Source organism: Cupressus sempervirens, chromosome 3, assembly GCF_028749045.1.
Source record: "Cupressus sempervirens isolate cs-2001-9-10 chromosome 3, ASM2874904v1, whole genome shotgun sequence".
Classification (NCBI taxonomy): domain Eukaryota; kingdom Viridiplantae; phylum Streptophyta; class Pinopsida; order Cupressales; family Cupressaceae; genus Cupressus; species Cupressus sempervirens.
In genome coordinates, this window is record NC_143120.1 from 1,059,816,801 (window position 1) to 1,059,960,979 (window position 144,179).

The window sequence follows — 144,179 nt, forward strand, 5'->3', positions numbered from 1 at the left end:
AGAGCTCTCTTCCCTCCCTCGGAAGATTGACGAATTGCTTAGTGTACGTGCTTCTACATTGATCCAGTTAAGGTTCCTTGTAAATGGAACAGCCCAAAATTCTACAGCATTGATAATCCCACTCTGTTGGTTGTTAGAAACGAGGAGTATTGTTGTGCTGTCACACAGATTGTTTCTTTTATTAAGTCTGCCTTTGAAAACCGTTACAGATGATACGTTGCAACTAACAAGATAACTTTTTACCAATATGTAGAATTGATTAATTAAATTACAAGTGGAATCCCAAAACCAAATTATTCGGTAACTGAAAGAGTGGGTCGTGACATATATAAAGTAAAAAAATGTAATGTGACGAATTTTACTGGCCTTTAGCATTACCCGATTATTGCAGAATTGTTAATCAACTGAAAGAGTGAACTCAAGAGAATGTTATTGTATTTCCCTGGTGTGAAGGAACGCTTGTGACGGAATACAGCGCTGTCGTTGGAAAAGATGATTGTAGAAGTAGGTTGCACAGTTTGTCCACCTGAAACAAGCATTTGCATGAAAGCAGGTCTCACTCTTGTAGAACAAAAAGCCCTATACAAAGGCAAACTAGTCTGTTTTGATCCTTTGAAGCCATGAAAATTCTTCCGTATATGAAACGAAATTGGTGCTTGGCTCTTTGTGCAATTATAGTTTGGAAATCGGAAGACGCTCAAATTTTCCAAAGAACTTGTTCCACTCATAGTTGGAAGATTGATGAACATCCCGGTGTTTCACTTGGATGCCAATCATAGTTGAAAGATTGATGAACATGGATTGAAGGAAGAATAAGCATCTTCGCCATTAATGAAATTCAAAGGAATTAAAATAACTTAAAAGGTGGTGGTCCCATCGCCCATGTTGTTACAGATGTGTCGATCGTCCACACAAACACATCAATTTCATTCAGTAAATTCTTTTGCAGAATTGGTATGGACTATTGATCACAACAGCTTATTGCTAAATGATTAATTTGAAATAAGTGCGCCGACTTCTTGTTGTCGTTGCCAGATCTGAGTAGGCTTGAGTAACGCGAAGAAATCTACTGAGAAAAATAGATGTGCACGACACGACACGAAAACTAAGGTAAGATCTTCGTCACAGTTTTAAGATAAATCAGAGAAGTACGCAACCCAACCGAATGGCCCTCCGCGTAACATATTCATTCAAAAGCATTTAATTGATTTGCTGTTGTCGAGTATATCTCTATTCATTTCCTCTTGATGAAAAATATCATGTATTATTTCCATATTCTAATATAAATGATCTTGGTGTTTTAACCCTACAAGATTTGATATCAATATAAATAAGTGATATTGGGATTTGATCAATAGCTAAGGCTCCGTTTGGTTGCTGGCATAGGAATAGAAAATTAGAATAGAAAAATAGAATGAGAATGGAAATGAGGAATGGGAATAGAAATAGGTGCATTTGGAATTCGATTGAGAATGTGTTATCCATTGTTTGCTTGTACAAAAATGGAATAAGAATAAGGTTAAGTTTTGTATTTTTTAAAACATTTTTCCTAAAATAAAATTTAATTTATTATTTTTTTGGTTAATTCATTTTCATTTTTTTAAACAAATAGATATAATTAAAAAAAATGTTTTAAAAAAAATTCAAAAAAAAAAATTTAACAAAAAAAATTTAAAAATTCAAAAAAAAAAAATCTAAAATTTTTTTTTTTAAATTAAACAAAAAAAAAATCGAAAAAAAATTTAATGGAAAATTGGAATGGGAATGGAAATGGCCTATTCTAATAACAGATATTTTTTGGCATAGACATATGCTCATTTTAGAGGCAAAATTAGAATATGTCTTCCTATTCCCAATTCCGATTGAGCTTACCAAACAACGAATATAAATCATATTCTAATTTCGTTTTTCTATTCCACTCATATTCCAGCAACCAGACGGGGCCTAAGGCCCGCTTGGTTGGTGCAGAGGAATTTGAGTCAAAACCTTATTATCTTATAATCAGGGTTTCGAAAACTGGTTTTGTATTTTGGGAAGACAGTGGATCATTTGGTTGACACGGAAGATAAATATAAAAATCCATATTCTGCATTTGGTTGCCAATTTAGAAATTGGAATTGGAGATGTGATTAAAGTTGCCTATCATCCAAACCAGAGAAACCCCACAACCGTTGGCCAAGAACTAAGTCACAAGATTCGAATTCGAGTTCAACTACTAGATGAAGTTCGACAAGGTTAAAAAATTCAAAAAAAATTGACATTAAATTCGCTTTATATAATTTAGTATAATTTTTTTTAAATATAAGCATATCCAATTAATGATTAAAATAATTTAACATTGCAACATAGATTTGAAATTTTTATAGAAGAATATCACATTTTAAAAATACATACAAATAACACTGACTTTTAATTTTAAAAATATTAAATTTATAAAACAAAAAATACTAATTTAACCTCTTCATTTTAAAAACATAAAGTGAAATGTATCGGTAATTCAGTTTAACTTAACATAAATAAATAAATAATAAATAAGAAAAAATTACTTGAATTTATTACATTTAACATTGCACATAAATTAAAATAATAATGAATAAACTATATTTAATATTAAATAAACATTAAACATTAAAAGAAAGATGTCCATCAAATAGCATAGATGTTCTACTTATACAATGAACACATAATGAATCATAGATGTTCTACTTATATAATGAATGCATAATGAACATAGAAACTTGTGCAGCAAAAAAAACTCCCAAAAAGTCAAGTTATAAATTTAAACAAACAAATGCCCATTTTTTTCTCCAAAACCCAAGTTTAGCCCTCATAACCCAATTTAGACCCTTATCATTTAATTAATCTTTTCTGGTTCAAATATTGTTAACTAAAATTCTATAGTTAAATTTATATTTTATTTAAGGTGTAATTTTTAAGAATGATTTATAAATAAAATTTGAAATTTTTAATATTTTTTGTAAATTATTTTCTAATAATAAACATTGTTTTTTTTGTTCTTTTTGTCATTTTTTGTGTTTTTCAACTAGTTGGAAAGTTGTATGATTTTTAAGTAAGGATTTGTTTTTCATATTAAAAAATTAGTTTAATTATTCTTATCAATTAAATTGATTTGTAATATTTTTAAAATTAAGTAAATATATTTTTAGATAATTAGGGGAAGGTCTTTCATCCCTTACAAATCAACACACATATAGTCAAAAAAGTAGATTGGAGGCTTGGAGAGAAAGCCAATGATAAATAACTCACAAGATAACCAAGCACACTAAAAAATCTAAAAAAAGTTGTTAGGCAAAAAAAACATACTTACCAAATTTAGAACTAAATATTATTTTAAGCAAACTTATGCACCATCACAAATTTTGAACTATTATACAATTAGAGTTGTATTATTGTTAGGATAAACCATAGACAAAAATAAAAACTACATGCAAATATAACCAATAACAAAAAATAATAGATCACATAGAAATTAACACAAGGCACCAAGATTTAATGTGGTTCACCCAATCCCTGGGCTACATCCACCAAATAGCAAGTCCGATCTTATTACAATCCAGTGATTACAACCTGATTACAATCCATAATCCCTTACAGTGCAATACCATCGCAAGAACCAATTTTGCATCACAACATAATGAAAAATATCCAACCCTAAACCCTTATATACAAGTATTAAACCACTTTAGGGTTATAACATGTCGGCCATAATTAGCCATAACCTTAGTAGCGAATCTATGAATGGTGAATAGTACCAAAACGATTGGCGAATAGTACCCAATTTTTTTTTTTTGAGGTGATGCCCCGAACCCCACTAATTATGAAGTATGTACAATACTTTCCTGATCAATCACCACAATCTAACAATCTCCCACTTGGGGACTGATCAGGCTCCACACTAAACAAAAATCTCCCACTTGGAGACTGATCCTGTAGCAATACCACTACCACATGGGGCTCCCACTGGATCAAACCACCCTGGACTCTATTGTTCTTTTATTCATGTTCAGTCTAAAAGACCAACCAAAGCTGAAGAGGAGTTCAGCTTCTCCCTTGTTACAACCTTTGTCAACATATCTACTAGATTATTATTGGTATGTATCTTCTCCAACTTTAACTGTCCATCCTCCAAAACTGACCGAATGAAATGGTACCACAACTGTATGTGTTTGGTCTTAGAATGCAAAGCTAAATTCTTAGCAAGATGAATGGCACTCTGACTATCTGTGAACAAATAATTATCCTTCTGAGGATGTCCCAATTCTTCCAAGAAGAACTGAAGCCATATCATCTCCTTGGTTGCCTCTGTAGAAGCAACATACTCTACCTCTGTAGTGGATAGAGCATTAATCTTTTGTAACCTAGAAACCTAGCTCACAGCTGCCCCACTAGCAGTAAAGACATAATCTGTAGTACTCTGCCTGGTATCAATATCCCCTGCCAAATCTAAGTCAACATAGCCCTGTAAATCAGTAGTAGAGCCCCCAAAGTGTAAACACTTATTGGATGTTCCTCTCAAATATCGGAGAATCCACTTGACAGCATTCCAATGCTCAAATCTTGGATGACTCATATACCTGCTAACGACTCCCACTGCATGTGCAATAACTGGCCTAGTGCATACCATAGCATACATCAAGCTTCATACAGCTGAAGCATAGGGTACCTTGGACATCTTATCCTCCTCTTCCTATGTCTTGGGACACATCTTAGTCAATTTCAAATGACTAGGTAAAGGTGTGTTGACAGCTTTAGCATTCTCCATAGAGAAATGTTGCAACACCTTCTCAACATAATTAGCTTGAGATAGCGTCAATGTTCTATTCTTCCTATCTCTACAAATCTTCATACCAAGGATTTGTTTTGTTGCCCCCAAATCCTTCATAGCAAATGCATGTGCTAACTGGCGTTTCAACCCCTTAATATGATCCATGTTAGACCCAGCTACAAGCATATCATCAACATATAGACATAAAACAATGTAGCTATCATCATCCAACCTCTTAAAATAAACACAATAATCTGAATGACACCTATTATAGCCATGCTCATGCATAAACCTGTCAAATTTTAGATACCATTCTCGAGGTGCTTACTTCAAGCCATATAAACTTTTCTTCAATTTGCACACTAAGTTCTCCTTACCTTTGACCTCAAATCCTCGTGGCTGGGCCATATATATTTCTTCATCCAAATCACCATGAAGAAAGGTTGTTTTAACATCCAACTACTCTAAATGCAAATCTTCAGCAGCCACAAGACTTAAAATAGTACGGATAAAAGTCATTTTAACAACAGGAGAAAATATCTCATCAAAATCAATTCCCTTTTTCTGTGCAAATCTTTTTACAACTAACCTGGCCTTAAATATTTTCTTACCTCCTTCCTCTTCTTTCAACCTGTAAACCCACTTATTCTGTAAAGTCTTTTTACCTACAGGCAACTTGCATAGATCCCATGTCTTATTCTATAGCAAAGAGTCCATTTCATCTTTCATTGCAAACTCCCACTGAATCTTTGTATCCACCTGCATAGCTTCATCATAACTTTTAGGTTCACCAGCATCAATAAATAAAATAGAATACAAAGAGGGAGAAAATATTTGTGGAGGTCTAATTTGCCTAGTTGACCGTCTAACATTCACTGGTGTGTGTGGTATTTGTTGTTGCAGTTGTTGCACATCATGAGGAATGGCTAGAACATTAGCGTTTGGAGTATCATCCAGCACTACATAATCATCTTCTTTCTTCTCATGTTGCTGCAATAGATCTTTGTACAACACTTTCTCATTAAATATGACATCTTGACTTCTAACAATTTTAAGATTTTCAAAATCCCAAAGCCTATAACCAAATCCATTAATGCCATATCCAACAAAGACACATTTCTTTGATTTAGCTTCTAGCTTGGTTCTATTTTTAGAGTCTATATGAGAAAAAGCTTCACAATCGAAGGTCTTGAGAAAAGAATAACTCACCTTCTTACCAGTCCATGCTTCCTCTAGAATACCACAGCCCAAAGGAGTAGAGGGACCTCTATTAATCAAATATACTGCAGTATTGACAGCCTTCGCCCACATGTGTAAGGTCAACCCAGCATGCAACCTCATGCTCCTTGTGTGCTCCATTATAGTCTTGTTCAAGCATTCAGCCACTCTATTTTCCTGTGGAGTCCTTGGAACAGTTTTCTGTCTACGAATACCATTAGTGGAGCAATAATCTTCAAATTCAGGACTACAATACTCACCACCATTATCAGATCTAAGACATTTTAATTTCTTACCAGTCTCATTTTCAACCAAGCATTTCCATTTCTTAAAAGTTTGAAATACATCAGATTTCTGTCTAAGGAAATAAACCCATACTTTTCTAGTTGCATCATCAATAAATGTAACATAATAATGAAAGCCACCAAGGGAAGATACCTGAGCTGGTCCCCATACATCTGTATGCACAAGCTCTAATTTCTCCTTTTTGTTTTCCTTCTCAGTCTTTACAAAACTCACTCTCTTTTGTTTTCCATACACACAACTTTCATAGAAATCCATATTAACACATTTCAGACCTGGTAAAACTTTCTTTGAATGAAGTACTTTCATACCTTTCTGACTCATGTGCCCAAGTCTGTTGTGCCATAGTGATGTATCAGAATCTACAACAGCTATTTGTTCTCCCTGCTCAATTGCAGCAATTGTTCCTGAACATTCATTTTTCTCTGAAACAATCAAAGTAGTAGGAACAATATGACCTATACAAAGATATAAGGTGCCTACTTTCACACCTTTTGTTACTACAAGGGAACCTTTTGAAACCTTCCAATTTTTATCATTAAAAGTAACTACACAACCCTCATCACCAAGTTGCCTGGCTAAAATTAAATTTCTACTCAACCTTGGAACATGTCTTACCTCATGTAGTAGCCAATGATTCCCATTCTGTAGCTTAATCTTAATTTTTCCCTTTCCAACAATCTGACAGGGTTCATTATCCCCCAAATAAACAAGCCAAAAATCCCCTTGGACATAACCAATGAAATAACCTCTATGAGGTGTAGCATGAAATGAAGCACCAGAATCTAAAACCTATGAATCATCAACACTCTCTAAAGATAGAAGCAAAGCATCCTCTTCGAATTTTTTACTTACCACATTTGCCTCCTTGTCTCCATTTGATTTATCTCCTTCATTTTTATTTCGATTCCAGCAATCTTTCTTTTTGTGCCCTGGTTTCCCATAGTACTAGCAATCATTTGGTCCTCTTGATTGAGACCTCCTCCCCTTTGACTTTCCTCTTGATTTCCCATGATTTTCAGAGTTATTTCCTCTTTCAGTCGTTCTGCCCCTGCTTTGTTCATTCAAAGCACTTCCTGATGTAGATCCACCTGAGGATTTTCTACGAGTTTCCTCACTCAAAACAACACCGATCACATCATAATATTTTAGGGTACTAGATCCAAGAATAGAATTACTCACCGCCATTACCAAGCCATTTCAGCTTTCAGGCAAAGAACACAAAATCAAGAAAGCCCTAATTTCTTCATCAAAATTGATACCCACAGAAGATAACTGACTAGTAATAGTATTAAACTCATTTAAATGATCTGCAATAGATCCACCTTTTGCCATTTTCATATTAAATAAATGCTTCATGAGAAATACCTTGTTTGAAGCGGAGGGCTTTTCATACAGTGTCGCTAGGGTTTTCATCAAATCTTATGTCATCTTTTCTTTTGTAATATTAAATGCCACCAATGGTGCCAGGCATAATCGAATGCTTTCGAGTGCCTTTCTGTCCAAAAGATCCCATTCAAACTCTAACATAGTTCCCTGATTCTTGGCTTTGCCTTCCAATGGCTTCCATAAATACTTCTAATATAGATAGTCTTCCATTTGCATCTTCCATAACTGAAAGTTCTGCCCATTAAACCTGTCAACCCTCAGCTTACCCTCATCTGCCATCACTCCCACTCAACCGTGAGACTTCCACTTAACCATGAGACTTTCTTGCAGAGAATAACTAAAAGACAACCTCGCTCTAATACCACTTGTTAGGATAAACCATGGATAGAAATAAAAACTACATGCAAATATAACCAATAACAAAAAATAATAGATCACACGAAAATGAACACAAGGTACCAAGATTTAACATGGTTCACGCAATCCCTAGGCTACGTCCACCAAATAGCAAGTTTGATCTTATTACAATATAGTGATTACAACCTGATTACAATATGTAATCCCTTACAGCTCAATATCACTGCAAGAACCAATTTTGCATCACACCATAATAAAAAATATCCAACCCTAAACCCTTTTATATAAGTATTAAACTGCTTTAGGGTTATAACATGTAGGCCATAATTAGCCATAACCTTAGTGGTGAATCTATGAATTGTGAATAGTACCAAAATGATTGATGAATGGTACCAAAAAAAAAAATTTGGGGCGATGCCCCAAACCCCACTAATTATGAAGTATGTACAGTACTTTCTTGATCAGTCACCACAATCTAACAATTATAACCATAAAGACCCAAACAAATGGGTAGAAGGTGTGATACTAGAGAAACTTTGAGGTAGAACAACATCACAAAATATAATAACCTCATCAACAGTAAAAGATTCAATATGATTGTCAATTACTAGGAAATAATAGAACAATACATCTTCCATTCATCAAATTGAAGGGCCAATTTTCAAATCAAAAGAAGCCAATGTAGAAAAGAGGTCTCATAATCATTTCAATCACTAGATTCATCTAAAAATATTTTAATCACTAAGAAGAGCTTTTGATAAATCAATATCACCCAAAATCATATCAAATGAGGTGTGTGAAAAGTTGGAAGTTGTAGGTGTACGCGTGAAAATGTGGCCTATGCTAACACACACACTTCAACACGGTCCTTATTTGCAGATTCATCGTGGAATGAACATTGAATTGTACATCCAAAATTTGCCTTGCAAAGCGACCTTTTGCCTTCTATCTAAAGGGATTTTGCCTGTTAATATCCTCAGAATCAAGGTGTAGGCAACCAGACCCTCTAAGAACGAAGTATTTTACAATGGAATTAAGCTAAGAATGAGTATACGGATTAATCTAAGAAAATGAAAGATGCAATGTAATCTAAGAACAAATGAAGCAAACTAGATTAAGCATATGCATGATTAAACTAAAAATGAGAATGTGTGCAAGAAATGCAAGTAAATATGAGCATGAATTTCAACAGCAATTCGATAGCAAATCAATTCATCCTCTCCCAAATGAAGAGATGAGGGTCTCTTAAATAGAGTTTCCTGGAATCCATCAACGGTTGAGATCGATTCAGATCACCGGTCAGGATTGAAGATGAGTTTCAGTCATAAAGGGAGATTCCCAAGTTAAAGGGAGTTAACAGACTTAATTTGAGATAAATAAGGGGTTAACTGTTTTAATTTGAGTAGAAAAAAGAGTTAACTGTGTTAACTCATTTTTTATCAATAGTAAACTAGAAATTCCCCTTTTTTGAACTGAAGAGAGATTTGGTTGAGATATTTAATTTAATAAAATGAAATATGCTCTCATAATTACTTTTTCTATTTAATTAAATAATCTTTAATTAATTAGAGACAATTTTGTTTAATTAAATAACTTTATTTAATTAATTAGGAATGTCTTTCCATTTAATTAAATAACTTTGTTTAATTATTTAGAAGTAAGTACTCTATTTAATTAAATAATTTATTTTAATTAATTAGAAATACCTTTCCCATTTAATTAAATAATTACATTTAATTAATTAAGATAGGCGTATTTATTAAATTAAATAAATTTAATTCCATAGTATATTAGCCTTAGGATATAATTTAATTTAATTAAAGTATAAATACTTAATAATTAAATTAAATATTAATCAAGTAGGTTTAATGCAACTAATATGAGTACGTACTATAGGAATTAAATAAGAAATATGATGAATGTAGATTAGGGTTTTCCTGCATCTGACAATTAAGTCAAGTAGCAAATAGCAGAATGAGAATTGCCTATTAGAATAGGACTTTGGAATTATCAGAAATAGACTAGAATTGGTATAATGGCAATGAGCCAATTTTGGGATATTACATTTTTCCCCTCTTTGAATGAATGTGCGAGCAACACGTTCAATTCAAAGATAATAAGAAAGCATGATGTGAACATGAGATTGGTTCTGAAGGTGATGACACGGAGACCAATTGATAAGCTTTTTAAGGACCTTCTCTAGAGCAGAGCTTAATCCTAAGGAATTCAAGCAGAGCACTTAGATACCTAAGATCGATAGCATTTAAAAGACTATCTTCAGAACGAAGCGTAATCTTTAAGGATCTAGACAGAATGTCTAGATACCTAAAATTGATAAGCATTTAAAAAGTTTCTTCATAACGAAGTTTAACCTTTAAGGATCCAGATAGAACACCTAGATACCTGAAATTGATAGTATTTAGAAGATTATCTCCAAAACGAAGCTTAACCTTCAAGGATCCAGATAGAACACCTAGATACCTGAAATTAATAGCATTTAGAAAGTTATCTCCAGAACGAAGCTTAACCTTCAAGGATCCAGATAGAACACCTAGATACCCAAAATTAATAGCATTTAGAAAGTTATCTCCAGAACGAAGCTTAACCTTCAAGGATCCAGATAGAACACCTAGATACCCAAAATTGATAAAAGATAACAAGGTCTCATTAGAGTCATAGAATCATCCCCAGAATGATTTTTGATCCTCAGGAGTTGAGGTTTAGACTGTCCCAATACCTGTCCATCGAACTGTGAGAAGAGTTGTTATAAGGTTGATCAATTGATGAAAAGATAAGATAGATGGCAGAAATGTCAGATAGAAGGGAACAAAAAGCCCCAAGTGATGAGATGCCCCAAGTGACGAGATGCCCCAAGTGACTAGGACATAAGATGGGAACTAAATGCCCTGAGCAATAAGTATTTAATGATGTAATCATCATGCCCCCTCGGGAGCAAAATCGAAAGATGACACACCAGAAATATGATTTGAAGCAGTATATCATGTAAAGTTGACTTTAGTTGACTATTTTCAAAATGAATATTGAAAATATGGAGAATGTAAAGTTGAAAAGATTCCAAGAATTATAAAGTATCAGAAAGATTTGACTGCACAAGCGTTCGATCACATTGGTCCCTAAAATTTTAAAATGCATTTTTAAGACTTTTGGGTGTGTCAGATCTCGAATTTGATCCTGAAAATGGATCCAGAATGGTCCAATTAGCCAAGGGTGCGATTTTTGCAAAAATTCGAGCACTTTGAAAAATTTTGTCAACACCTATATAATGGCTTGAAGGGTCATTTTCAATTCATTTGTGCTTTTGTCTTTTAGTGATTTTGAGCTCTGATATAGACATGGCAGTGAACTTGAGATATCATCATTTTGAGCGCTCCAGACGACATAGTCGGCCAGCAGACTACGGACCATCGGTGAGTCATCGATCTCCCATCTTCGTACTTTCGATTACACATTTTTTCAAGATCATTTATGCACATTTTTAGCATGTTTTAGGATGTTCAATTCTTTCTTCACGTGAAGATATTCTTTCTTCGCGCAAAGAAATAGGATGTGCTGTTTCTTCGCGTACGGTCGAAATATCTTCGCGCGAGGCGATTTTGGCTTCGCGTGAAGATGTAGATTCTTCGCGTGTGGAAAATCCTATTTCGCGCAAGAACCTCTTTTCTCATGCGAGATGATCTATCTTCACGCGAGGAGATCTATTTTCACGCAAAGGAGAGTTTCTTTGCATGAGGAGAGAACTATTTTGCGCAAAACCATATGTATTCGCGTGAGATTTCAGCAATCTCGCGCGAAATTCTGTGCCATTTTTGTAATTTTTGCATTTAGAAATTGCATTGTATTTTGTTTTGATGCTTCGATTCGACTTGATACTGATCGTTTGTTTATCATTTTTTTGTTGTGTGTGCAGGAGGTATTCGGAGACGTATCATTTAGATCTCATTATCCACCTTATGGAGAGTTATTGCGGAGTTTGGATGACGCAGATCGGGCACACATTGCCCGATTGGGTTTGTCTTCACTATGCCGAATTCCAGCCGTGATGGTGAATCACGGTTTACTGACTGCATTGGTAGAGAGTTTCCATTTGGAGACAAACACATTTCATTTGCCGATGGGTGAGATGACCATCACACCAGAGGACATATGGAGGATCTTGAGGATTCCCTTTCACGGTGCCCGGGTTGTATATGATACAGTGCCTCGATTAGGGATAGAGGCACTATCCATTGTTTTTGAGAGAGAGCTACCGAGGGGCAGGGCCATCAGCTGGGATGAGCTAATGCATACTTATGGACCTACACACAGGTTAGCATCTATGTTGGGTATTTTTTTGAGCTGCTTCCTATGTCCTGACAGGGGACAACATGGGTTGGAGTGTGGATGGGGTGTCATGCTCTGTAGGATGGTTGAGGCACCTAAGATCTTTGGGTGGGGTCAGTGTATGTTGGCCCATCTTTTTCATGAGATGCATGAGGTCGTCTTCCATGAGAAGAAGACCATGGCAGCAGGTGTTTATGTGTTATAGATCTGGGCCTGGGAGCATCTCCCTGTATGTAGACCAATTTTTGAGGATTCTAGGGAGCTCATGGAGCCCTACATTTGCAGATATCGAGGGCATATTACCCAGGCCCACCTGGGTAAGACTGAGCATTGGCAGGCACATCTCGATGACTTGGTGTCTGTTATATGGCGACCCTGGAGAGAGATAGAGGATTGGGATGATGCCCCGAGAGAGCTGCCCTGGATGTTTAGTTCTCGATCGCTAGCAAGCAGGACGACATCTGTCATAGAGAGATTTGTCATCTCTCAAGTGTGGCGACAGTATGGTAGACCACAGGACATTGCGGCTGAGTACTGTGCCTATGCCAGGGTACAGAAGGATATAGAGCAGGGATGGCCTCCATGGATGGATCCAGGATGATCCATGATAGATATTCGTAGTTTGGTTGCAGTTCAGTAGGAGTACCTGCCAGAGGTAGTAGATGCTGGGATGATGCCTGCATATTAGGCATTTTTGATGAGCCATCCATTCCCATGCTTCACAGATCCATTAGGGATGGCAGGGCAGGTACAGGGGCAGGGACAGGTATCACAGCAGCAGCAGGCACAGCCACAGGTGCCACACAACAGATGCCTATTCCCCCACGGCAGATGGGATCAGACCTAGGTGTTGGGGGTAGTGGAGCAGGACACATTCGGTGGAGGAGGTAGAGGACAGAGGAGCAGGTTCTTCAGCAGGAGGTCCCACAGCGGCAGGCACCTCCATCATAGCAGGCACCTCCACCTTAGCATGCACCAGAGATGGTCGATGAGGATATGCCAGATCAGCCGGTAGGTGGAGTACAGGACGCGGTATGGCGGTACCGAGAGCGAGTTCGTGCAGCCTCCTGACAGTTGGGAGAGTTGCAGATTGCAGTGGCAGTCAGGGATACGCAGCTGGTAGAGAGACAGAGAGAGACAGATCGCCAGAGAGAGCGCATGGAGGCTGCAGAGCGGAGGCTAGAGTTGGCATAGGATGAGATTCACTTCCAGTCTGCTCGAGCCGCATATGATTATGCTGCATACACTAGTGCAGTACCTAATGAGACATTGCAGGTGCAGCGATTCTCTCAGTACGCACGAGAGTCCGGAGGTGCACGACCTCCTGTCAGGCCGGATATGCCACCACCGCCTCCACCACCTGTTGCCCCTATTCCTCCTGCTCCTCCCGGAGGTGAGGGTTTAGGATAGAGTTAGATGCTCTGTGCTTGACTTTTATTTTGATCTCTGGCTATGTATCGATTGGTGTGCCAGCACCAAATGTATCATTTTTTATCGATTGCGCTTGAGTAGCGCCCATTTTATTTGTACTGACCCATTCTTTGATATATACATATACGAGATTTTGAGCCGAGATTTCCTGTGTACATGTCATTGTCTGTTTTGTTTTGCTCTGATGTTCATGAGATGTATGTTTAGATAGAACGTATATGTATGAACTGACATCTGACATAGTTTTGTGCATTTTTTATTTGACAGTCACAAGTATTCCATGGAGGAACGAGAATCGATGAACCAAACGCTTGTGCAGCCGTGGAGGAATCTAATGCATGTGGAGTATGAATAAGATTACCGTCAAATTGCGTGCTAATGCCAATGAAGTATGCAAGACTATGTTAAATTCAGCCTTAGGTCTGGTCACCAAGCCTCGATGATTTATCATCATTGGATATAAAACAAAGCTCATATGTTACACAACTTCCACTGACATTGCAATCATGAAAATATGAATGTAACATACGTTATTGGAATGTCGAGATTAAATGTAAGCATTTGAGGCACAAGAAGCCAGAATGACCAGAACATTTGTCCCTTTTAATGTAACAAGTTAACATAAGCATCAAAGCATGAATGCTAGGATGACCTGAATGTTGCTTGTATGACAGGCACACCAAACACATGGGAGATTCCTCTTATGCAAAGTATTCAATATTCATGCTGTCCGCAACGAACTTTGCGTTCGTAACCTGAGACAGAAGTGTGCTAAATATACTCGCAGTGACCTGTACGTTCACTTAATAGGACGAGTATCAGTATGTACTATAGCATGAAGAGTTCACTCCAACAAACAAGGAGAAGAACCAATATCATTGACATATCTATATAAAAGGAGTCGAGGTATACACGACCATCCAATACGGAATGGAGGCTCTTATAGTGGACACCCCTCTTATAGGAATGTATCAACGTATTGGAACTAAACCGCAAACAGAAAACATATGAAAAGATCATGCCCCCAGTCATTACTTCTCTAGTTGGAGATGACATCATCGATGTTGCTCGAGGAGATATGATAAAGCAAAACAAAGCAATAAGAGAAAATGCTCAGAAGATCCAAACAAGTATATCATTGAGATTAATGTTTTCAGGATGATGTCAAGTGTCAATGTCCAGAATATGTAAGAAAGAAATCTCTTCAGTAGGGTGACAACAGTAGGCAGACGCAGTCAGAAAAACTGGTGACTGTCACGAAGGAGATTCTATGAGGAAAATCTTGAAAAAAAAGTGACACTGGTGACAGTAGGCAGACGCAGTCAGAACAACTGGTGACTGTCACGAAGGAGATTCTATGAGGAAAATCTTGAAAAGAGTGACACTGGTGATAGTAGGCAGACGCAGTCAGAACAACTGGTGACTGTCACGAAGGAGATTCTATGAGGAAAATCTCGAAAAGAGTGACACTGGTGACAATAGGCAGACGCAGTCAGAACAACTGGTGACTGTCATGAAGGAGATTCTATGAGGAAAATCTCAAAAAGAGTGACACTGGTGACAGTAGGCAGACGCAGTCAAAACAACTGGTAACTGTCACGAAGGAGATTCTATGAGGAAAATCTCGAAAAGAGTGACACTGGTGACAGTAGGCAGATGCAGTTAGAACAACTGGTGATTTTCACGAAGGAGATTCTATGAGGAAAATCTCGAAAAGAGTGACACTGGTGACAGTAGGTAGACGTAGTCAGAACAACTGGTGACTGTCACGAAAGAGATTCTATGAGGAAAATCTCAAAAAGAGTGACAGTATGCAGATGCAGTCAGAACAACTGGTGACTGTCACGAAGGATATTCTATGAGGAAAATCTCGAAAAGAGTGACACTAGAGGGGAATGCCCTCGACCTATGACAAAACTCAGTCCATGGATACATGAGCAGGACAAGAAGGAAAGAAAAAGCATGAAAGTGACTAACAAGAGGCGCCTATTTACCAGGTTCTCACCTTCTTGGATTTTTTTTTTTTTTTTTTAGGACTTTTTCTGATTTTTAGGATTTTTTTCAGGACATTTAGATATGTACAGAGAGCTTGCTGAGATTGAATCAACTGAAAAATCGCTTCAGGTAGAGAGTGTTCATAGGCTCTTTAAGCACTTCTCCTTCAGTTGTAGAAAGTTGATATGCGCTAGATCCATATACTGCAGTAATGATGTAAGGACCTAGCCAATTTGGTTCAAACTTTCCCTTTTGCATTCGTTGTTGTTGATTCTTAGGATTCTCTCTAAGGACAAGATCACCCAGCTGGAAGTCACGTGGCCTAAATCCTCCTATTGTAGCTTCGCGCCATTCTTTGTTGATATGCTCGTAGATGATCACAGGCCAATTGTCGTCGTTCATCCAGCAACACAAGTTCTTGAAGCCAGGCTATCCTACAATCATCATCTGTGATAAGGCCTTTCATAGAGATTCTCAAGGTAGGAATCTCAATCTCTATCGGGAGCACAACATCTGCCCCATAAACCAACGCAAAAGGAGTCATGCCCGTTGGAGTTCTAATGCTTGTTCTATATGCCCACAGGGATGGATTGATTTGGAGATGCCAATCTCGCCTTGACTTACAGACTGTGCGATGAAGAATTTTGAGAATTGCCTTATTTGATGCCTCAGCTTGCCCATTACCCTAGGGGTAATAAATGGAAGACCAATGTTGTGTAATTTTAAATTTCTTGCACAGTTCCTTAAGGTCTTTATTTTTGAATTGTCCTCCATTATCAGTAATGATTGAGGACGATATACCATATCTATAGATGATGTAGTTTGTGATAAAAAGAACTACAGTTTTTCCATCAGCAATTGTGAGAGGGACTGCCTCTACCCATTTTGTGAAATAATCTGTAGCAGTGATAATGAACTTATGTCCATTAGAAGAGGTTGGGTGAATCTGTCCTACCAAGTCAAAGGCCCATTGTTGAAATGGCCATGTTGAAGTAGAGGGAATCAACTCTCTAGCTAGAGCGTGAATGAGATTCTCGTGTAGTTGACACTGTTTGTAGGACCTAGCATATTTAATAGCTTCTTGCTCCATTTTAGGCCAGTAGTAACCAGCACGAAGGAGTTTGCGAGCTAGTGTTAGGCCATTGGAATGAGATCCACAAATGCCTTCATGAACGTCAATTAGTGCATGTTTGGACTCGTCAGGTTCTAAACACCTAAGGAGTGTTCCGTCGAGACCTCTCCTATATAGATCGTCAGCAATAATGACATAATGTGAAGCGTTAGGGATTAGGTAACGTTTCTCATTCTAGGTCAGACCTTTCGAAATGGTTTGATTATGAAGGTAGGAATAGATGTGATGGTAGCGGGATGATTCTTGTCCTATAATAGAATAGATCATCTTGGAATCAGGTGTGTCATAGGCTGGGTAGTGTAACGCTTCCACCAAGAACTCGTGTCGGAGATCATTTTTTGGCATTTGTAGAAGGGAAGCCAGAGTGGCCATGGCATCAGCCGCTTTATTATCTGCACGTGGAACCTGTTGGAAGGTGATGTGTGCAAAATATTTTGTCAAGTCATCAACCATGTGCTTATAAGGAATTATTTTTTCATCCTTTGTTTGATACACATCATTTACTTGGTTGATGACAAGCTGGGAGTCACCGAAGATATCCAATTGATCTACTCTCCATTCAGCTGCAATTTTCATACCATTGATCAAAGCTTCATATTTAGCAATGTTATTTGTACAAGGAAACAAAATCTTGTATGCTTTGGGCAATGAGTATTTCTGTGGTGTGATGAAAAGCAATCCAACACCTAATCCTTGTTGTGTGAAGGATCCATCGAAGAACATAACCCATGTATGGTGAGTGAGTATTAGAATTGACTCATCTGAAAAATCAATGTTTATTGGTAGGAGACTCGGTATGGGTGCCTCAGCTAGCTGGTCTGCAATTGCCTATCCCTTTATAGCTTTGCGTTCAACATATTGGATGTCGAACTCACTTAGTATCATGACCCATTTAGCGAATCTTCCTGTGAGAGCTGCCTTACTGAGCAAATACTTTAAGGGATCTATTTTAGCCACAAGCCACATAGTGTGGGCAAGCATGTAGTGTCTCAACTTTTGGGAAGCAAAGACAACTGCCAAGCAAGCTTTCTCAATAATAATGTAGTTTTTCTCATAAGAGACCAATGTTCGGCTCAAGTAATAAATAGTTGTTTCTTTGTTATCATTGTCTTCCTGAGCCAACAAGATTCCCAAAGATGTTTCAGTAGCTGAAATGTATAAAAGCAAAGGTTTCCCATGCATAGGAGGCATCAGGATTGGTGGATTGACAAGATACTGTTTAATCTGTGTTAAGCATTGCTCACAATCTTTGCTCCAATTGAATTTCACACCCTTATGTAAAGTCTTTGTGAAGGGTTGTGATTTATCCGCCAATTGTGAAATAAATCTGCGAATAGATTGAAGCCTTCCTTATATTCCTCTCATCTAACTGATGTTTCGAGGTGGTGGCATGTCCATTATTGCTTGTACATTTTCTGGATCTACTTCAATTCCCTTTACAGAAACAATATATCCTAACAGTTTTCCTGATGTGACACCAAATGCACACTTCTTAGGATTGAGCCGAAGACTAAACTTTTCCATACAATCTAGGATTGGTCCCAAATCATGCAAATGGGTATTGCGTTTAGCGCTTTTGACCAAAGTATCATCAACATAGTCCTCCATAGTTCTATGCATCATGTCATGGAAGATTGTAGTAATAGCCCGCTGATATGTAGCTCTAGCATTCTTTAAACCAAATGGCATTACATTCCAAAAAAAGGTTCCCCATGCACATGTGAAGGCTATTTTCTCTTGATCTTCTGGTGCAATTTTTATCTGATTGTATCCAGAAAAACCATCCATAAGTGAGTACATCTCATAGCCAGCTGTCATGTCCACAATCATATCAATATTAGGGAGTGGGAAGTCATCTTTAGGACATGCCAAGTTAAGATCACGGAAATCTATACAAACTCTGATAGACTTATCATGCTTGGACATAGGGACAATATTGGATATCCATTCAGCATAATCAGTTGCACGAATGAAACCAACATTCAGAAGTTTCTCCAATTCGGCTTTGACTAGCAATGCAACATGAGGATGCATTTTGCAGAGCTTCTGTTTAACTGGTTTTATGCCTGGCATTATGGACAAGTGGTGCATAATAAGATCAGGATCCAATCCTGGCATGTCAGAATATGTCCAAGCAAAATTTATTTTCTTTCCCTTGAAAAAGGAAATGAATTGTTCCTTTTCTTCAGTTGACAATGACTGAGCCAAATGTATCACATGAGGATGTTCTTCTGTGCCTAGGTTAATTGGCTATGTTGGCTCTATTAACACTGATGATCTCTCCTGAAAGTGACTGGGAAGGACATCAAATATCTCATCTGCGGGCGCCTCAGAGAGGTTTTCACCCTTGGATACATCTTTTGTTTTTACTATTTTTGGATCCGACACTGCCACAATGTGGTTTTCACCATCGGACCTCTTGCAATTTTTCTTTTTAATTATGTGACTAAGATATTTGATGTTGGCCTCAGTCATGTTGACGCTCTGCTCATTGGTGGAAGATGTTATAGGTTCGATAAAGTTTAGGTAATAGGCAAGAGTATAGTCATTCTGGAACGTGGGGACTTCGTTAGATGCATTGGGGTTCCAGTCTATAAGCTCGGGATGTGCAAGTGAGAGAGTAGTGGCTGGTTTAATTGCGTTCACAGTATAGTTATTAAATGCGTGGACCAACAATTTGAGACCTACAGCGACCTCACCCACAGGTGTATTCAAACATCTCGGAGTACAAACATTAGTAATTGATGAATCTAAGACACTAGTTAGACCAGACCCCTATGACCTATCCCTAGATGTTTCACTCACTTCGATTTGATTTTCATAGACATGCACTTGGTCAATGTCTTTATCAGTAGTCGCTTCTGAAAGATTGTCAAATTCATATTCATGAGAATCAATGCTACATGGTGAGAGACTATAGAACTCCCCAACAGTGATAGGGACATACTCTCCTTCAGCCTCTGGATTCTTACACAAATACTCAACATGACATGACTGACTAGATTCTCCCTTTTCTGAATGATATTCGAGTTGCTCGGTATTGTCCTCAGAAGAATCACTAGTATCATCCAGAGTGCTAACATGTGGCACAAAGTCATCTGGCTCAGCAAAGAATTTAGCAAGATCATAAGGAATAGGATGAGGGTAAGAATCCTCATCATCAGATTCTTCCTTTTGAGTACCTGATTCAGATTGTGACTCATTTTCAGATGAACTCTCAGGTACAGGTATGAATTTATTGGATCCCAAAAAGAAAGGGACCTTCTTGAACCCTAGGCTAGTTGTGTCACTGTTGCTTCGAGCTGTTGCTTTGATAGGATCTATTAAACCATTGTTATTGCACCCAATAGGGCCAGTTCCCTTGTAGCCAAAATGCTTCATAAGCTTAAGACCAGGTCCATACTTCTTAGGAGTGATTTCTCAAACTTGTTCTGTTAGGTCTACTGGAGACTCTTCTTTGTAAAGCCATGCAACAATGGCTCTATTTTCGCTTTCATCTTCTAAGGGAACTGTAGCTTTGACAAAAGAACCATTAAACTTGGTATGAGGTGTCAATACGAATGGCTTCTTTGCTAGTGAGGGTCTCCCAAAATGTCGAGGGGATTCTGGAATTGATGTTAATGATAACATTGGTTCCATGTGGTACTCTCCCATACCAGTTTCTTTCAATTTAAATGACTGCTCAATTTGTTTCAGCTTATTGTTGTGACAATTAGTAGACTCACGGTTAGCAGGGATGAAAGATTCAACAGCTTTGAGCATATTGCAAGTGTAGCTAGTAGTTGCTGGAATAGTAACTTCAGAGCCATGAAATGGGAATTTAATGCATTGGTGGTATGTGGATGGCACAGCGCGCATCTCATGTATCCATGGCCGTCCTAACAGAATGTTGTAGGCTAAGGGAATGCCGAGCACCTGATAGGTGACATCCCTTTCGACAGGACCGACACGAATTGGTAAAGTCACAAGACCTAGTGACTTTCATTCTACTTCATCGTATGCTTTAATAGTGATCTTTCATCGAGGATCAATAGAGTCCTCAGAATAACTCAATTGTCTAAGCAGAGCTGCAGAAATAATATTTAGGCCAGCGCCATTGTCAATGAGTACCCGACGAACACGTGTCTGGTGGATCATAACCTCAATGTGTAGAGGCTGATTGTGTGGGTGATTTAGTGAGTTGTCATCCTCCTCGGAGAAGGTCATAAGATGAGGTGAGGTCAGGTGACCTATCATGGATTGAAATCATTCAAGATCAAGATCCCGAGGAACGTTTGTCTCAGTGAGAACTCTGTCCAGAATTTGCTTATGAGCGGGCGAGATTTTAAGCAGATCAAATATAGAAATGTGAGCATTGGTTCATTTCAATTGATCTAGAACACTATAACTAGTTACAGTCAAGTTCGTCGTGTGTTTTGCACCTTTATCAGATGGACCAGCAAGGGCTTTGTCCTTGTGTTGTTCGAGATTTGAAGTAGGAGATGTAGGACCTTTGAGCACCAATTTCGCATGAGAGCGAGTAACAGCATTAGCACAGTGTTGCAAAGACGTATTATCCATGTTATTGAAAGTAGGGCCTCTCAAGACAAATGGTGTCTTGGGTTTATCGTTATCTTGTTTCCCCTTTATGGTAATAATGTCACAATATTCAAAATCTACAGGTTCAACCATGTGAATGACATTGTCATCATTGGAATACGTATAGTTGACCTTACTGTAGGGTTCTAGTTTCGAAGTCTCTCCTTTTTCATAAGGTGGGAAAGGCTCTTTGAACACCTTGTGGTCTGAGTTTTTGTTATGTCCATCTACCACAAGTTCACTAGCATCAATCATGTCTTGGACTTTATGACGTAAGTTTATACAATTGATGGTTTTATGACCCTTGTTTTGGTGATACTCACAAAATGAGGTCTCATTCCACCATGGTGGACATGGTTGTGGATCATAGGGATGAGGGTTATCCATTGGTGAGATAAGCTTGTGTTGTAGCAATGTTTTGTAAACCATATCCAAAGGTTCTCCTAAAGGCGTATACTCTCGCTTGGGTCGTGCTGCCCATGAGTTTCTCAGTTTATTCCCAGACATTTTATTGTCAGGAGGAGGCTTCTCAGCACTTTTGGCCGCTTTGAAGCAGTCTGTGAGATTAAATGCTGCTTTAGTAGGTTTTGGTGTGACATTATCAACAATCCCATCATGTACAATTTCTTGATTCTTGTTGACATGTTTGATTTTATCCTTGTTGGAAGTGGAACCTTGTTTTGAGTCTCTCTGAAGAGTGAGCTCACCCTTCTTGACCATAAATTCTTCGATATGGATAGCTTGTGTAATCATGTCTTCAAAGGTATGCGGACCTTGTAGTTGGACTCTATACCCGAAATCAGGTAAGAGGTTATCGGTGAAAATGTCGAGCTTCTCCATTTCTGGGATTTTACGGGAGTACTTGGTATAAAGCTATCTCCACCGTTGGAGGAAAGTGAGAAAAGGCTCACCCACCTTCTGTTTAAGGTTACATAGATCTCGAATATTTACAGGGCGTTGAATGTTATGAGAATATTGCTAAACAAATGAATTAGCAATTTCGTCAAACGTCTTGATGCCAGGAGGTAAATGTGAAAACCACTCCAAAGCTTGACCACCTAGGCTTCTAGGGAATAAACGCATGAGGTACGTTTGATTGTGTATAAACTCCATAGATAAAGCACCAAATTCTCGCAAGTGATCTTGGGGATCAGTAGTACCAAAGTACTTGTCATATTTGGGTAGTTCTACACCTCTTGGGAAAGGCAGCATGTTTATACTTTTGTCAAATGGAAATGAACAAAGAGTGTCCAATGTGTATGTCTTTTTAGGTTTCTCTTTCTCATGCATCATCTGAGCCAATTGGTCTTGCATAATTTTCAGTTGTTTTTGTAGTTTAGTGGTCTCGGTTTCTTCTTCACGTGTGATAATAGTCTCCACATCGAAATGTGTGGGCAGTTTAGCTCCCTCTTGGGCGAGTTTGAGAAAGTACTTTTCTTTCACTTCGTTGATTGGGATTCCCATGACCTTCTAAAAATTTTTGTCTCGTCGACATCTTGCTATGTATTCAGGAAGGATTTCTACCTCTTCTTGTTCTTCATCAGTGTCATTTTCTTTCTCTTTCTCCTTGTCATCCCTAGGTTGTTCTTGATATCGACTATGGCTACCCCATTCAGGTTCACGATTAGGCACTATAGGAACTTGTTCAGTTTCCGTATGTTGTGTTTGAAAAGGGTCCATGGAGAAAGGGTCATACATTGTGTTTGAGAATGCAGGACTCCTACCTATGTCAGTATCCTTTTGGTAAAAAAGATTCCCAATTTGTTTCAAATTGGGAAATGTTCGTTGATCTTGAGATGACCTTGCAGGTGAGGAAGACCATGAAGACGCCTCACTAGCCAAACTAGATATGGATTGCATAGTGAAAGGTAAGCTACCTCTGTTGCGATTACGACCCCTAGCACGACCACGTCTAATGTTATCAGGATAAAACACGTTGCCACTTCTGGTTGTGATAGTCATAGGCAAGGACACGAAGCTAGAACCTAGACAAGGACTATACTAAGACTGAGTCTCAAAAAGGACAAGATAGTAACAAGAATGCTGTTCACTAAGGCACAAATGGTCTGATTTAAAGGCTAAAATAGCCAGAGATTATGACCACTACAGCACAAAGTATGGCAAGCATTAAGACGAGGATGTATGAGACGAGACTAGTCAAGGTATAAGACACAAGTTTTCAATTAAGAAAAGTGTCGCTGTTTCAGGACTGTTTGCAAACAGAGAGCGATAAATGGACGCAAAAAAGGACAGCGTGTAGGCTGCAGATAGCTAAAATAGACCTAGATTATAAATGCTGATACAAAACCTCGCGCGAAAAACCTTTACGGGTCACGCGAAGAAGTTTTACGGCCCGCGCGAAGATGTTTATGTCTCGTGCGAAGATCAGTAACAGTTTTTAATTTCGCGCAAGAATGTTTCTATATCGTGTGAAGATGCACAACAGAACTTTAATTTCGTGCAAGGGCAAAATGGCTTCGCGTGAGATCCAAATGATTTCGCGTGAGAGAAAAATGATTTCGTGCGAAACCAAAATGATTTCGCGCGAACGGATAGAATAGTTTCACAATAGTGACTAATTTTGACAAAAATTTTGATCGATCCAATAACCAGGCAGATAAACAGGCACGTAGAACAGCAAGCAAGTGATTTCAAGCACGTCCGAAAACAATGAGCAAGGGCAAAAGCAACCTTGCGCATGAACAATCAAGTGACTTAGTTTGTGTTTAATCCATAAGAGAGCTATTTGTGTACATTTTCAAAGAGTTTTGCAATCATCGCACATGTTCCTTAGAAAAATAAAAGTTGGCTTCTCTAAGGCATTTAATAATGGTTTGACTCTGCAACTTTTATGGCTCATAGGGGTGACCCCCAATCCCGGCGCACCAAGGTTTTGACATAGTCTGAGAACTTAATCTTCAAGAGCTGCTAGGGAGATCTGACAACCCACAGTGAACCACACCCGTGGAGATTTCTTCCACAAGGACATTTATATAGCGGTTGTCACTACCATGGAAAAATGGTTATTACCGCTTGAGGTTCCGTCATCACATTTTTCCCTGTAGAGGGATTGTCTGCTATGGTTAACCCTCTCTAAAGGTGACTGACTCACAATAGTATACCACAAGGGGACTTAGCTTCCAGATTCAAGGTTCTGACACCTTTTCACCTTTAGCTCAATCAAAGCAAACAGATTAATCCGACACGTTAGACTAAGATTATCCCTTAAAGATCTATGATATCATCTTCCTGTGATCTATCAACCTCTCCGGAGAAAGGATCCCTTAATCAACAAGTCAAAGATTCATCTATCTACGAGATGCTCAAAGTATCCTCCCCACCCATAAGGAATCCGTCTTAGAGAGGAGTTTCACTAGGAACCCACTCCCTCAAGATCCACGAATAGTGTTCATGGGGGCTTAATTACTATGTGTGTACAGATGTTAATTCCTGAAAGCAAATCTATCTAAAAGTAATCAAAAAGCACAAGGTGGTACACTTAACTCTTTAACTAATGTGAGCTGAGTCCAAAGATGTGGAACATATAACCCCTCACACAAGCCAAAACGAGTCCACAACTCAAAAATTAGTGAGTTCTAAAAAGCACAAAAGGGTTGCCTTGTGGAGCCTTCAACGCTTATGTCCTGTAGACCCCTCCCCTATTTAACGTGGCGCTGAGCTTGCAACCACAAGGTGGAACGAGGGGCCAGCAGATTAGCGAGTCCAATAACCCAAGATAGTTAATCAGATCTATCACTAAAGACTAAGCCTGCTAAATGAATACTAACAGAGATTACACCCTAGTATGAGTTTATGCATGTGTTGTAAAATGGAAGTACAGAAGGAAACACACAAGCTCGACACGAAAGATGTTTGTTTTAGATCCAAATGAAATGTTATCAGCTGATGAAGATTACCTAGTGATCCTCGCAATGCGCTTAGTAGATTCTTACCTGTTCCTAACAACTTTAGCACGCTTTTCCCATTATTCCTGAAACCGCTACTATGCTGTTCAAAAAAAATCAAGACAAAACATAGAAACACTAGAAACTGCTAACAGTCAACAAAAAAATTAGAAAAACACGCAAATCAATGCAAAAAAAATTTCCTCTATCAGCAGAGTTTCACGTGAAATTCTTGATAGTCCGCGCGAAGAAGTTTTACGGCCCACGCGAAATCAAATCCGGCTCGCGCGAGATTAAATTTAGCTCGCGCGAAAAAATAAAGTCTCGCACGAAGATTCGTGCGCCGAAGAACTTTCTCACGCGATGCGGAAAGAATCTTCACACGAAGATTCTAGATCCTCGCGTGAAAATGAATAGTTTCGCGCAAAGATTTGAACCTGTACAAAATAGTACGGACAGAGAAAAAAATGATTAAAAAAATACAAAAAGAGGCCAGAAAAATTGATTTTCCCAGCCGCACGGTGGGCTCCATAAATGTATGCGTGAAAATGCGGCCTATGCTAACACACATACTTCAACACGGTCCTTATTTGCGGATTGATCGCGGAATGAACATTGAATTGTACATCCGAAATTTGCACTACAAAGTGACCTGTTGCCTTCTATCTAAAGGGATTTTGCCTGTTAATATCCTCAAAATCGAGGTGTAGGCAACCAGACCCTCTAAGAACAAAGGATTTGACAATGGAATTAAGCTAAGAATGAGTATATGGATTAATCTAAGAAAATGAAAGATGCAATGTAATCTAAGAACAAATGAAGCAAACTAGATTAAGCATATGCATGATTAAACTAAAATGAGATTAAACTAAAAATGAGAATGTGTGCAAGAAATGTAAGTAAATATGAGCATGAATTTCAACAGAAATTCGATAGCAAATCAATTCATTCTCTCCCAAATGAAGAGATGAGGGTCTCTTAAATAGAGTTTCCTGGAATCCAGCAACGGTTGAGATCGATTTAGATCAACGGTCAGGATTGAAGATGAGTTTCAGTCATAAAGGGAGATTCCCAAGTTAAAGGGAGTTAACAGACTTAATTTGAGATAAATAAGGAGTTAACTGTTTTAATTTGAGTAGAAAAAGGAGTTAACTGTGTTAACTCATTTTTGATCAATAGTGAACTAGAAATTCCCCTTTTTTGAACTGAAGAGAGATTTTGTTGAGATATTTAATTTAATAAAATGAAATATGCTCTCATAATTACTTTTTCTATTTAATTAACTAATCTTTAATTAATTAGAGACACTTTTGTTTGATTAAATAACTTTATTTAATTAATTAGGAATGTCTTCCCATTTAATTAAATAACTTTGTTTAATTATTTAGAAGTAAGTACTCTATTTAATTAAATAATTACATTTAATTAATTAAGATAGGCGTATTTATTAAATTAAATAAATTTAATTCCATAGTATATTAGCCTTAGGATATAATTTAATTTAATTAAAGTATAAATACTTAATAATTAAATTAAATATTAATCAAGTAGGTTTAATGCAACTAATATGAGTACGTACTATAAGAATTAAATAAGAAATATGATGAATGCAGATTAGGGTTTTTCTGCATCTGACAATTAAGTCAAGTAGCAAATAGCAGAATGAGAATTGCCTATTAGAATAGGACTTTGGAATTATCAGAAATAGACTAGAATTGGTATAATGGCAATGAGCCAATTTTGGGGTATTACAGTAGGAACCACCTTCATCAACCTAGCCAAAGTATTTTAAATTTCCTCAAAGAAAATTTTGCACCAAAACTTGAAGGAAGAGTAGGGCAATCTCACCCAAATAGGATAAAAATTAATAGAACCACTTAAAAGATTAAAGGAAGGAGATCAAACATGAGAAGGATAATATACCACATCCATTCTCTAATAGAAAGAATATTATCTACATCTTCAATAGAAAGAAAGAAACCAACAAAAATGGCTTAACCTAGGGGCATATTAACCTAGAGAAACTTAATGTTTAGATATCCACTTCTGAAGATAAAGAAGTGATGGCCATAAGCTGCTACACTAACAAACTAAACCTTTACTTGTGAGAAAGTATATGCATTTCCAAACCTCATTTTTTAATATTTGGAAATGATCGAAAGTAATGTGAAAGTCTATAATTTTAAAATCCACACACACACACATGTATGTATACATACATATATACATACATGCATACATACATGTGTGTGTGTGTGTGTGTGTGTGTGTGTGTGTGTGTGTGTGTGTGTGTGTGAGAGAGAGAGAGAGAGAGAGAGAGAGAGAGAGAGAGAGAGAGAGAGAGAGCATATTTTTTATCTACAGGATTTGTTTGATAGAAGGGTGTTGATCCACTACTAGGTTTTTTATAATAATTATGGTTCTATACTCTTTTTTTGGTTATGTGAGCTATGATTATGCTAATAGTGACTCTGTTACCAAGTCTATTATTATGAGTTGGTTGCTTAAATTTTGACTAATTTTTAATATCAAATACATAAATAGTTTTAGTATGTATTATTTTTTTAATTCTTAAAACTATCTACAAGATTTCTTAATTTGAAAATTATAATGTTTTATTATAAAGGTATTTTTCTTTACACAAAGCTCTTGAATAACTCAAAGTACAAATTGTTTGTTTAAAAAGATTGATTTCATCTTATCATTTGATAAACAAGTTGTAGGTTGTACAAGCTATAATTTTTATCATTTGATATCTATCTCATTATTAATCATTCCGAGTGCTAACTAATCAAATACTCTATGATTTAATGAAAATAACTATAATTATTACATCATGTTGGTAAATATATTTGTCATTGCAAATTAACCTTCAAAATCGAACTTGTTTGCCCTGTGAATAGCGATAACAATGCCAAATGCTGGATGAACTGTAACTCAAAATTACTATTGGATTGCAATCTTCCTCTACATTTGAGATAGGAATCTCCCTTGTATGGTTTGGGTATTTGATATTTTTTTTGTACTTTTCACTTGAAAGTATGAAAGGAAGCATGACAAAACTAAAGAAGATGATTAATGAAAACCTCAACAATGGACATATGAATACTATAAGTAAGATTCAAAATGGGATAAAGATTACAAAAGGGTTTTGAGCACAAACCACAATGATGGAAAAATAAGGATAGAGGATTCTAACATACAAAAATATATACCAATCCCAAACATTCAAATCAATCAAGAAATGGATGCATTCTCTTCCATTAGTTCTACATAAATTTGAATTAGTAATGGATTCCAATAATACATAAAGAGATTGCCAATTGGACATATGAAAAAAGAGTAAAAATAACTCTTGAATACATTTGAGACATGCAACTTAATGCATTCTTCATTATCTCTTTGAAGATGTCAAAATTAAAAGACACATTTGTACATAATGTGAATCCAAAAATCTCTATAAAATTTTCTTCACAACATCCCCTTTGTAAAAAGTTCATTTTTTTTCTTTTGCATTGCAAAGCCTTGTATTTATATGCCTACAATATAACTCATTGATTGAGTTAGTAACTATTCAAAGTTAGAGCATTGAGGTTATTCACATTTTTTTTCAAACCAACTCTAACTTTTACAAAAATGAAAGTTTAAAACCTTAGCTTTTAGAAATAAAAATAAAAATTATGACCAAAACTCATAATTAACCAAAAGTTGCAACATTACAAAGTATATATATCAATAACAAAAATTGTAACTTTTCCCATCACAACCATCTTGAAAACATCATTAGTACCATTATTTTTTGAATTAATGTAAAAATGAGTTTTGAAAGAGCTTAAAACTCGATACAACTTCAAAGAATAAAGATACTCAATGAAATCCCTATGTAAAATAATTTCAAAAATCACTGATTAGTAGCCTAAGACAAACCAGAGGAATATTGCAAAGGAACACATTATTCAAAACCAAAATAAACTAGCAATATAGAAAAATAAAAAGAAATCCCAAACTGTCCCATTGGATTTTAAATCCAAGATCTCACAACCTACAAGACACAAGCAAAAACTAGAGTCTTCCTTTACCTCCCTTCATTTGGGAGTGCAAATTCATTTTGAAATGAGGAGAGGACTTCTTATGTTGTTTTCCAATAATCAAGATCTACCCCTCCACCACATAATCCTTATCTTACCAATCTTGAGAAACTAAACCATGAGACCCCAAAATAGAATCAAGACAAGATTCAACAACAACTAAACAAACATGAGAGTTTCGAAATAGATCGGCATTGGAATTCCCCACTAGAGGAATTACATCATTGGTACCATTGTTATACTTGCATCATTTTCATTTTTCTAATCTTTGGATCTTAAATCTTTCAATACATAATGAAATTATTGTTGATTTCTAAGTAGACTTTACATCCCATCCTTAAAGTCACACATATGTATTGAGATTCATAACCATGAAATGAATAGTCCAAACAAAAATTAATATAAAGAGTTGCTAAGCCATATTGATTTTGATCTTTCAACACTTGAATATGAAAAATTCCACATATAATTTTTTTATGTTCACAATATTTGAATGTAGCCTTTGTAACATCTTTCGTATGATTCCATATTTTGTATATGCATCATTTCCTACCCATTGCATTTAGTGAGATTTTTCTTTTTTTTTCTTAACATGTTTATTTTCTACATATCAATTGTTTGATTGGTTTAATGAGTAAATGTTGATGCATAACTCTCTATCTCATAAATCATATTTTTTTGCTTCTAATAGATTCTTATGCACTATTTCACCTTATATCTCTTCAAAGAATTGTGTTAAAATTTTGAGAAATACTACCTAAGACGAGACAATATGCAATATTTAAGCATAACCTTGAGACATTTAGTCAAACATCTCACACTTGACACTACACAGTTTGTCTAAACATTTTAAAATCTATTTCATGTACATTGCAATTACCAAATTCCCTAAAACTACATTTCAAAGAAGCATTATATTTGAGGTCTAATGTTTTTTGAGTTCTAATGGTTTCTACATGGGATACCAACTTTCTATACATATTTAGTGCAACCTTTCAAGAAAGTCTCATCTCAAGGCTTTCATCATCATGATTTTGGGAGCTAAAAAAAAACTTGAAGAATCACCTTTAGACCTATCGATTGAATTTTCTAGAAAGTCACAAATTCCTTCAAATACCTTCTTCAAAATAATTATACTTAATGTGTATATTGTGCATTGACGCCTTTCTCGAGACTATATTTCTTTGGAGATTTTATCAAATACTTCACGACTCATTTTATGAGGTATTCTAATGATCACATAACTAACTTCTCTAGGCTAGGCTTAACCATCACACACTAAGATTTTACTTATTAGGTGGCTAGTGTGGGTCCATCCAACATTCTATCCTTATTCTATTTTTTTCAATTTTTACCCTCCCAAATGATACTAGTGGGTAAAGTTAAATTTGAATTTAATTTTTGAATTTGCATTCCAACCTATGAAAATGGTTTATTACTTTTCCTACTTATGTTAAATCTAGTTAGAGCATTTGGAGTATCATGAATAAGGAATAAAAATTTGGGAGTTTTGCATGCAAGAGTTAGAACACTGCATGTGTCATCATGGGCCTCCATTTCTCTCTTCCCACTTTCAATATTTATGAGACACTGAATGAATTGTTCTGGGTCAAACTTGATAAAGAATTTTTTCTTAATTTTCATTGCAATGGAGGCCTCTTTATTGTATAACAATTTTCTCTATAGATATGCTCTCAAATACATTAGTGTTATGATATTTGAACTTGTTTTATGTTTGAATTACAAATGTGAAACATATACTTCTGGGGGGGGGGGAATTAGAAGTTCAAACTTTAGCACTCAAAACCTTTTTTACCATTCATTAGATGCATGTAATAAACTGAAATAAAATGTAAAGAAAATGCATCAAGTATGCATACACACATTTGACACTTGATATGATCACCCAAAAACCCTCCAAATGAGAAGGTAAAACTAGGGTGGGGATGACACCCACAATTCTTCACTACTACAACAATAAAGTGTCACCTGTTAAGGTTACAATAAGTTGACCATGAAACATGATCTACCCTACCTGTTAAAGGCTTACAAGAGACTATTAAGCCCCACCCTATTAATTAAAAGACTTTAGAATATTCACTTGGAATGTCACCCTGTTAAAGGATTTTGCAATGATTGTTAAGACAACGTTAGTCCAAGGGATTTTACTCTATTGATACAATTGTTAGAAAGTAATAGTAGAATGTTTCATCTGATGACTTACAACTTTAACTTGCTGGTTTTAGATCACCATTCTGTCCTTAATCCTTTCAAATTTTTTTTGTCAATGTTGTTTCTTTGATCCTTTAGTTAGTAAATTGATTCTACAATTCCTTCACTCTACTAAGTCACCTTGAATGATCATTGATCAATTCACCCCTTTTCTTCCTTCTAATTTTCACTTGCATACCTCTCTTGATTATGGGGCTTCATCTTCCTTATATTGACTTTGGTGGCTGAGGATTAGGTATGAATCTATGGCTAAGATTCATCCTTTTTGTCCTTTAACCTTTCTAATTTTCTGATTGGTTGCATGTTGATTTCATAGGGAACCCAAATAGATTTTTTCTTATCTTTAAAGCTTTGAGATCTATCCATAAATCAACAAAAAAATGGTTTACATAGTTATTTGTGCCATCACAAACAACTAGATCTAATCTATGTTACTTAGCACTTGATAATACTGATACTTGGCACATACCGTAGTTTTGTTTCTAGCTTGGCACCTGAATTGCTCAGCATCAACTACTTACTTGGCACTTGAGTGACTCAACACATGAGTGACTCAGCACTCATTGCAATTTGGCATCTATACATATTATACTTGGCATATATTACTAGCTTGGCATGAACTTAGTAAATATCTCAAGTGTGTTGACACTCAATTATCAAAACCAATCTAAGATCAACAATCTCCCCCTTTGACATGAGTGTCAAAAACACTTAACAGTACATAAAAAATCTAATCTCCTCAAGTATAATATATCCACAACTTGACATATATACAAAGCTTCAAAAAAAATTAAAATTTTGTAGTAGACTATATACCTCAAAAATTTTGTAACTCCCCATGATTTAATGTGCCTATTCTATATCAAAAATTTGTTCTACATGAATTTTTCTTTTGTTGATACACTTTGTCTTTATATTGATACTCTTTATCTAATAGGCTTTGTGCTCTGTTTCTGCTCTTTTGTTGTTTTCTCCCCCTTTGGTTTATCTCCCCCTCTTTTTCTATCTTTATTCTCCTCTTTTTCTCAATAACTCCCCTTGCATATTTTTTTATCTCCCCCTTTTTGACACTAACATCAAAGGATCTTTACATTGATTGTGTATTTGTCCACAAAGCTTTAATGTCCCCTTTTTGGACATTTCCTTACTCATTCCATATTTGATAAGTTTTTGATAATAATCTGTATATGATAAAATTTAGTCTATCATTTGCTCTCCTATTTATATATGTTATTACAAGTGAATGGTCATATATGGTTGCAACCCTTCAAATAATTAACTACTTGTTATGGTTAGGGTTTAATAATGATTATTAACATATATTTAATAATATACATTAATATATATTATATATGTATAACATTTATTAATTATTTAAACTTCCATATTCATAGTGTATCCTTGGGCTTATGGATAATATAAACCATCTATATAACATAATAATGTTGTCAACATTATTACCATCCTTATTTATTTTATATATATCATATTGTATTTATATTAATTATTTTATCCTTATTATATCGATTAATCAAGTTATTATTATTAGTTATTAATATTACATAAATTAAATATATTATAATCTTTTATTATTATAATATTTATTTATATATGTAATATAATTACTATCGGCTAGATATATATTGCATAATTCATTTATTCATTAACGTATATTACTAATAATGTTTATATTTACTATTATTATGAATTATGACTAATATTTATTCATATAGTGTATCAATATTATTTCTTTGTGAATAATCGATAATAGCATATGAACTATTACTATATTTTATCCAATTATAGGATTCCTTCTTAAAGTATGATATAAGAATAGGGTAATATATATGTATTAAGCTACATATATACAAAGGCATGATATTAATACATTTAATATAATTACGTAATATTGGAGAATCATTCTAATCAATGAAATGTCGACTTGTTTGATTTTGAGTATCAACTCTTTTAATATTAGAATGGAGGTCGATGAATAATAATCTACAAATGATGTGATAGATGTCCTTTTCTCTTGGAGACAAGGAAAAATTAATATGTTAACTTAATGAAAAATTATATCATTATTATTAATAATTAATTTATCATTAAATCTTATAAATATGGAGATATGACAAAAGCTCTTGTGGACTTCCATTATAATCTTTAAAGTAGCATCCTAGTTGTCTAATGCAACATCTAATGATTTTTTTTGGATGGCTATCTTTGTTGCAAGGTGAACTAGTCCATGGGTGATCCCACAATAATGGGTTCCACTTTTTGACCAATTTTGACACTGAAATCAATATTTTTGCAACAAACATCACGTTCAAGTGACTATATCTCCAAAACTATAAATAATTTCAAGATGACATAAACTAGTGATTTTGAGTACTTTGTTCCTACTTTGTAACCATATTTTTTAATCTAAAAAAAAAAATTATTTATGTAAAAAAAATTTATCTCCTCCGAAAAGTCATACATAATAAAATTCAATATTTTAAAGAGTGACAGTCCATTTGACACACATAACTTTTTTTCTAGAAATGATAATGAAGTAATTCTTTTGGCGCTAGATTTGTAACATCAATATCCAAAGGATACATTTGGTTTGATTTATTTTGTTTAAATATTTTATAGTTTATGAAGTTTTGAAGTGACATGAACTGTAATTCAGACATATGTTCCGTTTGACACAGATAATTTGAAGTCAATTTATCATAAACCTTTTTTTTTTTTTAATAGAAAGGTATCTCAATAAGCTAGTTCCTACATATTTTTCAAAAAAAAATTGACCTAATTTACTAATTTTTTCGAGGTATCAAAGTCAGTTGATGTTCAATCAGTAATGAACCTATAATGAGTTAAACTAGTATTTGAAAGTCTTAATGATTAAAATATGTATTACAATTATAGTCATTGGAAAGCTTGCTCTAAGTAGCACAATTTGACATTTTTAATTTTACAGTAGGAGATCATGCTCCTGCAATTATGGAAGTCAAAAGAGAATATATATATATATATATATATATATATATATATGAAAAAAAGGTTAAATTTTTTCTAATTTTGCATGTTCGTGGGAACATGATGTTCACGTGAACATAGCTAGTATGTTTGCACGAACATACCCTCCAAAAATTTGCGACCGCAAGAAAAATTTAGGCGTATGTTTAGGGGAACATGTTTGTAGTCAATGTGTTCATGCGAACAGTCTAAAAAACTCGAGAAAGTTGCCATTTGTAAAGCTATTTGCCATCAACCTGACTAGTAGTGCATTCTCTGTCTTTGCCATGAATTTTGTTTGCAAAATCAAAGGCATCAATTTGGTAAAAAAATTGTACATCTAAATTATTTATTTCATTCCATTAGTGAAGTTGTTTAACAGATGCATTGAAGTTAAATTAAAAATTAGTAACACATTAATGGTGTTAAGAAATGTATATTCTTATTGTGTTACTAATGGTCTCCTTGCAGCATGTGGCAATTTTGGGATGAAGACATGATCATAAAAAACTCGCTTGCTTTGCAGGATGTTGTCGAAGACCATTGTGTGTTTGTCAAAACCATGTGTGTGGATTTATTAGATTAAATAACACTTCGTTTGGTGCTTAAAATGAACTTTGTATTTTTTGTCTGGCGTGTGTACAGTGTTTAAATCCCTAAGAGTTGCATTGGATGTATCCTCTCCCCTCGCCATTCATGGATCTTGGGTGTAAGATAAACTCATGTAACTTCTATAGGAGGCGTGCCTTGGACCACGATACTCAATATTAGTTATGCCAGGGGATGACCTCAGAGCGATAATGGGCCAAAAGCCAGGTCAACGTTCCAGCTGCTATATAAAACTTGATTACAGTGAAAGTCGTGTTGACGGTATTGCTGAGTGATAGCTCTCCTCTAGTACCCTTATGGTGCATCAAACACCAGTTCTCGGGGTCAGGAGACCTTCTGAGGAAGTTTATCACTCACGTGATGAATGGAATACCCTTACTAAAAACCATGTTTTAGTGGCCAAAATCCTTTCTATACACTGGCTCAAGGGGTCACCCATGCCTGTGAAGACATCCTACATTCTCGCGGTCCTTAGTAGAGACAACAATCCCTTGGGAAGTCATGCCCCTTGAGACACGGATCTTGGTAGCCTCGAGAAGTGAGTGCACCATAAGGGGGGGCCTGTGGTGCCAAGGTCCTAAGTTGTTCGCTCTGGATAAAAGTGGTTGAACTTTGGTTCAAGTAGGAATTCATTGGATACAGTCCTAAAGCCTAGGTTGTGGTGTGATTGTTCACTTTTAAAAATAGTTATTCTTATCTTAATGTGTCTTGCATGTGTGTAAAACATAATCAACATAAAAGCCAACATTCAAATTTACACCTTGGAAACTTGCAAAACCTTGTCAAAACATCAAACATTGTCAAAACCTTGTAAAGATTTCACCTAAGTTCAAAAAAACTTATGTATACCTCTATCATTAGCATAATCATATTCCTAAATGTCATTTTTGACTTACCCTAGTGGTATATCCCCCTCATATTGCATTGTTCAAACCCTAGCATCATTTTCACTATCAAACCCTATCAAATTGTCCATCAACCAACTTGTCTTCTTGATCACCTATCCTCATTTTGCATAGCCTAAATGTCATTATCAACTCTAGGAAACCATCCCTTGCATAGTCCACTTTGTGTACACCTACCTTTAGCATCCTTACAAAGTCCAAAACATAACCCTAACTTTCATTTTGCATATCATAATCTTCATCTTGCATACCTTCAAAACGACACCTTGCATTTGCACTTGCATAACATCCCTAGGACATTTTCACTTTGCATATCAAAACCCTAGGTCATTTGGCATTTCATCACATTGCATAACATCCCTAAACACTTAAAAATCCCAAAAACACTCATATCTTGCATACCCACATCTTAATTATCAAGTTTTGACCTCTTTTACCAATTGCAACCCTGTTTTACTAACTGCACACTTCATGGGCGCAATTGATAGTTTTAGGGTGTAGTTGGTAGTTTTAGGTTGCACTTGGTAATTAGATGTTTCATTCTAGGTTCCAAAAACCTAATCTACACTTCCACACCTTGCATTGCATCCCAATACCTTAGGAAACACTCTAAATCACTCAAAACACTCAAAATTTGCATTTTAGGCACCCTACAACCCTGTTTTACCAACTGCAACCCTTTTTTTATCAACTGCACACTTCAAGTGCATAGTTGGTAGTCTAGGTGCACACTTGGGAGGCATAAAGTTCATTTGGGTTTCCCTCCACTGCATCTGCATTCTGAGGTATCATGCCAGCACTCACTAGGACACAACCTTTGGAGTTGTCAAATGCAATAATGGAACCTATAAGGTCTCATCAAGAATCAACCATCGAAATACTCCAAGGTACATTTGAATACATCAATGTTAATCCCTTGTTTGATTAGATACCACCAATTCCTAAATATCCCAAAAGGACGTTAAGACTTGATTTTAAGACTCACATCATTTGGAGCTACATCATTTGGAGAAGAAAGAAGGACATGAGAGCTACAAATGAAAGAGGGGATTTCTAACATTATGTTTGCTTCTTTTGATAGTTGATGCCATTGTCTTTTATGCAGCAATTTATTCTTGAAAAAATAGACTGATATTTTTACATAAAATGAAAAGCAATTTATTTTTTAGGAGAAACATTCTAGTATTCATACCATGTTATTTGTTTGTGATTCAATGATGGCTTAAGAAGGATTTGGTGCTTTGCCACTTGTAAAGAATGCAACTCACAAATTTTAGTCATGTAATGAAGAATATTTATGCTTTGTTGTAGATAACTACATTCTATTGATTTCTGTCAAACAATTTAAAAGTACAAACAACGATAGACAAATCTGTACAGTGATTTTTTTATCTAGTTATTGCACGAAATTTATCTTAAGGCAAGGGATAAATTATTTTTATTTTATTTTTTATAATGGGAAATAAGAAAGGAAGGTAAAACAAATATGCAAGGAAAAGATCTGATGAAGCAGAACAAAGAAATATTCAGAAGATTGCGGCACGTTATCATCGAATTAAACAAGGTGAAGGAAATGTTGAAGAAGGCTCAACAGAAGTAGAAGTAGTGCATATGGGAGAGAGGTCAGGAACACTCCCTACAAAATCTCAAACAATGAATGTTGAAGAAGGTTCAAGATCAGTCCCTACAGAGGTTCAAATAACATAAGTCAGAGAAGGGTTAGAATCTTTCCCTGTTGAATCTCAAACAATGGATGTTGAAGAAGGCTCAAGATCGGTCCCTGTAGAAATTCTAGAAATCAAAGAAGGGCCAGGATCAGGTGCAGGAATTAGTATGGATGAACTCTTAAATATTGTCCAATATATAAAGTATGGTATTTTTCATAAGAATTGAGATCATTTACTTAAAATGGATGTAGATAAATTGAGAAAACTTGCAGCTAGTGTTCAACCATTAAGTTTGTCTAAGAAAAGGTCAATGAAGAAGAAGATAAGAGAAATTATGACTCAATTTGATAATACTAAAACAATTGAACAAGCTCAGTTGCTTTCACTTTTTCTTATACAAAAAAAGTTGCAAGAGGCATTGAAATTGTTAGGTGTAAACACAACATCAAAGAAGAGAAGATTTTCTAGCATGCAAAATGATTTGATTGAAAATGATAAACAAGGTTTGAGAAACATAGGAAAACACTCTCGAACTAAAGATAGGTCTGTGGCAAGAAAAGTGATGTTGATGTCTGTTGTAAGTAAAAATATGTCTCAAAATAGACAAATATCTTCAATTTTGTCTTAAATGGGTTTTAGTAGGAAAACAATGAGACAATATGTTAAGAGAAGATTAATTGTGGATGACAGTACTATGGAGGGCAACTGGGCAATCATGTGTAGAGCACCTCATTCTGATAGAATTGAAGAGTTATTAAAAAATTTAGTCATATCATTTTGGATTGATAACACTCGTCCTTCATCAAATAGTAGAGATGTTATTAGGCATAAGATTGCACTTGGTTAATATGAACATCATACAAAACATTGGTTGGACACAACACAACATGAGTTATATGTGTCATTTTGTAATGAGAATCCTAATGTAAAAGTTGGGCAAACATTGTTTGACAAATTGAAGCCATACTTTGTGAGGTCAAACAAAGTGTTTGAAACTTGTTGTTTGCATCATCATATTGAGTTTGATCTCCACTATCAGGTATTTTGAAAGTTTATAGAAGACACATATGGTTTTCATGTTGCTCCTTCTAGTAGGAGATGTGAGTTTATATCATCCATTTTGTGTGACAACATAGATGATCCAACTGGTAAAATAAATTGCATCAAAGGATTATGTGAAACATGTGGTGAATTGGCTCTATTTCCTTTGAAAACTAAAAATATTGATGTAACAAGAATATTAAATTGCAAAAGTTACAAGTATGTCAAGAATGAAACAAAGTTGGGGAAAGAAACAAAAAGGTTGGAATATTTTGAAGAGGAATTTCCTATTCTAACATTTATGGACAGATTTAAGAAATTGATTCAACCTTATATTTGTCATGCATTTTTTGCAAAGTGGCAAGCACAACAGTTTCAAACTCTGAGAGATAATTTTCCACTTGGAACAATTGTATCAGTTGTTGATTTTGCAAAGAACTATTCATTTGTTCATCATAAAGCAATTCAATCATATTATTACTTTAATAAGTAGGTCACTATTATGGTACATGTTTTTTATAGACATGCATAGTTAGATTTGGATGGTGTTCAAAGTACAGTTCAAGCATGAGTAATTATAAAGTAATATCATTTTTTATATAAGTGATGATAAAGAACATGACATTCACTATTCAGAACATTGCTTCAATACATTCTTTTCTTATTTGAAAGAAAGAAACATAAATGTTGATAAACATTATGTTCGGTCTGATGGATGTGTCACATAGTTTAAATCATCTAGACCATTTTATGCATTGTGTAGTTATCATTGCAATGAGAATATAAAACACATATGGAATTTCTTTGAGAGTTGCCATGGAAAAGGTGAACATGATGGTGTTGGAGCTTGCATCAAATGTGCTTTGCAAAAGTATCAAATGAATTATCAAGGAGTTCGTGTAAATGATGCATATGATGTTGTTGAATGGTGTAAGACTCATTTTTCATTAGATGAGTTCGAGACATCATCAACAATGAGTCGACAGGCACCATATAGAGTCTTTTGGGAGATAACAGGTATGGATATGTATGTCTGTTTAACTTTTATGAAATTAAATCATAAAATTTTATTGTTAAGTTTTATTTTTGAATTCATTGAAGTTTAAATTTAATTTTTCTACATTTTCAATTTAATGAACTTTCAAGTGTTAATAGAAAAAACATGCATGGTTGCAAGAGGATAGAAAAGACACGTTCCTTACATTCAGTCATGAGTATAGATAATTGCAATTGGACATTGAAGACAAGAGAATACTCATGTTTTTGTGACAGTTGCATTGATGAAAACTATGAAGAATGCATCAATCAGACACATGGATATATAGGTTCATGGATTTCAGTACCACTTGATGTTACCTATACATTTGATAAAGAAGATGAAAATTTTGATGATATTCCATTTATTTCTGATGATTATAATCATATCTCTATATTGGTAAAAGTGGGTGAGTATCATAAAAATTAATCTCAACTTTTTATTTAATTATCAATTTCAACTGTCTTATATATATTGTACACATGCATTCATGTATACTTTTTATGTAGGAGATGTCTTTGCAATGATTGCTGACCTTGGAAATCATGAAGGTGTCAATTATTATTTATTGTGATGTACTACAGATAGGAAAAAGTTATATGACCCTAAAGAAAATGATGGAATGTTGTTCCCCATAGGTAAATTATACATATACATGTACATGCACATATATATTTAAATAAATATATATATCTAGGTAGCTTCATATCTGTCAAATTTTAAAACACTTAAATTTGTGGTACAGGTTTTGTTGTGATAGAGGGAACATATTTGAAGCAAGACAAAATAGTCCAACATGGAATACACTTTGTTGATTATCAACCTAACAACAATGTTTTACAATATAGCCACTTGGTCATTGCTACAGGGCTTTGTATGCATGCAGTCAAACTTAAGCGTGTACATTGCAAGTGGAGACTAGACAGTGAAGATCATGGAAAAATATTGCATTTCATAAGTGTACATCATGGTTGATTAGACCTTTGAGATTTATTTTATAATAATTTGAATATCAACTTTGGTGAAATGTGTTTTCAATTGTACTATGGTGAAATTGTAAATATCAACTTTGGTGAAATTGTGTTTTTAATCTAAATATTTGAGTCTCAATTATCATTAGTTTATTTAAAAACTATAATATTAATTGTACTATGGATGAATTTAATAATTTAACAGTTGACTTGATATAAATAAGCTAGAAGTTAGTTTGAACTTACACAATTTCATTATCTATGTTACAATTCTTAAATATCAACTTCTTTTCAAACTATTAAATTTCATCTTGAATTAAATGTGTTTAGATTAATTGTACAATCATAAGTTCTTAATTTTCATTAATTTATTAAAAAATAGATTGAATTTCATAAGTGATAAATTATATTTATTTTTCTACTTAATTAGATTTAGGGTTAGGTTCAATTGTACTCATTGTTAAAAATGAAATTCAATTAGTTTTATAGTTATGGTTTAACAAGATTAGCATATAAAAAGTAAGAACTTGTTTTTAAAAAGAATTGTGTGAGATTGCTTGGAATCTGATACCCAAAATAGCAGCACTACAGAATTTCCCAGCTAAGAAAAGGGTTTACCTTAATCATCTACGATTCTCCATACTCCACCTTAGAAAGTTCCAAGGAAATTCAAGTAGTTGCAAACAATAAATATGGTGATTTTGTATCATTGTAAAATAGAACGCATACTTTCTAAGCCCACGGAGGTCCTCAAAAAGTTATAATTAAAAATCGTCTGTTAAAGAAGATTATAAACATTTTTATTACGATAAGCTTCCACGATAAACCACTTTAGAGTCAGTTCAAAGAAATTCGTTGGACAACTGAAAATTGAACTCTCGTTATAAAAAAGAAAGTATTTTTTGATTGTAGACCTTTATAAAACTAGTTTGAAAATGAAAAAAATTACTATTCTTAGTTAGGGTATGTAATCCTTTGATTTGACAATTTAAAATTAGTAGAGAACATTATGTTCTAGTTAAAATCCTTTTCCATTTTTCAAGTAGTTTATTAATGTTGAGCTATTTACAAAAAAAAATGAGCCTACACATTGATCAGGAAAAATTATTAGCTGAGGCTTTTGAGTGCATTATTTCCCTCACTTCCATCACAATGTGAGGAAACTCATAAAAAAAAGATACAACACAACTTAAATGTATCCCAAGTCGATGAAGAGCAACTTTTGCTCCACCAATACCAAAAAATAGAAAAAGTACTCTGACGCCATCAAGATATAATGCTTTCAAGACTAATAAATGATATGTAATTGTATCTGTTTGGAATGAATTACCCAAACAATGCAAGTGATCAGTCGCACAAGAAGTTCCATGAGTGTGATCTCTATCAAATCCTAATATAAGCTCTATCTCATGAAGCTCTAGAGGGACGAGGTCACCTGGCTCCACCCATACCAAATTCCACTCTTCACACTTTTGAAGTACATATTTCTGTGCACTATCTTGTAGTTGCCCTTGTGAATTATGAATCATAACTCTCATTTGATCAATAAGGACAGTGCCACATCATCTTGAGTATATGGAATTCAATTTTGTCCTCTGATCCCATGAAGGCCAATACTTTTTTATTTGTGGAAGTGCTTCCTGAATAGTCATGGGGGGGAGAGGTTATGCTTGAAATCACTCTTCTATTGGAAGGTTATGCATATACCCTCTTGCTCTTTTGGAAGCTGAAAAGAACATTGAGTCCACCAACTCTAGTTCAACACTATTAAATTGTTCAGATATTGTCTTCCAAATATCCTTAGATGCAAAAGCATCATTCTCATAGTAGAAAAAAGGTGGCCCTTGCATGAACGCATTGATTTCCTTTGAACACCGGCCAATAGTTTTCCCAAGAACTCCAAAACCAATTAGTTCCTTGGGACACAAATTAGGGACTACATCACATACTTCAAACATTGCTTGCTTGTCTTGCATACCCTTTATGTATTTTTCATACTTCAACACTTTCATTATCTATGTTACAATTTTGAACTTACACAATTTCATTATCTATGTTACAATTCTTAAATATCAACTTCTTTTCAAACTATTGAATTTCATCTTGAATTAAATGTGTTTTTAATTATACGATCATAAGTTCTTAATTATCAAATTTAGTTTGTTAAAAAACTATATAATTTAATAATATAAATTAATTGTACTATGGATGAATTTAATAATTTAAATTCATTTATCAACTTTTTTTCAAACTAGATTGAATTTCATAAGTGAAAATTAAACATGTGTTTTTAAAATTGTAAGATTATAAGTTCATAGTTATCATTTAGGTTAGTTTATTTGAAAACTATATATTTTAATGTTACTTTATTACATCTACAGTCATGTACTCTTAAAGTTTAAATTAGTTTAAATTAATATGTTTTTTTAATATTATATTTTGTAAAAGTTCTCTAAAATAATGTATTGGCTTACCTAATTAACATATTTTTATCCACATAAAACTAATATTTATCTTTAGCGAGTTAGTAATTGATAATTTAAGAAATATGTATCTTTCTAACTTCCTACTAATTGATAATTGATATACATGTACACACGTCTCAAGATCATGTTCTATAGCTATAACACAAAAAAATACACATATGTACACATATACATGTCTCAAGAATAAACATCTACAGATCTAATATATCTTTATGTATCTGAAATGCAAACTATAAATCTCGAATAAATACACGTATGTAGCAAAATATAAAAAGTCATATATATGTACATGTGATGGTATCTAACTACTGAAATACTCAATAATCAAATAAATAGTGAAAGTATATGCATGTCATCAAGGAACTGAAATACACATGTGTACATGTAAACTGGACCTCCAATATATAAATGCATCAAAAATATATATAAATCTAATCTACTACTAGAGGGACCCCTCAAGACACATACGAATAGAATGACCCTCTGATCGAGTCTCCTGTACATCCTCTCTCCAAGGTGCATCAACCAAGCCTTGCAAATATATATACATATATACATACATGTGTTAGAGTTCTATCTTTAAAACATATATATACATATGTGCATCATGTACATGTACATTCAAATTAAATACGAACTTGCATATATATAAATATATCTAGTTTTTAAAATATTTAAATAACTTTTAAACAAACTACTTAAAACTCAAGTACCTGAGCACTACCAGGTGCCTCAATAGAATCATCTCTCTCATGTACATGATGCCGTGAACCAACAGTATGTGTAACCATGTGCTCAGCAACCTGTGCCTACATGATTTATTACGAGTTAAAGATTAAATTAAATATCTACATATATATCTGAACTAAATTTTTTAATAAATGAATATATTTTTAATTTCATATATATTTAAAATTAAAAATAAATTATATATGTACTTGGGTCTCTGGAGGTGGAGGATGATCAGCAGACTCCATCATATCATCTACTGATGCACTTGAGCCTGAAACTCCATGTCCAACTGCTAGTAAATCTGAGTGAAGTGGATTGTGTAACTAGCTGGATACATTTGGTGTAGAATCAGTGCTGCCAAGTCCGAACAATAGGTCCATGTACGATGAAATACCCAGGCTCAAACTAGTATCAATCTCAGATAGGCCTCACAATTGCTCACCAAAATCATCAAGACCCTCAACTGTGATATGGACATCTCCAACTCGTATGCTCGAGTCATCTGTAGAGTGTCGTGAGTCTGGTGTCAAATGTTGTGAGCTATGCACAGGTGTATCATCTATCACCGGTGTGGCGGCCTGTGTCTATGGAACTATGTCGGGGCTCTGATGCTGTCTAACAACATCCATCATCGAGTGTACTAGAATCCTCTATGTATCAAAAATATAGCTAATAAAGTGCAACATATCCTCCAAAAAATACAGTGCCATATCCATATGTGTCTGTTGTCCTGAAAGACCACGAATATCGGCTGGCAGTGGTAGCCCAGCAGCTCTATATGCATCATAAGAGGAGGCACCTGAAGTGCTACTAGATGCCTATGAAGATGGTCGACCAAGTGGACGAGGATGTTGACTATGAAGATAACAACCAATAGAATTTGATGTGATACTAGCCATCATAGATGCAATGTGCCCAATAGTGTCAATTGCTTCCCTCTGGGAAGCAATGATGACTCTATCTACAATAGGCACATGTGTAGGAGTCACAGGAGACATTCTCAATCCAACAAATAGTCTAAGATATGTAGGTTGCAGACGATCTACACTGCGGTACTAGTCACGATCTACGATCTAACCACGCCCCTATCCGCAATAATCAAGAATATCCAAGTAGTTGATGTTGAGCCCTATACGAAACTCAATGTACAATTGTTGTGCAAAATAAAGGGGTATCTAGTCATTATTAGGATAATGACCATATGCAGCTAAAAATCATGGATAGATCATGCTAGCAATAATAGGGTCTCTGCATCATGTGACTCTGTAACCTCTCACCCTACCTTGTGTTCCCTCATAAGCTAGAAAGAGCTCTCTCTAGATGATGTCTTTGGGGGCTACCCTCTTGACATCATCGAATGATGCATTTCTTGAAACCTCAGCCCTAAGCTCCCTAGATATGGAAGCTAATATAGTAGGAGTAAATGAATGGTGAGCTCTAAACCTAGCTATCAAATCCTATAAACTCCTACATATCGTAGTACATATGTCTCTATAAAGACCATCATCAGAGGTCAATATAGAGTACTGCACTCTAGCAACCTCCTAGTTTGAAAATGCAAATAAAGCATCGATATTGATGCGTGGAGGTGGTGCAGCAGGACCTCCAATAGGAGCTACACGTGTAGCCTGACTTGGAATAGGAGCTACACCAGGAGCCACGGTAGGACCTACACCACCAACAACTGCACTATGAGCTAGAACATGAGTTGCACGATGAGCCCTACATCAAGGTACATGATGAGCCCCACTAGAAGTTGCAGCACGAGCCCCACCATGAGCTACACGAGGAGCTAGATTAGGAACTACATCAAGTGTTGGGTATGTGCAAGATCATGGTGTGCCAAAAAGTGGCAATGTGAAGAAAAAAAGAGTTTGAAGACACCTAAAAGCACTTCAAAATCCGCTCTGACTTTTTTTCACCTATCCAGGAACCAAGCCTGGAAGGTAAGGCCAAGCCTTATCGGATATCGAATATGCAATTTGACATCAGATATCCGATTTTAAATCGAATATCCGACATGTGACCGGATATCTGATAATTAGAGTAATAATATTATGCCACTATTATTATAATTATTTAATATTATTATTATTATTATTATCATATAATAGTATGATATATTATTTAATATTATTATTATTATAATATTATAATTGTATAAAATTATACTATAATAATAATATTATAATGTATTATATTATAATAATATAATATAATATTTAATATATTATAATATATAGTAATGTAATATAATATATATATATACAAGATATAATATAATAATAAAAAGTAATATCTTATAATATAATATATAATAAAAAAGTAAAATATATTATAAATTATAATAATATAATATTATAATAATATTATTATATAATATAATATTTTATATTATAATATATAGTAAATTAATATAATATATATAAAAAATAATAAAAAAATATATAAAATGTAACATAATGTAATATATATTATATGTTATATGTTATATTATATATATTATACTTATTGGGTCATATCGGATATCCGATGTTATATCAGATATCCGATACAATATCGAATATTCGATATAGTATCAGATATCTGATACCTGTGCATTGGATAAATAAAATCATAGACCTGCGGGCCCTCATTTTACGCGAATTTGGGGCCAGTATTACCACTGTGGATCGGATATTAGATATTCAGGTATTTTTTTTTCCCCCAACTCATTTTTAACCTAAATTTAATAGATTTTAGGATGATTTTGTTTGTTTTAGTTGAATGTAGGGTTTTTTTGACAAAAATGGTTAAAATTTAGATTTTTTTTTAATATATATTACGTTTTGCAATTCAATAGGAATGGTTGATCAAAATGATGACACTGAGGCAGGGAATAATATTCCTCGTAACCCACCACCAAACGATCTAGTATCCCCACAAAATCGTCCACCAAATGATCCTCTACCTCCTCAAAACCCTCCTCTAATCGAGGATTTGATAAATGAAAATCTCACCGAGTTGAGAGGTTTGCATAGAACATATAATAATGTACTTGAACTGGCTCCTATGTTATCCACGTTAAACACCATAGTAGATAACATTGAAACCCTTACGAACCAACAAAATGCCGCTCTTCGTTGGTGTGATGAAATGCACCAGATGTTTGATGATGGTTTGGATTATGATGAGGTCGCGGCCCTCAACATAATCAAAGACGATTTGGCTAGCCTTTTTGCTAACCCAAAAATGGGTATACTAGTTGACCCAAAAAAAACTAAACTATCGATTAAATGGTGCACAAATGACGCCATACGTGAAATTTTTTGGGATCGTTGGTGGATGGTCTTTGATATCCCTCCACATGGAAATTTAGACATACCATTTTATTTCCTTAGAAAATTATATGCAAAATTCGTGTTGAAACTTAAAGTGAACTATTGGAGCATGAAGCCCAACATGGGCTTAGGACTAGGATCTCCTCAGGATAGACCCTCTTCCCAATGGAAGAAACTTGGCACTTTTATCCCCCCCCCCCGATATCTCCCCCCCTCCTCGAGTGCAACATCTAGATATTATGGCAGAGTCTAGCTCTTAGACCCATCAGAGCCATTCATAGGCTGAGTAGCCTAATGATATCTTAGGCTAGGTCAGTCTTGCCTCCTCGTATTGATGATGTTGGTGCCAGTACATCATTTTCTAGCTCATCACACATTTGTGTGCCTCACACTTGCATTACATGCAAGAATATTTTCCTGGGTCCCATAGGTGATCTTCCTGAGTATCATTTTGTATTAGAAGAGGATACACTAGATGCACACGTAGAGGCTATAGACCTTGATGTGAGAGAGGAGGGGAATGCAGAGGCATGGACTCCTTCGGTGTCGGTATGTCTATACATTTTTTTGTTATGACATGTGATCTTCATTCATGTTTAGTCGATGACTGAGGAGGAGCTCAGACAGATAGACAATGCTACACTCTCGACCATTTCATTTGGCCTTAAGACATCTATGGTACATTATGTTGTGTTCGTAATTTTTATTTCTATTTGATATTGTAGCATATATGGTTACTAATCTTTCTTTTATCTTGCAGATACCACCTACCCCAGGGGGACAAAGTGCGGGGGGTGAGCCAACATGCACTAACAAAGGAAAGGTAATTAGATGTTTTCTAATTGATTAAATATCGATGCATTCTTGTAAAATGTTTGTGGTAATCTCATTTAATTACATTCTTTATTGTATATAGGGTGTGGCTACTGGCGATGAGCCTGTACAGATTCGGCGTCCTAGATCATCAAGAATTTCCATTCGCACAGAGAGCCCCATTGTATGTATAAGTATCATTTATTTTTTATTTTTCTTATTGATGCAGAGGAAAGTATGATTTTTGTTCCATACAATTTCTATGATTTTTTCCGTACCAATAATGATTCATGTCTTGCATATGTTCATTACAACTTAAATAGGCTTATATGCACCTATCCAACCCACCAAGTTGGTTACAAAGGTTTATTTAATCAAAAAAATACCAAATTACTACTTTCCCTCCAAAACTAAAATGACCATTTGAATTTGAAATTCAAATTTCAAACTATAGTTTTTATGCATTCCTTAACTTTCTAAACTATTCCATTGACTCAAAATTGGTCATATGGATTTATTAAATGCAACTAAGTATGAAACTATCCTAAGACTACCCCATATGGCTCTTTTGGCCATTTTACATCATGTTGCCCTTAGGTCCTTACTAGGACTTCTATGACTTTTGTCTTTCAAAGTACATTGTTTATTACATAATTCCATTATTGGTTTTAATATATCCCAATTAACAATCAATGATGTCTTTGATCCTCTATCTTCATCTGGTACCAAGGCTCTCTTAGATGATTTAATAGGTGCCCCTGCACCAAACACCCCACCTTCAAAGCAACTCTTGTCCAAAGAGTTAAGGGGTACTATCTTCTTTCCTCCCATCTTTCTAGAGGGATGTTTGCAACTTTGCACCTGCCATGTATTACCTTGCACACCTGCATACAAATCATTAGAAACAAAAAGCATTGGATCCTTGTTACCAGTCATGGTAACCTTACTGCCAGCTAATTGTGAACAGTCATGTTTTATCCTTGACAAACGTTGAATAACTTGTTGTCTGAGGTCATGCTGACCCTGTCTCTTATCCTCCATGGATATGTTCACTTCTTTGTTCACTCTCATCACCGAAGGACACCATACTATTCCTATCATCACTCCTTTTTCTATCACTGTCTGCTTGTAAGCAGAATTCTGAATTTTGTCTTGAACAATCTCATCCTTCATAACCAAAAGAGATGGCTTCAGTGGCAGATCTGTCATATCATGTTCACTCTCCCTCTGCTCCTGCAAGTCCACAAACTCTTTCTTGCCAAAACAAATAACTCTTTCCTCATCATGACTAGTGAAAAGATTTAGCTTAAACTTCACACCATCTTTGTGTACTATATAAACATTTGATGAGCCAAAATGAATAGTGTTCCTTGAGGCTTTCCAAGGCCTTCCAAGGATTACATGGCAGCATGTCATTAGAATGACATGACATATAACTTGATCTTTATATTCTCCTATAGAGAAATCCACTATTGCTTGCTCCCTTACAACAATATTTTGTGCATTACTGACCCAAGATGCCCTATATGGTCTATCAATAGGATACTTCTTCAATCCTAGTTTATTTACCATTTCATAAGACACTAAATCATCAAAGGAACTAGAGTCTATTATCATCTTACAAATCTTACCATGGCTCATGCAATTTGTCCTGAAAATGGATGGTCTGGTCTCCTTTTGTTGTTGCATTTGTGGTCCTCTTCTAACCATCAAAGATTCTCCTTCAAGTTCAGGGTCTGCATTATCGTACTTCTTTTCTTCCTCTTCTCCTTCAGTCAAGGTGACTCTCCTCTCCTCCTTCTTGAAATCCACACCTTTCTTAGGGCACTTGTAGGATTGATTGCCTACTCCTCCACATGTGAAGCATTTACCTGTGAAAACACTATTACCTCTTCCACTTCCAAATCTTCCTCCCCTGAAACTTCCTCTTGTCTCAGATATAATCTCCTTTCCATTATATTTGTCTTGGTTGTTTGAAGTGTCAAACTAACTTCTTACACCTCTTCCTCTCATTGTTCCACCTCCTCTCTAATTTGCTTGCCTCTCATTCTTTTTTTTCAACTTCTCCTCTGCTCAAATTTCCAACTAAAAACATTCTCCAAGTGTCCTTGGTACATTCAATCCTATTTCATCTTGAATATTGTACTTGACACCATTAATGTATCTAGCGACCTTCTCATCTTCATCTTCTAGTCCTCCCCTAATACTTAGGGTATGGAATTGCTCAGTATAGGACATGACATCCATATCCCTCTATTTCAAATTGTTCCTTCTTACCTTTACTTTGATTGCTAAATCAAATGGAAAGAATTGATTTCTCAGCATGGTCTTCATTCTCTCCCAATCTAAAATCTTATTCAATCCACTTTTGATGCAGATTTTGCAGAAACTACCTTCCACAAGCCAATAAATGTCTGTCACAATCCAACTTAGGATTCTAGGACTTCTCACAAGTCCTCTTACCCACTCCAGGTATACTCAACCTCCAAGCCAAACAAGGTAATCCCACTTCAAAATCCCCACCAACTATCACCAGAAATGGAGACAATCATGGACATATTGTTCCAACCCAAAATCATCAATTTGTTTGGTTCCACCAAACTCTCAACACACTTTTGCACTTCTAGGCCTACAAACCTTGTAGCCTTCCAATTAGCTTCTTTGCACTTTCTCCCAGTATCCCTTAATAGCATAGGGACTTCTCCATAGGTCCAAACACCCTTCTTGGCACCTACTAAGAATCCAAAAGCTTTTGGGTTGATCTTGCTCCAGTACCCTTCAAACTGCTTCTTGGTACCTAGGCCTAGTTGATCAAGTTAGGCTAGGGCTTCAAGGAAGAATGGGCAAGGTGGGTTCCCAAAACCCAAAACACTTAAGGAAATATCCAACACAGTCAATGCATCCAACTCCAGCACTCAAACTGATCAGAAGTGCCTGCAACCATGACTGTCACCAATTACCTTGCAAAAATCGGTCAAGCACATGGGCTTGCTTGACCTAGGTCCAACTTGGAAAAATAGTTGCCCTTCTCTCCAAGCCTCCAACCTCTAGCATTATGTTTCCTAGTCTCTTAACTTGCATATCCCTCAGTTTTAGAGGGTGCCACTGGTGGGAATGCAAGTTAGGGATGCATTTGTGGAAGGGTCTAGGAAACAAGGCTTTTCAGACCACCACCTACTAAAATGCAGATAACTTTTAAACCCCAACTCCCTTTTGAGTCAAACCAAAACCAAAAGTTTCCTAACTCACCCTTGCAACTATTTCATACACTTAGCAATCATAAAAGTTCTGTATGGTTCCGTACCAATGTAATAGCTGAGAAATTACTAGTAAATTTATAGAAAATTAAAGTTTTTATTATTTTTTCTCCAAACTACCATACACTCTGATCTCCCCCTTTCAACTGAGATCACATATGACATATATAAAGGTCTACATGACCGTTGGAACAACCATATAGGCATTCCCAACCATAAAACAAACAAACAACCACTTTTTGCTAATACTGTTTAGACTCTAAATACCCTATTCTAAGGGCTTTTGGTCCCATGGAGTCACTTGGTTTATAACCACACCAAAATTCTTGTGGGCCTTACATGTGCCTTTATTACAAAACATAGACCAACTTGTAAAATATGGACCAAACCTTTATTCCAACTTCCTAATCTACTTAAATCCTCGCTTTCATGGAGTGATAAGGTGTCCGGAAAAATAGATACTTGTTCCCCCCTGCCACATAGGTTAGGTGCCCTGCACCACCTTTCCTCTCTCTCATTCTGAACACTAGTCCACCAAGTGAGTGTTGTTCCTCTCAGTCTCACTTTTTCTACTTTTACCTTCTTATCTGCCTCTATGTCTTCAAGATCAAAGTAGTTCTCAAGGGCCTCTATCCACCCTAGCAGTTCTTCACTATCCATTTTACCCTGGTATATTAGCAAATCAATATGGTTCTTCCCACCATTACCTTGTATTGCCTTAATGATTCTCATAAATCTCCTTTCTTCAGGATCATCTATTGTCTCATGCTCTTGCCTTGCATTACCAACCTCTTCTTCTTCATGGTTCTCTCCATGATTTCTTCCTCCAACCTCTTCTCCTCTAGGTTCTTGCCTTTCCTTTTCTAAGGATTCTATCCTTGCAATAAGCTTCAGCCTCTCTCTTCTCATCTTTATTTCTTCCCTCACTCTAGATGCTTCAAGTTCTCTCCTCTCTCTTTTCTCTCTTGCCAACTCTTCTCTCAATTCTTCAACTTCTCTAGCCATTTGATTTTTAGGGGGCATTTTCACAACAAGTTTTCTTCCTTCCCAAGGGTCAACTCACTGATTCTCTTTCTTTCCTCACCAAGAAATATTTGGACACCACTTATGTACCTTTCAACTCTGGGACACACAAGGAGGAATTAGACACGCCAAGGCTTCAACAAAGGGACCAACACACTAAGGATGACAAAGACTCCTATGATGAAGAAGCCTACAACTTATCTACTCCCAAAAGACCTTGTTGATGCTCTAATAAAATTTGATTCAGAGGATGGAGGATCTAACCAAAAACTTGCAAATTCAAGCACAATATGGACCCAACCCCTATGTTTCAATGGTGTTCCCAAACGCACACAATGCCACCAAAGACTCCAAACTTGGATTTACATTCACCAAGTGTTCCCTCCACCTCTAAAAACCTTAAAAAGCTTCAACCAACATGTTTCTAAGGTTTCCAAACCCACAAATCTTTAGTAGATACAAAAGAGACCAGTTTTGCCCTTGACTAGGCTATTCTCTTCTTTGGATCAGTAGACCCTATTTTCTTAATTTTTCTCCCAAAATTTCCAAAACACAAAGAAAATAGACTATCTTTTCAGATACCCTTTTTTGATTTTTATAACATATCCAAAAATCATATATCACTCCTTTGGAAAGATTGTATGGAACAGGGCAGTTTATCTCAGAATTAGGCCTAATTAGACCACTTTTACAAAGCAAGTAACCTTAAAACTTGCAATCTGACTTAATCCTTTTTCATAGTCTCTATTAATGATCTAAATCAAAGGATTTTCAAGATTATAGGTCTTGGTCACATTCCTAAACACCCAAACTTTAAAACCCTCCTTAAAATGGCTTTAAAACTAGGGCCTGCTTGTTCAAACCCCAAAACTCAATTCTAGAACTTCTCCTTCAGCCTTCAACATGAATTTACATATCTAAGATGATATTACCACTCATTCCAATATCAGAAAGCACTTACAAAACAAAGGATTCTTCAAGTTGCTCTTGAAAACCAAGCACTTTCATTCAATTTTCTGAGACAGTCCATACAAATCTGACCCTCCAAGCCGTACAATCATAATTTATAAGTTTCAAGGTATGGTTAGTAACCCCCTCAACCACCTCCAATCGGTTTCATTTGTTAACTCTTCATAAAATTTAAATTATGGAGTTTCCCTCCAAAAAACACGTAACCCTTACTATTCAAATTTCTAACTATTAAACTATGGTTTTAATGGGCTTATTGAATGTTTTGACTTGTCTAATGAAAAGATATGATCATGACAACCTACATGAACCTATCAAGTGACTCATCTACCATATGAAATCCTAAAATCCTATCTCATGCCCAATTACAACTTTTTTCCACATATGAGTCCAACATTATAACTTTGTATGCTTCCATGAGCCATAATTGGTGCAAGGATTGCCCAATTGACTTCAAGAGATGCTCCATGACCTCTCTAATGCCTTGGATCTTCAATGTTCCCCTGATGAGCATGGGATGCTCCTACATCGCTTATCTTCATAAATAAATTCAAATCTAGTTTCTGTGATATTAACAACTACTATTTTGTATCTCATAGGAGACTCCTAGTGCACATGAGGTCTGATGGGATAGTTATGTAGATTTGATGATGCGACCACTCACTCCTGAGGAGGAGCCTACAATAGTAAGTTGTAGTTTGAATTTATGATTGAATATGTTATAAATTTAGCATGCTATGAATTATAATGTTATAGTTTAAATTGTAGATTCATCTGACAAAGGTATTTGAACATATACAGCCCACAATCAGAGAAGTACCAGCATTGCCGAGGGCATACGAGAGGGCTCCTGACTGGTGCAAGAGGTCGATGAGAGAGGTATTTATTATGAAAATTTGATAGTATTAATGTCCATTATGGAAAAGATCATTATGCATTTGAGTAATTCAATATTAGATACATAGAATCATATAAATTTAGTAGTCTAACTTTGGGTTTTCCTTTTTTGTTTATGTAGGAGGCATTTGATCCACCTAGTGCAGCGAAGAGGTCGCATTTTGATCATCCACCAGCACCCTAGGATAGTATAGTTTTTGTAGGATGCATCATGAGACATTTTGAGATGGCATATGCCACATTGTATACAAAAACATTGATATTATACACATTCTGATGGCATGATCAGCCACATTTTGTATATGGATCTATGTATTTTGATATATATTTGAGTACTTTGTCTATGGATACATGATCTTTGATATATATTTTTGTAAAATTTTGTCTATGGATAGATGTATTTTGATATATATTTTTGTCATTTATGTGCACAATGATATACATATTAATTTAGTATCTAGTATTGTTCAATTTATCGTGGATCATGTGTCATGCCCTAAATTTTACTAGTAAAAACACAACAATTTTTTATTCTTTTTGTAGCTTATGAAGTCACATAAGAAATTACATATTTTAAAACAAGGTTATCATTGAATAGGAGTTCAAGACTCATGTGGATAGTGTCATCTGGTTGTAACATTTTAGTCATAGGTGGTTCTCAAATAGATTGGATGACAGTCTAGTTCAAGTTAGCATCACGAATCAAACGAGCAAGTTCAAGATACAACACTCATAAATTAGTGAGGTAATTCATATCCTAACAATCCTTTGATACTAATATTCTATTAGGGTCTGTCGGTTGTATCATATGGACTAGGTCATGATTTTAGCATGTAAGGGAAGGGGATCAGAATTACTTATTATCCTCTTTACCAATGTACACACATTCATTAATCATTACAATATATATTAATGTGACAATTACTTTATGGTGTGGAAGTGTAGTATATCTTAATCGATTAAACACACGTATCTAGAGAATTTAGATTTAGTACTCATCACATGAGCACCCTTATTCAAATAAGAAAATGTGCACTTATCTACCACACTATATCGGATCTAACCATTGGAAATTAGAAAAGATATGCCCCAAAGGTAGCTTTGAAGTCTACATTATGGAGAAGGGGCCACTTGCATTGATAGTATCCATCATTCAACACATTAGTTACACAACTTATGGAATAAACAATTTGTTTTATGTGCCAAACGTGTATCTTGTGCTTGCATCCATATCTTATTGGTTACAGGTCCTCTCGAAGATTGGACTAATACTGAGTCATTTTCTCCCTCTTTACTCTATTTAGTCATCCTTGTGCATTCTATCAACATTGCTTCCTCACCAAATTAGAACTCACTACAGTTTTCTAAACACAAAAATTACTATTTCAATACATAAATTAAACTCACTCTAACAAAAGACAATTACTAACTATCTAGCTCATCAACTACTAACTAATCTAGCTAAATTGCCATGCTTTTACATTTACTATTTTAATTACTATAATTACTATACTATTACATTTACTTTTTACATTATTACATCTAATTATTCACCATAAGCTCACTTTCTCACTATCAATATTATTATTATCAAAGCATGTTAAGATTCAAAGTAGTTTCATAGTACGAATTAGTAAGCACATAAAATGAGGAACTATTAGTAAGTCTAAGGGCCAATTCAAAGTACTTAACTCAATAATAATTCACAATCTGTATTTAAACACATCCTACTACACCATCGTATTGAGTGTGTCAATTTATATTTGTTAGATGAATTGTTTAGGCAAGGATTAGGTGCAAGCGTATAAATAAGGTTTGTATATAACATAGCTTGTCATTCTAACATATATGTATTCATCATTTCATGCAACTAACGTAGTAAAATGTGGTGTACATGAATCATATTATCATTAATTATACATAGGGTACATGAGCTGACGAGCTACCTCTAATGACATGCCTATTGACCCGTATTACATACTAGCTAACTAATGCTTTATTCCTACATTACATTTTCAAATTGGTATTTATATTCTATCAACTTTGATATTCTACTAATATCTTCAATCGAATCCACAACATTCATTATCTAACTAACATTCCCTCAAGCAAAATATAAAATTCACTTGACATTAAATCCAACATCTACACAAGTTTGTCATGCATTCAATTCTACCTAGTAACTCTTATCTATCAATGTGCTTTATTGATTAGATAAAACTAGATTTGAGTTATTATTTTAATCCATCATCCATCCTTATCCTTGATTCTCCAATCCCATCATTTCGACAACTTACTTCATATTAACCCTATTATGTGTACATCCAACTATCCTAATTTACAGTCTTAACACTAATTTAATTAAACCCTCCATACTTAACATCATGTTCAATTATATATGCATTCTCGTAAACTTATTTATTTCATTTAATTTATTTTCCTATATTGAGCTTTTCCATTACCATATGGTTTAATTTTTACATGTCTCTAAATGAGCCCCTTGATATAAACATTACCCTTAAACTAAGCTCAAATACACTAAGTGTCATTATCCTCTATTCAAGACTTGAAATGATTAAATAATTATCTGATAAAAATAAAAACAAATCTAAAGGGTGAATCTCCTATCTATCTTAAATCCTCATCATTCCCTAACTCTTACCAAGGCAACATTTATTCCTACACGTGGTCCCCACAAGGTCCCACGTGGGTCATGTACAGAATTTTGACTAATCCAAGCCTTAGGACATCTTTTTCTCATTCCTCCAATCAACAATCCTAATGTGAACAAGTCATATTAAATGTCAACTTGACATTCTCCTAAGTACAAATCCCTTGGGATTGCTATCCCACTCCCCCTTAATTTCAAGTCGACTACCTATGCTTGGGAACACGTGACCACTGTTGCAAGAAATTTCAACTAGTGCATAAGACAAGGATGTGACATAAACCCTTTCTCCTATGCACCCAAGTATATTAATGGGGATGAAACCCCTTTTCAAGGAGGCAAGCTCAAGGATAAAATTTTTGACATGACATCTCAGAATCAATGTCAGATTTAACAATACGCCTTGGGGAGTGGAGAAAACTTTTTGCATTATGATGGCTTAGGAAATGTTGGGGGCTACTCTAGAAGGGCGGTCAAGATCAATCTTGGCTTTTATTTTATTTTTGAGTTAAATATTTAAATTTTTCATATTCTCTAACATGCACACTAATATGCCTTTATTTATTTAATTACTAATTCATTATTTGAGTATTGGATGTGACTTAGAGGTCACAAGATTGTAATGTGTACCATTCTGTCACTTAGGAAATATATTAGTCTAGGACACTCATTAGTCTCTATATGCTATTATTTTTTTTTACTTTTATTGGATAGCAGTCTAGAATCTAGGAATATTCTTTAATATTTTATTGCTCTGTATTAAGGAAGGGATTTATTTTCCTTTACCATACATTTTCCAAAGAGGAAAATGCATGCCTATAGCAACGTATCTCATAGATTTTATTATGTCTTCTCTTACAACAAACTTCATTTTGCTATATCATGAAATTAATTTGATGATTTCCTTGCTTATAATTGCATTAAGCTTGGTAATTAAAATCAATGTTATCCATGCATGTGATATGAACATAAAATTTTCCTTCCAAATTATTGCGTGCACAACAAGATTGTAAACAATCTACTAAGTTTTAAATTTATACAATCAATGGTATCACATAATATCTATGGATTGTTATTATCAACTAGTCATTTACAATACCACAAGGAGAAAACTTTCTTTCACATTTTCAAATGATAACAATTATGTCAAAGCAAATTTGTGACTCATACCAATGCTTTCATAACAATATAAACTCCAAATGAAACATGCATATACAACCTTATCAATTATTTCCTCTACATGTACATTAGGTAACAATGATACAATCTCCTTCCATCACAATGGGGCAACATAAGGGACTTTTCAAAATCATAAGGAACATGAACATTGAAAGATATGGACAATGAGTAGCATGAACATTGTCCAACATGATCATTGAGAACATGAACAAGCTAGTGAATCCTCCTTCACAAATGAAGGCACAATTTCAAGTTTTCTCATCCAACATCAATCTGCAAGATGATCATTCCAAGCCATTTCCATTGCTCCCTTGGACACAAATTTGCATATGCAACACAAAAAAATAACAAGGACCATGGGTTCTTTCCACCCAACCATAGGCCTCAAAGAGACCACCCCCATGCTAGGGAACAAGGCTCAAACTGGGATACACATACAATCTTTCAATGCATAAACATTACATTTCAAACTTGAACAATTTCCCCCCAAGGCTATTTCACAATGGCTTCACAGATGGAACCATAAACATAGGGTGAAGGTGTGTTCTAAAATGGAGACTTGCCATACTAAACCATATCTGCAATAAATAATTTTCATGCCCTCTCAGGGCTATCATAATTCAGAAAATTTCATGCCCTCTCAGGGCTATCATAAATCAAAAATTTAATGCCCTCTCGGGGCCTCCACATTTCCTCCTCCAAACCCACTACCATTAGCTGTAACTCCTCAAACTTCCTTTCTACACCATACTTTCCTTATCACCCCCAGCAAGATATGAAATGTTATGGCATACAATGGAGCCCATACTCCAAGGTTCTCAATACATTTTTCGAACCCAACTTAAGTCCTTCACCCTGGACTTCTCTTCCCTTCCCACAAGGGTGAGTGTAATTCCCACGCCCATAACAATAGTCAAGCACAAAACAAGAAAACAAAACCAAGTAGAAATAAAATAAGAAATTTTCAAGAGCACATCACATTTTCACAACACAATATCAACACAGATAATACAACAAGGAAATAGACAAAATCCAAACCTCATACTCACAATACTCTGCACAATACAACAAGATGCATAATGGTGTCACATTAATCTACATGGAATGAACACCATTCAAGCACTCACATGAATGCTACTCCACAATGCAATGCAATGCATACTCCATTGATAAACTCCACACTTGCATATTTGCTTAACCATGCTAAAAGAAAGAAATGGAAAAGAAGCAAGTTTGAGATACCAACCTTGGTCCAAGCTAGGGTAAGGATAGTTGTAGTAGAGCTCCCCTAATCTCCATCCAAAACCTAACTATCTCTAAAATTAGAGAGTGGGCAAACACCCCACTAGTTTGGCCAAGAGCCTCTAATAAAGCCTTCCCACTAACTTATTTTAGCAAAAACACTAAGCCACTCCATCCTTACAAACTTGTCTCCTCTAACGGTTCATTGATAGCCCTCACGAGCTCTGAGTTATGACCCTCGAAGGATCGAATTCAAAATGCACTTAGAGCACATTGGAGACTCCTTGGTATGGGGTGGCTGCAAATGATGGATGGTCTTCATGGCTAGAACAAGGGTGTGACTAGGATTCACCCTCCCATCCAGAGCTAATGGCACTGACGATTCGATGCCAAGATCAGCGGTTTCAAAGTTACACTATGGTGCACCTATGAACTGAGGCACATTATGAGTTTTGGCATCAAGCAAGATCGTTGTGCTAAATCCAAATGGAATGTGATCTCTCGAAAATGAGATAGCTTATTTTAGGCCTCAATATCACCGTCCTGTAGCATTTGATAGTTCATCGATAGCCCTCACGAGCTCTAAGTTATGAACCTCGAAAGATCGACCTCAAAATGCACTTAGAGAACCTTGGGGACTCCTCGGTATAGGGTGGCCGCAAATGATGGATGGTCTCCGTGATCAGAACAAGGGTGTGACTAGGGTTCACCCGCCCATTCGGAGCTAATGGCACTGACGACTCGGTGCCAAGATCAGCAATTTCAAAGCTACGCTATGGTGCACCTATGAACTAAGGCACACTACGAGTTTTGGCATCGAGCGAGATCACTGTGCCAAATCCAAACAGAATGTGATCTCTGAAAAATGAGATAGGTTATTTTAGGCCTCAACATCAGCATCTTGTAGTATTTGATAGTTTATCGATAGCCCTCACGAGATCTAAGTTATGACCCTCAAAATATTGACCTCAAAACACACTTAGAGAACCTTGGGGACTCCTCGGTACGGGGTGGCCACAAATGATAGAGGTTCTCCATGGTTGGAACAAGGGTGTCACTATAGTTCACCCACCCACTCGGAGCTAATGGCACTGACTTGTAGCCATTAGGAGTTAGATTTTGAAAGGTTGTCAAGAAAGGTTGACCCCTTTGACTTGTATCATGAAAGGTTGCTTTGTTCCTTGCTTGATTGTTTGAAGAATACTCCATGTGTCACTATCTTTCTTGGAAAAAAAATTGCTTTTGAACATCAAGCTTGCAATATTATCAATTATTGTCAAACTTTTTCAACCAAGTCAAAACGTCAAGTGCAAATATTTGTTTGCATTTTTTGCTAAGGGGAGTTTCATAAATTGACTTTGATTTTTTGTCTCTAGTGCTTGAACATGCTTAAAATGGCTCTTTGGTCTTAGTGTTATTGGTATTTTTTAACTTCATGGTCTATGATATGCATACTAAGAATTTCTTTCACTAAATGGTTTCCTTGATCTATTGACTACACTTAAATTTGTTCACTTGTCATCTCTCTTTCTTTATCTACATTTCTATTTGGGATTTTTTCGTAGCTCTTGACTTGAGTCACTAGTGTTGTAACCTACTTGGACAATTTGTTTGACAAGTCACTCATTCATTTCTACCTCTCTTTGACATGTGAACACTCTACCTCTCTAGTTTGGACATCAAGTTATCTTGTGTCACCTTATTAGCTTCCTCTAGTCTCCTTCATGCTTTATTATCTATCTACCACTATGGTATTCAAACCTTGTGCTACCAAACCTTAACCAAATCTAGATGATCATGATATCCTCCATGCCACTAAAGAGTTTCAAGATCTATATGTTCAATACAAAGAGCTAGAAGAGACAAATAATCTTTCTTACCTTTATCTCTCTAAGCACATGATAGAAATCAATTCTAAACTTGAGAAAAGGTTAGAGGAGAATATTGCATTCTTAAATTAATCTCCCTTAAGACCTTTACATACAGATGGGTCATCTTCTTCAAGGTCTACATATTCTACTCGAAGACATCAAATATCTTCATCTTCTAGATCTAAAGACCTCTTTAGAGAACAAGCAAGTGATACCTCCTTTGAGCCTATGCCAAACTTTCATTATGGACCTATCTTTGACCAAGATAGTGATGAAGACATGGATGCATTCTATTCACTTAAGAAACAACAAAATTATCATGGAGAAATTTTTGAGAGAACTTTTACTCCATTGGAAGATTCTCATGATAACATCTTGCAAACACTTCTTGATAATGAATCCATCACATTACTAGACAACTCTAGACCTTATGAACCCAAAATCAAACCTCCATGGTGGAGAAATTATCATTATTTCCACTTCCATGGAAGAAAATTTCATAAAACTAAAGATTCCATAGTGTTGAAACATAAAATCAAAGATCTCATTTATGATGGGATTTTTGCTACCTCTAATGACTCATGTGTCACAAGATCATGCTGATGAACCTATGTCAAGTGATGATTTCCTTGACACCTTCACTTCTTATAACACTAATGAACCTCCTAAAGTGTCAAAGCTTTCAAAAATTCCTCCACCAAACAAAGAACCTAATTCTTTCCATAAAAGAAAATCAAGCTAACCTTCACTTGTCTGCAAACCTTTTCCATGCTACTAAGACTAAAGATCCTCAACGTTCATTCAATACTATGATTACTATGTCCACTTTAGCTAATCCTGCATTATTTCTTTAAGATTCTATCATGCACACCTCACATTTTCCCTTGTCCTTAGAAGGTGCTCCATATCAAGATGACTCTCAAAAGGAAAAATATATAAATAAAGGTCAAGATCAAACACCTTTTCATCTCATCCAAAATTTCACCTTTCTATATCCTTTGTGTTATCCACCTCCGACATATGATGAGAATACTGTTTCCACTACCTCCATTGAGCTTACTGAAACTTATGGAAAAAGTGATATTTCTATGCTATATAAAGAAAGATGTCAAGATCAAAGTGTCCCCTCATGTTCTACTTCTCCATATCCACTTCAAAACTATGCTGAAGATTCAAACACTCCTATCAAAGGTCTTTCTCCTATAAAAGGTACTCATGAGTCTATTGATGAATTTGGTCATGCTACTCACTCTAAAGATGTTGAAATCCCTAGTCACTATACCTTTGCATTTTGTAATTCTATACTTGGTCCTTATCCATCTAATCTAAAGTCTTCAAACCTTCTCCTACACTTTCTACTTCTAGCTCTCCAAAGTCTCTCTTGAAAGACTTTAATATTGAACATAAATCTAAGTTGACATTCAATATTCCAAAGGCTTCCACTCCATTTTCTTCCAAACATCTTTCTCAAAAGCTTACAAATATTCCACTCAATCTTCTTCTAACATTGTCCTACCAGCTCATACATCTAAACCTTGATCCATTTCCTCCATGATTCCTCCATCATTCGAAAACCCTCCAAGGTGTGTGTAAATGTTGATCTTCCCCACTTTGTCACCTACCCTTATGCAATGTTTTCAAAGCTAAACTTACCTACTATCCATACTCATATAATCCTTCCAAGGAATGAACTCTTATCCCACTATCATCTCACTTCCTTCACCCTATCAACATCATTGAGCATACTTATCTATGGTCTTGGCTTATCATAACTTATCTTTCGTTTAGGAACACTATCTAACTTGAAAATAGTTGACCTATTTCTAAAAATTTTAAAAAAAATAGAAAAGAAGATAAAAAATGTGCCTTGGTGAAAACCATTATCTTATCCATGAGATTCCCTATTTTACTTTCGCATTCACTCATAGCCTTCATATCCAACTTCATATCATGTCATTATGCATGTGCTATCTTTCTTATTGGCTTTAATTATGTATCCTACATGCTATCTTCTTTCATGGATTTCATGGATTATCCCAAATGTGCTTCATACAACTTTTCAATACGAAAGTTTTTCAAAACATTATACAATATTATGACTCTTTATGCTTTCAAATGCTATGATTGGTTGCAAAATGGAAGAAATCAAGTATTCTAATTGTTCATTTGTACTTTCAAGATTTTTCTTATTTGATTAGTTTGATAAAAATAGTTTTAATAATCATAATGTCAGCTTTATGTCAAATAAGGAAAAAACCAAATTTGTAATAAGATATCCGCATGCAATTATCTTTCATATAGTTATAAATGCTCTTAAAATTGTCCTTATAACCTTGTATCACATGCAAATATGATTTGCAAGAACTTGTTCAATATCTTCCTCTTATAATTCCTTACAAAGAACCTACCAAAATACAAAAACCATATACAAAAAAAGTACACATTTTACATCATAATACATCATAAATTTTAGAAATTCTCCCCAATACCACCCCCCTCCAACTCTTCATGATGTACCTACATTCCAATATCATAAAAAAATTAGTAACTTATTGTATTAAACAAGATAATCATCAATTCATTAAATCATTATGAAGAAAATAACATAAGAAGTATATATACTTAGTCGAGTATTCCAATAGGGTCCTCTCTCTATTTTAGGGTCTCCAACAGGGTTTCATGATCAACATTAGCAATAGTAAAAATTTATTTTACTTTTGGTCATCCTTGATGCTTTAATAACTTTACATTTTTTGCTATAATAAGATGTGAATATATGAGAATTACTTTGTTCTTCTGATAGTCTTTGAATGCAAGAATTCCATTCCTTCTAAGCATGTATATTCGTAGCCATGTTCTAGGAACAACCACTGAACCAGTAGGATATGTGAATCATTCATCATCTGTGATCGGTTGTGCAAGTTTTTGTTTGCCTCTTACACAATGTGCTAACCAATAATTGAATTTCTCATCATTCCCCTATGGTGCAACCAATGCAAAGACATGTCCTGGCTGAAGTAGATCTGATAGATGGTTATGCTCAAGTGAACTTTCCATGTCATCATTTTTGATAGAGGGTATGATAGGCAATGGAGTAAGATAATGTGGAGCCCATGTGTCCACCCACTCACTTGACTCATAGTGATCCCAATCACATTGAAAACAAGTATGACAAAAACAAGCTAGTTGTCGTGTCCAAATGGTCCATGTACTAGAATCAGAGCTCTAAAATGAATGCATTTTTTATGAGTCTCTCACTATAGCAAAATCTGATCTATCACCTATGGACCCTTCCTCAACCAACCAAAAGAACTTGCGTACCACTAAATCAAGAGTCCCCCCCTATGATAATGCTAAACTACACCAATCAAAAATGCTACAAGCATCAAGAAGCTCTGCTGTTGAAATCTTCAGTTGCTTCTTAACTAGAGCTCTCTTCACACATGCCCCTGCTCCATCATGTTCCCCTTTTCCATGGTCAGACTCAAAAAAACTCCAAATATGAGGCAACCCTCTCTCTATGTGCATCCTACACAACCAATAAAACATGCGAGCATTCTTGAATTGACCTGTACAGTTATCTAACCAAATGATATGTCTATCCATAGCAATTGCATGCTCATGTAAGAAATCAAAAAAATTCTCAAAATAATGTTGCACAAACTCATGAGTGTGAGATCTATCATCACTCATAAAGAAATGATACTCTCTAATAATATTTCGATTATCTTCCGCACTATCAGGGGCATGTCTATATGTTATGTGAAAAAAAATTGCAATCTAAATGGAGTTGTAATACTGAGATTGTGTCTCATTTTGAGGTTGCAATGTGTAGTTCTCAGCAAAATCAACAACTGATATAATAGTGCCAATGGAAAAAGTCTCCTTACATGTTCTAAATTGTTGATCCAACCACTGAGACCTGTGACTATGTCTTGCATACTTGTAAAAAATATTTGCCTTGAAATCTAAAATAAAATTAGCCACACTGATATCTTTTCCAACCAATTCACATCTAGAGCTCTCACTCCCACTCTTCAATGTGTATTTCACCATTTCATATACCCTTTTTTTCAGTATTGTCTTTCTAAGATCTTGTTCGCACCCCTCATGGAAACATGTGTCAAACTTGGATAAGCCACCACATTCTGAACACTTCTCATTTAAACAAGCATTTCTATAAAAGGAAAAACCATCAACTCTACGACATAAGAGTTGATCTAGCAAGTCTCTTGATGATTTTGAAAGCCCACTAGCCCCACAATCCTCCAACATTTCTTTACTATGCAAAGTAGAATGGATGGAGTGTAATAGTTCATGGTGCATAGAAAACTCGACATGATATTTGCAACAACATGTATTTCGAATTTTGAGTGGCACACAATAAAATGGCTTCAAAGATTCAAAAACCCTTTGTGATATATGAAGACTTGGATGACTCTCTCTAAATTGTTTGAACAACATAGTTTGACTTACCTCTAAATGGTGTTTAGGATGTGGCATGCGGTCTCTGATGCCAATTCTCAACTTTAAGACGTCTTTAGCATTGGGTGAAACTCATGAGTTAGAGTGCCAAAATTGTGTAATTTCTTCCTTCACATCGTCGGATAGCTTCTTATCAGAATATGGAAGTCTCCCACCAAATGCCCATGTTTCATTTTGAAGAGGATCATCAAATTTCTCTCATCGACTAAGTGCTCTTCTCAAAGTAGTATGATTTAGATTCAAATCAATACAAGTTTGTGTCATATATCTACCCTTTCTCAAATGATGACTTACCAAAGAGGTTGTAATGACCCTTCGAGCAGCTCTATTATCCTTCTCTCTGCTATTTTTCCCAATGCTATTCAGAGCACTGAAAAGATTCTTCACGATAATGGCATTTCTTTCCAACTTTTTATTGACACGAATCTTCAATTTTGAAATCATAGGTCTCATCTTTTGCATCTTTAATAAGTGCATGAAAAATTGACATTGCTCTACCACTATCTTGTTGCCGAAAAAAATCTGATATAGTCTTGAAGCCCATAACCGAATGGTTCTTTCTGATTTTTTTCCTTCCAAACTAGTAATAATCATTTCATCAATTACAATTATCCATTTTGGTGTTTTAGAACTTTCATATCGATTATAATTAGGAGATAGGTAAGGCTCTTGTGCATTAGGTTCTTGTGCATTGTCATCTTCGACATGGTCAATTATGCAATTTGGATTATGACTTGGTGGCATTTCTTCTTCAAAATTTTCATTCTCCAAATTTTCAATTTCGGCATTATCATTTTCAATAGTTATATTTTCATTCCCCAACTGTACATATTCATTATCTGACTCTATGATTTCACCTTCGATTAATTCATCGTCAACTTGACTGATATTTAGCATACCTTTTCTTTTTCTTCGGTGTTCCATTTTGTCCCTTTCCCTATATGCCACAATTTCTTCATTGGATATCTTCCTTTTGCATTTATCCTTTCAACAACTATTGCTCCCAATTCAAATGACAAATTTGAACACCTAAGGTTATATTTTCAAATTTTTTTTGATTAGTTGAGCCCCAAAACGCGACTTTTTTCAAAACCTGTGAAAATAGAAGCGAAAAAATGATGTTGTCGGGTCTGCAGGGACAGGAAATTATTGGGAATTGGTGCCAGTAAAATCAGATATCCGATTTCTAATCTAGGATCATATATCCGATTTGAAATCGAATATCCGATTATGTAAAGTGAATTTTTGGGAGAAAAACTTGCTATAATTTCCCTCCTTTGCCATAATTATATTAATATTATGAAAATCATTGGAGGGAAAACAACTTTAGTTTATTACTAAGCTAATAGTATAGTAGTATTAATATATAATAGTATCAATAGTATAATAGAATTAATATAAAGTATCAATAGTATTAATATATAATAGTATTAATATAAAGAAATATTAATATATAGTATTAATATAGCTATAGTATAAATATTATTATTATACCCATAATAGTATTAATATTATTACTATAGATATAATAGTGTAAATATTTAGTGTTTATTTATATTATTATTATTATGCCACAATATAGTATTAATATATATATTATTATTATAACTATAATAGTATTATTATTATTACGATAGATATAATAATATTTATATTTAATGTTTATTTATATTATTATTATTATTATCATAAAATAATATAAAAAGTATATATATATCCTTTCATTTTTTAACCCATATACATACGAACAATTTGAATATGTCCCTATGGGTCCTAGGACCCCTAGGGACATATGTCGTCGTTCAATGGGTCAAAGACCTATGACCCCCTTTGACCCCATATGAATGATTCGAATATGTCCTTATGGGTCATAGGACCCTTAGGGACATATGTCATCATTTAATGGGTCAGAGGGGGTCATAGGGCACCCTATCTCCCCCTTTGACCCATATGAACGATTCGAATATGTCCTTAGGGATTCCAGAACCCCTAAGGACATATGTCGTCGTTTAATGGGTCAAAAGGGGTCATAGGTCACCCTATGACCACCTTTGACCCATACGAATGATTCGAATATGTCCCAAGCGTCCTATGACCCCTAAGGACATATGTCATCGTTTAATGGGTCAAAGGGTGTCATAGGTCACCCTATGACCCCCTTTGACCCATATGAATGATTCAAATATGTCTCTAGGGGTCCTAGGACACCTAGGGACATATGTCGTCATTTAATGGGTCAAAAGGGATCATAAGTCACCCTATGAACCCCTTTGACCAATTTGAACAATTTGAAAATGTCCTTAGGGGTCCTATGACCCCTAAGGACATATGGCATCGTTTAATGGGTCAAAAAGAGTCATAAGTCACCTTATGACCCCCTTTAACTCATAAGAACGATTCGAATATGTCCCTAGGGGTCCTAGGACCCCTAGGGACATATGTCGTCGTTTAATGGGTCAAAGGGGGCCATAGGTCACCCTATGACCTTTGACCCATATGAACGATTTGAATATGTCCTTAGGGGTCCTATGACCCCTAGGGGCATATGTCGTTATTTAATGGGTCAAAGAGTGTCATAGGTCACCCTATGACCCCTTTTGACCCATAGGAACAATTCGAATATGTCCCTAGGGGTCCTAGGACCACTAAGGACATATGTCGTCATTTAATGGGTTGACCTATGACCCCCTTTGACCCATATGAATGATTTGAATATGTCTTTAGGGGTACTAGAACCCCTAAGGACATATGTCATCTTTTAACGGGTCAAAGAGGGTCATAAGTCACCCTATGACACCCTTTGATCCATATGGTCCATTCGAATATGTCCCTAGGGGTCCTAGGACGCCTAGGGACATATGTCGTTGACTAATGGGTCAAAGGGGGACCCATATGAAAGATTCAAATATGTCCCTATAGGTCCTAGGACCCCTAGAGACATATGTCGTCATTTAATGGATCAAAGGGGGTCATAGGTCACCCTATGACCCCCTTTGACCCATATGAACGATTTGAATATGTCCCTAGGGGCCTTAGGACCCCTAGGGACATATGTCGTTGTTTAATGGGTCAAAGGGCATCATAGTTCACCCTATGACCCCCTTTAACCCATATGAAAGATTCGAATATGTCCCTATGGGTCCTAAGACCCATAGGGACATATGTTATCATTTAATGGGTCAAAGGGTGTCACAGAGCACCCTATGACCCCCTTTGATCCATATGAAAGATTTGAATATGTCCTTTGAGGTCCTAGGACCCCTAGGGACATATATCATTTTTTAATGAGTCAAAAGAGGTCATAGGTCACCCTTTGACCCCCTTTGACCCATATGATCGATTCAAATATATCCCTAGGGGTCCTAATACCCTTAGGGACATATGTCATCGTTTAATGAGTTAAAGGGTGTCATAGGTCACCCTATGACCCTCTTTGACCCATATGAACGATTCGAATATGTCCTTAGGGGTCCTAGGACCCTCAGGGACATATGATGTCGTTTAATGGGTTAAATGGGGTCATAGGTCACCCTATGACCTCTTTTGACCCATACGAACGATTCGAATATGTCCCTATGGGTTCTCAGACCCCTAGGGACATATGTCATCATTCAATGGGTCAAAAGGGATCATAGGTCACCCTATGACCCCCTTTGACCCATATGAATGATTAGAATATGTCCTTATGGGTCCGAGGACCCCTAGAATATATGTCGTCGTTTAATGGGTCAAAGAGGGTCATAGGGCACCCTATCACCCCCTTTGACTCATATGAACGATTCAAATATGTCCTTAGGGGTCCCAGGACCTCTAGGGACATTTATCGTTGTTTAATGGGTCAAAGGGGGTCATAGGTCACCCTATGACCCCCTTTGACCCATATGAACGATTCGAATATGTCCTTAGGAGTCCTAGGACCCCTAGGAACATATGTCGTCGTTTAATGGGTCAAAGGGTGTCATAGGTCACCTTATGACCCCCTTTGACCCACATGAACGATTTGAATATGTCCCTAGGGGTCTTAGGACTCCTAGGGACATATGTCATCGTTTAATAGGTCAAAGGGGGTCATAAGTTACCCTATGACCCCCTTTGACCAATTTGAACAATTTGAATATGTCCTTAGGGGTCCTAGGACCCCTAGGGACATATGTCGTCGTTTAATGGGTCAAAGGGAGTCATAGGTTACCCTATGACCCCCTTTGACCCATAGGAATGATTCGAATACGTCCCTAGGGGTCCTAAGACCCCTAGGGACATATGTCGACATTTAATGGGTCAAAGGAGGTTATAGGTCACCCTATGACATTTGACCCATATGAACGATTCGAATATGTCCTTAGGGGTCCTATGACCCCTAGGGACATATGTCCTCGTTTAATGGGTCAAAGGGAGTCATAGGTCACCCCATGACCCCCTTTGACCCATAGGAACGATTTGAATATGTCCCTAGGGGTCCTAGGACCCCTAAGGACATATGTCCCCATTTAATGGGTCAAATGGGGCCATAAGTCACTTTATGACCCCCTTTGACCCATAGGAATGATTCGAATATGTCCTTAGGGGTCCTATGACCCATAAGGACATATGTCGTCATTTAATGAGTCAAAAGGAGTCATATGTCACCCTATGACCCCCTTTGACCCATAGGAATGATTCGAATATGTCCTTAAGGGTCCTAGGACCCCTAAAGACATATGTCATCATTTAATAAGACAAAGGGGATCATAGGTCACCCTATGACCCCCTTTGACCCATATGAACGATTCAAATGTGTCCTTAGGGGTACTAGAACCCAAAGGGACATATGTTGTCGATTAATGGGTCAAAGGAGGTCATAAGTCACTCTATGACCCCCTTTGACCCATATGGCCCATTCGAATATGTCCCTATGGGTCCTCGGACCCCTAGGGACATATGTCGTCGATTAATTGGTCAAAGGGGGTCATAGATAACCCTATAACCCGCTTTGACCCATATAAATGATTCGAATATGTCCTCAGGGGTCCTAGGACCCCTAGGGACATATGTCATCTTTTAATGGGTCAAAAGGGGTCATAGGTCACCCTATGACCCCCTTCGACTCATATGAACGATTCAAATATGTTCTTAGGGGTCTTAGGACCCCTAGGGACATGACATCGTTTAATGTGTTAAATGGGGTCATAGGTCACCCTATGACCTCCTTTGACCCATATGAACGATTCAAATATGATCTTATGAGTCCTAGGACCCCTAGGGACATATGTCGTCATTCAATGAGTCAAAGGGGCCTATGACCCCCTTTGTCCCATATGAACGATTTGAATATATCCCTATGGGTCTTAGGACCCCTAGAACATATGTCATCGTTTAATAGGTCAAAGGGGGTCATAGGGCACCCTATCACCCCCTTTGACCCATATGAAAAATTTGAATATGTCCTTAGGGGTCCCAGGACCCCTAGGGACATATGTCATTGTTTAATGGGTCAAAGGGGGTCATAGGTCACCCTATGAACCCCTTTGACCCATATGAACGATTTGAATATGTCCCTATGGGTCTTAGGACCCCTAGGGACATATGTCATCGTTTAATGGATCAAAGGGTGTCATAGGTCACCCTATGACCCCCTTTGACCCACACGAATGATTCGAATATGTCCTTAGGGGTCTTAGGACCCTTAGGGACATATGTCATCGTTTAATGGGTCAAAGGGGGTCATAAGTTACCCTATGACCCCCTTTGACCATGTTGAACAATTCAAAAATGTCCTATGACCCCTAAGGACATATGTCAACATTTAATGAATAAAAAAGAGTCATAGGTTACCCTATGACCCCCTTTGACCTATAGGAATGATTCGAATATGTCCTTAGGGGTCCTAGGACCCTTAAGGACATATGTCAATGTTTAATGCGTCAAAGGGGGTATAGGTCACCCTATGACCTTTGACCCATATGAACGATTCAAATATGTCCTTAGGGGTTCTATAACCCCTAGGGCCATATGTCGTCATTTAATGGGTCAAAGGGGGTCATAGGTCACCCTATGACCCCCTTTGACCCATAGGAACGATTTGAATATGTCCCTAGGGGGACCCCTAGGGACATATGTCGTCATTTAATGGGTCAAACGGGGTTATAGGTCACACTATGACCCTCTTTGACCCATAGGAATGATTCGAATATGTCTCTAGGGGTCCTATGAACCCTAGGGACATATGCCATCATTTAATGGGTCAAAGGGAGTCATAAGTCACCCTATGACCCCCTTTGACCCATAGGAAGGATTCGAATATGTCCCTAGGGGTCTTAGGACTCGTAAGGACATATGTCATCGTTTAGTGGGTCAAAGGAGATCATAGGTCACCCTATGACCCCCTTTGACCCATATGAACGATTCAAATATGTCCTTAGGGGTACTAGAACCCCTAGGGATATATTTTATCATTTAATGGGTCAAAGGGGGTCATAAGTCACCCTATGACCCCCTTTGACCCATATGGCCCATTCGAATATGTCCTTAGGGGTCCTAGGACCCCTAGGGACATATGTCGTTGATTAATGGGTCAAAAGGGGTCATAGGTCACCCTATGACCCTCTTTGACCCATATGAACAATTCGAATATGTCCTTAGGGGTGCTAGGACCCCTATGGACATATGTCATCGTTTAATGGGTCAAACGGGGTCATAGGTCACCCTATGACTGCCTTCGACCCATATGAATGATTCGGATATGTGCCTAAAGGTTCTAAGATCTCTAAGGACATATGTCATCGTTTAATGTGTCAAAGGGGATCATAGGTCACCCTATGACCCCTTTTGACCCATATGAACGATTCGAATATGTCCCTATGGGTCTTAGGACCCTAGGGACATATGTCATCGTTTCATGGGTCAAAGGGGGTCATAGGCGCCCTATGACCCCCTTTGACCCATTAAATGATTTGAATATGGGTCATAGGTGTCCTATGACCCCCTTTGACCAATATGAATGATTCGAATATGTCCCTATGGGTCCTAAGACCCCTAGGGACATATGTCATTGTTTAATGGGTCAAAGGGTGTCATAAGGCACCCTATGACCCCCTTTGACCCATATGAACGATTTGAACATGTCCCTAGGTGTCCAAGGACTCTTAGGGACATATGTCATCGTTTAATAGGTCAAAAGTGATCATAGGGCATCCTATGACCTCCTTTAACCCATATGAACGATTCAAATATGTCCTTAGGGGTCTTAGGACCCCTAGTGACATATGTCATCATTTAATGAGTCAAAGGGAGTCATAAGTCACCTTATGACCCCCTTTGACTCATATGAACGATTCAAATATGTCCCAAGGGGTCCTAGGACCCCTAAGGACATGTGTCATCGTTCAATGGTTCAAAGGGTGGCATAGGTCACCCTATGACCCCCTTTGACCCATATGAATGATTCGAATATGTCCCTAAGAGTCTTAGGACCCCTAAGGACATATGTCGTCGTTCAATGGGTCAAAAGTCACCCTATGACCCCCTTTGACCCATATGGCCTATTCGAATATGTCCCTAGGGGTTCTAGGACCCCTAGGGACATATGTTATCGTTTAATGGGTCAAAGGGGGTCATAGATCACCCTATGACTCTCTTTGACCATATGAACGATTCAAATATGTCCTTAGGGGCCCCATGACCCCTAGGAACATATGTCATCGTTTAATGGGTCAAAGGGAGTCATAAGTCGCCCTATGACCCTCTTTGACCCATAGGAATGATTCTAATATGTCCCTAAGATTTCTAAGACCCCTAGGGACATATGTCATTGTTTAATAGGTCAAAGGGGGTCATAGATCACCCTATGACCACCTTTGACCCATATGAACGAATCAAATATGTCTTTAGGGGTATTAGAACCCCTAGAGATATATGTCATCATTTAATGGGTCAAAAGGGGTCATAAGTCACCCTATGACCCCTTTTGACCCATATGGGCCATTCGAATATGTCCCTAAAGGTCCTTGGACCCCTAGGGACATATGTCATCTTTTAATGAGTCAAAGGGGGTCATAAGTCACCCTATGACCCCCTTTGACCAATTTGAACAATTCGAATATGTCTTTAGGGGTCTTATGACTCCTAGGGACATATGTCGTCGTTTAATAGGTTAAAGTGAGTCATAGGTCACCCTATCACCCCCTTTGACCCATATGAACAATTTGAATATATCCCTAGGTGTTCTAGGACCCCTAGAGACATGTCGTTTAATGGGTCAAAGGGGGTCATAGGTCACCCTATGACCCTTTTTGACCCATATGAATAATTTGAATGTGTCCTTAGGGGTCCTAGGACCTCTAGGGACATATGTCTTCGTTTAATGGGTCAAAGGGGGTCATAGGTCACCCTATGACCCCCTTTGACCCATATGAATGATTCGAATATGTCCCTAGGGGTTATTTGACCCCCAGAGACATATGTCATCATTTAATGGGTCAAAGGGGGTCATAGGTCACCCTATGACCCCATTTTACCCATATAAACAATTCGTATATGTTCTTAGGGGTTTTAGGACCCCTTGAGAGATATGTCATCGTTTAATGGGTCAAAGGGGGTCATAGGTCACCTATGACCCCCTTAATCCATATGAACGATTTGAATATGTCTTTAGGGATCTTAAGACCCTTAAAAACATATTCGAATCATTCATATGGGTCTCTGAGGACCCTTAGCGACATATATCATCGTTTAATTGGTCAAAAAGAGTCATAGGTCACCTTATGACCCCTTTTGACTCATATTACCCATTCGAATATGTCTTTAGGGGTTCTAGGACCCCTAGCAACATATGTCATCATTTAATGGGTCAAAGAGAGTCATAGGTCACCCTATGACCTCCTTTGACCCATATTACCCATTCGAATATGTTCCTAAAGGTCTTAAGACCCCTAAGAACATATGTCGTCATTTAATGGGTCAAAGGGACCTATGGCCCCCTTTGACACATATTATCCATTCAAATATGTCCCTAGGGATCCTAGGACCCCTAGAGACATATGTCATCATTTAATGGGTCAAAGGGGGTCATAGGTCACCCTATGACCCCCTTTGACCTATATGAATAATTCAAATATGTCTTTATGGGTCTTAAGACCCTTAGCGACATATGTCGTCGTTTAATTGGTCAAAGGGGGTCATAGGTCACCCTAGACCCCCTTTAATCCATATGAATGATTCGAATATGTCCCTATGGGTCCTATGACCCCTAGGGACATATGTTGTCGTTTAATGGGTCAAAGGGGGTGATAAGGCATCCTATGACCCCCTTTGACCCATATGAACGATTCAAATATGTCCCTAGGTGTCCTAGGACCCCTAGGGACATATGCCATCATTTAATGGGTCAAAGGGGACCTATGACCCCCTTTGACCCATATGGCCCATTCGAATATGTCCCCAGGGGTCTTAGGACCCCTAAGAACATATGTTGTCATTTAATGGGTCAAAGGGGGTCATACATCACCCTATGACTCCCTTTGATCCATATGAACAATTTGAATATGTCCTTAGGGGTCCCATGACCCTTAGGGATATATGTCGTTGTTTAATGGGTCAAAGGGGGTCACAGGTCACCCTATGACCCCTTTTGACCCATATGAACAATTTGAATATGTATGTCGTCATTTAATGGGTCAAAGGGTGTCATAAGTCACCCTATGACCCCCTTTGACCCATATGAACGATTTGAATATTTTCCTAAGGTTTATAGGACCCTTAGAGACATATGTCGTCATTTATTGGGTCAAAGGGACCTAGACCCCCTTTGACCCATATGAACAATTCAAAATTTTAGGACCCCTAGAGACATGTCATCGTTTAATAGGTCAAAGGGGGTCATAGGTCACCTATGACCCCCTTGACCCATATGAACGATTCTAATATGTCCCTAGGGGTCCTAGGACCCCGACCCCTAGAGACATATTTGAATCGTTCATATGGGTCAAAGGGGGTCATAGGTCACCCTATGATCCCCTTTGACCCATATGACTCGTTCAAATATGTTCTTAGGGGTTCGAAGACCCTTAGCGACTTACGTCATCATTTATTAGGTCAAAGAGGGTCATAGGTCACCCTATAACCCCTTTTGATCCATATTACCCGTTCGAATATGTCCCTAGGTGTTTTAGGACCCCTAGAGACATATGTTATCGTTTAATGAGTCAAAAAGAGTCATAGGTCACCTTATGACCCCCTTTGACTCATATTACCCATTCGAATATGTCCTTAGGGGTCCTAGGACCCCTAGGGACATATGTCGTCATTTAATGGGTCAAAGGGACCTATGACCCCCTTTGACCCATATTACCCATTTGAATATGTTTCTAGGGATTGTAGGACCCCTAGAGACATATGTCATCATTTAATGAGTCAAAGGGGGTCATAGGTCACCCTATGACCCTCTTTGACCCATATGAACGATTGAAATATGTCCCCTAGGGTCCTAGGACTCGTAGGGACATATAGCATCATTTAATGGGTGAAAAAGGGTCATAGGTCACCCTATGACCCTCTTTGACTCATATATATTAATAATATACATATCTATTAATAACATACATATTAATATAATAATATATATATATTACATTATTATATTTAATAAAATATTATGTTATTATATATATATATATATATATATTAATAACATACATATATATATATATAATATTATTATACATATTAATATAATTTATATTTATAGATTGTAATAAGATTAACATAATATATTATTATATATTGCTAGATTATATCTTATATCTTTACATTATATATATATATATATATGTATGTATGTATGTATGTTTTTACATAGTAATAAAAGTGAAATAATTTATAAATAATAAGCTATGATGTTTAAACTCAATTTTCCCTCCAAAATGGGTTGGGATTTTGAACTTGCCAATTGCAACATATCGGATATCGAATTTATAATCGAATATTCGATTAGGCTTGGTATTTACCAAGCCTGCCCGGTCAACCCAAAAGATGTGTTTGAAGAGGGTTTTAGTGATACTCAGACTTCGGGTAGCCATCTGACAATGTTATTTTGATCGAAATTGAATAAAACGAAAAGAGTTTTTTAATATCGCTCTCTAAATTCCATCAATATAATTTCTGTCAAATTCTGAGTTCGATAAATATTTATTAGTTAATTATCAATGAAGATAATTGTAAAGTGTTGATTGACATACTGCTTGAAAAATAGCTATAACTTTCAAACGGTATAACATTTTTTAAATCTAAAAGTTGCATCACATTCTATACTTTGGCTAGTATAAGCCAAAAAAAAAAATTTAATTTGGTAAAATTTTCTATTAGTTAGGATGGTCAGACATGGGACTTTTTATTTTCAAAAATTTTTTGGTAGAAAATTCATATTTACTTATTTATTTGGAATAAAAATACCGAAAAATATGCGTCACATCCGAGCATGAGTCTACTTTTCATATCTATAATTATATTAAAAAATTATTATGATTTGATTTTGATTAAGGTGGTCAGACATACACCTACTTTTTATTTTCGCCCTGAAATTTTTTTAGTATTGCATTAAAATTCAAACTTTTGACCAATTAATTATTATTTTCTCTTGATAAGGCCTAGTAGTAGAAACTACATTCAATTTTTTACAGATTATTTTCTTACAACTTTTTGATATAAAGTCCATAACCACTTCAAAATTATGTGTCAAGTTGACATAAACCTGATTTGCTAATTTTTCACTGCAACTTAAGACCATAGTTTGGTACACCATGATCCTGCACATACCCTGCTACAATAGGAACTGCATCAACCTGTGTCGCAGCAGGAACTACATCAAGTGCCACACTAAGAGCCACATCAAGTTGATCGTCTGAAACCATATCTATAGAAATGTATGAAGAGCTAAACTACCAGTTGTACACACAATTTTTTATTTTTAACATTAAAAATTATACAGATGTAATTGAACATACATCACACATCATGGACCTAGATAATCTGTAACACATCCAGACCTAGATTAATTTGCATATAAGTATAAGATAACTTTAAAGTTGAAAGTTTGGTTATGGTTAGAGTTAATTTATTGTTATAGAATTTTATTATACTTTGGGGGGTATTATTAGAGAATTCAATTAAAGGGTAATAAATTATTTATATTACTCTTAAATGATAATGTTTTGAGGTATAGGTTTCAAGTTGGGTTACATATATATCATTTAAAACAAGAGTGAATACTTCATGTATGTACATGTGTTTGAATGTATGTGCATGTATCTCAAATGTAATTTTTAACAATTTAGGATTAGGGTTAACTTGTTTTAATTTTATGTAAGTTAGGCCTCAATTAGATTTTGAAATAGGGTTTTAGTGTAATTAGGCTCAATTTTAGGGTAAGATTTAAGACCTTATGACATTGTTAGGGTTTACATGAACTTACATAATTTCTAGCATTAAATTTAGGAGTTAATATTAAGGTCCATTGTTAAGAATTTAGGATAAGAGAACTTAGCATATGAAGTTTATGATTTGGTTCAAGATTATGATTTAGGGTATTTATTATCATTTATAATCTTGGGTTTACAAATTAAATTTTAAGATCAAGGTTAGGGTTAGGGTTTGGATAATGGTTAGGGTTAGGGTTTGGATGTACATGTATGTTATATTCATACCTAGATATGCAAATTAATCTACATTCTTATATATGTATAATTTAGGATCTCCCCTTAAGACATGTCATTGAATTATATAGTTAATTATATACTTCTAATTATTAAGACATTAAAAATAATAACATATGTACATTTAAACATGAATATTGAAAACATATGTATGCATGTCTATATCTAACACATGAACATATTTACATGTACATTTATGAAATAAAATATACATTTTAATCTACATTCTTATGTATAACTTAGGATCTCCCCTTAAGACATGTGTTATTAAATATAGTTAATTACACTTAGTTATAAGATAAATTAAGATCAATAGTTAACATATACACAAATTATAAATATAAAAATGTGAATTTATTAAAAACATGTACATACATCTACTTTTAACCATGAACAAATATACATGTACATCTATGTTCAAAATAAAAAATTATACATTCTAATCTATATTTTTACATGTACAATTTAGGATCTAGACCCTTAAGATATGTCATTTAATTAAACTTCTAAGATTAGACATTAAAGTGAATTTGACATATATACATAAACATTAGTATCGAAAACATGCATGTCTATATTTAACATTATATATATATATATATATATATATATATATATATATATATCTATATATATATATATATATATATATATATATATATATATATATATATATATATATATATATATATATATTTTAAATTTGTTTTCTAAAATTTATATTATTATAAATTTTCTAATGTTTTTCTAATTTTTTTAAAATTTGTTTTCTAAAATTTATATTATTATAAATTTTCTAACGTTTTTCTAATATTTTTTCTAAATTTTTTTTCTAAAATTTATATTAAATTATAAATTTTCTAATATTTTTGTAATGTTTTTTCTAAATTTATTTTCTAAATTTTATATTAAATTCTAAATTTTCTAATGTTTTTGCAATGTTTTTTTAAAAATTGTTTTCTAAATTTTATATTAAATTATAAATTTTCTAATATTTTTCCTAGTGTTTTTCTAAATTTTTTTAAAATTTTTTTTTAATACTTTTTCTAAATTTTATATTAAATTATAAATTCTCTAATATTTTTGTAATGTTTTTTCTAAATTTTCTAATGTTTTTGCAATATTTTTTTTCTAAATTTTCTTTTTTTTTTTAATGTTTTTTTTTTAATTTTCTAATTTTTTTATAAATTTTCTAATATTTATTTAATGTTTTTTACTTTTTTTTTTTCTAAATTTGTTTTCTAAATTTTATATTAAATTATAAATTCTCTAATGTTTTCGTAATATTTTTTCTAAATTTTTTTTCTAATATTTTTCCTAAATTTTATATTATAAATTTTTTACTATTTTTCCTAATGTTTTCTATATAATATTTTTCTGTTTTCTAAATTAATATAAATAAACAATAAAAATACTAAATTAGCATTTAGATATGTTTTCAAAACCATAAAAAACGTAAATAACATTCAAATATGTTTTAAAAATATTTAAAAAAATGTATTGAAAACATTAAAATTTGCTTTAATAACATAAAAAAATACTTTAAAAACATTGAAAACATTAAATTAATAATATTTTGACATATCCAATGACGAGAATTAGAACAAAAGTGACAGGATGACGCTGACGGAGGTAGCACAAATCACATGTTCACCCGAACACTCAAAATGAATAGTACTCACCGTGAAAATGAATTGGGAAAAGTTGGAAAAGCATTTTTAACCATCGAAAATCCATGCGCTATATGTTTGCGTGAACATGTCATAACATGTTTGCGCGAACATATGTCTGTTATATGTTTGCGTGAACATATCAGTGGGGTTCGCGTGAACGTTCGGTGTTTTGAATTTAAATTTTTTTGCAACTTTTCTAAGTTTGTTCGTCCCACTAAAGTGGAACCCATTATTGTGGGTTCACCCCCATTTGACATTGAAAGATTTGGATCTTTCTTCATCAAGGTCTTTGCATATCCTAGTTCCTTGTGGAGTATCTCCATATGAGGGGTAAGGGAGGCTTGGATGTTAGTCAACTTAGCTATTATATTAGCCTCTTCTGCTATTAACACAACTAGTTGACTTTGTGTATGAAGCAATGAATGTAAATGCTTCTCACTTTGAGCTAGATTCTTAAGTAATTGCATACCTGATACTTTTAAATTTCTCTCTAGACTTAGAATCCTATGACTTGTTTTCATTGTGAAGAGTGTGGAATCACATAGTTTTGTGTACAATGAGAATATGTTCTCGAGTACTTTCTTCACTTTCTCAATATTATTAGCCAATTCAACTTATGAGATTGCTATATCACCAGATATCTTCTCATTGACTTTTTTGTGAAATTTTCTTTTAGACCATTCCATAAGTTTGACATTGGTTTCCTGGTCTTCATTATTCACCTATTCCACAATATTTGATAATTTCTCTAATATTAACTTTGATTCATTGGGTGTTTGCAAGCTAAAAGCATCTAAAAAGATGTCTTTAATATCTTGTAATGCTTGCCTTTGTTTGTACTATTTTTTAAGTATTTCTTGGTTTTTCTTTCTTTCCAAGGTTGCTTGCATTATGCCTATTTGTTCTAGTGTCATGGTTTCCTATTTGTTTTAGGTATCACTATTTCCTCATCTAGAATTGCATCTCCATATTGAAATATCCTAGCAACTTTGGATGAGCTGGAGTCTCGTGCTGAAATCTGTAGTGGTATTGCATCAATGCTTGGCCTCTGAAGGACTTTTGTTGGAGTGCTAGATTTGTATGGCTTCTTGCTCCTTCTCCTTTGGTATGTCCTTTTCTTCAGTTCTACCTTGGTTTATCATTATTATCTGACTTGCTCCTTGTGTTTGTGTATCTGGTATAGATATATTTGTCTATCTTGCTTGTGCTTCTGTAGCCTTCTCTTCTCGAGCAATTTGAGTTTTTTGTTCAACCATGTCAATTTTTACAATTGTGTCAACCTTTGTAGATTTATCTACTAGTTTTTGCACTAAAGGTTGCACATGGGTAGCAAAAGGGATGGTAGAAGGTGGTTCTTGTGGTTTCACCTTGTCCTTTGTTATATTAGCTACTATCTTCTGAAGCTCTTCCACACTCACCAATACAAGAATCTCACACAACTTTGCTTGGAGTGTAGACTGATCTAATTTCCTCTTGAAGTCATATGAAGTTAATGGATTGATGTTCTAAGGTGAAGCATCAAGAACATCCTTAACAATAATTGTCTCTATTGACTTGTTTGTGTCATGTGGGGGGCTGACACTTAGCACTTGTGTGTCTTGCACACTCTGTTCCTTTTGCTACTCCTTAGCTATTGCCTTGTATTCTTCTTCTCTTGTAGCTTCTTCCCCAATAGTATTTTTTGTCCTCTCATCTTCCTGCATATCATCATCATCTTTGTCATCATCCTTGCTATCTTTCTTATCCTCACTCTTGCTATCCTATTTTTTCTTCGAGGGATCAACCTCTCCTAGATTTATAGTGGTTAACTCATAGATTAATTTGCATATTTGGGTTGATTTCTTAACCACATCATCTATATTTCTTTGTAAAATGCTAAAGGCTCTATATTTAGGTGTAAACCTAGCTACATATTTCTTTATGCCTTAGCAATCTGTCCTTTTGTTAGCTCTAGAATTACTTGAGCTAATCCTGACTCTCTAATTCGTTTCTCAAGATTTAAACAATAATGCCACTTTTTTTCAATAATATCATATAGACTTTTTGGTATTGTGTTGGCAAACTCAAGAGGAGTATTCTTAAATTTGGACATCATAGCATATACTGACTCTTCCACTAGATTCTTTTCATCTCTACTCAATTTATCAATAATCAATGTTCTTTAATCCTGTCATATCTGCATTATCATTAATATTATCACAAATATTCTCAAGATCATATTTAGGTGCATGACTTACCACCCCAAACTAACTTGTGTCTTCAAACTCTATCTTCTCATCATCTGTTTTAGGTTGAGTAATATATTTCCTTCTTTGTTTCTTCTATCTACCTTATTTTCTCCTTAGCCTTTTTGTGTGGTTGCTCTTGTGCTTGCACTGGTGATAGAAGTTGTAGGCTTTTCTGGGATAGGCTTACCAATTTTCTTTGCCTTTGATTTTTTCATTGGTTGAGCCTTGGCTTTCCTCTTCTTTGTTGCTAATTGGGCTGGTGCCTCTTTGATTTCCTCTTCCTCCTTGGGCACCTTCTTCTTCTTGATTCTCACCAATACCTTGGGTTAGAGCTAGAGGTTCTTGCACTTGTATCTCTTCTTCCTCTTCATTCTCTTCATCATCTTCTTCTTCATCGTCTCCTGCCTCTTCACCAAATTTGGCTTTCAATTTTCTTACCATTTTGTCCTTCTTTTTCAATGTAGAGGTTGTTTTTAGTTCCATTTCAACTTTTGACTTTACAACATCATAATTACTAAATATTTTGGTTGATTTGTCATTTTATTTAGCAAGGAGTGAAGTGATGGCAACTGAGGCTTCATCCACATTGATTTCATAGCCTAGAGATCTTAGCCATCTAACCCTAGGTACTGCTGCCTAAATATAAGTGTAATCAATATCAACAAGAAAACATATATCATTGTAGTGTTGTTCTACTAAGGAAATAGGTATCCTCAATCTTTGCTTCATAGACTTCTTAAAGTCTTCAAAATAACTTGTCATAATTGACTCAAAATTCTCTCCCATTTGCTCAATATACTCATTGATTTGGACAACCACTGACCTATTTGTCTTCCATCCAATTTTTTTAAAAGATGGGAATTCATTTTGCACATAAAAGAGTATACACACAAGGATTGATCCAAACTTACATTGTGTACTTTTTGTCTTCCTAATGGCTCCAAGATTTCCATGTATCTATTGAAGTTGAAGTTCTGGAAGATCATAGGTATGATCTTTCTTAACAATTTTATATCCAACATCAACTGTTATGCATGGCACACTGTTTAACCTACTAGATTGGTAAAACTTGTGGGAAATAACTCTAATAGTAAAGTTAAGTAAAGGATCTATATTGGTGTCAATGGTCATACCATGCTTATTCCATTTTGCACCTATGTTTTTCTCTATTGTCTCTTTGGAGTCACTTTTTAATGTCTTGGGTCGATCTAGGGTTGGATAACCAGTAACCCTATGGATAATCCTTTTTGAGATCTTGATCAGTCCACCCTCTAACCATAGACATCCATCATGAATTTTTCTTAGAACTATTTTGATCCTTTCAATTTTGAAAACTATAGGAAAATCTAGGGCACGGGTCAAACCCTTTCTCTCCACATTCTTGAATTCTTCCTTTAGAACCCCGTTTTCACACAATTTTTCATAAGCTTTTCTTATTTCCATATCTCCTATGGCTCCTACTTTGTAGTTATAGCATTTCCTTATGTCTTGAACCATAATTACTTTAGGTAGATCATGGATAATGCTCCTACTAGGTCATTTTTATAGGCCACTTCTAGAATAGCTTTGAAATCTAGTTGTTTAACCTCATTGCTAACTAATTGAACATCAAACACCTCTTTCTCTTTCATATATTTTGAGCTAGAAGCCATTCTGACAAACTAGGGTTTACCAAATTTAAAACTGCACAACTCAACTTATGAAGAATACCTTTGAGATTTGATGATTTATTGCTTAATCATTGCTAGAGTCCTTCCAACTTCTTTGAACTACTGTGTAGATCACTTCTTTGCTCTGCTTGTGCTTTCTTTGAGTTCATAATGACAAGAAATGAGGTAAAAATCATCCTTATACCCTTCTAAACTCTGCAATTAATGCTTAGTTGTGTAGAGCTATAAAACTTGACATCAACACAATTACTATTCCATTTGGCATCTATAGAGACTTCTATTCACTCGGTAGCCACTACAGACTCGACTCCAACTGAGTTTGACTAGCAGCTCAGCACACACTAATATTTACTCGACATACACAGAATACTTTTTCATGCTCAGCAATAACACGAAAACTTGAAGATTTTAACCTTGAATTTTCTTTGAATTCTTGCATCTTAATTCATGCTAATGGAATCATTTCAATGCTAATTTCTTTTGGAACTGATGTATAATGCAACACTTTAAGTATCAACCATGAATACCTTTTATTTTCTTAGTTTGATGAAGTGTGACCACTTGACCCATTGGGTGAAGTGATCCCTTCTCCATTTGATGTACTGCCAACATCTTTTTTCTTGCATGTCTTGTTCATTTCATTTTTGATGTGTTCAACATCTATCTTGCCTTTACCTTTATCAAATTCACAACTTGATGCCTTGGACCAAGTTGGACAATGCTTTTTGATGTGACCAATCTTATGATAGCTAAAACATGTGGTTTGACTCAACCATCTTTTGTATCTACCACTGAAGTGTGTTCTAATGCACTTTTCAGGTATATTCCCATAATCCTAACAATGGTGACAACTATATCTTGTATTATAAGAGCAGTTATAGGATTTTTCATAGCTTCTTACCTTTGTTGGCTTGCTTGATGACCATGTGGACTTGGATTTGCATTCAAAGGCTCTATGTCCATACTTCTGGCAATTGTAGCAGTGTCCTTCAATTTTTTGTACATGCATGGTTTTGGTTTTGCATTCATGTGCCTGATGACCTTGTTTGTTGCACTTGTGACAATGAGTCATGTTCTTTGGCTTATTATTCTAACTTGCATTCTTGCTCCTACAAACATTAGTTGTATGTCTTTTATTACCATAATGATGACAAGTAGCTTTAGAGTTCTTACCTTTATTGTTTCTTTTCTCAATAGCTTTGGATGATTCTCCTTCTTCAGTGCTTGTGTAGCCCAATCCTAATGTATCTATACTGGATCTAGGGGATTTCAGTAGTTGCTCAAAGTACTTGATGGCTTCATTTAGCTTGTTGAAACTTTTAGCAAATTCCTTTACTCTTTTTAGGTCATTTTGTAGTTGTTCATTCTACAACTTCAAAATGGTTATTTCAATGTCCTTGACATTTAACTTATGATGAAAATTTATCATCTAACTTAGGGTATCCAATTGAATGTTTGAGATCTTGGATAGCTCTGGTGACTTTTTCTCCAATCTATTTGCCAAAATAATTTTGTCTTTTTCAATCATGGCCTTATCTTCTATGGCTTTCTTCTTTTGTTCAGTCACCTCACACAGTAGTATAGCTTGTGATTCTTGCTCCAACTTGAGATTTTTGATCTCTTCAACTTGTACTCTATTCTTTTCCATTAGATCTGCAATTGTTGCATCAAATTCACTAGAGTTACCATCTAAAAATAGCTTTATGGTGTCAATCTCTTTGTATTGTGTGTCATTTTTTGCTAGAGCAATCTCTTTGCTTCTTTTTAGGGAACTCTTCAAAGCATCTCTAGCTTCATTTAGTTGATTAGTATGAGATGTATCTCAATCTCCTAGTTTTCAATGGTCTTTCCCAACTTGTAGACTTCCATTTCAAGATCTTTTCTTCAAGTTGTAAAGCTTCTCCACCTGAGAACTTAGCTTTGATATCAATTGTTGGAATTACAAATGGGAAACATATACTTCTGAAGGAGGGTGAATCAGAAGTTCAAACTTCAACACTGAAAACCCTTTTTACCATTCATTAGATGCATGTAATAAACTGAAATGAAATGTAAAGCAAATGCATGAAATAAGCATACACACATTTGACACTTGATATGATTACCCAGAAACCCTCCAAATGAGAAGGTAAAACTGGGGTGGGGTGATACCCACAATTCTTCACTACTGCAGCAATAAAGTGTCACCTATTAAGGTTACAATAAGTTGACCATGAAACATGATCTACCCTATTAAAGGCTTACAAGAGACTATTAAGTCCCACCCTGTTAAAGGATTTTAAAACCTTGTTAGAAGTGTGCCTGATTAAAGAACTTTAGAACATTCACTTGGAATGTCATGTTGTTAAAGGATTTTGCAGTGACTGTTAAGGCAACCTTAGTCCAAAGGATTTCACCCTGTTGATATAGTTGTTAGAAAATAATAGTAAAATTTTTAATCTAATGACTTACAACTTTAAATTTTTGGTTTCAAATCACCATTCTATCATTCTTAATCCTTTCAGATCTGATTTTTTAATGTTGTTTCTTTGATCCATTTTTTTGTAAATTGATTCTGCAATTCTTTCACTTTACTAAGTCACCTTGAATGATCACTGATCAATTCACCCTCTTCTTCCTTCTAATTTTCACTCGCATACCTTTCTTGATTATGGGGCTTCTTCTTCCTTATATTGACTTTGTTGGCTGAGGGTTAGGTATGAATCTATGGATGAGATTCATCCTTATCTTTAAAGCTTTGAGATCTATCCATAAATCGACATAAAAATAGTTTACATAGTTATTTGTGCCATCACAAACAACTAGATCTAATCTGTGTTACTTGGCACTTGATAATACTGATGCTTGGCACATGCTATAGTTCTATTTCTAGCTTAGCACTAAATTTCTCAACATCAACTACTTACTTGGAATGTGAATCACTCAACATGGTCAATTTTCTTGGCACTTGAGTGACTTGACACATGAGTGACTCGATAGTCATTGCAACTTGGCATCTATACTTATTATACTTGGCATATATTACTAGCTTGGCATGAACTTAGTAAATATCTTAAGTTTGTTGACACTTAATAGTCCAAACCAATCTGAGATCAACAGTTTTATAAATCTTTTCTATTCTAACTTTATTTTAGAAATATAAGTTGTTCTAACATTTAGAAAAAATGTTTTCACCTCTAATTTGAAATGAGTGTTATTATTCTCACCCTCTACAAGATTGGCTTCAAATAAAAATTATTAATATTTTTTGAAACACGTTTGTGCCTTTTGTGAGCATCTTATAGTGAAATGCAAAGGGTTTATAGTGCAAATTAAGTTGAGAACAATTCAATTAATTCTAAAATAGAAGCATTTCAAGTTGACTACACTTCAATCCATTTTATTTAGGATGAAGATCATAATCAATAGATCTATTGGTAGTGAAAATGCATCTAGAAATATACATTTATTTACTTAAATATATATTTAAAAAAATATAAGACTTGGTTCTAATGTATCATATAGAAAATGAATAAATACATAATTATAGTTTACTAAAGAGTGGCCAATAGTAATTCTAATCAATATTACAACCTTTTTCACAATCTTGCCAAGTGCATAAGATTTCCACAATCTTTATCAAGTGCAATGTAGTCAAAAAAATTTAGTGTCTTACTAGTTGGGATTATGTTTATAGACCAAATAAAAAATCTGGTCTTACTTTATAACTTTCTAAATTCAATAGTCATGATTTGGGTTATAAATTTCATTTTATTTGGTTCAAACAACAAATTTTTCTCTCAAAAAAAAATAACTATAATTATTTATGAAGGAAAATATGATGAGGTTTTGAGAATAATTTTAAATAGAAAAGATTAAGTGACATTATTGTTAGAAAGTAAAGTCCACCAAGATAACTAAGAGGCAGGGGGTGAATCAATTATCCAACTATTAAAACATTTATCAACCTTGCTAATCCTTAACCATATGAGCAATATAACCAACAACCATATGAAGATACTCATACGTTCATCAGCTATGTTAACTAGGGAAACCCTTGATCAGAGGGAAAACCCTAGTGGGGATGGTACCCCATAAAATGATGTATTAATATATAAGCTTCTTGTAAGGGGATGAACTCTATTAGGAGCCAATGAAATACATTTAGTGCATATCAATCCATGTTAGGAGACTTTGAATCCATATTAGGAGTTGTGCCAACATTGTTACGAGTTGTAGAAGGTAGATGGACCCATTGTCCAAATAGATTCAAGGACAAGACCACCAAAGTCACTACCCAACTGGTCTCTTTATTATTCCTTTTAGAATAACAAAAATTAATTAACCTCAGCTCCTTATCTATCATCTTGACAAGACCAAATCTCTTCTGATCTTAATACTAGATCACCAACTTTGCATCCAATATTCCCTTGGAGCACTTACATGAATTTACCAAATTCTCTTCTTTTTCTTGCATGATATCATCCTCAATTACATACTTCACCAAAAGTAAAATAACCTTCCTTTATAGCATATCCTCAAAAAAATTCTTGAGTTGGCCTTGAGGATTTTCCAATTAACTATAATAGGACCTCATTAAGATATTACATCTTTTGACAATTACAAATCATTTTTGACTTACAATATTTACAAATTCTTACACGTGCAATGATTGACCTTGTGCACTTGCTGACATCATCATGATGCTATCTTTTATCACTATCTAATTGCACTTATTATGATTCTATCCTAGTTAAGAGATACAAATCAATCATTAGAAATCACTTATCACTTAATCTATCTACTCACTCCCTTTTGTAATTCATGAATAAGTTATGTATGTCTTTGAATCTCTTCATGTGCATGTATCCACATCATCAAGACACAATATCAAATAAATCTTCAATTATGCTTAACCTTATCATCAATACATAGTTTGTGAGACCTTGTTCTCTGTCTACTACTATGCTAGTCTTCATAGAAACAATACTATGTTGGCATCAATGGAAAATAGAGTCATGAATGTACGTAGCATATCAATAATGTGCACACACTCTCCAATACTTAAGATACTTACCCAAAGGAATACCATCAATGTTCATGCTAACAATGTCCCCCTTTGGAAACTCTACTATTGTTGCTATTATTATCTTCTTTTCAAATTATCTTCATCAATCAAATTTTAAACTCATAGGAAAACTTCTATGTCTTCTTCCTCACTGTTAGGATCAACATCAATTGTTCATACTTCTTCTCGATTGATATAACTATATGATTCTTTCCATTGACATCAACCACTCTTAATACACACATCTCCACATGTTACCAAAAGATTTTTTTTAATGTATACCTCTCCCCCATTAACATCAATGGTAAAGGCTTTATTATGTCAATCATCTACTCAAAGTATTCAATTAGCTCAAGTGTCCAAAGACATTTGTCAACTATCAAGAGTCCTTGATGACTCTGCTCATCTTAGATACTCCCTCATACAAGAAGCATCAACATTCAATCCAAATAAACAATAGTTCTATTAACCATTGGACTTATGCATTCTCTACATCATTTACTCAAAAGTAGGCAGAGGCATAACCCCAAGTATACCTCGCAAATACTCAAATGCATATTTAGGAAAAGGCTTCATAAAGATATCTACAATCTTCTCTTTTGTATTTAGATACTTTAATTTGATCTCTTTCTCTATAAATTTCTCTCTAAAAAATGATAGTCTTAGAATGTAAGACATGATTCTGAGACATACTCACTATACTTATATTATCACAATGTATGATAAGAAGTTCTGAAAAATTCTCTACTAGTATCCTTCAGCATAGATGCTTCATCCACATCATCTAATTACCACTGTTTGTTGTTGCTACATACTCCACTTTAGCTATACTTTATGAAATACAATCTCATTTCTTGCTCAACCAAAAAACCAATCTCCCTCCAATGAAAAATGCTCCATCGTTGATGCTCTTTCTACCATCCATACTACTTTCATAATCCACATTAGTATATGCACACAAAGTAAAATCATTTTATCTTTCATACCATAATCCAAAATTAGGTGTACCCTTCAAATATTTGAATACTCTCTTTATTGCTACATAGTGTTCTTTTCTAAGATCAATTTAAAATCTTTCTTCTATCCCAACTACATTTTTTATATTTGGTTTGGTGTGAGTTGGATATTGCAAATCTCCAATCATAGATCTATGCTTCTTTTTCTCAACTATAGGTGTCTCATCTTTGCTAGATATCTTGTGACCAATAGGTGTACCAATAGGCTTACAACTTTCGAAGCCAAATATTTTTAACAAGTCTCTCAAATACTTAGCTTGAAGAAAATAACATCTCTATTATGTACAATCTATAGAACCAAGAAAAATTTCATCTCACCAATCATACTCATCTCAAATTCATTCTTCATTTCATTAGAAAATTTATCACTTTCTTCATCATTACCTCCAAAGATTATGTCATAAAAAATTATTACAATAATAAATAATCCATTCTCAATTTCTTTAAAATATAAATTGTTATCTATAGTACCTTTAACAAATCCCAATTTTGCCAAATATTTTTCTAGTCTTGCATACTAGGTTTTAGGTGCTTTCTTCAATCTGCATACCATGTCATTTTCTTCAATTAAATGAAATCTTTCATGCTACTCAATTTAGACTTCTTCTTCAAGTTCTCCATTTATAAATGTTGACTTTATATACATTTGATACACTTTGAACTTCTTACTTGCTGCATAAGCCAAGAACATTCTTACTACTTCAAGTCTAGCAAGAGGAGAAAATGTCTCTTCATAATCTATGTCTTCTTGCTATGAATATCATTTGCATATCAGTCTTTCTTTATTCCTTACAACTTCACCTTGTTTATTCATCTTATCTATGAATACCCATTTAGTTCCTATAATATTCTGGTCTTTAGGTCTAGGAACTGATTCTCGTGTCTCATTCTTCACAATATGATCTAGTTCTTCCTTCATTGCTTGAATCCAATTATCATCCTTCCATGCCTCATCTGCACTCTTTGGTTCAACTTGAGAAATCAAACACAATTCTTCATGTACTTTATTTCTTTTCATAACTCTTTTGTCTTTGCTTCCAATAATCTAGTTTTCAACATGGTTCTTTGTCAAATTATTGTTTGGAGTACATGTTGATGTTTCAATTCTTACTTCTTCTTTGGGTTCAAATCTTGGTTGTTCTTTTTGTTCAAAAATTTGAACATTATTCTAGAAATCATTGTTAGCCTCAAAGAAAGCTTCAATATTTTCTCTTATAGGTTTAGTATTATATTCTTCTTCATCATAGATATGATCCAACATTCTCTCTTTAATTCCAAACTTTTCATCCACTTTCACATTTGCCCATTTAATTATAGTCTTATTTCTTTGATTAAAACATTATATATAAGATTTGATTTTCAATGAATAACCAAGAAACATATCATCATCACTTTGTTAGTTAAACATACCAATATTATCATCTCTTTCTGTAACATTTACTTCTTAAAATTGTAAAATATTTTACTAAAGGTGCATGTCCAAAGCATAATTTTTTGATCTTCACTCTGTTCATGGTGTATACTATTGTGTTGACCGCTTCTCTCCAAAATATCTTGCATACATCATTCTCAAACATGATTGCTCTTGCTACTTCTATTACAGACCTATTTCTTCTTTCAACAATCTCATTTTTCTCATTAGTCTTAGGTGCTAATAGATGTCTCTTAATATTATTTTCTTCAAAAAAGATGTTAATTATCTTTAAGGAAACTCTCCACCTCTATCTAATCTCAAACATTTTATCTTTACTCCATAGTAATTATCAACTCTATTCTTGAACAACTTAAACTTTTCAAATGCCTTGAGTTTTTTGTTAAGAAATAATACCCATATCATTCTAGTGAAATCATCAAAAAAAATCATAAAGTGCCTTTCACCATAGAATCCTCCTATTTTGGTAGGACCACTCAAGTTTGTATGGACAGTCTCAAATTTCATTGTGGTAGTAAAGTTGTTGCTAGGAAAAGAAACTTTCTTCTACTTAGACATAATGTGTTCTTTGCAAATAACATTGGTAGGTTTCAAAATTCTAGGTAGATCTCTGATAGAAAATATGCTACTAGCCTTCACAATGTTATCAAATTTTATATGACAAAATATTCTATGTCATAACCAACTATTATCCACCTTTGCAACTAAACAATTCATCTCTGTAGGTTTGAATTGAAACACATCACCTCTGGATTTGCACCAGTGCCAATCAACTTACCATCTTTATCCTTAATAACACATGTTGTCTCTATGAATTGCAACTGATAACCTTTATCAACCAACTTTCCAACACTCAATATATTAAGCTTTAATCTAGCAACAAAATAGAAATCATCAATGAACTAGTGTTTCCATTAAGAGTAATAGATCTTATTCCCTTGATATGACAATCTACATTATTACCAACTTTGACAATTCCTCCATCATGATTACTAAACTTACAAAACTTATTCATGTCTCTAGCCATATGATGCAAACACCCACTATTTATAATCCAACCAAATTTATTTTCAACTTACAAAGCTAGAAATTTCTCTTCTCTAATTTCATTTTCAGGATTCTCTTCTCTAATTTCATTTTGAGGATTTTCTTCTTTTATACCTAGCAATCTTAATTCATCACCACTTTCACTCTAAACTCTTTCTTTAAATTCATCATCTTCATTTGCATACAAAAAATCTCTAAGTCTTCTAGATTTTAAATTCTTTTTTTTTTTTTCTTTTTTTAAGGACACTTAGAGGCATAATGACCAAATTGATTGCAAGTCTAACATTTAAAAATTCTCTTACCATTTGGATCTCTTCTTACAAGTAGGGAAATTCCTTCTTCAATTCATCTATCCTCCTAAGATCTGGATCTTCTACTACTAGCATATTCTCCACTCATGCTTGCACTTCTTGATAAAGAAATGTGAACACTTAATGTACTATAAGTTATTTCCATGCTGGAAAATTCTCCTAATTTCTTTAGGCTTACTTCTGTTGCTTCCAATATTCCAAGTAAATTTTATTTAGTAAACTTTTCAGTGCAAGGTATCACTTAATCATCTACGAAATTTATTTGAATGGTGGTGTCAAAATTTTAAAAATCTTCTATATAATCTCATCTCCATCTTTAAATCCATGACAATAATTCTCGCAATAATCTCTGATATTCTACCAATATAGCTTCTCAAAAATTCATCTTCCATCATTTTAGCATCTTGAAACAAACATATCCAATTTTGTAGTCTACTTCTTTTAACATGCTTATCACTCTCAAAATTAGATTATGGTGCTTTCTAAATTTCATGAGATGTCTCTAAGGATTTTACCTGACTGTAGTCTTTCTCTGGAAGAGCTGACAATAATGCTTCTCTGACAAGCATATTACACATAAATAGATCTCTTTTAGCTTCACTACATTCCTCAAGTTTACTTTCTTCCACAATCTCCTCTTTAGTCTTTGTCATCAACCAACACCATAGACACATACATAGTAAATGAGTCATCATCTCTCCTTCCAACTGTTATAGTTAACTCCATCAAATTTAGGACTTTATTTTCTAAAGTGGCATGTTATTGATCTCCTTAAGTTGTTAATTTTTTTCTTCAAGTGCTTGAGGATCAACTATCCAACTATTAAAAAATTTATCAACCTTATTAATGCTTAACAATATGAGCACTATAACTAGAAACCATAAAAAGATACTCATACACAATAACACTAGATATGTTAACTAAATAAACCCTTGATCAGAGGGAAAACCCCTGTGGGGATGGTACCCACAATGGTGTACTAATATAAAAGTTCCTTGTAAGAGGATGGACTCTATTAGGAGCCAATGAAATACATTCAGTACATATTAGTCCCTATTAGGGGACTTTGAATCGGGCCATTAGGATAATTTGAATCCCTATTAGGAGATTCCAACCCTTTTAGAAGTTGTGTCAATCCTATTAGGAGTTTTAGAACATAAATGGACCCACTGTCGAAAAAGCTTCAAGGGAAAGACCATTGAACTCACTATCTAAATGGTCTATGTATTATTCCTTATAGAATAGTAGAAATGAATTTGTAGACACCTAAAAACCTTTAGAAAATAAAGTATTTTTATTTTCTGAAAAATTCCTGATGACATCATCATTTATTAATTAATTATTTAATTAATTAATTTATTTATTTTTATGCCATTAAATCCCTTTCTCTTAATTAAAAATATTTAATTAAGGAATCCCTCCCAAAAATGTTTAAATCTTATTTAAAAATTATTTCCTTATTTATTAATTATTTAATTAATAAATTGACCAAAAAACTCAAAATAAATAAAAAATTTATTTTTTGCCCAAAACTTGGCCAATTTCCTTAAGATCACTAACCTCTTCCAAAATCTTCTAATCCTTCTTTAATTTTGATTAAAGGCAAATCCCATCATTTCCTACCCCTAATCCCAACTCAAAATACTTAATTAAGATTAAATATTAATCCTCATGTTTATTAAAAAAGTTTTAATAAATATCTCCTCAACCCAAACCCTTGAAATAAATAAAACTTTATTTATTTCCTAAAAACCTAATTTATCCTCATCCTAAGAAGTTCTAGACTCTTCTAGAAAGTCTTCATCCTCATCCTAGGAAATTCTAGACTATTCTAGAAAGTCTTTATCCTCATCTAAAGTCTAGACTCTTCTAGAAGATGTCTTTAAACCTAATCCTAATCCCCTCCTAACCTTGTCACATTCCCTAAACTTGGGTTAAAACTTACTAACCCAAGCCAAAGTTAACAAATATCTCCTCCTTCACCCACCCTCATTAAATGTCATCCACTTGCCTATCCCTAAGCTAATCCTAAACCATCCTAATCCATCCTCTAATCATTTGCACAATCCTAAGCAAGGTTAGAACTTTCCTAATCAAGCCCAAGTCGAAATTCCTCTCATCTCCTTCAAAATATCTCAACCATAAAACTTTATGAAGCCCACTAGGCCATAAATGACTCTTCCAAGCCCTTTTATTGCTCTTACAAGCCATTATGAGGGTCTTTATGAAGATTTTATCCCTTGAGCCTCCTTTGTTGACTCATCCTTCCCCTTTCCTCCATCCTCTCACCTTGTGACATGTGTCACTCTCTGATTAGCTGTAAGGAAGCACAATCCATGTGCTCTCCTCTCATGCAATCTGAGCCCTCCATGAGCTTTTTCCCATCTTTTCATCTTAGCCCTCAATCCCTCAAGCCTCTTGCCTATAAATTGGATCCTTCCCCTTTGCAAAATAACACAATCCATGAAGTAAAGTCATAATGCCATTTTAAGAAGCCATTTTACATCAAAACCATAGACTCACACCCAAATTCCAACTCCATTTGAAGCCTTTTTTGAAGCATAAGCTTGAGCATACATCCTATCTATTTAGACAAAGCCACTCAACAAGAGAGCTTCTTATTGAGAGAGCCCATTAATGGCTCATATTCTCAATTGAGAGCTCATCTTAGTCTATCTTGAAGTTTATGAATTTTGTTTAATTTGTAGAAGCTTTATTTAAATTTGGTTTCTATTAGCATACTAACATTGCTCATATACAGAATTAACTTCATCTCCTTCTCTATCCTCTTGACAAGACCAACTATCTTTTGATCTCAATACCAAATCACCAACTTCACATCTAGTATTTCCTTGGATCACTTACATGCATTTACCTAATTACTCTTCTCTTTCTTTCTTGATATCAACCTTAATTACATACTTCATTAGAAGGAAAATAGCCTTCCTTTATACCATATCTTCAAAATAATTCCTTTAGTTAGCCTTAAGGCTTTCCCAATTAATTATAACAGGACCTCATTAACATATTACATCTTTTCTTGAAATTCCAAGTCACTTTCAACTCATAGTCTTTACAACTTCTCACACATGTGATGAATGACCTTGAGCACTTGCTGGCATCATCACCAAGTTGTCTTCTATCACCGTCTAACTACACTTATTAGAATTCTATCTCAGTTAAGATATATAAATCAATCATTAGAAACCACTTATCAGGTACTTTGTCTACTCACTGTCTTCTATAATTCATGAATAACCTCTACATGTCTTTGACTCTATGCATGTACACTTCTCCACATGATCAATTCAAAATATAGAGTATATCCTCAACTATTCTTGACCTAATCATGAATACACAATTCATGCACAACGTCATTCTTTATCTACTACTTTGCTAGTCTTCATAGAAATAATACTATGTTGACATCAATGAAAAACACAATCATGAATGCAACATGTCAACAAGTACACACTCTTTTCAATGCTTAGGATACTCCCCAAAAGGAATACCATCAGAATTCATGCTACTAATTATATATTCTTAAAGAGGTACATTACTTTTTAAGTGGGGTCTTGTCTAGAGTTTCGGTCATAATCATGAGGTTATATTTGAGTTAGATTCATGGGACCCTGTTGGTACCCTATGTGGACCCTTTTTTTCAAAATTTCAAATTATGGTTTCGAACCTCTTTGAACCAAGGTTCAAAGTAGTTTGAAGTGGTTTGATGGTTCAAATGGGCATCTTACAGGTTTAGTTCAAGCAAATTTCAGATTCATGGTTTGAAATGTAGATTCATTAATTCATAAAAGTTCAAAATTTAATAGTTTAGGTTTAGAGTTCAAAGCCCATTTCAGAAGCATTGTTTGGGTTTTCAGATATGGCCCATGGATCTTATATTCTAATTTAATAGTTCAAAGTTCAAAGATGGAAATGTTGAACAAAATTTTAGATTTAAGTTCTGAGTTTGAAATGGGAACACAAACTCAGAAGTTTAAAACATGGAAGCATGGTTAAAAAACATAGATTGCTTAAGGAAATGCTAATTAGGAAAAACCAAAGATGCACTCCCATTTTGATGCATTTGTATTAAACCATGCTTAGTCAATGACACCAATTAATGAATTGATTTTTTTGCCAACCGAGTTCATCTTCAAAAATGAGGAGATGCAAACTTGACTCCACATGGTATAAAATTTTCTTTGTCACCATTAATCCATAGACTTTCATTGAGCCTCCATAGTGAAAATGGATTCTATGATATTCTAAGATGTAGCAGAAAGTTGAAGGTGTAAATTTTCCAAAAGTCTATGCAAAGTCAACCTCTCATATGCCTGAGTTATAGAAGAAAATTTTGATGAAAGACATCATCTAGGCTATCCTCTCAATCAGATAAATGTTGAGGTTCATTCTTACAATGTTGCAACTCCACATTTTGGGGAAATGAAACCCACAAATTTGGATGTGATCATAGAGATCAATTTAGATCAAATTGATAACTACATGATTTCCTAAATTGTGCCATAGTCGGGTTACTCAATCCACTTCTTGTTTAACACTAAGAAGACAAGACCCATATTCATAATCAACACTATACAATCAATGTTATTTCTAACAAAACCTAATGTATTCAAATAGAGGTAGTGGTTATGAATTGCATAAACATGGAAGATTTATGCTCGATGTCAAACACATGGTGTCAAAGAGATCAAAAACCCCACCATCTAAATCCATCCCAAGAGGTGCCCTTAGAGTGTGTCAGTTTACAAAATAGGTGGAGGTATATCAAATAGAAACCCCCGTAGTTGACAAAGTCCTTCATCAAGCCAATAGTCATCATTTAGCATGCTTGAATTCATCAACAGTTGTGGTACCAAACACAACTTCATGCAAGTGTCATTAGTGGGAAGATCTATAACACACATATTGAGTTTGGAAGAAAATATGACTCTCATCTCATTATCTCTACACCTTAGAATGAGATTGAATTTTCTTAATAGAAAACATAGGAGCATTGATGGTCTATGACGTTGAGTGCCATGTATAGTAAAGATATTTCTCTCACCTTAACCCATCTGGCCCATGATGCATTCCATACCTAATCAAAGCTTCTTTATTGATGTCAAGGTTTTGTTTTAAGAATACAATTTGAGTAGAGATTACCAGGTGTTTCACATAACATTTATGGTTGTGGCACCCAATGAGGATCAATAGGTATGTATTGAGAAATAGATGTCTTCAACAACATTATGAGATAGAAGTCCCACTATTAAATCATATGCCTTCTTGTAGAGAGGAAGCACACAAGTTGTTTGAAAAGACCTTTATTCCCATTGGTGTTAGTAATTTGGAGTGTGAAAATTCAAATTCCTGACATATGATGCAATTCATAACTCTAAAATTGGGACCATTTGAGTATAGCTTGAAAATATGCCAATAATGGAGGGTGACTTGGCTTGATGATTATAAGTGGAAGAATGATATGGTTGCACTTTCTTTCTTTTTTCTATGATTGATCAAGTTCAGTTTAGGCACAAGAAGACACATGGTAATTCAAGATTTGAGAGTGATTCTACTTAATCATATAGAGCACTCCTAATATTATCTTTACAAAGATAATTTCAAGAAAACATTGGGTCATGTGAAGTGATAAAGGGGAATAGCTTTCGAATGTAATAAAAAATCAGTTATTATAATTGAAAAGTCATTTTGGAACACAAAAAGCAAAGAAAAAATATTATATAAGGAGGAATTTTCATGAAGGAGCAATTCTAGTTTTTCCAAGGGCTAAGACTTTTTCTTTTTGGATGCTTTTTGCTAGAAGGGAGAGGGTTTTTTCTTTGTTGTAATTGTGTGATACAAGATAGTATTGGATTCAAATTGTAATGCAGAGAGAGTAGATACTTTTTCAAATGGTAATCTTTTATGTGTATCAAATAGCGAGTCTATGTTGTTTTGTTGTGTTTAAAGGAGGATAATTTAGTATGTCAATACTTTGTGCATTTGCATGTTGACTTTCTGATCAATGTTAATCTTTGAGCTATCTTGATTATCTCTAAATATAGTTTTGATATATGTAAATTGTTACCACAATTATCTGTAGACTTCGGGCTTTAGTTATTCATATATCTGCAAAGAACAATTCATCTATATTTCTACTTTTCTTCTGTAATGTAATGATTGAGAAAATGAACTTGGTGTCGTTTGTTTCTTATTTCCATTCAATTATTTAATCTCTTCACATCTATATCGTGTCTATGGATAGATCTTTGTAAACCTTTCTTGCTTTTAGGTTAAAAACATTATCAATTGTAGTGTAGTTGATTCATTGTATATCCTACATGGGGAGTTGTACCCGGATAAATTCAGAGGGTGCTTATGCATTTCAACAATGAAGTGACCCAACTATTAGTGCATATTCAGTCTTCCTATCTATGCTTTGGAGTTAATTTTTATTTATTTCTTTGGAGGACAATTTGTTCACTAACAAACCCATATCTTTAAATTATACCTATTTTCCTTAGGTGGCCTCATTAGATAAGATCTTGTTTGGATGAGTTACTAGTTGTTCTATAACTTTGTATTTTAAACTTTCTCATTCACTAGGGAAAACTCATATGTATTCTTGTAAATACATTTCTTTTTGAATTTTGTGAGGAGACATAGAAGTTCAAGAAACTTTATGATTATGTTATCTCTAGAGGGAAATTTCACTCTTCCTTGAGGGTATGGTCTAAAATTTCATTTAGATTCTAATTGATATAATATTTTTAAATAAGAAAATATTAAGTATAAGGATTTTCCTTGCTAAATAGTTATTTGGAATATAAATTTTGTGTCTAAATATATTATTTGTTTCCTTTTCAAACGTATTTGTTTTATGTAGGATAAAATAATAAAGATAATATTTTTAGAGTCTTAAATGTGTTTCATATGATACTAATGAGAAGTCTATCAGTAATATTGTCTTTTAATATCCTTCTTCTAAGGGCCTTTAGAGAGAGAGTGGTATATATGAAACCAAAATTTACTTATAAAACTTTTTCATTTGACCTTTGATAAAAATGTAATATCATTCTACTTTTTTTTTTTGTGTTTTTAGTAGCCTAGGATATGAATACTATATTTCTTCTATAGAAAGTTTGATTGGAAACATCAAAAAAAAAATTATCACTAGGTTCTTACATAATATGGTTGCAAGATGATTTTGGTATTCTTAATAGAATCTTTGATATGAAGCATTCCTTGGATGAAAATTATTTAGAATATCTTAGACAAATGAGAGGGGGACAAAGCAGTTGTAGATTACACTTTCATCACTTGCATAGATTTGTATTTAGTAAATTCATTCTTTAACCACTAACCCATATTATTTATAAGTATAAAAGAGAATACAAGAGTTATACCCAATGAACACCATATTTTCATGTGGAAATCCCAAGATGGAAAAAACCAAGGATAAGTTAATTCTGATTAATACAAACACACTAATTAGGGTGATTTTTGCAATGGGTGCCACACTACAAGAATTCTCACTGTAGTTGGGTCCAAGAGAAAAAGGAAATCCACCATTGAAGTATAACTATTGGAAGAAACCTTTTTCTCATTGCATCTAGTGTCTAATAGCAACAAGAGACATGTTCTCTTCTCACAACTCAACTTCACAACCTCACACAAAACCTAATATTTCTTCTTTCTAACCATTTTCTTACCAATCCATCACCAACATCCTCTTATTTCAATATTAATTTTAAAAATATGAAATTATCAAGTGAGATAGCAAAATAAAATTTTTAATAGCTGAAGACTTAAAATTCCCACAATAGGGAGGAATGAAAAGTAGACCATGCCACATGAAGTGCCTCAACCAAACCACATATAATCCATATTTTGCAAAACCTGGATCCCAAGAAGAAATAATACAATTACGAATCATATCTTTAGTCTACATTAACACAACATAAATAGATAATAGTATAACTTAAAGAACTAAAATGTATGAACCTAAACAATTGGTTCAACACTTGAAACACCAAAGAGTTTAAAAACACACTCAAATATAAACATCACTAAAAATCCTACCACAACACATTTTCCAGCATAAGCATTTGGGGCACCAACCTCTAGACCAATAAATTCTCAAAACGACATCTCTAATACATCAAAAGTACTTTGCACAATACCAATCAATAAACTAATATGTTGCCATTAATGAAAACCATACAAAAGCATCAACACCATCAAAAATTTTGTAACATGATCAACTTTGCAATAGAAAGAACAATAATCATATTGTTCACAACAACATCTAACACCACCATACTTGTCACTACAACAACAAAAACATGGTGCCATGTGGAATGATCATTTGGTTTTGTTGCTAGTCTTGATCTCTATTTTGTGCTAGTTTTTTGGTGGGTTGCTAGATGTCTAGGGGTGTTAGATTTCTTTTTTAGTACAGTTTGAACTCGTAAACTTTTAAAAAATATTTTGTAGTGATTGTTGGGTTTTAGGACCCCTATCAAAACCCTATTTTTACCCTTAATTGGAAACAACAACAACAACAAAATGATGGTGATCATCATCATCATCAATAGTTTTGCAACAAACTCTCTCTTTCCTAAGAATCTAGTCTGGATGATATTCAAAATTTGGAGCAATTTGATATTGACCATTTGACAAGATCTAGAGTAAGGTAAAAAAAATTAGGTAAAGTGTCTTATCCTCCTTTGATTTGTTTCATTTAATTAATGCTAATGGTTCTTGTTGTTGTTAAATGGTAGCTGCAAATATATGTGGAACTCATCAAGCTCATGGTGATATGGTTCATTTCCTTTTCTTTTTCTTCTATTGCATACTGATAATTAGATGGAGGCTTGGGTGTTCCTAATGATTCTTGAAAAATCTTCCAAATTAGGTTTGAAAAAGATTATTTGTGAGATGAATTCTATGATATTCACTACACTTCTCAATGATGGTAGATTTGGAGAATTCTCATAAAAGTTAACACTTTATGTTAATCAAATTATTTACACTTTGTAAAAACTTAAATAAATCTTATATATTTATATTATTCATTTATAGACTCTATTGACTAAACACACATCTAATATTTATTGTATCTTGAAAGGTCTTAAAGGTCTTAGATTGATAAGATTGTCCCATCCTCAAATTTCATAATTTCTACAACTTGCATATCGTTTTATTTGATAGAACCTTCAATATTTTATTCTTCTTCACAATGGAAAGTTCTATATAAACCTTCTAAACATTATTGACAGCTAAAACCATCTAGAAATGTTTGTTTAGTTTTCTCTTAGTAATTATAACTATCTTTGTGGAAGGAAAAGAGGGGAAGACAAAAGTAGCAAAGGGTGACAAATGAAGATGGAAATCTTTATTACAAATAATAATAATAATAATAAGTGGTTACATTGGAAGAGTGGAATATACAGGTTGGAATGGCAGCAGTTACAAATCAGATCGTATTGCTACTCTTCTCTTGTAATACAAAGACAAGAAATGTATCTATAACATTGCCATGTGAAGAAGGTAGTGTGGGGATGGAGGACGTCGCCTTGCAGGTTAGTCCAGGTCGAGAAGCATCATGATCTTCGCCATTAATGGAATTCAAAGGAAAGATAACTTGAAAGCTTGTTATTAACAGATGTTAAGCTGCCGTCCACGCAAGTGCATCAAATTCGGCAAGGTATGAATTAGGTCATGTCCCACACACAACCACATTTCCACCAGATTTCTGCGGAGGTAGTCCAATCGTTGCGGACTTTCTTTGCTTTTTTACAACGATGTCAAGATAGTTTCTTACACTTCAATGGAGATATCGATTAATAACACCTTGAAGATATCGATTTATTACGTAAATGCAATATCCAACACGTAAAAATGGAAGACTAGACAACTTCCGAGAAAGAATATGGTGCACAGCTCCTACATTTCGGTTTTCATTTATTTCTGAGTTCAAATTTTTTACTTTTATTTTTTAAACAAAAGGCCTAAAGCCTATATATATTAAATATGAAATGCCAGCTCAAATACATGAAAACCAAAGAAGTAACTTGATCAAGTGGGAAGATCTTAAACTAGTGACAAGGAGCCAAATAAAGAGCAGTACTAATTCAAACAAAACAAAATAAGAAAAACCTTATGGGTAGCAGACTATGAACAAAATTTGAAGGTGAAGAGGAAAGTGGAAGTCTGGCTATTATCACATGCAATGCTATTGCAATGACCTATTCAGAGATCCTTGGAGACACAAGGATAACCAAAGAAGAACATATATTTTTTAGATAAATCATAGAAATATGCAACAATAAGCATAAAAGAAATTGCAACAAAAGACTTAATTAACTAGCCAACTAAAGATCCCAAAGCATTCATCACTTACTACCACATTCATTTCCATCTACATACATTAAACATACAAGGTTCATGAACCATTAATATGTTAACCAAGTGATGGAGTGTAAGGCAGGAGATTCCCAAAGGAGATGTCTTAGCCCCCAACAAATACCCACACAGCGGAAGAAAAACAATAACACATAGATTTAGATCCAAAATAATGTCAATTATCATAATATAATCATTAAATTTTACATCCAACATGCTTGGCTACAAGGCATTTCGGGTTAATGCCAAATACATAAGCAAATACATTAACCACTCTGCAAGATCTTGTAAGATCCAAACCCTAGCTAGCCTAGATCTACAATCTAGTAGAAAACTCAAGAAGAACCTAAACTTGTGCATGGAAGCCACCAAGCAACCTTCTTGTTTCCCAAGCTACAACTACTAGCTCTACCAAAAAACTTCGTTCTTCTCAGCTATGCCTCTCTAGCTGACTTCCTCCATGCCGGATCCCATGCTCAATGAATAATGACAAGACAAGAACCTCTACTTAGACCAAACCAAGCCACAAGTCCGCCTAACAAGTTACATTAATTAACCCTTACATCTAAAATAAACCTTGAAGTCACAAGTCGTCTTGGCAGCTAACATTAAATGTCTTTTTCCCTCTTTTCTTTATTTATTATATTCTTTTATTTTTATTTTTATTTTTTATTTTTTTCTCCAATTTTTGTCACTTTCTCTCTCTTCCAATTTTTTGTTATCATGCCCCCTTTTATTTTATGATGCAAGATACTCCTACATCAGACTCTCCAAGTAGATAGAAAAGTATGTCCTATACTTTTATGTTAAAAGAAAATTTTTCAACCAACTTCATCTTGACCAAAGTTTTCCAATCCATCCTAGACAAAAAAACAAATCTGCACATGAACCATCTCAAATTCATCCATACAAACATCAAAATCATATGAATCTCAACAACCGAATAAACACACTCACCCCCAGGAATAAACTAAACATAATGTTTCACCAACAATCCCTATAACTGATCACAACCATCAATATCCAACTCCACATCAGTACCAACATCCAAATGGTCAACAAAAGAATGTCCAGCAACATGTGAATCCAAAACCATATCCACATCAACAACAATATGGAAATCCATTTCAACCATACCAACATTAGCTAGTACATTCTCAATCATCTCAATAACAACATACAAATTCAAGTCCATATCAGCAACCATATGCAAATCCTCATAATTAACAATCTCATCATCCATAATAAGATCCTCTGAAATTTTCCTGTTAGATTAATCTAACTGATCATGAAAACAAATCTCCTCTTCATCTTTAGTGAAATCATCCTTTCCTTAATAGCAAAGTGTCTTCTCCTTTGCTCAATCTTCTTAGTTGGCCATACAACCATTCTCTTTTGGAGTGGTAGAGTCCAGTTTCAAAATTATATGGCAAAACTCAACTATCCCTTAACTCGATTGGTCAAATTAGCTTCCAATTGAGAAAGTGTCTATGAAATCTTTGTCTTCACCACATCATAGAGATTTGCAATCATCTTAGGGTCTAATCTTCTCAAAGGCATCTTCCAAGATCTTCACAAACCCTCTACAAAAATTCCATGCTCTTAACAATCACCAACCAGATCAAACCTTCAATCAACAAGGGCAACCTTCCATCTTCACAGCCATCTCTTCATATCAAAATCCATATGCGAGTCCTCTATAATCATGAGTGAGAACCATGATCTACTATCTTACAAAAAAGATTTCTAAGACTCTAGAAGGAACAATCAACCACAAGATTGAGCTATGCTCTAATACCACTTGACATAGTGCAAACTAGGAGAATCCCCAAAGGAGATGTCCTAGCCCCCAAAAAATAACCACATAGTTGAAGAATAAAAATAACACAAAGATTTAGATCCAAAATAATGTCAATTCTCATAATTTATCATAAGATTTATGTCCAACATGTTTAGTTGTAAGGCCTTCTACGTTACGACCAAATACATAAGAAAATATAGAAACCACTATGCAAGATCTCACAAGATCCAAATCCTAACTAGTCTAGATCCTTAATATGGTAGAAATCCCAAAGAAAAATCTAAACTTATGCTTGCAAGCCACCAAGAAACCTTTTTTTTTCCCAAGCCGTTGCCACTAACTCTACTAAGAAACTTTACTCTTCTCGGCTACACCTCTCTAGCTAACTTCCTCCATGTTGGATCTCATGCTTAATGAACATTGACAAGATAAGACCCTTTACTTATACCAAACAAGGCCACAAGTTAGCCTAGCAAGTTACATTAAATAAACTCTCAATCCACAAGTCGGCTTGGTAGAAAACATTAAATATTTTTTTCCCTATTTTCTTCATTTATTTTATGATGCAAAATGTTCTTGTATCAGACTCTCCAAGTATATAGAAAATTATGTCCCGTACTTTGATGTCAAAAAAAATTTCTTCAACCAACTTCATCTTCACCAAAGCTTTCTAATCCACACCAAAAAAAACAACAAATCTACACATGAACCACCTCAACTTCATCCACACAAACATTAGAATCATATGAATCTCAACAACCCAATAAACAGGCTCACTCCTAGGAATAAATTGAACATAATGCTTCAACAACAACATCTAACTCCACATTAGTACCAACATCCATATGGTCAACAAAAAGTTGTCTAGCAACATGCAAATCCAAAATCATATCCACATCAACAACAATATGGAAATCCATATCAACCATATCAATAGTAACTAGTACATAGTCAATCATCTCAACAACAACATACGAATGTAGGTCAAAATCAACAACCATATGCAAATCCTCATAATCAACAATCTCATCATCCATAATAAGATGCTCTACAATTTTTGTAGTGCCTGCCCCTAATTTGCATTTTTTTATTATTGCCGAACTCTTCTAGGACATTTTTATGCTTGATGATTAGTAGCATTATTTTCAGATTATTAGATATTGTTTCTTATTCAGTTAATTTTATGATAAGACTACTTGGTACTATATACTTTATGTATGCATGATAATTATTATAGTGATTTCAATTATTGATGATGATTAGTTAGATGGATTATTATACATTTTTTCTTATGGATACTTACCCCATACTACATGCGTATGGTGTGCGCATATATTTTCTTTATGTATGATGTTTCTGACGTGGTTAAGGAAGGGAGTCATAGTCACCTGCTAGTCAGGATCTACATGATGCACCACTTCTTGTCATTGCCTATTTAGCTTAGTATATATGTCTTTGTAGATACATGGATTTTATGCAAATTGTAGGTACTGGGTATCAACTTCCCTAAATTGCTAGGATGAGTGTACCCTATCGCATTATCTCAATGGTAAGAGAGGGGAGATAAATTCTTAAGTCTGAATCCTAACCTTTAAAACCATTTATCTTAAAAAATTAGGACAAGTATCTAAGATGTTTAGCTTCCAAATGTGTTGTATGACCTAAATTCACAAATATAACCCTTTAGTTTGATCTTGTGTGAGGTTTTCTATGATGGGTTTTCATATTTCATCCCATAGGTGTTTGGTGATTTTTCTATTAATTAAGTCAAATTAAAAGATTAATTTAATGATTTAAACTAATGGAAAATTATTATGATACTTTTAATATTTAATTATATTTAATTAATTGGGACATTAATTAAATAAAAAGAATTAAATTTAAAGATAAAATTATAAGTTTAATTTTAGAGCATAATATTTATTTAATTTAATAATAATATATTTAGGAGATCATATTTAAATAAATGTTATATATTGCTATTACTTAATAAATATTTTATCAATTAACGCTTCAAAAATAAATTAAAGAATGGAAAAGATATTAATTTATTAAAGAATTTTAAGATTACATAAAGTATGCATGAGATTAAAAGTTTATAAATTAATAAAAAAAAAGAATTCAAGTGAATTTAATTGAAAATATTTTATATTGCAATAAACGTGCATGAAAATATAAAAAGAAAGATAATAAAGAGTTAAAGAGTTGTGAGCAAGGAGTGCTCACAATTAGTGCTCCAAATTTAGGAGAGAACTCCTTATCAACAATTAAGGATTCATTTTCGAAGCACTACAAATTTTGGAGAAGGAATTTTCAAAGATAAGTTTTTGAGAGAAGAAATCTCTCTCACAAATATTTTGGGTGTTTGCAATTTTAGTATAAGAACTAGGTAGATTCTTGTGTTTTGATTTAGTTGGTTAATTACATTCTTTATTATTCCTATCTTCTTCGTGATTGTGAATTTTGTTTGTTTGAATTTCCCTATGATGAATCTTTCAATATTATATTTTGGATTTACTGAAATGCTTTTGGGTTTCTTCTATATACATGGAGATTAAAATATCGTTAAAACCCTCTTTCATTAGATGTAAAATTGTAAATTAAACTAGGAAGGGTTTTGTAATGAAATGAAATTTTTAAATTAAAAATTTGATTGGTTCGTTATAATTTTTCTATCAAAGTACTAATAAGAATTCTATTAAAAAAAATGCATAAAATAAAGTTAAATTAGGAGGGGTTTTAATTCATTTATTAAAAATGAATTTTTTAAAAAAATTAAAAATATATATATTTGGGAAGCGTGGGGAAATCCCCACTGTACCCACTGCCATTAAACTATGGTAGCAGGTTGGACTACTGGCCGCAACAATAGTTAATACTATTGCCTGTGGCAGCAGTCAAACCTTTTGTTGCAGGTCAAGGCCAGCAGGCCTTTATTTAAATAAAGACTTTTAGAAACATTTTTTTTATTCAAATTTTATTTTTTTAATTTAATTTATTAAAAATTTATAATTTTAAATTTTAAATTATTATTTGTTATTAATTTTTATCAAAAATTTTTATCAATATTTATTAATTTAATAAATAATCAAATAATATTAATATGATTAGTTTTATATATAATTATTAATTAATTTAGTTAAATTAAATTTAATTAAGTTTAATTAATGATGGAGGTTATTAGTGAAGTTTTAAATTTATTTAAATATTATTATTAATAATATTGGTTATAATAAAGTTGTAATTATTTTATTTAAAATCAATAATTATTATTTTAATAATTTAAATAAATAGTTACCCTTAAATTATTTTAAAATAATTGACTTGTAATCACATAGGGGTAACTGTGCATTTTATTCAAATATAAAAATGGGGTAAATTGTAAGGGTTAAATTGTAAATTGTAGGTACTCGCAAACTTACATTGAAACAAATATTTAAACCTTACTGTTGACTCAACTATGTGCTTTCAAAATCGAACCAAACTATGAAACTACTATGTTATATGTATGTTGTCGATGTTTTGAGTTTGGGTTGACTAGAGTGTTGACCAATTTTAGGACATCTACCAGAGGCTTGGGAGTTTTGTGATTGTGGTATTAGGTTGATTTGATCTTGATCTTTTAAACTCAACCATGGTAATGTGTTGGTATGCTCTATGATGAATTTGATTATATTGTTAGTTATTGCTTTTAGTGTTATTATAGGATAAGGGATGAATGTTATGACATACTTGACTAAACCATTTTGAGTCTTCGATCAGTATTTTTGGGATACTTTCTAGTTGCTTGTAGAGAACTGATGGGTTATTGTGATTTATCTTTTGATTATTTCTAGTTACTTGTATAGGACTAAGGGGAATATTATGATTATTTGATTTGTGATTTAATAAGTCTAGGGTAGGTTATCTCTATGTAATGTTGGAAAGTGGCTTGCAATGGAGGTTGGGGCCCTAAGTGGCTGCTAGGGTAACCCATTGTAAGATGTTTAATAAGTAAAAATACTACACTAAATTAGAGCAAAATGAACCTAATAAGAGTATTTATATGTTCTCTCCAATGCCTCTGTTGATCAAATAAGTAAGATTGGCAAATGAGTGTCAACACACTTAAACATTTTCACTATATATGTCGAGTATACAATGGAAGCTGAGCCAGAACTCTAATACATGTCGAGTTATAGATAGTGCATTGTAAGTTGTTTACTAAGTAAAAATACTACGCTAAATGAGAGTAAAATAAACCTAATAAGAGTATTTATATGTTCTCACCCATGCTTCTATTGATCAAATAAGTAAGATTGACAAATGAGTGTCAACACACTTAAACATTTTCACTATACATTCTCAGTATACAATGGAAGTCGAGCCAAAGCTCTAACACATGCTGAGTAGACCATAAGACAATATGTGCCAAGCAAGTTATAGTAGGTGTTGAGCAGATGAGACCAATATGTTTCGAGTAACTCAGGATCCAATAGGAGAGCATTGTGAAGTTAATAGGAGCCGAGTGATTCAAGAATCAGTAGAAGCTGAGCAATGCAAAAAACTAATAGGTGCTAAGTAACATAGTAATTCTACAAGTGTTGAGAAATGTAGAAACACAGTGGATGATGAGCAATCCAGAATAGATGGTGTCGAGCATCAGTATTACTTCATGTGCCAAGCAATGCAGAATCAACATGAAATTTTGTGCAATCACAAACAATGATGTGAAACGGTTATGCATGACTCATGATAGGATAAAAGGACAAGATCAAATCCTCTCAACCACCTATGTAATCTTCATGCAGCCAATCAGAAAATTTGAGACTACATGCAAGCAATGGGTGAATTTTTAGGATTTGAGTAGGAACACTTGAATCAAGGATGCATAACAAACCACTAATCTTTATAAGGGAGTCTTGATGCCATTGAATAGGGGATTGAGAAGTGCAGAAAGAAGAAGGAGAAGTAGAGCCTATTATTAAGGTTGTTGCAGAACATTGGTGTCAAAGATTTAGTGGAAAGGACACCATTTACACATCTAGTTGCTTAGAACAGAACAAGGAACACAATCAACAAATCAAATCTAGTAGAGATTAGAGATAGGAGAGTAGATCAAGAGCCTGAGATCAACATTAGAGATTGCATTAGATCAACTGTATTATTCTAATACTTTCTCACAATTGTATTAAGAATTTGGAAATCCTATTGAGTTAGGTGGGTTTAACAGCCTTATGTAAATCCTTTAATAGGGTGGCATTCTAAGTTGAATGTTCTTAAGTCCTCTAATAAGGCACACTCCTAATAGGGTGTAGAAATCTTTTAACAATGTGTTGTAGCCTTTAACAAGGTAGGCCTTTAATAGGGAAAACCATCAGAAGTGGTTGAAATCAATTGCTGCAGTAATTTCGTGGGTATCATCCCCACCCTAGTTTTACCTTCTTATTCCTGGAGGGTTTCTAGGTCATCAAAATCTCAAGTGTTATGTGGTGATGCATGATTGCTTCTCATGATTGTTTAATGTTTTTATGCATGCATGTTAATTTTAGTTAAATGTTATTAAAGATTTAAATTTAAAAAAAGGCTAGTACTTCTTATTCACCCCCCTCTCAGAAGCACTCTTCCCATTAAGACATTCCAACGATTGGTATCAGAGCACAGTTCTCTCAAGAAGAAGCTTAACAACTTGGAGGAAAAGATTTAAAGATGGAAGTCTTCAAACTTGGGAAGATCATTGAGAACTAGGTGATAGATGTGCATCTCGCTCTACACAAGGTAGAGGAAGCTAGAGAGGAACTAAGAAAATCCTTAAAAAGAAGGAAATAGCTATAGCTGAAAATGATATTCACTACAAGGAGATTGACACCACACAAGTATTTGCCAAAGGAGATTCTAAAGAATTTGATGCAGGAATAGCAGAATTGATGGAGAAAAAAGGAGTTCAAGCAAAAGAGATAAGAATTCTTGAGATGGAGCATGAATCACAGGCCATGATGCTTTGTGAAATCACTGAGCAAAAGAAAAGAGCAATTGACGATAGAGTCATGATAGAAGATGACAAAAGAAATCTTGCAAATAGACTTGCAGAAAAATGTACTAAATTAACAAGGATCTCAAACATGCAGATGGATACACTTGCCCAACTGATGAATCTTCATCATGAACTCAATATGAAAGATATTGAGATCTCTACTATGAGGATGCAAAATGAATTAAAGAGAGAAAAAGAAACAACAGAGAATCTCAACAAGTCAAGTGAAGCTGTCAAGTACTTCAAATAGTTACTAAAATCCCCAAGATCAACCCATGATACATCAGGACTTGGATACACCAACATTGAAGTTGGTGAATCATCGAAGAGTGCTAAGCAAAGAAGTGACAAGGGTAAGGATTCTAAACCCACTTGTCATTACTGTAATAAAAAGGGGCATACTGCTAATGTTTGCAGGAATAGAAGGATCAATCAGCAAAGTATACCTAAAAGAAAAGCTTACTGTCACAAGTGCAACATGCAAGGACACATGACACAAGACTGCAGGTCTAAAGTCACAAGGACACACAGATTTGATGGACACTTCCATAATTACAAGAAGTATGGATGTAGAGCCTTTGAATGTAGATCGAAGCCTATGTGGACACCAAATTAGCATGTAAGGAGGGACAACTATGTACATCATTCCAATTGGGACTACAATACAAGGCAAAGTTGTCCCTATTGTCAAGAGTATGGTCATATACCCCAGAACTGCATAAGAACATACTTCAAGGGGAACTATAAAAGATAGTTGAACCAAACTACTTGCTTCAGTTGCTTGAAAACTAGACATGTCAGCAGGAATTGTCCAACAAAGGCCAAAGCACCCAAGACTGAAGTAAATAAGGGCAAAGAAAATGTTGATGAGGCACACTTCAAAACAGACATGAAGAAGACATGGCAAAAAAAGGATGGATCAAGTACATCCAATGGAAGGGTCACTTCACCCAAGAGGTCAAGTGATCATACCTCATCCAACTAATCACAAGATGAGCCTATGGGGCTAATACATATAAGGAAGTATCATACATTAGCCCTAAACAGAGGAGAAGCACTGCAAAGTATAAATTTGCATGAGTTAAGATGCCAAGATAAAGTTTGAATGATGATGTTGAGCTGTCTTTGGTTGCCGAGTAAAACTATTTTGGAAGGTAAGTCAAGAAGTCAAGAGGAAGTCGAGTAAAAACTACAGTGGTTGCCGAGTTACTGAAAAAATTAGTAGACGTCAAGTGAGAATAGCTACCAAGTGAAATAGAATGGATACCGAGTCGAAAACCTTTGGAAGCCAAGTGACAGGTGAAGGTACAAGAATGCATTAAATGCAAGGTTTTTGAGTCACGTAAAGATGAAAATTGATTCATTTTGAGCCATTCAAATGAAGAGCAATTACCAATAGCACGATTGAGAAATTTTCAAGAATTCAACTAGTGATTTGCACTGATTCAACATCTACCCAGGCGATTTAAGCATTTAACTAGGTATTTCCTTCAAGTGCCAAGTTTGTGAAGTTTTCTTTAAACATCAAACCCTAGTTCAGTTTAAAATGGTGTCTGGTTCAAAGTTGACCCAAAGGAAGGAAAGCCATGAGATTCAGCTTGTCAGAAATGAGGTTAAGCAACCTAAATTCAAGCCAATCCCAAAAGTAGCATACAAAAATGATCCCGCAAGTGCATTGTCTATGATCCCCAAAAAAGTTGTTATGGTCCAAGATGTGCGTAAATGTTATAACTGCAAAATAGGAGCCATAGGAGACCTAGAAATCTTCAACACCTATGATAAACTCTATGATAATGGTATATTGAAGGATGAATTTTCAAGTATAGAGAAGAAGGGTTTAACCAAAGCCCTAGTTTTTCCAATCATATTCAAAACTAAGTGGATATGCATAATACTTAGCAGAATTCATGATGGATCATTTTGGTTAGAGGAAGGACCAGTCAAAATTACCAAGAAGATGGTTCATAGGGTTACAGGATTTCCAACTCTAGATCGGCCCAAGACACTGAGAAGTGAAAAGAAGGAAATAATAGAGAAGAACACAGGTGCAAAATGGAATAACAAGGTAATGAAAATTGACATAGTAAAAGACCCCCTATTAGATTTTGCTATGAGGATCATATCACACAAATTTTATTAGTCCAGTAGATTGAATAGTGTGCCTTGTATAGCTGTTAATGTTGCATACAAACTGATAAAGAAGGATCATACATACGACCTTGCAAAGCTCATGTTGCAGCAGATTAATGAAAATCTTGGAGCAAGTAGAAAGTCCAAGGGAGCACAATGCAAATTTGGGTTAGTGTTAGTTTGTATGTTCTTCTATGTGATGAAGGAATTCCCTTCATTTGGAAAAATCAACTAGAGTCAGAATAAAACAATTGTTGATCAAATTAATGATTTTATTGCACAAATGGGAGATAGTTTTGATGATCAAATGACTATCTATTTTGATGATTTCAAGAATGAAATGAAAAAGAGAATGAGGATACCAGTTTTATTAGTAGAAAAACATGAGAATGACATATACTTTCTTGTTGACATTGATTACACCTATATACAAGCAGTCCTTCCAAGAGTAAGATGGCTCAGACCATTGGGATATGAGCTTGATGTTGATCAAGCTTCTGTAGCTATTACAACATTACTTGCAGAGGAAATGGACAAATCTACCAAGGCATTTGGAATTCATGATACTGTCAAATCAAGAGTTTTTATAGAACTCAAGACAGCCACAATAGTCAAAAAGAAGGAGAAGCTAGTAAAGAAAATAAAGAAGAAATTTGGTGTTGAAGCAACAAGTGCAGCAGGAGAAGCTAAAGAGGAAGGTGATGATGAGAAAGATGAGGATGAGCTAGAACAAGGGCCACTTGAATTGTCAAAAGGCCAAGGTGAACACAAAGATGAGAGTGCCAAATAAAAAGGAGCCAAGGAAGCACCCATCAAGGGCAAGGCCATCAAAAGGAAGGCAATGACACCTCCTGCTTCTTAGCCTACACCAAAGAAACCAAAAACCAGAGCTACAACAAGGGCCACCACACAAAAAGCCAAAGAGGAAGCTAAAAGGAAGAAGCAAACAACCAAGAAGGCACATGAAGAGCCAAGGAAAAGGAAAAAATATGTGGATCAACCTAATACTAATGAAGAAGATCAGTCTGAAAAGGTAAGTCATCCTCCTAAGTCTTCAGTTGATACATTATGTGAAAAGATTAGGAATGAAGACTTAAGTGAAATGAAAAAGATTGATTTAAATAAGTTCACTAAAGAGGAAAAAAACATAATAGAATAATTATTCTATGTAATTATGGCACACTTCAAGTATACACCTCTTGAACTAGATGGACAATTGCCAAAGGAATTGTATAAAATTGTAGAAGACAGATGGCATTTCTGTTTGAAAATGGAGAAAGAAATGAGAGAATCAACCCTAGCAAGTATACTACTTGATTTGACAAAGGAACAAATAATTAAAGTAGTCAAAAGGCATAATAAAAGGTTTACACCAAGGTATAGGGCATTCTCCATTTTGCAAAATAAAATTGAAGAAGTTGTACAAAGGACAACAAGATCATGGAAGAATTTGTATAAGAAAATTGAAGATGTCCTTGAAGAGGGATTACAAAGAAGAAGCCACAACTAAACCAAAAGAGAGAAGAAAGAGGAGATAAGAGAAGATAGAAGTAGAGAAAAAGGTTGAAGAGGAGGAAGGAAAAGATGAAGACAGGGATACTGATGGGAAACAAGACCAAGGTGTGCAAGACACACAACTATGACCTTCTAGTCCTCCTCACTCTACTATCACACCTGCAGAAATCATAAAGGTTAAGGATGTTACTAACACTACAAGTCAAAACATCAATCCACTAACTGCAAAGGATCTCACTAAGATCCTTGACCAAACAACTCTTCAAGAACAATTGTGTACAAGTTCCATATTGGTCAGTGTAGATCAGCTCCAAAAGTCAGTAGATAAACTCAAAGAAGCCAAGGTGTCACCACAAGAACCACCTTAAATCACTCAAACTACTAGACTTCCATTTCTACCACCTCCATCACCACTGAGCATAGCCATGAAAGCACTTCAAGAGCCGAGTGCAATAATAGGGGCAAATACAAGTATAACAGTACAGATAGTGAGTACACTCCCAGCCACAATGACACAAGAAGAAGAAGATAAGCAAGAAGAAGAGGATAAGGAAGAAACACAAGATAAGGAGGAGTCTGCAATACAAACTTTGGTTGAATTGCCAAAAAATAGGAACTCCCACCAAACCTATTCAGTAATTGAGTACTGACATGTTGACCTTACCAATCAGTACACCAAGCTCAAGTTCTACTAGGGTAGCCAGGACCATTCATTATGGTATTCCTGAGCTTGATGAAGAAATCCAAATACCCTATTATGATTCAAGCACTCTAACTGAGGAAAAGATGAATGAAATACAAATTGCATTGGATAAAAGAAGGAGGCAAGAGGAAATGAGGAAAAACTTCAAATACAAGCAGGCAATGAATGAGATCAAAGATATATTCATGGATGCCTTCAACCTACAACCTCTAGATTCAAGCAGGCTAATCCTTGAGCAACTATCTGATATAGTTGACCAAGTGAATAATGAAGACCATGATACAAATGTAAAACTAATGGAATGGTCAGAAAAGAAGTTTCTAGGCAAAGTCAACCAAAAGATAGCTAGTAACATTATTTTGGGACAAGTTGACCTAGCTAAGAAATTGGATAATGTAGAGATTGTGGTAGAGAACATCTTTTCCCTTTATAGAAAATTGTGTGATTTTTCCAGGTTCACACAAGAAATAAATCCAAAAATTTCAAACCTTGAGAGAAAACTAAAGCTCTCTAGCATGTAACTACCATCAAATCCTACACAATATGAGAAGCATTTTTCTCAAATGCTTCACACTCTAGGGAATTAGCTGCATTATCAACAGAAGAGGCCACTATTAAAGAAAAGCTGATGCAAATACAAGCCTCTATCACTCCCCATTTGGAAGTCTTATACAAGGAGAAAATGTATGTAGAAATAGTCCTAAAGAAGGATCCAAATATTTCTATACATGAAGGACTTGTTGATCTAGCAGCAAAGCTTACAATCCATCACAAGTCATTGGATATTGCATTAAATAATTGGGATGCAACTCTCAAAATTCTCCTTGAGGTAAATAAGATATTTTTGGCCAAGCATGGCATTACCATTTAGAATCCTTTGACATAAGTGTCAAAAAGGGGGAGAAAATATTCAAAGGAGGAGATAATGTAGGAGATAATATTTTAAGGGGGAGATATATTAAAGGAGCAGAAATGCATATAGTAAAATAAGGAGATAACAGGATCAGAAGGCAAGAATAGGTTTAGAAATAGGTCAAAGAACAAAGTACATCAGACACAATGGCACAAGACATCAGAATTCATGGCATAATCAACTCAGGGGGAGTCATAAGGTATATTGTTGTTCACAATATCTTTTTGAAATTTTGTAAGTGAAGAATGGACGCATAAGGTTTAGATCATGAATGATCAGTTAAGTGTTTTTGACACTCATGTCAAAGGGGGAGATTGTTGATCAAATAAGTAAGATTGACAAATGAGTGTCAACACACTTAAACATTTTCACTATACATGCCGAGTATACAATGGAAGCTAAGCAAGAACTCTAACACATGCTGAGTTACAGATAGTGCTGAGTAGACCAGAAGATAGTATGTGCCAAGAAAGTTATAGTAGGTGCCAAGAAGATGAGACCAATATGTTTTGAGTAACTCAGGATCCAACAGGAGCTAAGCATTGTGAATTTAATAGGAGCCGAGTGATTCAGGAATCAGTAGAAGCTGAGCAATGCATAAAACTAATAGGTGTTGAGTAACATAGTAATTCTAAAAGTGCCAAGTAATGTAGAAACATAGTGGATGCCAAGCAATCCAGAATAGATGGTGTCGAGCACCAGTATTACTTCTTGTGCCAAGCAATGCAGGATCAGCATGAAAGTTTGTGCAATCAAAAACCATGATGTGAAATGATTATGCATGACTCATGACAGGATAAAAGGATAAGATCAAATCCTCCCAACCACCTATGCAATCTTCATCCAGCCAATAAAAAAATTTTAGACTACATGCAGCCAATGGGTGAATTTTTAGGATTTGAGCAAGAACACTTCAATCAAGGATGCATAATGAACCACTAATCTTTATAAGGGAGTCTTGACGCCATTGAATAGGGGATTGAGAAGTGTGGAAAGAAGAAGGAGAAGCAGAGCCTATTATTAAGGTTGTTGTAGAACATTGGTGTCAAAGATTTAGTGGAAAGGACAACATTTACACATCTAGTTGATCAGAACAAAACAAGGAACACAATCAACATATCAAATCTAGCAAAGATCAAAGATAGAAGAATAGATCAAGAGCCTAAGATTAGCATTAGATATTGCATTTGATCAGGTGTATTATTCTAATACTTTCTCACAATTGTATTAGGAATTTGGAAATCCTATTGAGTTAGGTGGGTTTAATAGCCTTATGTAAATCCTTTAATAGGGTGGCATTCTAAGTTAAATGTTCTTAAGTCCTCTAACAAGGCACACTCCTAATAGGGTGTAGAAATCCTTTAACAGGGTCACATTTAACAGTGTGTTGTAGCCTTTAACAGGGCTAGCCTTTAACAAAGCAAACCATCAAAAGTCGTTGAAATCAATTGCTGCAGTAATTACGTGGGTAACATCCCCACTCCAATTTTACCTTCTTATTTTTGGAGGGTTTCTGGGTCATCAAAATCTCAAGTGTTATGTGGTGATGCATGATTGCTTCTCATGATTGTTTAATGTTTTTATGCATGCATGTTAATTTCAGTTATATGTTATTAAGGATTTAAATTAGAAAAAAAGCTAGTACTTCTGATTCATCCCCCTCTCAAAAGTACTCTTCTCATTAAGACATTCCAACAACCTCAAGTGCTGGTACACACTAGGATGGGAGTAGAAAGAATTCTTGGTTGTGACCATGAATCGTTAGTATGTCTTGTTAGTACAAGAGGATACTACTATCACATAGAGTCACTAGGGGGTCAGGTTCAAGTTAGACTACCAGGGTAACTCTAGCATTGATTCATGTGATGACACTTGTCTTCTTACATAGTAGGTTTTCTACGTGTCTATGTTTTCCTCTAGGTCTAGATGTTGATTTATCTTAGAACCTTTGAGTTAGATTAATTTTAGGGTTTCTTGGGCTTAGATATTACTCTTGATTTTTGGATTGATATCATATTTGGGACTTGAGAAGTTATCTCCTTAGCACGGTGGGAGTGGGCCTTTTTAGGTTACCACGCGGTTGGGTGGTAGTGCTTTTTATTCTTACCATTGAGATTTTTCCATTGATGTCGTGGCTGGAGTTCTTTGTTTGCTTTTCCTTTCATTCTATCTTTGTGTATTATGATGGATAGTTATATCTTTATGATGGATGATTATATCTTTATGATGGATGATGTTGCTTCTTATATTGTACTTTATTTCATGGATCTAAAAGGGATGATGTAACCTATTTTAAATGTATATTCTTTTAGCCTTTCATACCCTGTGACATGTGCAGTGGATGATTGAGCATTCTAAATTTTATTGCCAAGTGGCATTCAGAACAAATGTATATTATTTAAATGGACTTGGACTTATAATTATTCTTTTATGTGGATGTGGTATTTATTAGACTTATTATTATTTAAATTTAAATGTGATTCAACCTCTTGGGATCATTAAGGAATATAATATGTTACGTTTTCTTATATACGATTGTATGTTATTACTTCTACTACTTTATGTGTGATGTGTATGTTATTATTTCTTTAAAAAAAATATGTTTGGAAAAATTAGTAAAACTTTAGGTTAATTCTTTTGGATCCCTTGGCAAGACGTTACAATTTTCATGTCAAATCCATCTAACTAATCATGAAAATAAATATCTTCTTTAGCTTTAGTGAAGTCATCCTTTACCTCTTCCTTAATAGTAAAGTGTCTTCTCCTCTACTCAATATTCTTAACTAGCCATACATTCACTCTTTTCCAAACTGGCAGACTCCAGCTCTAGAAATCTCTGCAGAACTCAACTATCCCTTCCTTAATTCAATTGGTCAAACTAGCTTCCAACCAAGAAATTGTCTCTAAAATCTTCATCTCCACCACATGACAAATATTTGCAATCATCCTAGGGTCTAATCTTCTAGGAAAAATCTTCCAAGATCTTCACAAATCCTCTACGACAAATCCATGCTCTTAACAATCACCAACCAGATCAAACCTTCAATCAACAAGGGAAACCTTCCATCTTTACAACCATCTCTTCATATCATGATCCATCTATGATTCCTCTACAATAGTGAGTGAGAACCATGATCTTCTATCTCACAACAAATATATCTTGGACTCTAAAAGGAACAATCCACTACAAGATCGAGCTCTAATTTGATACCACTTAACATAGTGCAAAGCAGGAGAATCCTCAAAGGATATGTCTTAGCCCACAACAAATAACCACATAGTAGAAGAATAACAATAACATAGAGATTTAGATCTAAAATAATGCCAATTCTCATAATATAATCATAAGATTTACATCCAACATGCCCAGTTGTAAGGCCTTTTGGGTTACAACCAAATACATAAGAAAATATAGCAACTACTCTGCAATATCTCACAAGATCCAAATCCTATCTAGTTTATATCTACAATCTAGTAGAAAAAACCAAGAAGAATCTAAACTTGTGCTTGCAAACCACCAAGAAACCTTCTTGTTTCCAATCCACCACAACTAGATCTACTAACTATAACATCATCTTCTGTGATCCCATGTATATTGCAAACATTTTAAAATTCTTAAATATGTTCAACAGGGGAGCTGGAGGTCTCACCAATAAAATCAGGGATACTTTTCAGGGCTAATACTGGTATATCATGTCTTTGATTCAAGAGGAGAGGACTTCCACCATGAAAGGTGGCAAATGCATGAGCTCTAGGTTGTGCCATATAGACAAGTGGCCTATTGATATGAGCAAATAGTATTCTAGGCTATGACCTATCAATAGGAGGAGTGGAAAGAGATCTTGCATTTGTATCTGTTACAGTTGCACTCCTAACTAGTTATAAGGAAAAATTATTTCTCTTCCTTCTAGGGTTTCAAAATGAGAGTTCTAAATATTGAAAATTAACTCTAGAAGACACCCTTGTGTGAGTTTTGGGCATGAATCACAACAAATTTGGTCTGGAACTAGATGTATTTGAAGATTGGAGTTGCCAAGTACTTGGAGAATGAGCCTCTTAAAGACTTCAGCATGAACATGAAATCTTTCTTTGACACCAATGAACTTGTAATCTTCTAATATGAATGTCCCACCGGGCATGCCAAAAAATATTGTCACAAAATTTTGCACCCTACCTAAGGTCATGTGTCTCAGAAAATCTTGTGAAAAATGAAAACAATCTCCAAACTATGGGAATTGAAATGTAAGGTCAATTCTCCAGAGAAATATGACTTCCTTTGCTATTAGGGCGTACCTAAACTACACTTGAGAGGAAAAGAGAGAAGGAAATGCATGGAAACCAAATCTACCTAATCTATATTAGGGGGGTGATAAACCAAAATAGTTTTTTTAGTCATATCTTTTCCTAACAATGCACTAATCATGAACATAATCTCAAAAAACACTGATTCAACCTTTATTTTTACTCAACAACCACATATAGATCAGAAACCTGGTTGATTTTATGAGGAAGGGACTTCAGTTCATCACATTCAAAGGGGCAATAGTAGATACTTAAATATAGATTGAAAAATGAAAACAAAATACATTAACAAAGGTAAGGAAGTTCTACACTTGTATTAATGGAGAATAAGGCACAATAGGGATTACATTCATTCGTAGAAAAAAGGGAATTACAGTAGTAGAATAGAAAAAAATAACTACTATGTAATTAGAGAAAGAATGACTGGCCCTAAGAAGAGTTACAAAATTTGATTCTATAGTTCAAGCATAACTCCAATGACTTCCACCCTAGGACAAAGCACAACTACCACCCTTTAAGATTGCAGACAACAATCATGCAAATCTAAAAAAGGTTTGACCATGATATATATTCAAATCTAATATTTTTCCCAAAAGAAAACCTCAAGCAAACAAGAATGATGGCCATTAACGTTTTGGCTAGGTAGATGAATAAAACCAAGGAAGATGGAGTGAATTCTCTTTGCATTGTTTCTATCCCTGCATTCATTCAGGAGTGGTTGGGATTGATGGTGTAGATCGGATTACGTAGGAAAACAAATCTCTTCATATTCCTAGTTTGACAAAATCGACAGAAGTTAGCAATCAAATGGGTCAACCACCCAGAAAGAGCCACATGGACCAATAGTATTTTATCTTTCCACCACATTGCAAGATCTTTAACTGTTGACCACCATGTTAGCCCACTAACTGCTAGTTTAACTATGACTATCACTACCAATATTAACTGCTTCTCAATTGCTTACCACTTAGGCCCATGAGGACACATATCTTCATGTCACTTCCCCACATTGTATAAAGACCTTGCAACTTCAAAATGCGAGGAAGTGACTATCATAGATCTACCAAGATCTAATGGCCTTGATATAGCTTAGGTTCCACCATGCTTTGCAACCCTTGAATGGATCAACAACTGCCACTTGGAACACCTCTGAAACTCTTATAACTACCAACGAGTCTCACCCACCACGAACACGCATCGAGTTTTCACTTCCTTGCATTGTCTAAAGTTTGCATTTCTCCAGAATGTGGGAAATATCTAACCACTAATCTTGGAAGATTTGACAGATGAGAGAAAGCTACAACATGTGGTCCCTTGTCAATACTTGTAGCCAATGCAAAATCGCCCGTACTCTAGCTTAGCCCTAACACCCTTTAAATCGCAGTCAATAACTTGAAAAAAAAGGCTCCACCTAGACAAATGGCAGAAGGTCACTTCCCTACTTTCTTAAACTATCATGTATATCTAGAAAGTGGGAAAGTGCCAGCTGTAGATCTGTGCAAGATCTGATGGTGAAGAAAGTTGCAAGGCCCAAAAAATAAACTTAGGGAAATAAGGAAATACAATAAGGATTTTTATTTTGTTTATTTCATATTCTCATTGAATATTTAAATATTGAAATATGGAATGTGACTATTGGGTGGCCTTATACATTTAAATTCGTTTCTTTTGCAGGAGGGCATTTTAGCTAACACAATCCAAGGAGATAATACTAAAACTTGAACCAAATATGGGTGGCAAACAAAATGAGGCAAGGATAAAAGGCCCAAAATTAAAACTTCTTAGAAAGAAATGAAACTAAAATCCCAACTCAAGGATAGGCTCACAAGACAAAGAGTCCAACAAATTCACCAAAAAGGCTCAAATTCACTAACAAGAAATCAAGAAAAACTTGCAAGTCCACCAAAACCAATATGGAAACACAAGTTTGGATTGGGAAATAAAATACCTTAGAATGACATATAACCATTGCAATTACACAATCCTAATTGATAAGGAAAGGGCCATAAGATTCAATCTCTAAATAGGCCAAATCGAGAAATAGATGAAAATGAGATGGCACACAAAACAAGACAATGTCAAGAACACCCTGTATACGAGGATTAGTAATGCAAAGAACACTAAATATCAAATCAAAAATATTCACAAAACTAAATAAAAGTAACTTCAAGATAGACTAAGATGAGCTCTCAATTGAGAATATGAGCCATTAATGGGCTCTCTCAATGAGAAGCTCTCTTGTTGAGTAGCTTTGTCTAATTAGATAGGATGTATGCTCTATTCGCCAAAGGATTCAATGGTGTTATTGATGGATTTTGGCTTGGGTGAATGGATTTGATGTAAAATGGCTTCTCAAAAATGGCATTATGGCTTTACTTCATGATCAAAATGACATTACTTTGTTACTATGGATGATTGTGTTAAAATGGCTTGGGAGAGGATTCCTTAAATAGGCAAAGGGCTTGAGGGATCAAGGGCTATGATGCAAGGATGGGAGAAAGCTTATGGAAGGTTTAGATTGAATGAGAGGAGAGCACATGGATTGTGCTTCCTTACAGCCAATCAGGGAGTGATACATGTCACAGGATCATTGGTTAAAGCAAGAGGGGTTGAGGGGTCAACAAAGGAGGCTCAAAGCTCATAAAGACCCTCATAATGGCTTGTAAGAGCAATGAATGATCTTGTAAGAGTCATTTATGGCTTTGTGGGCTTCATAAAATTTTATGGTTGGGATATTTGTGAGAGAGTTGAGATATTTTGACTTGGGTTGGATTAAGAAAGTCTTAAGCTTGACTTAGGAATGTGCAAATGATTAAGGCTTGGATTAGGCTTGGGTTAAGATTAGATTAGGCTTGTTAAAGATGGGCAAGTGGATGGCATTTAATGAGGGTGGGTGAAGGAGGAGATATTTGTTGATTTTGGCTTGGGTTAGCAAGTCTTAACCCATGTTTAGGAAATGTGACACAGTTAGGGGGAGGATTAGGATTAGGGTCAAAGATAAGGATTGACATCTTCTAGAAGAGTCTAAGCTTTGGATGAGGATGGAGACTTTCTAGAAGAGTCTAGAACTTCTTAGGATGAGGATAAAAAAGGTTTTTAGGAAATAAATAAAGTTTTATTTTTATTCAAGGGTTTGGGTTGAGGAGATATTTATTAAAATATTTTTAATAAACATGAGGATTAATATTTAATCTTAATTAAATATTTTGAGTTGGGATTAGGGGTAGGAAATGATGGGATTAGCCTTTAATCAAAATTAAAGAAGGATTAGAAAATTTTGGAAGAGGTTAGTGGTCTTAAGGAAATTGGCCAAGTTTTGGGCAAAAAATAAATTATTTATTTATTTTGAGATTTTTGGTCAATTTATTAATTAAATAATTAATAAATAAGGAAATAATGTTTAAATAAGATTTAAACATTTTTGGGAGGGATTCCTTAATTAAATATTTTTAATTAAGATAAAGGGATTTAATGGCATAAAAATAAATAAATAAATTAAATAATTAATTAATTAATAAATGATGATGTCATCAGGGACTTTTTCAAAAAATAAAAATACTTTATTTTCTAAAAGATTTTTAGGTGTCTACACACCCTAAATTCAAACATCAAATAAAATGATGAAATTAAAATCTATTGGTCTAAATCCACCCAAACATCACATGTTTTAAATAAAATCATGGATCTAGAAAGTTCATAGAAATCTAGCAGCATAATAGTAGGAAAACTCCCAAACCTACATTCTAAAAACATAAAATACTCATACCCACCCAACTAGGTAATGGATTGAATAGAAATGAAGGGGAAAAATAGATGTCCACTTCTTAACATTTAAAAACAAGCAATGAAATTTTAAAAAAAACAAACCCATCAAAATGAGAAGGCCCTACCTCATAGCCAAAAAGGATAAAACAAGAAATAATGTCATAAAATAGCAAACCCATGGATTTCATTGAAACACTTAGCATAACAAGATTTACTTGCTTCAAATCCAACGAGACCAACCTCTTGACAATCTCCAAGCCAATCTCATCCAACAAGCAAAAGAAGAAAATGGCATGAAGAGAGTTTAGCAATTTTCTCTCTAAGTGTGAAATAACAAAGTAAAAGTAACCAACAAAGTTCATTTGTGCCAATATAATCACTTTTTGAAAGTGACTTATAAATTAGGTTATTAAAATAACTTAATAACCAACTAGACCCTTACCCAAATAAATCAAGAAATTCTAATTTCTTGGAATTTATTTAATAATTTTCATGACAACTATGGAATCCTAAATGCACACACTTTCTCATAGGTTTAATCATATAATGTATTATGAATCCAGATTTATCAATTACCAAAGGATTAAATTAACAATAAAAGATACATTGCCCATACATGGACAATATTGGCTCAACATGAAATGTTTTATCACTAACTCCATGTTCCACTTCCGAGGATATAAGTCATGCACACTAAACAAACACAATCAAGTGTAGATTCGTGAAATATCATAGTCGAAGAAATAAATACATAAATTACATAATTAAAGAATTAATTAACTTTATTTAAATAATCATTCAACTAACCCTCTTACATAAATTTATTGAATAGGGTATGTGCAGGATCATGGTGTACCAAACCATGGCCTTAAGTGGCAGTGAAAAATCAACAAATCAGAGTTATGTCAACTTGACACATAATTTTAAAGTGGTTATGGACTTTATATCAAAAATTTATAAGAAAATAATCTATATGAAATTGAATGTAGTTTCTAAACTACTAGGCCTTATCAGGAGAAAAAAAAATTGATTGGTCAAAAGTTTAGATTTTAATGTAGTACTACAAAAATTTCAAGGCAAAAATAAAAAGTAGGTGTATGTCTAACCACCTTAATCAAGATCAAATGATAATTTTTTTAAATATAATTATAGATATAAAAAGTAGACTCATGTCCAGATGTGATGCATATTTTTTGATATTTTTATTCCAAATAAATAATTAAACATGAATTTTCTACCAAAAATTTTTCAGAAAAAAAAAACTCCTGTGTCTAACCACCTTAACTAATAGAAATTTTTACCAATTTTTTTTTTCTTTCTTATACTAGGCGAAGCATAGAATGTGATGCAACTTTTAGATTTAAAAAATGTTACACCGTTTGAAAGTTATAGCTATTTTTCAATCAGTATGTCAATCAACACTTTACAATAATTTTCATTGAAAATTAACTAATAAATACTTATTGAACTCAGAATTTGAAAGAAATTATATCGATGGAATCTTAAGAGTGCTATTAAAAAACCTTTTTTTGTTTCATTCAATTTCGATCAAAATAACATTGTCAGATGGCTACCCAAAATCTAAGTGTCACTGAAACCCTCTTCAAACATGTTTTTTGGGTTGATTGGGTAGGCCTAATAAGTTCCCACCCATTTCTAGAGGGAAATTTCAAAAGGGATGTTTTTTAAAAAATTTAATTTGGAGGGAGACAAATTTAAAGGGAAATAAACTTAAGAGAATAAGTTTAGACAATTTTAGAAGAAAATATATTTTGTGAATGTGTGAACATTAATATTATAATCATTATTATATTATAGTAATATATATGATTATTATTATTATATATATATAGTAGTATTATATGACAAAATTATTCTATATAATAATATATAATGTTATTATTATTATTAAATCTATAATCTAGTAACATATATGATTATTATTGTTATATAATCTAATAATATATTATTATTATATTAAAATATACAATATAATATAATTATTAAATATAATATTGTCCCTTCGACCCATACGAAGGATTCTAATATGTCCTTAGGGGTCTTAGGACCCTTAGGGACATATGTCGTCATTTAATAGGTTGAAGGACCTATCACCCCCTTCGACCCATACGAAGGATTCTAATATGTCCCTAGGGGTCCTAGGACCCCTAGTGACATATTTCATCATGTAATTGGTCGAAGGAGGTCATAGGTCACCCCATGACCCCCTTAAACCCATATGAAGCATTCTAACATGTCCCTAGGGATCCTAGGTCCCCTAGGGACATATGTCATCATTTAATGGATATGTAATAGGTCGAAGTAGGTCGAAGTGGGTCATAGGTCAACCTATGACCCCCTTCGACCCATACAAAGCATTCTAATATGTCCCTAGGAGTCCTAGGACCCCTAGGGACATATGTCATCATGTAATGGGTCGAAGGGAATCATAGGTCAACTTATGATCGTTGACCCCCTTCGACCCATAGGAAGGATTCTAATATGTCCCTAGGGGTCCTAGGACCCCTACGGACATATGTCATCATTTAATGGGTTGAAGGGGATCATAGGTCACCCTCCCCTTCGACCCATAAGAGGCATTCTAATATATATGTCATCATGTAATGGGTCGAAGGGGGTCATAGGTCACCCCATGACCCCCTTTGACATATATATATATATATATATATAGATTATAATACTAATAACATAATATATTATGATATATTACTAACATAGGTCATAATAATAATGTGAAGAACCTCCTTATAGCAATATCGTGAGAATGCTCGAAATAACAGAATACAAAGTGACAGCAGAACTCAGAATGAATCTACTGATCGCAGGCCACTTCGAGGGGGTAACCTCCTTTGAGCAAGCTCAATACAATAAATTCGTCCGTGCCCATCAAGGGCCTCAACCTATTCTTATATACTGAGTACGATCTAGAAAAGTAATACTACCTATGCATGTGGGATAATAAAATATACTCACGGGATGACTTACAAAGCATATGCGTCCAACAACACTACTCTAACAAAATAAACAGAAGGAACACACAGGTTCCTAACATCCCCTCTCCCTTAGAAAAAAGCTTTGTCCTCAAAGCTTAAGGTGTGGAAATTGTTGTTGAATCTGAAAAAGGGGTTCCCAGGTAGCATCCTCTGGTTGCATGCCATGCCACTGAATCAAGACCTCAGAGATGGAGCGAGAGCGAAGCTGGCGAGTGCGCTGGTCAATGATTGCCACCGACTCCAGGATAATGGATCCTTCCGTATCCATTTCAGGGAGAGTAGTTTGTGCTCTGACAGTGGTACCCAGAACTTTCTTTAGACAAGAAACATGAAAGACTAGATGAATGCGGGAAGAAGGAGGAAGTTCCAGTTTATAAGCAACTGAACCAATCTTCTGCAGAACCTTATAAGGCCCATAAAATTTTGGGGCCAGCTTATGACGCCCTTTCAGCTTTAGGGAGGATTGTTTGTATGGCTGTAGACGAAGAAAAACCATATCCCCAACTTGAAATGAGCGCTCAGAACGGTGTTGATCTGCTTGCTGTTTCATCCGATTACGGGCCATGTGAAGATTATCCTGTAAGGTACGAAGAATCTGATCCCTGCTGCGGAGAACTATGTCAACTGCCTGGACTGGTGAGCTGTTGGGAGTGTAGGGAAGGAGCACTGGAGGTGCCTGACCATAGAATGCTTCATATGGAGTCATTTTAGAGGCAGTGTGGTAAGAGGTATTGTACCACCATTCAGCTAAAGGGAGCCACTTGGCCCACTGATGTTGCTGTTCGGAAGTGAAGCAACGAAGATAAGTTTCCAAGCATTTATTGACAATTTCAGTTTGACCATCAGTTTGTGGGTGATAGCTCGAACTCATCTTCAGTTTGGTGCCAGTTTTCTGAAACAGTTCAGTCCAAAAATGACTGGTAAAAGTTGCATCACGATCAGAGACAATGGAAGAAGGGAGTCCATGAAGACAAAATATCTGGTCCATGAAGATTTGTGCAACAGAGGAGGCAGTATAGGGGTGGCTGAGGGCACAAAAATGACTATATTTCGAGAGACGATCAACCACAACCAAGATCACTGTCTTGCCACCGGATTTAGGAAGCCCTTCAATGAAATCCATAGAAATATCAGTCCAAATCCGTGTAGGGATGGGCAATGATTCGAGCAAGCCAGGAAGGAGGGTCGTTTCACCCTTGTGGTGTTGGCAAGTATCACATTCAGCCACCATCTGTTGAATCGTCTGTTTCATCCCTTTCCAAAAGAAGTTTCTCCTTGCTCGCTCATAAGTTTTGAGGAAGCCTGAGTGCCCTGCTGAAGGAGAAGCATGGAGTTCATAAAAAATAGCCTGATGTAGAGCTGGGTTCTGAGGAAGCACTAGCCGACCCTTGTATCGAAGAGAAGCACCATCCCAAGAGTAATGTGGTATAGCAGAAGGATTATTGGCTAGCTGGTGAATGATTTGAGATAAAGAAGAGTCACTGTCATAGCCCTGCTGAACAGACGCTAACCAATTGGGAATGGGCATAGAAATAGCGGAAAGGGAAGCTTGATTATCAAATGTGCGAGAAAGAGCATCTGCCACAATATTCTCCTTACCCTTCTTGTAGGTGATCTCATAATCATACCCCATGAGTTTGCTGACCCATTTATGTTGTGTAGGAGAGGATACCCGTTGTTCCAGGAAGTATTTCAGACTTTGGTGATCGGTTTTGATGCAAAAATGACTCCCTAAGAGGTATGGCCGCCACTTCTGTACAGCATGCAAAATAGCCATCATTTCTTTTTCATAAGTAGAGAGGGCTAGATTCTTACCAGAGAGGGCTTTGCTAGTGAACGCAATAGGATGGTCATCTTGCAGGAGAACAGCACCCAATCCATTGCCGCAAGCATCACTCTCAATAGTGAAGGGTTTGGAAAAATCTAGCATCGCGAGAACAGGTGTACTGCACATAGCCTGTTTCAGTTGTTCAAATGCAGTCTCAGCAACAGGGGTCCAGGAGAAGGCATCCTTTTTTAACAGAGCTGTCAATGGTGCTGCAATTTTCCCGTAATCTTTGACAAACTTGCGGTAGTAGCCAGTCAACCCCAAAAAACCCCGAAGGCTCTTGAGAGTTTTAGGATGCGGCCAAGTTTTCATGGCATCTATTTTTGTAGGATCCACCCGCACTCCATGGTGTGCAACAATATGCCCGAGATACTCCACTTCCTCCTGGCCAAACACACATTTAGATAGTTTTACACAGAGTTGATGATCAGAGAGAAGTTGCAAGACAAGCTCCAGATGATGGAGATGCTCAGCCCAAGTTTTGCTATATATGAGGATATCATCAAAGAAGACCAGAATGAATTTTCGGAGGTATGGTCGAAATATGTTATTCATCACTGCCTGAAATGTTGAAGGAGCATTCGTGAGGCCAAAGGGCATGACTAAAAATTCATAGTGACCATCATGTGTGCGGAAGGCAGTTTTAGGTATATCCTCCTCATTAACCCGAATTTGATGATACCCAGAACAAAGATCTAACTTGGAGAAAAAATGAGCCCCATGAAGTTCATCAAGAAGTTCATCAACAACTGGAATGGGAAACTTGTCCTTTATAGTGAGATGATTAAGTGCTCGGAAATCAATGCAGAGTCACCATGACCCATCTTTTTTGCGAACAAGCAGAACTAGAGAAGAAAAGGAACTGGTACTAGGGCGAATAATACCTTGGTTCAGTAAGTCACGGACAAGTATCTCGATTTCGGTCTTCTGATGAAATGGGTAGCGATAGGGCCTGATGTTGGGCAGAACACTGCCAGGAAGGAGCTGAATACGGTGGTCCTCTGGACGAGAAGGAGGTAATCCCACAGGTTCAGCAAATACACCAGAATACTTGTCCAAAATGTGTTGGAGATCGGCAGGAGTGCTAGAGACTGTTGATGGCTGCATCTGAATGGAATGGAGCTGAGCGATGACACCATGTGAATTCTTCTTAAGAAGTTTTTCCATACGGTGTGAACTGATGATGCTGAGAGACCCTGGTTGTAAGCCTTTCAAAGTGTGTTGGTGCCCCTTGGCTGAAAACTGCATCCAAAGTTCAGCAAAATCCCAGAGAATGGGGCCAAGAGTGCGTAACCATTGGGCACCCAAAACCACATCACAGCCACCTAAGGGTAAGGCAAACATGTCAGAGCGCATGTTATAATCTCCAATAGAGAGACGCACATTGCGACATTTCCCTTTACAAGGTAAAGTGCCCCCATTGGCAATCATGACTTCAAAGCTAGAGCAGGGATGGATAAAGCAATCAGCCTGTTTGGCTATTCGTGGATCAATGAAGTTATGAGTGCTACCAGAATCAATGAGTATAGTAAGAGGGATCTTCTTGAAGAAACCCTGGACCCGCATGGTTTGTGGAGTAGCGACTCCTGCCAAAGCATGGACAGATATCTCAGGTGGAGCTTCTGGTGAAGGAGGTTCAGGCTGGTGAGGCTCAACCTCATCATCCACTGTTTCCTGAGCATCTACATATTCTTCCAGTTCCGGTGGAGAATCCACATCCAAGAGATAGAGCTTTTGCTGAACACATCTATGGCCCCGAGACCATTTCTCATCACAATTATAACAAAGCCCTTTGTCTCGCCTGACTCGCATCTCTGTTTCAGACAAGTGCTTGATCGGAGTAGTTCTGGGAGCTGGTATGACTGGAGGGTTGTGAGAACCTGTATTTCTGAATGGAACAAAATTAGATCTGGAGCGTTGTAGAGCACTAATCTTGTCTTCCGCTAACTTAGCCAACCCAAGGGCTTCCATCATTGTAGTAGGTCGAAACATTTTGACTTCTGAGCGAAGTGCATCCTTCAGACCACTGACAAAACAACTACGGAAGAATTCATCAGACAAGCCCTCTGTGTAATTAGCTAATTTTTCAAACTCTGTCTGGTATTCTCTTACAGTGCCTGTTTGACGCAGTTTAGTGAGTGCTCCTGTGAAATCATCAAAGGAACTAGGGCCAAAGCGCTCCAAAATGAGGGTGCACAATTCTCTCCACGTTGGGCCTACATTAGCCTTGATGTACCAACGGAACCATTGAAGAGCTTCATGTTCCAAATGAAAAGATGCAAGGGGGACTTTGTGGTTATCCAAAGTATTATGCAAGCTGAAATACTGCTCTGCCCTATAGATCCATCTAGTCGGATCAGAACCATCGAAGCGTGGAAAATCAAGCTTTGGTCCACGGAAATTGCCAGAAGAGGACCCAGTATCTCCTGAATGGTTTCGGCTCATGGCTGACTGCTGAAAGTTAAGACCCAGAATTTTGTCATCCAGATCTTGAAGTTTGGTTTTGAGGGATGCAATTTCCTCTTCCATGATTTTTGCTCCTGTACGCATAACAACCATAAAGCAAGGTTTTTTTTTTTTTTTTTTTTTTTTTTTAGAATGGGTAGAAGATGAGAAACAAAAACTTTTTTAGTTACGGCAAACTTGGATTTGGGTAAAACTCATATAGGAAATGGGTGTTCGACGGGTGGTGGGAGACTATCTAGGGACAAGGGAAAAAGAAAAATGAGGGTTTCAAGGGTAGGGAGGCGAAATGAGGCGAACAGTCCAAGAGGGATAAGGGAGCAAAATGAGGAATTGAATCTTGTGGCTCAGTTTGGTGGCGATTGGATGAGAGGTGAAAAAGATAGGGCAAACCCTAAAATTAGATAAATGAGGGATTTAGGGCTTTGATATGTAAAATTTGGGGTTGGGTCACCAAGGAAGGAAGTATGCGAAATGATATTGCAGACGTTCTGCGGAAGTATGAGCAGAAACAGAAAGCAAACAAGGAAGCTACGACTAAAAAATAGTCGACTTAGAAAAATTCACTCACAGACAGAACAACTGAAAAGAGTTATTGCAATAACAAGAGATATTAGAAGTGAGAGGAACCTGAAGGCCACGACAGAAAAAAAAAATTTGATGTAATTTCCACCCAGCGAGCCCAAGAGAGTGCTCTGATACCAGATGTGAAGAACCTCCTTATAGCAATATCGTGAGAATGCTCGAAATAACAGAATACAAAGTGATAGCAGAACTCAGAATGAATCTACTGATCGCAGGCCACTTCGAGGGGGTAACCTCCTTTGAGCAAGCTCAATACAATAAATTCGTCCGTGCCCATCAAGGGCCTCAACCTATTCTTATATACTGAGTACGATCTAGAAAAGTAATACTACCTATGCATGTGGGATAATAAAATATACTCACGGGACGACTTACAAAGCATATGCGTCCAACAACACTACTCTAACAAAATAAACAGAAGGAACACACAGGTTCCTAACAAATAATATATTATAGATTATAATAATATATATTAATAACATATATATATAATATTACGCTATTATATTTAATAAAAATATAGAAAAAATAATAATAAAATATTAAAATAATATATATTATATTTATAGATTATAATAAGAATAACATAATATATTATTATATATTAATAGATTATATGTTATATCTTTACATAGTAATATAACTCAAATAATTGAAAAGTCACAAACTATAACTCACATATTCGAGTTTCCCTCCAAAATATTTTTGTGAGCATATCAGATATCTGATTTGAAATCAGATATCCAATTTGATATTAGATATCCGATTTCAAATTGAATATCTGATATTACTGGCATCATTTTCCAACATATTGCCTATCCTTGTAGACCCCACAACATCACTTTTTGATTTATTTTTCACGAGTTTTACAAAAAGTCATGTTTTGGGACCCAACCAATAGAAAAAAGTTTGAAAATATAACCCTAGGTGTTCGATATTGTCATCTAAATGGGGAGTAGCAGTCGTTGAAAGGCTAAATGCAAAAGGAAGGTATCTAATGAAGATATTGTGGCATCTAGGGAAAGGGACAAAATGGAACACTAAAGAAAAATACAAGGTATGTTAAATATCAATCAAGTTGACAATGAATTAGTCGAAGGTGAAATCATAGAGTCAGATAATGAATATGTACAATTGGGGAATGAAAATGTACCTATTGAAAATGATAACTCTGGAATTAAAATTTTAAAGAATGAAAATTTTGAGGATGAAATGCTACCAGGTCATAATGCAAATTGCATAATTGACCATGTCGAACATGACAATGCATAGGAACCTAATGCACAAGAACCTTACATATCTCCTAATTATAATCAACATGAAGGTTCTAAAACACCAAAATGGATAATTGAAATTGATGAAATGATTATTACTAGTTTGGAAGGGAAAAAATCAAAAAGAACCATTCGGTTATGGGCTTCAAGACTATATAAGATGTTTTTCGACAAGAAGACAGTGGTAGAGCAATGTCAGCTTTTCATGCACTTATTAAAGATGCAAAAGATGAGACCTATTCTTTCCAAATTGAAGATTTGTGTCAATAAAATGTTGGAAAGAAATACCATTATTGTGAAGAATCTTTCCAGTGCTCTCAATAGCATTGGGAAAAATAGCAGGGAGAAGGATAACAAAGCTGCTCAAAGGGTTATTACAACCTCTTTGTTAAGTCATCATTTGAGAAAGGGTAGATATATGAGACAAACTTTTATTCATTTGAATCTATATCATACTACTTTGAGAAGAGCACTTAGTTGATAAGAGAAAATTGATGAACCTCTTCAAAGTGAAACATGGGCATTTGATGAGAGACTTCCACATTTTCATAAGAAGCTATCCAATGATGTGAAGGAAGAAAGTACACAATTTTGGCACTCTAGCTCACGAGTATCACCCAATGCTAAAGACCTATTAAAGTTGAGAATTGGCATCAAAGACCGCACGCCACATCCTAAACACTATTTGGAGGTAAGTCAAACTATGTTGTTCAAACAATTTAGAGAGAGTCATCCAAGTCTTCATATATCACAAAGGGCTTTTGAATCTTTGAAGCCATTTTATTGTGTGCCACTCAAAATTTGAAATACATGTTGTTGCAAATATCATGTTGAGTTTTCTATGTACCATGAACTATTATGCTCCATCTGTTCTACTTTGCATAGTAAAGAAATGTTGGAGGATTGTGGTGCTAGTGGGATTCCAAAATCATCAAGAGACTTGCTAGATCAACTTTTATGTCATAGAGTTGATGGTTGTTTCTTTTATAGAAATGCTTGCTTAAATGAGAAGTGTTTAGAAGGTGGTGGCTTATCCAAGTTTGACACATGTTTCCATGAGGCGTGTGAACAAGATCTTGGAAAGACAATAGTGAAAAAAAAGGTATATGAAATGGTGAAATACACATTGAAGAGTGGGGGTGAGAGCTTTAGATGTGAATTGGTTGGAAAAGATATCAGTGTGGCTAGTTTTATTTAAAATTTCAAGGCAAATCTTTTTTACAAGTATGCAAGACATAGTCACAGGTCTCAATGGTTGGAACAACAATTTAGAATGTGTAAGGAGACTTTTCCCATTGGCACTATTATATCAGTTGTTGATTTTTCTAAGAACTACATATTGCAACCTCAGAATGAGACACAATCTCAGTATTACAACTCCTTTCAAATTATTATTTTCATTCACATAACATATAGACATGCCCCTGATAGGGAAGAAGATAATCGAAAGATTATTAGAGAGTATCATTTTTATATGAGTGATGATAGATCTCACTCTCATGAGTTTGTGCAACATTTTTTTAAGAATTATTTTGATTTCTTACATGAGCATGCAATTGCTATGGATAGACATATCATTTGGTCAGATAACTGTACAGGTCAATTCAAGAATGCTTGCATTTTTATTGGTTGTGTAGGGTGCATGTAGAGAGAGTGGTGGCTCATATTTGGAGTTTTTTTGAGTCAATCCATGGAAAAGGGGAACATGATGGAGCAGGGACATGTGTGAAGGGAGCTCTAGTTAAGGAGCAACTAAAAATTTTAGCAGTAGAGCTTCTTGATGCTCATAGCATTGTTAATTGGTGTAGTTTAGCATTATCATAGGGGGGGACTCTTGATTTAGTGGTACACAGGTTCTTTTGGTTGGTTGAGGAAGGGTCCATAGCTGATAGATCAGATTGTGCTACAGTGAGAGACTCATAAAAAATGCATTCATTCTGGAGCTTTGATTCTAATACATGGACCATTTGGACACGACAGCTAGCTTGCATTTGTCCTAGTTGTTTTCAATGTGATTGAGATCACTGTGAGTCAAGTGAGTGGGTGGACACATGGGCTCCACATTATCTTACTCCATGTTCTATCATACCCTCTATCAGAAATGATGACATGGAAAGTTCACTTGAGCATAACCATCTATTAGATCTACTTCAGCCAAAACATATCTTTGCATTGGTTGCACCACAAGAGAATGATGAGAAATCTGATTATTGGTTAGCACATTGTGTAAGAGGTAAATAAAAACTTGCACAATCGATCACAATTGATGATGGATTCACATATCCTACTAGTTCAGTGGTTGTCGTTAGAACATGGTTGCGGACATACATGCTTAGAAGGAATGGAATTCCTACATTCGAAGACTATCAGAAGCACAAAATAATTCTCATATATTCACATCTTATTATAGCAACAAATGTAAATTTGTTGAAGCATCAAGGAAGACCAAAAGTAAAAGAATTTTTTACTATTGCTAATGCTGATCATGAAGCCTTGTTGGAGACCCTAAAATAGAGAGAGGACCCAACTGGAACACTCGACTAGGTATATTTACTTCTTATGTTATTTTCTTCATAATGATTCAATGAACTAATGATTATCTTGTTTAATACAATAAGTTACTAATTTTTTTATGATATTAGAATGTAGGTACATCATGAAGAGTTGGGGGTGTGGTGTTGGGGAGAATTCCTAAGATTTATGATGTATTATGATGTAAAATGTGAACTTTTTTTGTATATGATTTTTGTAATAATGAAAAAGATAGGTTAAATTAGTAGCACATTCTAATTTGTATTTTTGTAGGTTATTTGTAAGGAATTATAAGAGGAATATATTGAACAAGTTCTTGCAAATCATATTTGCATGTGATACAAGGCTATAAGGACAATTTTAAGAGCATTTATAACTATATGAAAGATAATTGCTTGCGGATATCTTATTACAAGTTTTGGATTTTTTCTTATTTGACATAGAGCTAACATTATGATTATTAAAACTATTTTTATCAAACTAATCAAATAAGAAAAATCTAGAAAGTACAGATGAACAATTAGAATACTTGATTTTTTTAAAAACAATTTGGGGAAGGTGTCAATAAGTTTGAAGACTCATTCGCAATGAGGCATTGAAACAAAAAGTTATTTTATGATGCTAATATTGTGTAAGCCTTTTAATACAAGTCTTATCAATGCATTTCATTATTTTTTTATGGTGTGAAGTTTCCATTGTATATTTTACTTATTATTTTATTCTAATAATGTGACCTTCTATATTGTCAAAGTCAAACCCTTGTATATTTTCAAGATTTGGGACTAAGACAACATGTTGCATTTGATCCTCTCCATAATCATCTTCATATTCAATTCCATCATGGTTACCATGCATTATTACAACCATGCCAACTCTTCCTCCATTGGTTACCATGCTTAGAATCATTAAGAAAATTGCATATACTCTGAATTTTTAGTAGCAAGGTTCTCACAAATTTTTTTTACATACTATAAAAATAATCTTCTAAGCTTTGGTTAGCTACCATCTCCAAATGAGCTATTAATTAATATGGTGATTTAACATCACCAAAACATGTTGAGCTCTTAGGCCAACCCCTTGAAACAAGAGTAAAATCGACAAGAATCCCTTTGCATGCAGTCTCAAGCCTCCCCAAATGAACTAGTCATTACCAAGGTGGTTCAACATCACCCATTAGTGTTGAACCCTTAGGCCCACCCTTCTAACTGTGAGCAGAACTCGTTCTTAGTCCAATAACATTAATGAAATACAGGGTTGTTGATCATCCACATACCTACTACATCTAATAAAAAGAATTTTCAAGAATGCGTGACATGTTTCCAAATGCATATCCATAAAAATTCACAAAAATGAAATTCTATAATATTAAAAGATGCTAGTCCCTTTACATACACCCTTTAGCATCTCTAGAAGAGCAAGTGATTTCCGTATGGATTCAATATCACCCAAACATGTTGAGCCCTTAGGCACACCCATTTGAATTAGTAGGAAAATGGATTGGTTATCCAACAATTCTCATGCTAAGAAAGCTTGTTAATTGATCACATACCAACCACATCTCATCAAAAATAAATAAATCAAGTAACACATACATGAGGTATGCATAATCACTAACCATTCTATACACTTTTTATCACAACACTAGTGCAAAGCACCTAATCATTTTTCTTTTCTTGATGTAATAAGGTCTAGGGATAGATCTAATGATCTCCTTGTGGCCATCTACATTTGTAATGGACACAAGACCCCATGGTGCAACTATAAGCCTTGGCCATCAATTAGTCCAATAAAGTGAATTTTTGGTAAATTCCATGTTTTTTAGGCAAGTCTAGATGTTTAGAACATTATTAGGGTCCCTAGGAGTTTGTAGAGTACAGTTGCTAACAAATTTGCAATAAAACTTGTCTTAGTGCAAAAATTTTCTTGACAACTTTTCAAAATCTAACTCCTAATAGCTAGAACTATTCAAATAATTAGCACCATTAGCTTTGGGTGGGCGGTTGAACCCTAGTGACATCCTTGTTCTAGCCACGAAGACCATCTATCATTTGTGGCCACCCCGTACCAAGGAGTCTCTAAGGTGCTCTAAGTGCATTTTAAGGTCGATCTTTCGAGGATCATAACTTGGAGCTCATGAGGGCTATTGATGAACTATCAAATGCTATAGGATAGTGATGTTGAGGCCTAAAATAATCTATCTCATTTTTTAGAGATCGCATTCTATTTGGATTCAGTATAACAATCTCGCTCGATGCCAAAACTCATAGTGTGTCTCAATTCATAGGTGCACCATAGCGTAACTTTGAAACCATTGATCTTGGCATCAAATCGTCAGTGCCATTAGCTCTAGGTGGGTGGGTGGACCCTATTCACACCCTTGTTTAGGCCACGAAGACCATCCATCGTCCACAGCCACCCTGTACGAGGAGTCTCCAAGGTGCTCTAAGTGCATTTTGAGGTCGATCTTTCGAGGGTCATAACTTGAGCTCGTGAGGGCTATTGATGAACTATTGAATGCTACAAGATGGTGATGCTCAGACCTAAAATAACCTATCTCATTTTTGAGAGATCACATTCTATATGGATTCGGCACAATGATCTCACTTGATGCCAAAACTCGTAGTGTGCCTCAGTTCACAGGTGTACCACAACATAACTTTGAAATTGTTGATCTTGGCATCGAATTGTCAGTGCCATTAGCTCTGAGTGGGTAGGTGAACCCTAGTCAAACCATTTTTCTAGCCACCCCGTACTCAGGAGTCTCCAAGGTGCTCTAAGTGCATTTTGAGGTTGATCTTTCGAGGGTCATAACTCAGAGCTTGTGAGGGCTATCGATGAACTGTCAAATGTTACAGGACGGTGATGCTGAAACCTAAAATAACCTATCTCATTTTTGAGAGATCACATTCCATTTGGATTTGGCATAGCAATCTTGCTCAATTCCAAAACTCACAGTGTGCCTCAGTTCATAGGTGCACCACAGCGTAACTCTGAAACCACTGATCTTGGCATTGAATCTTTAGTGTCATTAGCTTTGGGTGGGTAGGTAAACCCTATTGACACCTTTTTTCTAGCCACAAAGACCATCCATCGTTTGTGGCCACCCCATACCGAGGAGTCTCCAAGGTGCTCTAAGTACATTTCGAGGTCGATCTTCCAAGGGTCATAACTTGGAGCTCGTGAGGGCTATCGATGAACTATTGAATGCTAGAGGATGGTGATGTTGAGGCCTAAAATAACCTATCTCATTTTTGAGAGGTCACATTCTGTTTGGATTCGGTACAGTGATTTCACTCGATGCCAAAACTCACAGTGTACCTTAGTTCATAGGTGCACCACAACATAACTTTGAAACTGCTAATCTTGGCATCGAATCATCAGTGCCATTAGCTCCGGGTGGGCGGGTGAACCCTAGCCACTCCCTTTTTCTAGCCACAGAGACTATCCATCATTCGTGGCCACCCCATATGGAGGAGTCTCCAAGGTGCTCTAAGTGTGTTTCGAGGGTCATAACTCAGAGCTTGTGAGGGCTATCAATGAACTATCAAATTCTATGTGACAGACATGCTGAAACCTAAAATAACCTATCTCATTTTTGAGAGATCACATTTTGTTTGGATTTGGCATAGCGATCTCGCTCGATGCCAAAACTCGCAATGTGCCTCAGTTCATAGGTGCACCATAGCATAACTTTGAAACCGCTGATCTTGGCATTGAATCGTCAATGCCATTAGCTCTGAGTGGGTAGGTGAACCCTAGTCACACCCTTATTCTAGCTGCAGAGACCATCCATCATTCACGACCACCCTGTACTGAGGAGTCTCCAAGGTGCTTTAAGTGTGTTTCGACGTCGATATTTTGAGGGTCATAACTCGGAGCTCATGAGGGCTATTGATGAAATATTGAGTGCTATAGGATGGTGATGTTGAGACCTAAAATAACCTATCTCATTTTTGAGAGATCACATTCTATTTGGATTCGGCACATCAATCTCGCTCGATGCCAAAACTCGCAGTGTGCCTCAGTTCATAGGTGCACCATAGCATAACTTTGAAATCGCTGATCTTGGCATCGAATCATTAGTGCCATTAGCTTCAAGTGGGTGGGTGAACCTTAGTGACACCCTTGTTCTAGCCATGGAGACCATCCATCATCCGCGGCCACCCCATACTGAGGAGTCTCCAAGGTGCTTTAAGTGCATTTCGAGGTCGATATTCTGAGGGTCATAACTCAGAGCTCGTGAGGGCTATCAATGAACCATTGAATGCTACATGACGGTGATGCTAAGGCCTAAAATAACTTAGAGATCATGAGGGCTATCGATGAACTATCCAATCAAGTCTCTTAAGTTGAGATATTTTGAAGTTATGTTGAAATTGAAAAGTTGTAGTATGAGGATAGTAACAAAGTGAAGTGCTAGTTATCAAAGATTATGAATCTATGAATGACTTGGTGGTTGGGAATAGAATACATGGTTGAAGAGTGGAGTCCTTAACTATGTTGAGATTAGATTTGAAGCCAAGAGTTAGTTTCAAGGTTGAAGGTGGAGTTTAAAATCAGATTTGGGGTTATCTGAACATTGTGTAGGAGGTTAACAAGTGTGTTTATGTCATGATAGCACTTCAAATTATACATTGCATCCAAATTTGATAATAAAGGTTGTTAAAATTTTATTCAAAAATTATTGCATTTGAATTGAATATAAAAACATAATCAAAATTAATGATATTCCATAAACATGAACAATACACATGATCCACAATAAATTGAACAATACTAGATACTAAATTAATATGTATATCATTGTGCACATAAATCATGTATCCAAATACATATATATCAAAGATCATACATCCATAGACATATCAAATATATATATATATATCAAAGATCATGTATCCATAGACAAAGTACTCAAATATATATACCAAAATACATAGATCCATATACAAAATGTGGCTGATCATGCCTTCAGAATGTGTATAATATTAATGTTTCTATATACAATGTGGCATATGCCATCTCAAAATGTCTCATGATGCATCCTATGAAAACTATACTATCCTAGGGTGCTGGTGGATGATCAAAATGCAGCCTCTTCACTGCACTAGGTGGATCAGATGCCTCCTACATTAAAAAAAAAAAGGAAAACCCAAAGTTAGACTACTAAATTTATCTGATTCTTTGTATCTAACATTAAATTACTCAAATTCATAATGATATTTTTTGTAATGAAGATTTATAAAATCAAAATTTCATAATAAATACCTCTCTTGTCAACCTCCTATGTCGGTCAGGAGTCCTCTCATATGCCCTAGGCAATGCTTGTACTTCTCTGATTGTGGGTTGTATATGTTCAAATATGTTTGTCAGATGAATCTACAATTTAAACTATAACATTATAATTCATAGCATGCTAAATTTATAAAATATTTAATCATGAATTGAAACTACAACTTACTATTATAGGCTCCTCCTTAGGAGAGAGTGGCGGCGTCATCAAATCTACATAACTCTCCCATCAGACCTCATGTGCACTAGGAGTCTCCTATGAGATACAAAATAGTAGTTGTTAATATCATAGAAATCAGTTTTGAATTTATTTATGAAGATAAGGATAATAAAAAATAAATGATACTTATACATACAATGGGGCTCTCAGTGCAAATGGAAATCCCTAATGGTCTGTGATGCAAAATCTGTACAAGCTCATCGCTAGTAGCCACACCCTATATACAATAAAGAATGTAATTAAATGAGATTACCAAAAACATTTTACAAGAATGAATCGATATTTAATCAAATAGAAAGCACCTAATTACCTTTCCTTTGTCAATGAGTGTTGGCTCACCCCCTACACTTTGTCCCCCCGGGGCAGATGGTACCTACGAGATAAAAGAAAGATTAGCAACCATATATGCTACAATATCAAATAGAAAAATAAATGTGAACACAACATAATGTACCGTAGATGTCTCAAGGCCAAATGAAATATTCAAGAGCATGGCATCATCAATCTATATGAGCTCCTCCTCCGTCATCAACTAAACATAAATGAAGATCACATACATATAAAAGTCAATATGGCTTAAAAATTAAAATTACTCTATTATAAAAATTAACTTTAAATCGCATATGTCATAACAAAAAAATATATACATGTACCGACACTGAAGGAGTCCATGCCTCTGCATTCCCCTCGTCTCTCACATCAGGGTCTGTAGCCTTTGTGCATGTGTCTAGTGTATCCTCATCTAATACAAAATGATACTTAGGAAGATCACCTATCGGACTCAGGCAAATATTCTTCCACATAATGCAAGTGTGAGGCACAGAAACGTGTGATGAACTAGCCGATGATGAACTGGCACCAACATCATCAACACAAGTAGGCAAGATTGACCTAGCCTGAGATATCATTAGGCTACTTAGCCTATGAATGACTCTGATGGTCTAAGAGCTACCCTCTGTCATGATATCTAGATGCTGCACTCGAGGAGTGGGGGAGATATTAGTGGGGTGGAAAAAAGTGCCAGCTTTCTTCCATTGGGAAGAGGGTCTATCCTGAGGAGCTCCTAGTCCTAAGCCCATGTTGGGCTTCATGCTCTAATAGTTCACTTTAAGTTTCAATACAAATTCTACATATAATTTTCTAAGGAAATAAAATGGTCTGTCTAAATTGCCATGTGGAGGAATATTAAAGACCATCCACCAATGACCCCAAAAGTCTGCATGTATGACATCATTTGTGCACCATTTAATCAATAATTTGGATTTTTTTGGGTTGACTGGTAAACCTGTTTTCGGGTTCGCAAAAAGGCTAGCCAAATCATCTTTGGTTATGTTGAGGGCCGCAACCTCATCATAATCCAAACCATCATCAAACATCTCGTGCATTTCATCACACCAATAAAGAGTGGCATTTTGTTGGTTCATAAGGGTTTCAATGTTATCCACTATGGTGTTTAATGTGGATAGCATAGGAGCCAATGCAGGTACATTATTATATGTTCTATGCAAACCTCTCAACTTGGTGAGATTTTCGTTTATCAAATCCTCAATTCGAGGAGGGTTTTGAGGGGGTAGAAGATCATTTGGTGGATTATTTTGTGGGGATATTGGATCATTTGGTGGGGGGCTACAAGGAATATTATTTCCTATCTCAGTGTCATCATTCTGATCAGCCATTCCTATTGAATTGCAAAACGTAATATATATTTTTAGAAAACCTTAATTTTAACCATTTTTTTCAAAAAAACCCTAGATTCAACTAAAACAAACAAAATCATCCTAAAATCTATTGAATTTAGGTTTTAAATGAGTTGGAAAAAAAAAATGCCTTAATATCTGATATTCAATCTTGAATTGTATATCCGATCGCTCTTCTAATACTGGCCCCAAATTAACATAATAAGAGGGCTCGCGGGTCTGTGTTTTTATTTTATGTTATGCGTAGGTATCGAATATTCGATATGCCCACAATATTATATATTAATTATAACATATAATATATTACATTTATATTATTACATTATATTTTATATTATACTTTATTAAAAAAATTATTATATTTTATATATATTATATTACATTACTATATATTATAATATAAAATATTATAATATATTATTATATTATTATATTATTATATTATATAATAATACTATTATTATATTATATTATTATAATGTATTATATTATATTATTATAATTTATAATATATTATACTTTTTTTATTAAATATTATATTATAATATATTACTTTTTTATTATTATATTATATTATATATATTATATTACATTACTATATATTATAATATTAAATATTATATTATATTATTATAATATAATATATTATTAATATATAATACATTATAATATTATTATAATATAATATT